This window comes from Fringilla coelebs, assembly GCF_963513975.1.
Source record: "Fringilla coelebs genome assembly, chromosome: 3".
In the NCBI taxonomy this organism is placed as follows: domain Eukaryota; kingdom Metazoa; phylum Chordata; class Aves; order Passeriformes; family Fringillidae; genus Fringilla; species Fringilla coelebs.
In genome coordinates this window covers 7005623-7149801 of record NC_140030.1, presented here as the reverse complement: position 1 = coordinate 7149801, position 144179 = coordinate 7005623, and the positions used below count along the sequence as shown (strand labels likewise).

At 41.1% G+C, this 144179-nt stretch overlaps 1 protein-coding gene across 2 annotated transcripts; it reads left to right on the top strand.

The window, feature by feature from the left end:
* Positions 1-40925: 40925 nt before the first annotated feature.
* Positions 40926-120801, top strand: PTCHD4 (patched domain containing 4; the record flags this gene model as incomplete). Of its 2 annotated transcripts, none has more annotated exons than XM_084202309.1 (3): positions 40926-41351; positions 66008-66488; positions 119168-120801. In XM_084202309.1, 3 exons carry the CDS (start codon positions 40926-40928, stop codon positions 120799-120801), a joined length of 2541 nt encoding a protein of 846 aa, XP_084058435.1. The 2 variants fall into 2 exon arrangements, with proteins under 2 accessions (XP_084058435.1, XP_084058434.1); XM_084202308.1 differs by having other exon boundaries at positions 40926-41525.
* Between the last annotated feature and the right edge of the window lie 23378 nt (positions 120802-144179).

Sequence of the window (144179 nt, the reverse complement as noted above, 5' to 3'; positions counted from 1 at the left end):
TTCCCCCTCTCTTGCATAATGCAAAGACATGGAACAGGCTTGTAGGCTTTGGGAGAATCATCTGTCAAATATTTCCAAGGTGGAAATATTGATTTTACTTTTGAGGCATGATGAGATGAGAAGGTTGGAGGTGGGCTGGATGGTGTGATGCAGTGTCACTCACAATTCCTTCACCTGACACCCAGTGTCACAGAAAACACAAAATGCATGTTCAGCCTTATTGGTAAATACAGGTTGAAAATCTATATGAATAAATATGAGTTGCTATGGGCTCTTCACTCATTTAGTATCTTCCATGTTTTTGAGCTCATCACCTCACAAATTTATGAGAAATGAGAAAGCTGTAAGATTCAGATTTTAAATTTTCTTTTCACACATTGTTTTTGACAGCTCTGATGACCTGATTTCCTGCCACCTCCCTGTGATTTCAATTTGAACCTGAGCACTTAGAAAAAAAAATTCACTTGGATGAGTCTGCACTTAGAAAAATAAATTCACTTGGATGTGTTTGCATGCTTCTCCATGTTTTTCCATATTTGCATGATTCCACTAATTTCAGTGAGTGCTCACACAGCTTTGCAGACTTAGGCACAAATTAATTAGGACCAGAGCTCAGCTCATGAAGTGCTCCAAATGACTTATGAAAGTCCATGACACCGTGATGCCGTTTCACAGAGCAAGATGAAAAAACTTGGGAGGCCTCATGGATACCTGGACCAGGACCACCCAGTGTAATTTGATTTAATTCAGCACCCAAACCTTGTCTGCTTAAAGACAGCTCAGTTAAAAACAGCCTGCTCTGTGTTGCTGGTGGCAGAGGAACAGCAGTATCCTGTAGCATCAGCAGGATTCAAAGAGCATGAGAAACAAGCAAAGGGACTTTGCTTGAATTAATGAATTATGGAAATTCAACGTTACAGAAGGAGCAGAGATGAAATGGATCTTTCTCAGAACCAAAGAGAGGAGAAAAAGCTGAAGACTGCACTTATCAGAAGAGTTGATTCTGTGGCTGAGAACATTTTGCCAATGAAAAGATTAAACGCCACGAATTATGGAGATTGTTTTATGTATGTGACTGCTCTGAATAGGAGAATGTGCAAAGGCATGTCAAAGGAGCGGGAAAATTAGCAGCTGAGTTTGGCAGCTAGAGAGGAAAGAAGGCCATGAGAGAGTCATCATGACAGCACAAACCAGTAAACAACCAGGGAGGGCTGAGACATGGTTTGATGCAGTAAGAGAAGACTGGATGTGTATGAGGTGAAAAAACCTCTCAGAAGAATGAACAGGGAAATTGTGCTCTGAAGGGGCTGGGAGGTGTGGGAAAAGTCTATCAGAAAGCTGAAGGTCAACAAAAAATGGGGCTAGAACAGAGCTCATTGGGCATGGCCGAAAATAAAGATTTGAAAGATTTGGGGTAGTGTTCTTACAATGGTTTTGATCCAAGAGCACTACCTTGTTTTATATTTTCCATAAAAATAAGTTTAAGCACAAATTCTAATACCAACAGATGTTTGCCTCAAAGTTAAGTCTTCTGTGTGAGCAGTAATGTTATGCTTCCTCACAGAAGTAATAATGTGACTGATTTAAATCCTTCTCTCCTTTGTAGCTAGAACTTTTGTTGAAGCTTTATCCCCATGACCCACCACAATGTTCCTTCTTGCACAAGCCATACCCCCAAGGATTTGTAAGCCAGCCATGTAGCTGAGCTTGGGAAGAGGAACATGAGGCTACTGACCCAATATTCCCATGAGACACTATGAAAGTAAAATCACTGAGTTCCAGGGCATTTGGGCTTTCAACTTTGCAGACTTATCTTTAAAAAAAAACTTTTTATGGGAAAAATAGCTATAATCTGCAATCCAGTCTTGGTAAAAAAAAAAAATCAGCACAAATTCCACAGATATTTCTGGAAAAGAGATCTGGCAAGGTAAGAAATATCAAGACCCAGGTGGTTTGAAATGGGAGGAGGCTGGAGTCACTACCAGTGGCCAGGTGTTGTGGTTGATCAGTGAGATGAAAGATGACAAAACCAGTGGCAGTGGGTAAGCAGGGCTGGAGAGGAGAAGAATGAAGAGGAGGAGGGGGAGGAAGAGAGGGGGGAGGAGGAGGAGGAGAAGGGAAAAAACTCATTTCTTGTAGTGGACTGGGTTCAGAACAGAGGGTACAGGGAAAAAGCTGTGAGCAAACCACTGTAACTTGAATAGAGTACAAAAGATTTTTGCTTCCTTCTCTTCGCTTTCAGAAGCCAGATGATCCCACGTCTCCAAGGCACCTAAACAGAGTTAAAAGCAAAACACTGGGGGAAAAAAATCCCATAAATTCCATTCATGGATAAACAAAGCTATATCCTCCTGTATCCGCAGATCTATTAGTGTAAGTATTTAAATTTAATTAATGCTTTGGTCATAACTTCTCAGTGTGGCATGAAAGTAATTCAAATAAAGGGGTCTACTGAGGCATCAAATTCCATTCTCCCAGCTGTGTTGTGAAGCTTAAAGATGGTTACATCCATAGGCCAAGCACAGAAGTTTGCTAGACCTTTATTTCTTATCTGTATTTTTTAAAAATATGCCTTTTTCTTACCCTCACAGAAAAAGATCTTTGTGTCTAAGTCTGTCAGTGGGATTCCTTTGAACCTAAACCCTTGTTTTATAGAACCATTTTTATTCCTAATTGTAGCTATGGGGCCTGATCCTATTTTCACACTAGAAAATGCAGTCGATTTCAATCCAGCCAGTCGTGGTCAGACTTCTGTAAATGAGATTAGAATTGAGCCTATGTCAAACACAGTAGAGCCAGAAAAAGATTTATTTCTCTCATTGAACTCTTCAGGTGAGGATTTGTCCAATTAAAATATATTATCTATTATACTTTGGACAGCATGACCAAACTAAACTAACACTCAAAATTGGATGTTTGGAAGGGACAGGTTTCTGTTTTTCTTTTTCAACATAAGATCATTTGAGAGTTTTTGTTGATATGGAAACTTTTTTAAGAGCCAAAGACACTATTTTTAGGGCAGGAAGACCTGCCCTAACACCTTTGGCAAAAGGCCTGGGCTGTTTCTGAAGAAATGAGTGGGTGTTGTTCTGAATTTGAGGGCTCACACCCCTTTGGAGTCATTGATGCCTTGGCTCTAAAATTTATTTTGTTGCCATGCCTGTGTTTGTGCAGTGAGCAGGGGCTAGTTTTTATTTCAGGTTTGGGCAACTGATCTGCCAAAACTTGGTCTTGAACAGTAACCAAATAATTGCCCTTCTCTAGCACTAATGAGCCAAGAGATGGAGTCAAAACAACCAGCCAGAGTGGCTCTCCCCATCTTACCAAACATCTCAAACTTACCACAGTAACTCTTGCAAACTTCCAGTGCCACCCCAAAATGTCCTTGGGTGAAATCATCTCAGGCATGGTTTTCAATAGCTGTGTCTGTGTCTGCCAGCAACTTCCACAGAGGATTCCCTGGAGCCATTGCCAGGCCCATTTATGAACTTTCTTGTTTGACCTTGAAGATTTTCATTCCATCTCTGAGGGAGGTGGGTGCTGTGCACCCCACCATTTATGGGATAGTAATGCCTGGGCTTCAGTAAGGATCAAAAGTATTAAATGTCAGTAGGTACCTAAATGCCCAGGGAAGTCCAGGAGACATGATTAGTTTCAAGATATTCTAGACATCCAAATATCCTTGAGAGTTCAAGAGAGGTTTTTTCATTATTTAGTCTATGTTGACCTTTGTTATTTTCCCTTGGCTTGTTCTTTCCATTTCTTGAGGTCTCTGTAATGCTCCAAACATTTGGCTCTGTCTCTCATGAGACACAAAAATGTTGATCTTATGGTGCTCCCCTGTCTTTTGCAGATCTCTTCTGCTTCCACCAAAGTCTTAAAATGAAACTCCTTTTCATTACACTTTGGCATCACTTTTTGGATATGATATTAGGATAGTGGCAGTATTTACCAAAACTATAAAAAGAACATGAAAAGATGATGTGATGAAGGAAGAAGATAAACAGGAACACAATACTCCTTAAACTAGACCCTTTTAAATTTAGATATTGCATTATAAAGGTGCCAGCAGTGCAGATAAAAAGGAATCACATCAAGAAATGTGATTCCCCACAACCCCATTCAAAGGACTGCTCTGTAATTAGGTTTTTTTCCTCTTGGCAGACTCACTGAATAACTGTTGAAAGAACCACTGATGGCATTGGAAGCATGGATCCAGAGCCCCCGCCACCACAGCACCATGGTCATCCTGAGACCCTTCTGCAGGGTCCTAAGGTCACATCAATGCACTGACAGCCACTCTGAAAGGCAGATTTTGGTGTGAAATCTGTCATTCTTTTGTGGATCTAAGAATAGTTAAAGAGGTCACTGAACCTCAAGCTTTCTGCTACCTATTCTAGCTGAGAAATGATAAGTGATCATTAAAGCAGTCCTAAATCCATGCCAGTGCAAAGTGAAAGAGGTTTCATAAAGAAAACCTCTCAGTCTTTTCAGTCCATGTCTCACTCAAGTCAATTAAGAACCATTTTTCAGCACAGGGTGGGAAACAGCTCTTGAGGCTGAAGGGGGTGAGTGATGACAGTCACCTCATTTACTGCTCACACAGAGCCATCTGAGAGATGTACCTCAGGAACTGACAATTTCTGCTGTCAGCTGCCCCTTACAGGGCAATTTCATCACAGTTAGCATTTGCATAGGCAAATATGTATTATTTATATTTACTACAGCTTCAATAAAATTAGTGAAACTTTTTAGGCTGTGCACAGTGACTTCCAGATATGAGCTGGAAATGAAGAAAGTCAGGAAATATTGTTGGTGAGAAACATAAATGGACAATACCTGTGTTTAAATAGGATACATTACAGTATAAGTAGGCATTCATTATTAGTCATATGGCATATTTTAAGCAGTATTCACAGGGATAATTAGTTTTAGATGGTTTACATTCACAATTCCATGCTCACCTAAGCAGGCAGTTAATGCACTGGGAAGAAATCTTAGCTAGTGTACCTCTGTTCAGAGGTGAATTTTGGGAGCTTTCAGGATACCTGGGAATAGGAGCCTCAGCCTAATCACAAGCTCAGTACCAGGGAATGGCAACTCAGCTTAGAAACCTTCTATTATTAGTGTATCACCTAGTACACAATCTTCTGTACAAGTACTTCTCTGTACAAGTTTCAGGCGAGTTTTGTATTAGATTATTTTAATTCATATAAATTAAGTAACTGCAGACATTGGTTTTCTAAACCTTTTAAGCAAGTGCATCTCATTCAAGCTGACTTTCTGATCTGCGTGGGAAAGGACCCAATCCTTTGCTTATTTTTTAATATTCTTCCCACATTTTCTCATGCTCTTTATTTCCTAATAAGTAGCAGCTCTTCCTTGACATTTTATCAAGCAGTTTTCATACTGTTTTATTAGATGCTATGCAGCAGAGATATTGAATTATACTAAACACAAATGTTTAAATGATAGGCTTGATACACTGCAGATGCGTGTAGCATTACTTGCAGCATGTAGTTAAGTGCATTTAAAACCAGAGAGCTAAAGCACAAAACTAGTCAGCTCTTCTCTGTCAGTGAGAAACAGAGTTTCAAAAATACTTTATTTAGAGGCCTGGTTGATGGGAGACCACGTGGTCCTCCCTGGGCTGAATATGAATCCTGCTTTCATTGCTTGGGGGATGAACAATGTAGATCTCTATTAATCATTATGAGAATTGCAATAAATCATAACAAGGATTCTGTCCCAACCAAGCAATGAAGCAAATTCTGAATCTGGGGCTGAATGCAGAGACAAGTTAATTCATCAGTGAATTGTCAACAAATAATGTGCCTTAATCTTAATTACTGGTAGACCACCATGTTAGAGCCCTGAAACATGTCTAAGTGCTAATACAAAGAGCAAACAAGGTGTCAACAGGCAGTGATGTGCTAATCTCCCATCCTGAGGTGATGCTGGCTGCAAACAACAATTCTGCTTAAATTTGCAGGCACCTCAGAGCTATCAAGCTCTCCTTGATGTGCTTGCCCCAGACGTAACATAGAAGACAACAGAAAAACACTTCTCTGCCTTCCATACTGGAAGTTTTTGGATCTCAGGATCCCATGGACATGGCATTTTTAAATTTGTCTTCATGCATGAGGGCGAGAACATTTGGTTTCTTGCACTCAGATAAGGTAATCTGTACAACCTTGTGGTCAGGCCCCTTGAGGGATATTGGACAAATATAGCTGACAATCATCAAATATTGATGATTTTAATATGTGGCAGAGCTGTCCAAATTCCCTTTATAATAATGGAGAAATGATTAGATGCTTCTAAGCCGAAATGCATTTTAAGACAGGTGTTACATGATTAATGTCTTTAAAGTCCAGAGGAGGTCCCAAAGATGATCAGGGGGCTGAAGCATCTCTGCTACAAAGACAGGCTGAGCTTTGGCTAATTGAACCAGAAGAGAAGGCTCTGGGGACATCTCACTGCAGCCTTCCAGTTCTTAAAGAGACCATGTGAAAAAGAGTGAGAGAAATTTCCTACACAGGTAGATAGTGATAAGACAAGGGGCAATGACATTAAAATAAAAGTGGAATAATTTAAATTATATATTAGAAAGAAATTCTTTACTCAGAGTGTGGTGAGATCCTGGCACAGGTTGCCCAGAGAAGCTGTGGCTGCCCCATCCCTGGAAGTGTTCACTCAGGGCTCTGAGTGACCTGGTCTAGTGGAAAGTGTCCCTGCCCATGGCAGGGGCTTGGAATGAGAGGATCTATAAGACCTCTTCTAACTCAAAGTATTCCATGAGTCTATGACAATTTTTATTCAAGTGAGAGAGTCTCCTTGACCTGTGATGCTGAATAAAGTTTTGCAAGTTATCCCGAGTTGAAAAATCCATGAATTTGAGTGTGTTAAGTGCCTGACCTGTCACAGACACCAGCTAGTACTGGTTTCTGGTCACATTTAAAAATGTTTATTTAAGAAAAAGTAAGAAGTAATCAGTCAAAAACATTCTGTGCTTTCTTGCCAAGATCTTTACCTCTAAATAAGTGCCATCCTCAGCAGTGTATTGTCAATGTCATTTATTTCTTTGTCTAATTCTTATGCCAGAAACTTCTCTATCACTTTAGATCTTCATCTTCAAACATATTCAAGCAATCTGTCTTTTCCTATCAATTTCTGCCATCGTTATTTCCCTCTTTTGTATATTGAAGCCTGGAAGCTCATGCAAAGCAATTATTGCTCTTTTTCTAACTTGGCAGCTTTTGTCTGTAGTTCACAGTGTTTTCCTTTCAAACTTGTTTCATCCCAAACTTTTTTCCTTCTTACTGCACTTATTTTATTTTTGGTGCCTATGAGTTTTTCCTTTCTAAGGTGACCTACAAAGGATTTTTTTTTTAATTGGACTTATACATTGTCTCTTTCTGGAATACAAAGATATTCTTTCTTTTTGTTTGTTTATTCATAGCAATTATTTTTTCTTGGCTATTTCAGGAATGTCAGTGCTGGCCTTTTCTGATTTTTCTGGATGCTACTTTGAATCTTCCCAAGGACATTTATTATTAGCTCTTACATTGCAGCTGACTGGATATGGGTGTTGAAAGTTTAATCTGTTATCTCCATAAAATATAATTACTTGTACCCACCAACCTTGAAACAAGCCCATATTTATATAAAAAGCCCTAACTATTTCTCAGTGAAAGCAAAATTTACCAGCTACCTCATGCCTTCCAGAAATATTCTCCAAAACTGCTTTCTTCATTGGGTATATATCATCATCTTCCCTTAATCTCAGCTAGGCTTTCATATCTATGTACATGTGCCTAATATTAATTAAGTGAAATCTTACAACCTCCCCCTTTCCTGTCTTAGGAAGAAACATGTTGTACATGATTTCCTTCAAAACTTCCTGAAGATTTCATTGACACTGTGTAGTTCTCTAGTTTTTAGATTCTTAGCCCAATATTAGTGCCTTAAACTGGTTCAGGTGAATCAAACCTTAAATGCCTATTTCTCTTCACTAAGTGTAAAGACTAGAAACTCTTGCAACAATACAAATTGCATCTCAAACACAAATAGAATTGTTAGGCTCTAGGTCTTGTTTCCATCCTCTATTTTCCCTTCCCCTTTCCCTTCCCCTCTCATCCTATCTGAGCAAGAATTTGTGGTTTGCACCAGACCACTCCCCATGACAGGTCCACCCTGGGTTTTGGCCTCTGTGCTCTCAGGAGCAGCAGTTGACTTTGTGTAACCTTGAAAGCTGCACACACAGCTTGTGCCTGGACCCCAGGGACCACAAGCAGTTTTTGACACAGGAACTCTATAAAACATGTGGCCAAGCAGTGACTTGTGCCAGCCCTAAAGGGATGCAGCCTGAGCTGGAAGGTGCCCCTGCCACCACAACAAAGCACCACCCAAAAGAAAAGCACCTTGTGTCCCTGTCGTTTACATTTTCCACAGCTGATTTTAAAACATTTTTTTGTGATTATCAGGGCCTTTATTAGCTCTTCTTGCTTCCCAGGTTTATTTTTTGACTGGTGGATTCTCTGTCTCTCTTTTTGCAGTTTGTTTTATTACACTGTGTAGACCAAGATCATTTACTCCTCTCTTAAGAGCAAAACCTTTTTTCTTGTAGACCTGAGTAATTTCTCTTCCTTGGTGATGAACAGTCAGGAGAGTATTAGAGATGAGTCCTTCACAGGGCCTTTTTGCAGGGCCACTAATAAGAAATCCTTCTAAATGGATCCGAATACTTAACAGATAGGAAACTGCACATCAGGAAATTCATAGAGCTCTTTCACTCTGTGAAATATCTCTCCTCAAATTTTGCTATTATGGCTTTCATCATAAAACCATTTGGGTTAAAAAAGACCCATAAGATCATTGAGCCCAACCACTGAGTCTGACTTGCCATTTGCTGGAATAAACAGCAGTCCTGTGTTAAAATAAAGGGATCTGTGGTTTGAACACCAGAGAAGAGAAGGAGCTGTTGAATCGTGTCCTCTCCTGCTGTGGCCAACAAGCTCAATGACAGAGATAAATGTGTGCTGGCAGCGTTACTGGATCCATATTTTAAGCAAAAATTGAAGCCTCACTTCTACAAAATGCTGACAAGGCTATCTAGAAAGATGAACCATTAAGTGCAGGATCCATCCTCCCTCCCTTATCTGCTGTGCTGAGTGCTCTGCAAGTTGGTATTTCACATATCAGCAGAAAGATCCCTCTGATGAAGTTAGGAAAGCCTTCTGAGTGGAAAAAAATACCCTAAAATGAATTTCAGCCCTGTGTCAGTGTTTTAGGTGTTCTGTTGCATCTTATATACCACCAGGCACTTATGTACTGAGAAATGAGCTGATCCCCAAATCACTGAGCCCCTAAATGTGAACTGTTGGATGTATTTGTCTTCAGCTCAAGCTGAATCTCACCTTCATATTTGGTCAGCTGAATCCCCCCCATGTCTCTGTCCTTGCAAGGAAAGGCTGTGGGCTGACCTGAAGGTGTGGAAGCAGGACAGGAAATTAGGACCTCTGTGCTGGCCCCTCAGAGGACAGAGACACAGTCTCTGAGACCAAAATATTGCCATTTATTATTTCTTGGTTACTTGGTCCTAGCTGAAAGGAACATGTGATTTGTTTCCATATAGCTCAGCAAATATTTGTGAACAAGACTCTGGTTAGTTTAATCTTGTCCATTTCAAGAAGAGGATGATGAGAGAATCACTTATTTTGTACAATAATTAATTTCTGTTTTGCCTTAGAGATTCATCCATCCATCAGGAGCAATTCCCAGGTTTGTCCTACATTTCCAGAAAATCCTGTCTGACTTGAAGTAAGTGGTTGACTGCTAAGTGAGGGTGACTTGTAGATGTCAGCACCTTCAGTCAGATTTCTGAGCGATCAACTATTTTGAAAATCAGGTACAAGTTGTCTGAAGGAGTAATTCCTGCTTCCTGTACATGAAATGCAATATCAGGATAGTCCTTGCAGTCCATGTTTCCTATGTTTTTATCCCTCCACCCCCCATTTTCATGGAGGAGTCGGCCGCATTTCATATGTGCTAGCTGTTCAATTGCTTGTACTGGTAATGCTGATATTAAATTATTTGGAAAAGGCAAACTTATTTCACTGTTTGATATCACATTTAGGAAAGCCCAGAAGAAAAAAGTCTGGGGATTAATCTAAAGAAGTATCTTGATTAAACCTTTGTATTGAATTAGAGTGGATTGGAGCTGTAGGGCTGATGCAGCCATGATTTTCCAGCATTTCCTAAAGCCAGTGTCCTTTTGTGCTGCCTGCTGGGTGATTCTTCAGTATTATGTATTACCTTCAGCTCTATTTAATTTGTTCCCATACGAGGGGTGTCTGACAACGACAAAAAAGTGCTCTTAAAAGTGGAGCCATTATAGTATCTTCTTTTATTGTCTGGTGGCTACACTGTGTTCTATTACATTACCTGAAAAATAGAGTGTCTCTTCTCTGATTAGATAGAGAGGAAAGATGGGCACGGTATTTTGTCAGAATTTACGGCAAGTGATAGGGGTAAATTATTAAAATATTCTAAGTCAGTGTTTACCTTGTGTCCTCCTTTGCTGGCTGTTGAGATCTCTTCATATTCTTTCCCTTTATATAACAACCTTAGCCAGAAGCACATTTTTCTTTTTTTTTTCCTGATCTTCATCATTTTTTTAGTGGATGCTGGAACTTATGACAGTAATTCCAGGTCTTGCAGCAGATGGCAGTTTTCTGAGAGGGCTGGCAGGAGGATTTTTCTTGCACTCCCTAAAATGAGGCATTTAAACAAAAGGGTGGCTGGTGCTGACCCCTAAAATCTTCTAAAATCAACACTAAAAATTGTTTACTCTTTTGCTCTGTTCACATGTGTGGAAGTGAAGAAGTTCTGTGATGGATAAATCTAAATCAAAAACCAGAATTGCAGATTTCTCTCCCCAGAAGTTTAGCCTTTAGTGCATGTATTTGTCTCCTGTTTCCCAGAAGGGTGTGGAGATTTTTCACATAAAAGCTGCCATGGGAAAACCAACCTATGAGTGAATAATTCCCATCTATTACTTAGTATCTATTTCTAGTTCTACAAAAAACTATCCCAGTGGAAGAATATCATGGTCTACATCTCTAAAGGAGGCTGGTAGTTTTGAGGGCCTAATTTTCAAAGTAATTAAGTTACCAAAAAAGAAGGAAAATCCCCTTAGAGCCATTCTTGACAATTCACAGTCAAGTCATGTATCTTCCTTTTCTCGTGATAGGTTGGTTTGTTGTTTTTGGGGGGTTTTTTGCAAGCCTGAAAATCAGAAGCAACTTTGGAAGTTTGTGGCATTTAGGAGAGAAGGAATTCCATTCATGCAAAGCAAAGAAAAATGAAACACTCCTCTATAAATGAGCCCTAATCCATCTCCCATGCCCAATTAAGATGTCAATACATGTCTTGCCTGACTTATGTCTCCGTTCAAACTTGACATTGGTAAAACATCATTCCTAATCTCCACCCCTTCCCTGAAGTTGCATTCTTCTCTCCATTTCAGTCATTCTGAAAAATAACACTATCACACTCATCAGTCAAGCTTATCATTCGGGCATGATATTTACACAGATGGATTTCTCTCCATTGCATCAAACTGTTTCTAAAACTCACTGACACTTCCTGACAAAAAGCTGCAAGTATTCTAATCCATGTAAGGAGTTAAATTGTACCCAGGCTCTTACCATCTGATGTCTCAAGCTCCAATAAACATAGTTCTTCCCATTTCCTTTTCTCATCTCTTCTGCAATGTCTATAAAAACTTGATAACATTCAGATTAGGTAGGTATTGCAAACTACTCCCTGTAACATCCTCAGTTTCTTTACAATTGCCATTTTACTTATCTATTAGAAATTACCTGCTTAAAGAGTTTTGAAGGAATCACTCTTTCTTTTGTATATGTACAGTAGCCGTAGAAACTTGAGTAAGATTAAAAAAAGATGGCAATTACCTTTAAATGAAGTTATTTAAACCATTTCTAAAAGTGAATGGCTTTAAAAAAACACATTGAAACAGCTAGTTCAATTCTAGCCAAATATCTGAGTAATCTTGTGAGAGTCATCCCCATCTTTATTGAAAATAATGACCTGAAATAAAGGTAAATCTGAAAACATTTGGAGCTATCCTTCTGTATAACACTCCAAGGCACTCATTTAAATAGGATCAGTGTTTACCTCTCATCTTTACTGAACTGATAATTTACCTTATTCCAGCTTGGTTACTCTGCAAAATGAAGCTAATGCCTTCTAATAATGGCTGGCACAGAATACTGTGCTACTTGGACATGTTTACATGAATTTTACATAAATGAATAAGTAAAGTAATGGTGTCTGTCACTGCAACATTTATCATTACTTACTGAATTGCAAGTGCATAGTTTAAAGGCCACAGCTTGCTAGCAATGAGAATCTGCACAGGTTGCTCAAGCAACAGCAATTTTTTCTGTGATTTTAGTTTCAGCTGCAACCTAGTGGCCAACTGTATTAGCTGTGATTCAGCTGTCAGCAGAGTAGAGCTGTGTCAGTGTGAAGCACCTGCAGCCTCTCTGCTCTTACTGTGACCCTGTCCAGTGCCATTCACACAGCCACAGCTGACTGGGGACTTTTGGGGAGCTCCTGGAGGGAGGTGCAGGAAGGCACAGGTGTCCCACAGGGCCCCTGTCACCTCTGCCAGAGCCAGGAGGGAATTTCAGATGTTCTGGTGCATCTCTAAAGGATTAAAGTGATGAGTCCCTGGGTCATGTATTAACCTTCATGTAGATGCCTGCCATAGCTGTGAATCGAGACTGAAATACCATCTGAGATGTCTGTGTAACAGACAGACTGACAGACAGAGGGGAGAGGGACATTCCCTGAAAGTCAATCAGCTCAGCTTAAGACACAGAGAATTAAATGATCCCTGAATATGCCTGGAAGATTATTTCATCCAATTGGCCAGGCTGGAAAAAAAATGTCATAACATTTAGACTTATAAAGTTTGTGGAAATGATTCCTGTCCCGAAATGAAAAAGAAAGAAATAACAAGGAATTGGAGCTCAGGATTTTTACTTAATGTAAATCTGTCTGCTGACAGAGAACATGGATTGAAGAGGGTGGTTCATCAGCACTGAAAGCACATGACCCTGTCACACAAGCTGCAGAAATAGCTCCTAAGGGTTGGTACAGATCAATCTGAATAGTCTGAGATTGTGTTTTACAAACATCCCTGCATATGCAAAACCCCAACCTAATATTCCCGTGTTTAGTTCTTATTGTTACCATGTACTTGCAGACAGTCCCTCAGAACTGGGGCTGAGGTTGAAAAGAAATCAGAATCACCTCACAACCCAGTCCTGACAGACTGAAAAGGTGAAAAATCAACCTTATGAGTTTATTTCTGAATCTACATGTGCAGAATTCGAGGATGAGCGAAATACCGGAATGAGCCCAGCGAGAGGCGGCAGGAATTGGCAGCTGAACCAAACCCAAGCTCCAGGAAGGCAGTTAAACTCACTCCAGAGGAAAATGTTCTTACTAAGGGTAGCCAACTCTCCCCAGCTTTTTGTTTCTTTATTTTCAGTTTGCCTGTTTGCTGCTTTGTAGCCACTATAAGAGAGGAGGCATCTCCCCCAGACCCCAGAGTGCTTTCAGGACATGGTTCATGGGAATATGAATGGATTCACAGGAATAAGATTTCCTTTGGCATATTTCCAAAGAGCACAGGCTGGCATGGTGTAGGATTCCAGCCTTGTGAGGGGAAGAAAGTCCTTTTTTTTGGTTACCTTTCACATTCCCAACATCCAGTGCAACACCCCTGCATCTGCATTCAGCCTTATTGCTCAGGTTTAAATTGTCTTAATTAGTAGCATTGATTGAAGTGAGGATCATGGGAATGGGGGGAACTTACATAATAATTTTTCAGTATTTTTTGCTGATTTAATTCTGAGCTGTCAAACACTGGAACAATTGTCAAGGACTGTCAGCCATGGAGTGGATACTGTATTGGAGCTTGGGCCAAGTTCTACTCCACCCCAAGCTAATTCTAATAATAACTCAGGTAGTTAGGAGAGCAGAATCAGTGTTTTAAACCAGGCTTATCTGAGCAGCTTCTTGTGGCTGATGCCTGAGAGCAATTCCTTGTGGCTGCCTGAGCTGGAGCCACCCTGGATGCCAGTCAGCGCCACGCTGGCTGCTGAGCTGGTCCCAGCTGGCCCCTGGGAGGGAGTTTGCAGCCATTCAGAGCTTACATCATCCTAAGATTTCGACTTGGTGGGGGTTTAGCAGATGATTCCCTCACATCTACGGATCTGTGTCACTTCTTACCTATGGACAAAATCACCATGACTGTGAGGTTTTTGAGCTCCAGCTTCAGTTCACACATGGAATGTGCCTGGGGCGGGGTCTAGGTTGGCCAGAAGTCTCAAAGAGAAGAGGAGATAAAAAGAACTAACCCATCAACAGACTCTTTTAATTTGCCTTGCATTTAAAGTGATCTGTTCCGAGTTATTTTAGCTGAGAGATCACATTCAACACGCAGAGCTGAGATTTCATTACACAGTTTATCACACCCCTGAGTTTAAATCAGGAGTAACACTCCCAAGTGCTTATCATGGCCACTGTGCTGCATATAAAACCTAGCAAAGCCCCTCCTCCATGCAGTGAAGGGGATCCACACTAACATCAGCAATCAAGGTGGCAGACCCTCCTGTGCCTCAGTGCCCAGATTATATATATAATTACAGCTGTAATTTAGTTATAATTATATAAATATAACATTACATATCAATTAAATGCACTATAATATATAATTATAGATATATAATATAGCTGTATTTCATGTATGATTTTATCTGTGCAAGAAAGAGTAGAAATAAATGTATATAAATGAAAATCATACCTTATGCTCTTTCCTGCATAGGCAAGTACTAAATCAGGTCTTGCTGTGTATCTAATGAAATGCAAATAATGTCTCCACCAGCTTTTTTATCAACTTACCTACACACTTCCTGTGTGCTCTGTTCCTGGAGGGACAGCCATGTGGGTGGGGGTGTAATCTTCACAAGGTGTATGGCCTGCACTGCAGTGTGCAGCAGTTCCCTTCCCCAGGGTTTGCATTTTGGTTATGATTTTCTCTCTGGATAACACAGGAAACATCCTATTTGAGATTCTCTGACTACTGCTTCCACAAGGAGCAGGATTGCAATGTCTCTATTTCTCCCAGTGATCCCTCAGGCAGCTGCATTCCCTTAAACACCTGGATGTTCCACATTATGCAGACTGTTCTCCATAAAGGGCTGGGATAAATGATGAGATTCCACTGCTGGGGAAGTAACCTAATCAACATACAAGGTCACATTCAAAAGCTTGAATGTTGCTTCCCAATTAGAGCTATGTATCAGATGGAAAGCAAGGGATTAAATATTGATGATTTTCTTCACTGGGTTAGTAATTTTTTTCAGGGAAGCAGTTGTAGTTTCTCAGCCTATATCCATGTGCCAGATGCATACTTGCACTAGGGTTTTGTTGGTTTTTATTTTCATTAAGTCAGAAGAATAAATCTGAAATAAAATTTGAAAAAATACCCTGCAGGGAAGACAAACTCTGAGGTTTTGTTTTGTTTTGATTTTTTTTTCTCCATTATTCTTTCACATTCAGGATAGAAATGGCAAAGGTAATTAGCCACATTCCATTTCCAATTACCCCAGTTTCCTGATCCAAATTCTCCTCCATATCATTAGGGATTGCATAGATACTGCAGAACAGATTTAAGTTCCCACATGTTCAAGGCTGTGGGTACTTCCAGGTGATGGGCAGGGTCCTTGACAGGAGATGTTTCTGGATGAGATCCAGAAGGAGCCTTGGTGCTCTGAAACACCTGAATCTGACCACTGAGGGAGATGCTCAGGACAAGGGACTTGGATCACTGGCACTGAATAGATCTTCTTCCCTCTTCTGCTTATAAAAAGCGACGTGGCAAAATATTTCAATGACCAGAAGAGATTTCCAGCTGCACCTTTCACAAAGACAGTTCCAGGGCTGAAGCTGTCAGACTGTTTCATGGCTGTGCACCATTTCCCTATTTAGTGAATCACACAGAGGTCTGGGTTGGAAGGGACCTTTAAAGGCTCTCTGGTCATGAGCAGGGACATCTTCAGCTGCACTGGGCCCTGTCCAGCCTGACCTGAATTGTTCCTTGCCCTTTTTACCAATGATTCATTGCCTCCTCAGCACCACGCATTTGTGCTGTGGAAGCACTGGGTGCAATTTTTCACAGATTTGTAGACTCATTGCACAAAGGCTCCTGAGCAGTTTGAAGGTTGGAGAACAGCTTCTGACTACAAATATTGACATTTACTCAAAAGTGCTTTTTTTCAAACTGAAATATTCACTCCCTCCCCCAATAAAAAAAAAAATGGTCCCACATCACCTGGTCTTATGACAGAATTACAGAATAGTTCTGTTGGAAGGGTCCCTTAAAGGTCATCCAGCTCAACCCCCCTGCAATGAGCAGGGTCATCTTCAACTGGACCAGTCTGGACAGTGCTCAGACCCCCTTGAGTGTTTCCAGGGCTGGGACATCCACCACCTCTCTGGGCACCTGTTCCAATGATTTACCACCCCCATTGTCTAAAAATCCTATTTTATGCCCAGTCTAAATCAAATATCTTTCAGTTTAAAACCATTACCCCTTGTTGTATTGCAACAGACCCTGATAAAATCTTTCTTCTAGGCCCCCTGAAAGCCAAAAAGCCCACGATAAAGTTTCTCTGGAACCTTCTCCTTTCCAGGTGGAACAACTCCTTATAAAATGATCTGAAGATAATGAAAGGGGGAAAAAAAACCCCAAATTAACACTTTTATGTCAAGGCCATGAAGTCCATCCTGTCCTGAACATACTTTGTTTGCCAGCTCCCTTTTCTTAGACTCTTAACCTTTCTTGATCACTGGATTTTTTTGCTGTAATAACTGCCTCATTGTATAATTAATTTCACTGGAGAATTCATTTGTACAGTCATTGCTTTGCATTTTTCAATAATTAATTCCCTGCAAGCAGGTTCATATTTTTTGTATATTCCCTGTAATATTCCTGACTTGTCTTTAAGGTTACTGAACCAATCTTCTCCCCAGACATTCTCTCTGTCCTGCTCTTGTCTCCCTTCCTCTGTCCCTCTGTCCTGCAGCACCCTCCAGTCCTCACACAGCAATGACAACCTTTGTTCCTTTCTTTGAGGGCAAATGAACCCAGTTCAGGATACACACAAAAATTAAAATAAAATAAATTGTGGGTGGATGAGGCAGTTACAAGGCTTTTTGGAGCACAATTCAAACTAATTCCTGTCTAGCTCTGATCTTGGCAGTGGTAGGGCAGTCCCAAGGTCAGCAGGGTGGGCTGGAAGGGGCCAGTAAGGGTTTGTGAGGTCTGATGTGGAGGACTTTAGAGGACTTTATGAGGTTCCAAAGACTTGGAGTGAGTAAAAGGACCTGAGAGGAGATTTCAAGGTGCCTAGTGGGAGAAACATGTGATGAGGCCATTTAAGGGTGTTTTGGAGGGCTTTTGGTAAAAGGAGATTTTTTTCTCTCTTCTCATGGGGAATAATAAATAGAGCAAGTTTGGCAGCTCTTGGGAGTTTCAGGAAATATTCTGTGTATTTCTGGGTCATGGTGCTCAAGTCTTACTCATTTTTGCTTTGTTTCAAATGCTGTCATTCACAAAGTTTGTGTTTCTTCCCAGGATGGTTGTTTCTCAAGCACAGCCTTGATCTCAATACTGTTTCATAATTTCACAGAAGGTGATTCTTTATTAGTTGGTGTCCCCACATTTGAGTTTTCTGATCAAGCAAATCAGTGTTGGGGGAACAGTGCTTTGGGGTTCTTTTTCTGTATGGTACATGATACTGATCACTGTACTGTTAATAAGTAAATGGCTTCTTGGTACAACTTTGTTTTTGCAAAACTGATCATGACTCCAGACTTTTTAATCTTGGACTGGAGTTGTGCCACTGTTTCACAAAATGAACTTGTTATACCCCTTAGGTAGCTACAGTCAGTGAGACAGATCCTCCACACAGTCTCTTAGAAGAATTTCTTAAGGGAATTTTTATGCTTCCAGGTTTGTAATTTTGGAAATATTTAAATTATTGGAAATATTTTCTATTTCCTTCTTTTTTTTTTTCTTCCAAGTAAATTTCTGCCATAAAGCTTAATTACTCTCTAAAGGAGGTAAAAAAATGAAAACTCAAAAAAAATTAAAGCAACATATTGTTTGACTCTTTTGCTTAGTCCAGAGGACACAATCCAAACTTTCTTGATGACATTGCTTGCCTTTGGATTAAGTTCTGACCACAAAGTTTAGGTTTCAGGCACGTTTCTGAAGCACAAAATACTGTTCAAATCACCAGCCCCAAAGGGATCTGTGCTTCTGGGGAAAGCAGGCAGAGGACAATTAAATGATGATATCTGGATTTGTCAGGCTTATCGAGACTTTTTGTATCAGAGCAGAACTCACATCTTAATATGTCAGGGCTCATCTACCTCAAATAGTCCATGATATTCCAAATAGTAGGTTCTAGGCTGCATCTGAAACATTATCAGTAACCATTGTTAGAAAAGCGATGCACTCTTTAGGGATTAATCCAAATATCACTGGAGTTGTTAGGAGCTTTACTTTAAATACATTGGATTGGAGATACACCTGATTAATCCCCTTTTAATCTGCTGATTTCATGGCCTTCTGCAGCCTGGTATGAGCTCACCCAACCCACAATCTCCAATGGCTAGAAGCTATTAATAATGGCAGCGTGACACTGACTTTGAATGATGAAATCCTGTTTCCCTGTGCAGCATCAGAGCTGGCTTTGCCCCAGTCATGGCTCTGCATCTCGGGGTGTGGGCACTGGAGCAGCTCAGGTGTGCACACAGCCCCTGGGACTGGCTCAGCTGCTCCCAGCCTGGTGCTAAAAACACCAAAGCTGAGGCTTTAATCCCCAAATGGGCCATTTGCTTCAGAGTTGGACAGGGTGATCCTTGTGTGTCCCTTCCAGTTCGGGATATTCCATGAATTGGTGGATAGATCAGATCCTTGGCCCCGTTAGAGGCACAAAGCCTTTGCTGTTAGAGCTCCTTATGCAGGCACAGCACATCAGGATTAGCACATTAGATGGACTCAAGATGCTCAGGAACTGTGCCCTTGCTTATCCCTCATTAAAACAAGATTTAATATGAACTTTATTTGAATACATTAGCATACATATATTACCATTATTTCTTGATATTTCATCGTGAAAACATATTAAGATGGCTATATATGGGAAATGAGTCTCTGCTGGATGACATTTGCCTGCATAATGCACTCACACAGGATTCAAGCTTTCCCTCATGACTGCCAGAAGGAGGTATGGTTAATACAATTAAAATAAAATTTTAGAAATTGTGAAGACAGAGGTGTACATGGTTCATTGCCATGGAAAAGGAAATGAAATTTACAGTTCAGAGAAGTTAAATTGAAAAAAAAAAAAGGAAAAAGAAAGAGATAATAATTTAGGTTTAACATTTCACTATGAAATGACAATTCCAAGTTGAAAAAGTTATGAGTTATGTGATATATTTGTTGAAATTTTCATTCTAGTTTAGAATGGAAATATTTTGGAGAATTGTTTCCAGTTGTGCAAATCTCGGTGTTTCCCTCAGGACCGAACCTCTCATTTGCTATTCCACAAATATTATGTACAAATTCTGGCAAAGACTATGTCTTCCATTGGAGAAAAGAGAAAATATTCTCACTTGGCTCAAGGTCTTCCCACACTCAGTGAATGCCTGAAACAGATCTCCAGTTCCCCAGCATTTCTTGCTTCTTCCTGCAATAGCCTGTGTCCATGATCCATGCCCTGTAACCCTGACAAGGGTTTCTCCCATGAGCCTACTTTGTGAACCAGTAATGGCATTAATTCTGATCAGTAATGGTATTAATTCTGATCATTAAAATCAAACCTTGGAATGCAGTTTTCTGGTAGCATCCTAATAATGAAGAATAAATATGTGCAACTGTGCTTTTCTTGTCAACTCAAGGAGATTTTTCAATGAGATTGAAGCTCTAAATTAATGTTCTTGACAAACCCATATCAGCTTTAATCTGAGAGGACTGCAGAGGGTTTATGCTCAGCCATCTCTGTCATCAGTTGCAGCTGCAGAATTTAAAGGCTGCATAGGTTCCATCTTTCTTATATAGAGATAAGTGTAGACTCTATAAAGATGATAAACTTTGGATGACGTTTTCTCCTATGGAGGAAACTTGTGGTCTCTTCAGCAATTTTGAAGCCCTGCTATTTTCAATAAAGAATTATTTTCTTCAAAGAAATGGATTCCTGGGAAAATCTGCATTAAGACTAATTCCATTTGACCATATGTTTTTTTTACAAAGCCACATATTCCAAAGAAAATCCATCTTTCTTTTAATTTCTGTATAACTTCCAGGTCAAATTGTTCATTCTACCTACCACCCAATCACATTGAATCTAGGAAGAGCAGCTGTGACCTCCAAGAATATCAACATGTGTTGCAGTTTATTTATTAAAATATCCCAAACAAGCACCTCCCCTCTGTCCCCAAAAAACCCCACAGCTATTTACTTCTTGCTTCAGTTCCCTTTTGTTTTAGTGGTGGATTAGTAAGTTAATTTTTTAGACGATGTAAAGAAAAATTACATTTTCCACACTTGGAGCCATTCTCCAACATTTATTTCAAGCAGTCATATTCCCTTTCCTCAGTTTTCTTTCTGTCTTACAGATTTCTGCTCTTCACTTGCTGTCACAAGACAAACTCATAGGATTTGTTACAGTTATGGTCAGCACCAAGTTATGAGAACACATAATGTTTACATTTTTGGCTAAAATACCCACAAAATTTTACATCTGATGTTTTTGGACATGTACTGATCTGTGAAACTGGGTGTTGATGAAATCATGCCAAAAAACTTGGAAGAAAACAGAGACTGAAAGCTAAATTGTTTTCTTCCACAACCTCCTCCATCATATTTATCTTTTATTATGTTTTGGGGTTTTTTTTTTAATGCACATACTCTTTAATTTACTGGAAAGTTAGAGAGGAAGAAAAGGGAATGTGTTTCAATGTTGGATTCCAGCCAAACTTTCTTTGGCAGGTCTGAGTGAAAAAAGAAACAGCAAAGTTTTCAGAAACCTCTTTTAAAGAGAGATCTTTACCAGAAAAAAGGGAAAAAAAATTAAATTGCATTAGCATATTAAAAAAACTAAAAATTTTAGGAGTCAATTCCTGACTTCATTGAAATCCCTGGCAAAACTCCAGCTTGTTTCAATGAGACAAAAGTATTTGTTGTAAACTCTCTGGTCTTGGAAGATTTTGCCTGATGGAAATAATTAAAGATGATCTAATTTGGACAAGGAACAATCAATTAAATCATGAGGGATGTCACAATGTTCAGCAGCCCACTGAAGAAAACTGTCTCATCCTGAAAGATACCAAATATCAGCTCAGGTAGGGTTTACTGTAAAGAACAAAGTTAGACTCACCCAACGTTTGTTCTCCTAACTCAGGCTCTTCTCTGAGCTTGTTGAGGCTGAGATTCAGCTCCAGCTTCAGACATCTCCCTGCTGGCACCCACAACTGGGGGGATTCCTACAAGGGTTTAAATTGCTAATAGGACCAGAGGGAAGCTGGTCAAGCAACCTGCAAAGCAATTTGACTCATGCTACACTCAGTGTCATGATTCTGCTCCCAGTCACTCAGGGAGGAGAGCTGCTCCTCTGGGGGGAAATTTATCCCACTGATTTTCAGACAAGAGGGACTGTGCTCCTCATTTGACTTTTCATTGACCAGAGAGGGAGCCCAGAAAGTGAAAATAATTGAGCTTAGACCTCCAAATTTTCTTTCAAATAAAAGAATCATATGACAGAGGGGTTTTTGCAAATGCTTGTAGCAGGCTGGTGTGTCAATCAAATTGATCCCTAGTCATTACAGACATCTACTTTACTCCAGGAGCTTCTTGGCAGACAGAGGATGGTGATGGGATAAAACAGCCCAGGGAAAAATTTCTGGCTAGGAAAAAAAAGTCAGAAAACAAGTGGCAATGCAAATTTGGGATCAATAAGGTGCTTGAAATTTCTGTGGAGGAAATACACGTAAATGTTGATACCAGCCTTGAGCAGCACCATCACCATGTCCCATCAGCACCATGTAACATCATACCTTCTGCATAAAAAATATATCTTAAAGCATTTACTCCTCTTGGCATGAGGCTTTTTTTTGATTCGCTCCTTCTTAGGCATGAATCCTTAGGGTGCTTCAGAAGGGGAGGTGGCTGAAAATAGAACCATTGCTGCTTTAAAAATAGGAAAGCTGTTAAAAATAGGACGCTACAGCTTGAAAAAAATAGTATTTTTATAAGTAAAGGCTACTGTGAGAAAGGCAATTCCAGGAGTCTAGCATTCACAAACTAGAAAAGGACAGGGATGTAGTGTAGAAAAGCTATGCATTTAGAACTGGAGATAAGGAAAAAATGTAAATTAGATAAATGCTTACCTCACCATTGGAAAACAGGACAGATATTTATATCCTTTTGGTGGCTATACATGAGTGTTGTCTGATATCCACCAGGAGCTGTGCACACTTGCCAGAGTCAGGCAGGACCACAGTGCCCTTAGTGCCAAACTTTCCCCTTCTGGAGGTACAGTTAAGCAATTTGGGAGTTGTCAAATACCCTGAGGGACTGGAAAGTAGAAATTATGGAGTCAACGTGGCAAGGCCGGCATCTCTGCAAGCAGGAGCAGCATGAAACCCCAAAGAGAAGAGACTGTAAAGCTGCCAAATTAATATCCACAGCCTCCCTACCAGGGTTGCACATCTCACACTAGAAATTCAGTCCCTCAGTGGGAAGTCTTCTTGTTAAAACTAAAAATATTGCCTCCTAAATCCTAAAGGCAGGGCTTATGTTCTCTGGGTGGAGGCTCACAGAAAGCCTCTATGAGAGGTTACAGAAGCAAGAAACTTAGACTGGAGGCAAAACATAAATGCAAGTGGTCAAACTAGAGAAGGAGCAGCTTTGCAAAGGTTGATGTCAGATGATGAAGAAGGAAGGAATTTCTGTATAGACACTGCCATGCATTTTATAAATGAAATTGAACTAGATGGTCAAAATGCTGCTACATACTCTCAGCACCCAAAAATTTATCAGCTTTCTACCCTGGGAGCTGAGTCTGTGAGTGTTATTAATTGGCTGCAAATGGCTGTGGTCTCTGCTTTTCATGCATTCCTGTTTATTACAGCAGGAGAAATCATCAGTTAGGCTAATGAAAGGGATGGTCTTCAGGGGTCTCTGGATAGAGAAATTATGAATTCTTCTAAAACTGTGCACCCTTGAGATAATGGAAAACCTTTGTCGTTTCTTCCAGGGAGAACATGTTTCTTGAGTCATTAGCAAACCAGAGACAGTGACTTTTCACTAGATCCACAATTTAAGAAATGCTTGCTAAAGAGTTTAATTTTTTTTTGGTTTTTTTTGGTTTTGGAAACACTACAAAACATTGTGGCAAGAATGAATATAATTTGCCCGTTGCACTGGGTCAGTTTTGTCAGGAACCATATCTGGCCAATCTCAGGACCTTGTATCTTCATGCAGAAGTAAATTGATGCAAATTAACAACGTGTTCTCTTTACATTCTACTTTAAAATTTCATTACTGGGCATGTGGTTAGGGTGATAATTCCCCATAAGATACCTGGTACTACGAGGTTGCTCTCTTATTTGTTCCCAGGCACAGCAGATGAATTATTAGCACCCCTGGAGAGGCTGTAATTCTGCAGTGACATCTTGCTCCATGCCCTTCATGCATGTAGGAGGACATGCTCCAGAGCAAAGAAGGAAATAGATCCCCTGTCCATCCAGCTGCCAGGACTTTTCCCACTTCTTTACCCACTCTGATCCATCCATGAGCCTTGATGCAGCCCCGTCACCTGCGTGCTCTAAGACCTGCCCTACTTTGCTTGGAGCCTTTGGTGGTGTGAGGCTGGGAATACCCACAGAACTGTAAATTCAGTACCAAAATTTGCCTAAGGGATAATGTCAGTGCAACACAGCGCTGTGACAGGATAATGGTCTCCTGGCACAATAAAACTGCCAAAAAGAAGCCAAGCAGTTTATGGATAATAAATGTCAAACGGAGGTAAATGTTTATTTTCAGAACATCACAAGCCTATTATCCTGTCAGACCCTCCTGTTTTGATTTCTTTATTTCTGTTATGGTAAATGAATAAAGAAAAGTAAGGAACGAGGTGTCCTGCAGGCCGATCACAAGCTGGTTCTCCAGTGAGGCATTAGTTTACTTCAACTTATATTTTTTTGAGCAGCTGCCTTGCTCTGGTTCACTGACACGTGAGCTTCAGTCGGACAGGAATCCCCCCATCTCTTACAGGGGTGTTTATGTTACAGTCTTGTATCTCTCAATGCTGTTAAAACTTTTGGTCCTGTTAATTTTCATTCCAGTGAAGGGGGGCACATGTGGCATTCACATTTTCTGGAAAAATCCCTTCGCCCAGGATTTTTCTCCTGGGAAGCTGAGATGCCTCCGAGGAAAATGAAAGCAATAATTATCTCATTTGCTTCTCCTCTGTTTTGCTCATGGGGAATGTGTTTGGAGATTGTTTATCCAACAGGTGTTTATCCATTGGTTTCTGGTGTGAGTTGTTTTCACTCTTTGGCCAATCAGGGCCAAGCTGAGTTGGGACTCTGGAAAGAGTCACAAGTTTTCATTATTATCTTTTTAGCCTTCTGTAAGTATCCTTTCTTTATTCTTTAGTGTAGTATGGTTTAGTATTCTATGGTATCATAAAATAATAAATTAGCCTTCTGAGAACATGGAGTCAGATTCGTGGTTCCTTCCTCTGTCTTGGGGGAACATAAATACAATAGGCACACAGAGGGGAAACAAGGAGAAAACATTTGTCCCTGTGTCACACTGGTGGCAGCTGAATCAGCTTGACAGAGATGAGCATTAAATGGTCTTTAGAGGGGGTCAGTGAGGGCTTTGGGCAGAGTCAAACAGGCCGTGTTTATGTGGGTATGATCACCCTGAGCTTCTAGAAGTGGATAACAGCTATCTCCATTTATGTCCATATTGCAAATAGATGTGGGTTGAGTAAATCCAAAGTCATCTTTTATCATAGAATCACAGAAATCACGGAATGGTGTCAGTTGGAAGAGACCCTAAAGTTCCAAATCCCCTGGTGGCAGGGACACCTTCCACTGGACCAGGTTGGTCCAAGCACCATCCAACCTGGCCTTGGACACTTCCAGGGATGGAGCACCCACAACTCTGAGCAACCTGTGCCAGTGCTTCACCATGCTCATTGTAAAGGATTTTTTTGACATATGTTCCTTCAGATGAGCATTTTGCACTTTTTACTCATTTTTGTTGTTGTTTTTATTGGTGGTTACGCTATTTATCAATTTTTAATTATCTATGTATTAATATTTTATATTGGTGCATACAAATTAAATAATCACTACATTACTATTAATTTTTATTAGTATTAATCAATAAGTACTGGTACTGGTAAAAACAATCTGTGCCCCAAAAGATGGCACAGTCTGTTGCTGAATAAAAAAAGGAAGTAGAAGAAGAGCTGGTTGTACCTTTATTTGCTGCTGCATATAACAAAACTCAGAGCTGCTGTAGTGGGCAGGGTGTCCTGAACAAGCCATGGCAGCATGAGTCTGGAGAGTGGATATAAAGGCAAGCAAGCAAGCAAGCAGGAGTACCTGAAATGGGGTGAAAAGGGTGCTTCCAATAGAAAATACACTGAAGTAAAGACCCTCATGCGAGAAGAATGCTGTGGTGACATTTGATCTCACAAACATTATTTATTTTGTGTGCAGCTTTCCATTCACCATCTAAGTAAAGTCAAAAGGCCTCCAGAAAAAAAAAAAAACCAGCATGACTAAGGGAGCTCTTGGCAGCTTTCCTGTGCAGAGAATGCCAAGGGCACAATATTAACCTTCAGACTTCACTCTGGTCCCTTTCTCTTCCTTCACTGGTTTTCCTGAGATTGTTCCACCTTCTCTTGGGGGAAGGGCATTGCATTGAGATTTTTTTACTCCCCTTCTTTCTTTATGGCTGAAAGAAAAACATCCAAGACAAAACCCCTCTACAGAGTAGTGATCTGGACATAAACCATAATATTTCAGGGACAGCAGTCTGGACTTCTGCACATGTATTGCCTAGGAATGACTGAACATCCAAGGATCAGCATTTGAAAATAGCATTTCCAGGGGGAAGATGGGTCTGGGCACCAAGGGAAAGCAGGAGGGTCGTGATAAGGCTGTTTCAGGATTATCTTGTGGTAGATGGATGCAGTTCTTTGTATTTGCTGTGACTCTCAATTGCATGCGTCCACAGAGCCTTGTTAATTAACATTGATACAGAAACTGAACAGATTTACTGAAACATTCCATAATTTCTGCCCATGGGGACCCTTCCACGGCCATTATGACTAGTCTTTTCTTCCCAGTTGCAGGGAGTGATGTCTTTGGCAAACAACCAGGATGAATGATTGCACCTGGCAGCACAAGTGACACTCACACTCTCTAAGAGTGAGGTCATCTCACCTGATTCCACCACCTTTACCCAGGCATGCAGTGATGGGACAAGAGGGAAGAGCTTTAAGCTAAGAGGGCAGGTTTAGATTAGATTTTAGAAAAAACCTTTTACTGTAGAGGATGGCAAGGCCCTCACACAGGCTGCCCAGAGAAGCTGTGGCTGCCCCTGCATCCCTGGAACAGTCCAAGCCAGGCTGGATGGGGCTTGGAGCAACCTGGGATAGTGGAAGGTGTCCCTGATCATGGCAGGGGGTGGAATGAGATGAGCTCTAAGGTCCTTTCCAACCCAAACCCATCTGTGATGCTCTGATCTGAAGGTCAGGGGTCTGATCCAAACAAACCATCAAGGAGCCATCAATAGTACCTGGGGGCAGACAGTCCTATCCAAAGGCTGCTTCTTCCCCACCTAAAAAGAGTTAAAAGCCTAAGATGAGCCCTCTGTTGAAGATGTCTTTTGGATGATTGTTAAGGGGCCTACCTAAACTGATAAGACTAGGCACACATTTTTAACAGCCAAAGTTATGTGAGCTGTAGCTCATCCCATAAATGAATTTCATGACTTTCTATCATGTATTATTTCAATATTGCAGTACAAAATACACTCTGCAAACTGAAATCAGAGGAAAAATGAATAGGTGATAAAATTATGAAAGTTAATTATATCAGATGAAATGATGGGATTTTCAATTATGTTTTTATTTCAATATTAACAGTCCTTAATATTTAATTTTAAATTCTGACACCTCTGTTAATCTACTTAAAATAAGTTGGGACTGAGATATTACTTCCACTTATATAAATAATTTAAACTAATTTCAAGAAGTTTTGGGTTCTTACCAAAGTTATAAAAATATGAAATCATTTAAACTGTGAAAAGCACTGAGCAAATAGCAGGAAGTTGGAATTTAAGAATCAAAAAGGTGGGAAATTCTTTATTTCTGTCTGGAAGGATGACATTTGCTATGGTGATGCTGTGTTAAAATCCTATGGAGTTCTAAAATTATCTGTTCAATTTATTTGTACATATTAAAGTTTAGCTTCATCACAGATGCAAATCATGTCATTAAAAGCTCTCCAACCCTGCTTATGCATCTAGGACATATAAGATAATTTTATTTAACTAATAAAAATGATTTTTAAAACCCTTGGTTTCTGTACTTTAATTAAATTCCTGGATCCATGTGTAAGTAATTTGGCACCTATTATGTAGGGGGAGGGGAAGTTAATTACATCTTTAGAAAATAAGAAATTTATCATTCACACTTTTTTCAGCAAAACAGACACAAAAAAACCCCAGAGAACCCAAACAAGGATATTCTATGTTATTCTGTATATTTTGTTATGTAAATGCATACATATAAAAAATATCCAATATTCGCAAAAATATGTCCCAGATTCTACCAACCATTGAAGGTGAACATAGGAATAGATAGATAGATAGATAGATAGATAGATAGATAGATAGATAGATAGATAGATATGTTAAAAGCATTTATTCCTTTCTCTTTGTGCTTTAGGGAAAAAAACTTACTGTCCATGTTTTCACATTTTTCATCTCTGAGGAGGATAAGGTTGGAGAAATATGATCTGCTCCAAAGCTGAAGAGTTTTGCATCCACAGCTGAAGACAAGGAATATTAGGAATGTCATTGCAGGCTTCTAAAACCTTCTGATGATGGAGGTTGGGCCCCTTCTCCATGTGGTTGGTGCCAGCACTCGACTGTTCTGCGTTAGAAATTCTTGGTGCAATGTCCAACAACCTGCTTAAACAGGTTTCATGTTATCCCAGCCACCAAGGTCATGCAAAACACACTAATTCTTTCTTCTTTTATATCTGCTTTCCATGTATTTGAGAAAGATCATTGTGTCCCCATTGTTCTTTGCCTTTGCATACACTTTCTGCAAGGAATATCCTCAGAGGGACCAGTGCTGTCCCAAGAAGTTAGAAAATAGGTAAAGGAGGAAGAACTGAAAAGTTTGCAGAGGGGAGATGGTTCTGTACTAGTGAGAAGTCTCATAAACACTTGGGAAGGGGAAGGAGTGTGATATTGGTGAGTGTGTGACACTGTGAGTGTGTGAGACACTGCACAGGCTGCCCTGGGGATGCCTCATCCCTGGGAGTGCTCAAGGCCAGGCTGACCAGGGCTGGAAACAGCCTGGGAGAGAGGAAGGTGTCCCTGCCCATGGCAGGAAGGTGGAACTGGATGATCTTTAGGGCCACGTCCAACCTAAACCTCTCATGGTTCTGTGATAATTCCGTGATTCTCAGAGTATCACATCAAATTCAATAACTTGGTCCTAATATGCAAAGTGCTTCATGATCTTGGCATGGCATTCCTCAAAGACAAATTAATTCATCTCCTCTTGGCAAGACATAGCCATTCACAAAAAAGACAGGGCAATCAGGTTGACTTATAGCAGAGCTCTGTGCAATTAGTTTACTGAAATTCTACTTCATAATCCCTCCCCATGGGAGAGTGTGTCACTGAAATCAGCTCAGCAAAGAAAAAAGAGGTTCTTCATGGGTTTCATAACCAATTCAGCAGAGAAACTTAACTTTGTGGGAGATAGAAACAGAAATATTTGAACAGAGGCAAATTTGCTTTTGAAAAATTTTGTTTATCTTTTACTGCAATTTAATTAAAAGCCATTGATAGCAAATCATGAAGTTTCTGCTGCAACAAGTTGCTCAGGCAATTGTTTTCATGCTGATGATAAAAGAATATTGAACTCAAATCCAATAATTAAACTCAGCAAAGAACATCAGAGGAAAATTATTTACTGAGGCATCAATTCATGATTTGTTGAGGTATGGCATCTCACGACAGAACTTGCTTGTTGTGAAGTCTGTCTGATGCATTTTGAGGCTGTTCCTTGGATAAATGGCGTGAGAGAAGTGGGCAGTGATTCCTGAAACTTGCTGTCATGCAGATAGGATTTTGCAAGGGAGGCAGACAGAGGACTGCAATGCCAGAGTTCTCTCCAGCTCAGGGAAAGTGCAGAGGCTGTGATTATTTATGGTCCCTTTGGGATGGGAGTAGAAGATGACAGTCACATTTTACCAACCCTGACTTATCTTGTCTCCTTATGGCTTCTCATGAAGAAGCAATGGAAATGGTCCTTCAGCAAATGAAGCAGAGGTGACCTTTTCAGTACAAAAATAGAAATCAAAGTTTAGAGTACACAATAACACACCACTGAGGCTGGATCTTTCAAACAGCAACTTATCCTTGAGCTGTTCACTCAGAATTAAAATTTCAACTCTGGACCACACTTGTCAAAATCAAGTCTGTTTCTGGTTCATCTCTTTATAACTTCCAGCAGCGCTGATGTTAAACCAAATCAGGCCTCAAGGTGTAAGTGACATGACTTGGAGACACATTCCATATGATGGTGGATTGTTTTGGAAAATACCTTGGGGTTTTTTTTGAAACATGCTCAGGTTGCAATGAAGTGAAAACTTGTTCTCCCTATTTAATCATAATCATAATTCAAACTACTTGGTGATGCTGGACTAAAGAAAGAGTCTTTACAAATCTGCCACAGTACATCCATTTGGGAAATGAACCCATGCATGATATTTACTTTCAGTCATTTTCTAACCAGTTTTCTATCCATCTTACTTTAGAATTAACATGACCATCTTTCTCCAGTTTGTTATTTGTGATAAAATGGCATTAGACAATATTAACACACACCCTACATTCTATTAGTTAGCAACTGCTTTTAGCTATACTGAAGCCTGCTGCAGAAGCAACTGACACTTTTTTTTCTTTACAAAACCACATTTCTGTTCATTTCCTTCTGTGAGCTTTTAGATAGTTATTGTTTTATTACCTCTGGTTGAGTGGCATTTGGCTTACTAGTCCTCCTTTTTCTTTTTAAAATCCTCAACTTGCTTTATCCTATCTTATGGGATCTACCTGACATCTTGGAGTTCACAGACATCAGACCAAAATTCCAAGATATTTTTTGATTTCTTATCTGGGAATCCAATTTAAATTCATCAAAGTGTTCTCAGAACCTCTTCTACTTTTGTTCTGCTTTAATTTGCATTCCTCTGCTCTTGGCATCACTTTTTTAGCCATGTGATTTGATCACACCTCAACCTCTTGTTGAAAATAGAAGCAAAAATGTTATCAAATATTTATAATACCCTGATGAAGAGTCAAGAGGATCCAGTCTAAAAAAATGTTAATTAACATGATGTACTGCAGTGTTCATTCCCTCATGGAATGATCTAAACCATCACACACCTGAGGTCTTTGGTGGGGGTTAGGATCCATCAAAGGCAGAAGAAATTGCTTAAAGGAGACAATTTTAGAGAACCACTAAATGGAAATGGAGAAGGAGGGGGGAAAGCAGAGGGGGTGCATTTGTGTAATGGGGGAGGCTGTAGTGACAGTGTGAAACTTTCAAGGAATAGGTGAGGTTTGTGTCAGGTCAGAATTGCCTGTTGATCTCCCTGTTCTGTCCTAATTCTGGCATTTCAAGATTAACAGGTTCATTTGGGACTGGGGCTTTCTTATTCTGCAGTTGCTACCTCTCCCCTTTCCTCTGTATTCCTCCCATTCCTCCCATCAAAGCTGTCTGAATTTACACCTCTGACACAGATACTGAACACAATCACAAAAAAGAGAGGCTCTGTAAAGCACAGGAAAATTTACATACAGGCCAAAGTACCTTGAGTGCCCAAGAGTTTCTAGAGAAACTCCAAAAAACAGAATCCAGGGGATGTTCCTAAGGGCGGGATGCCTTGTCAATAATATGTGTCAATAATAAACAACAAATAATATCTCCTGGGAAAGCCACAGCAGCATCAATAACTGAACTGATTGGGGGAGGGGGGAGGGAAGGCAAAATTAATGAAGTCTAAATAAGTAAGAGGGAATGTAATTAATTAATACTAGTCACCAATATTTTAGAGAAAACATCTCATAAAACAAATGCAATTTAAATTTTTGATGATTTTCCAAGGGTAGCTAATTAAGGTAATAACAAAGCTATAATCTATTTAGAGTCTGATGTTTGACTTTGCTGCATAACATTTAGATTAAAAAATTGGCTCCACATCATATTTATAAGGCAAATCATAGGAGATTAAGAAGAGGGTAATGCACAAACCTGCAAGAGGATTTGTCAAGATGGGAAACTGATGGAGAGAAGATGCTCTTAGTAGGGTTCTGCACAGGCTCTTGCTTGGTCTGGTGCTATCCCGTTTCGGAAAGCTTGGTTGCAATTGCCATTGGTTGGACTCAATGATCTTAGTGTTTTTTTCAGTGTTAATGATTCTCTAATTGTTTTCCTGGGTTGTCTCTCTGACCAGCAGCTGCATTTTTGGCTCCTATCAGAGCAGTCCTACAGTAAGCACCCAAGTTCCCAGGCAAGAAGTGATGACAGGTGACTTGAAACCCTTGTAACAATCCACTTTATCTAATTTAGGTGATTGAATCTAGGCAGGCAAGATTTCTCCTTGGAGGCCTCCAGAGCACCCTGTCTATCTCCACTGACCCTGTCAGGAATTTCAGCTCTTCTTTTGGGAGGAGCTTGACACCGAGTCAGATAAACTGGATCACGTCCCCTTGGATCACTTGACCTATATAAATTTACAGTCCCAACTGATAGGGAACTCTGTATCATTCACTCAGCCTTTCTTGCTTTTCAATTCAATAAATCAGTCCAGTGCAACAAAAACCTGATACCATGCATGGGAATCACCTTTACTCTCTGTAGTGCATGTGGTGTGTCAAGAGTTAAGAGCATCCAGAGTTTTCATTAAGGACAAAATATGACCTGAATTAAATTCTTGCTTTGACAGGAATTTAGGGCATGAAAATTGAATTTCCAGCTGGTGTAAGTGGAGACAAAATCACTGAGTTCCTGGTTTTATGAAGAAATAACTCTCTGTGTTATTTTGTAACACTCTGTTTTTCTTTTCTCTTTACCTATGTCTTAGTTCCAGTCATTCATAATCCGCTCTTCTATTTTTCTATTTTATGGCCATCCCACAGGAATAATGTGAAATATAACCAATCAGTATTTGTAAAGCACTTTGAGGCTATCAGGTGGAGGAAGTGTATAAATGCAAATTGTTACTATTGCTCTTACAGTGCTGCCAAGGGACCTGCAAACAGAATCAGGTCCCCATATATTCAGATATACACAGGCTTAGTCACATCTGTGAGAGCCTCAGAAGATACAAGCTGAGGAAGCATAAGAGGATAGAAGTTTAATAAAATATGGGAAAAGGTCGTTCAGGGATTGTTTATGAGTTCAAGACTGAATCACTCTTCTGTCACAGATTTTTGCTCCATTTTGCTCCTAGCATTGTGCTCAATACCTGCTTTTGGAATATTGTTACTGTGTTGTCTATACTGGTGTAATCTCATACAGCTTTTATGAAGCAATCCTCGTGACTGTGGTTAGACATTCACTGAGTGACAAGTAGGTCTCATATGATGAGACAAATTATGGCCAAGTGCTTCTTGTCACCGACTGTACATTGTCTGGGGCAGACCCAGACAACTGTCCCAGATGTTGGCATCTACATTTGATTAGGCAAATCCCATCCTGTAATTACCTCTGTCAGTAGATTAAACACTGCCAGGGAACATTCCCAAGCACTGGAATGAAATCATGTCTATTCTTCAGTTTTAGAATGGTGCCTGGGATTATTCTGGCCTGAAACAACCAACACTTTCCTGATGCATTCCTGAGAGTGGCTCAGGATCCAGCACCATACAGGGACCATTCCAAGCAGTTGGTTTGGATGCAGCTACCCTATTCCAGAGACAGGGATATTTCATAGGCACTGACAGGCTGTGCCAGATGGACCCAGAGTTAGAAATTGGACCCTGACACTTGGTTTACCAGGGGAGTCGTACCCACAGCTCGACACCCGCCACAACTGTGACTGGGAACATTCAGTGGTTCACAAAAATGTGTCCTGGTGTCCAAAGCTGACAGAACATTTGGTGCCCTAATGGATCAGAGCCTTTTCAGTGCCACTCCATGGGAACAATGTGGCAAAGGTAGGAGCAAGACCATATTCCCTGCAGGCATCTTTCAAATGCTTCATGCTCCTGCAACCACAGTCACGCTGGGTTTGGTTTGGTTTTTTGATTGCTTTTATTTTTTTTTTTTCCTGTTTGTGTTCCTGGGGTTTTGTTTGTTGTTGTTGTTGCTTTTGGATTGTTTATTTGTTTGCTCTTTGTTAGGTTTGGTGTGGTTTTGTATTTTTTGTTTTGGTATGGGTTTGTTGATTGGGGTTTTTTCCAAATGTTGCATTACTCTGTAAAAGACAGAAAGAAAGAAGCTGGGCTGATACATTTTGCATGGACTCATGACCATGTAGGTTTACTATTCACAAAACAATTTCTCTGGCTCCCTGTTATAAATATCTTAAAGCAATGCAGCTTTTAGAAGTAATAAAGTACTTTAACTTCAGCCTCCTTTCCTAGGTAATAAATTAATGAGTTTTCATATTCTTTTTTACCTCTTATTGAAACCACCGTGCCCTCATGATGTCTAATAGCTGACAATATCACAAGGAGAATTATTGCATCTCTCTTGATTTCATGTCAGTCTAAAGGAGTAAAGTCCTGGATCTGGCTGCTCTCTGCTCCTCCTCATCAGTTTCTCTCTCCACACTCATCTCTGTATTTCTCTCACCACACTCATCTCTGTCCTCACAGGATTCACAGCAAAGGCCATTTCAGGCCACCTCCAAACAGCAGACTGAGGGGGACAGAATTAGCAGAGGCAGCTGCAATAAAGGAGAAGCAAGAAGCCTCTTAGGAAGATGTTTTATGAAGGTGGTCTCTTCTACAAGATCTATAGTATTGCTTTTCAATCCTGAACTCACCATTGTAAACAGAAAATAGCACTGCTGTGATCAGGACATCACCCTCTGATCTGGGCAAAGGACAACACTGCCCTCCATCCTCCATAAGGAGGTGAAATAGCACAAGGCAAGCATCCAAGATGTTGTCAGACCAAGAATTAAATCCATCTATTTTCTTACTGGGATTCCTGGGCTTAGGAGAGGATTTCCACCTTCCTCTGGATCGACAGCATTAAAAATACATTGCAGTACTTTCCCCAGCCAGTTTGACAACTCACAGCACATATTTGGTGTCTGTGTAAAGTCCTCACAGAGGACGTGGGGAGCAGGAGTAATTGACAGAGCCACAGATCTCCATCTAGGGATGGGTTGTAGCAGACACTTTTGTCTTCAAAGTACTTTTCCAAATAAGCAGAGACATGAGAATCAAGTCATATGGTGACAGAAGAAATGAATATTCATTGTTTGCCTTTTATGATAGTAGGAAGCACAACAGCAAGAGCTGAAAAGATGGGGTTTAATTGTTGCAGAAGTGATAAGGAACACACATGGGAATGCATTCATTTGATTTTTTTCACTCCTATGAGGGAGCTTCCTCAGTCATTTCCATTTTCTCCAGATGAATCAATATTTTCTCTCTAACAAAAGAAAACAAAGCCACAACTTAACCTCCCACCCACACAGAACATATTACTTAACTGCCTGCTGCTCCCAGCTATCTTCACAAGCTGTGTTCCTACAGCATTTTAATTTTTCAGTCCTCTCAAGAAGTATCATAACATTAACATTATGCATTTTATGATGCTCTTCCTTGTTACAGATCTTGCAGTTCTTTTCTAACACTGGAAGCTTTTATCAGGTTACAGGGTGAATTAGCTGTAAAAGCTTAGAAAATGGCTAAAAAAAAATCTAAACAGCAGAAAAACCTGTCTATATCTAACTAATAAATTTTCAAGAGATCTTCTAATTTGTCATTAAAACCCTCAGATTTAATAAGATTTTCAGAATTAATCAGGGGGGAAAAATTACTCAAAGCATGCTCCCAAAAGCTGGATTGACAAGTTTTTCATTTCAAAACTAAATTTGTAGGAGGGACAAAACAATCCTCTCAATGTAGAATAAAGCACTGTGTTTGCACACTATATTTTTCAAAATCTGTTTTTCATATGTGAAAGAATTGGCCACATTTATTCAACAAATATTAACCCTTTGAAACCCAGTCTTGGCATTCTTTACTTATGTGAGCAATATGTTAGCAATTTCCCCAGTCATTCTGCAGCTCCTTAAGGAAATAAAACCCGGCTGTGGGAATAAAATTTCCACAATAAATCTAAAATACTTGAAAATATATCAATACATAATCCAATACTTGTTTCCTCCCATACCAGAGATTCAAAGGCTCTTTAGCTTTCACCTATTACCACTACAGCCTCCTGTGCCTCTTCTGACAGCCTGGCTGTCCAGACTTTTCAGCAGTGTCTGGTGTTTCTGTATAAAATCTCCAGTGCCAATGGGTGCAGGTTTCTGCTCCTGCAGGGCCTGACATTCTCCCTAAAAGGCACCTCAGTGTTTCATTCCCTCCCCTTTTTCAGGTTTTCTCAGCTATTTTCAAGGCAACCACATAGCACAGAAACAAAACAGCCAGTTCAGCCACAGTAACCACAGGATTTGCTTTGGATTATTTTCCCTGAAGGGTCACCCCTGTTCTTTCTCCTTTCTCCCCTGCTCCCACCCCCCCAGCAGGATAAACAAACCTCCTCCTTCTCCCCCTTCCCAACCCTGCTCTCCCTGAGCAGTGCTGGCCCTGCTGTTCAATGAAGTTCAGAACTGAAACAAGGATCCCTAAGGGATTTTTTCTTATGAAAAAATGATCCGCATTTCTAAAACTAAACTCTATAGCACATAAGATGTTTTCTTTCCCACTTTGAGGTAGAAAATCATAAAAGTGTATGAACATGAGCTATTTGGTCTGAAGTTTGTTTTACTTGCTCTGATGTTCACAGCCTCTCTTGCTATTCTGAATTATCCCTCTGCATTATTTTTTCACGACTTAATTTCTATTTATGCCATTAATTTTTACTATATCCACCCAGCTATTAAAACATCACAACTTAAAATCCCTATGTCAATAGGACCTTTTGTGCCTTTTGAATCTCCATATGGCAATCTGGCTCCTGGGCACCCAATATACTTTTTTCATTACCTTATCAGTGCACTTTTGCCAACCCCTCAAGCCTGTTCATAATTCTTATTTAAACTATTGTGTCTCAGTAGCTCTTTGATCTGAACACAGTCCACCAGTGCAGCCCTATCAGAGAATCAGAGGGACTGTTCCAGTCCTCCTTGCTTTAGGTTACCCTGCAAGTAAATTTGGTTTGCTTTGACTTTCTGCTCTTTCCCAAAGCTTTCTCCAAAACCATGTCTACTTTGCCTTGTGCTGTAATCCCATTATTTTCTTTGTGCTGAATCATTTGTTTCCAAAGTTGTCTCCTTTCTGAGAATAGGCAACTTCAATAATTTTCCTGCACTTTTTCTAAGCTGAATAGTCTCAAATATTTTGGAGCATTTTTAGTTTCTCTCTGTGGTTTGCTCTTTCTCTGAGCTCCAGACTCTGTGAACCATCACTCAGCTCCCCCAGCAAACCTCCCTGACATGTCTGTTATTCCACTTTAAAAAGGATTCATTGGAGGACACCAGGGAGGATATAAATATCAGCATATCCCAGCACTGTTCTCAGAAAAGGTGCTGATGCCCTGCTTGTTTCTGAGACGTACTTCAAGCTGACTTTTTGGATCCACCATGGATTTTGCCATTTGGGATGACCAACATAATGCACTGCTCACTTCATCATCCACGTTACCTGCGAGGTAACACTTGCAGGCACCTTCAGATCAGCAGTATCTGGGCTTAGAACCAGCCTGAATTTGAAAGGCACAATGTGCTTGCAGCACCCATTCAAGCACCTAAAAATTAAGCCAGTTTTACTGGCACTAATGCTGGATTGCATGTTGTTACTCTGTACTCCCAGGGACAGGCAGGACCAGCTGGCAGTGCCCTTTGGCACTGTTCTTTGCCTTTCTGCTCAGGAAGGAAGCAGCACAGTCCCACCTGTCACTGCACAGCTTTCTTTGCCCCCTCTTTGTCTGCTCTGTGTTTCAGCCATGTCGTGCTGGAATACTCCACTGCAGCATCCTGGCCATTATTGTCCTGGTGTTGTCCTGGTGTGGTCCAAGACCTCGAGAAGCTGCAGTAAAAAATCATCCTTTGCCACATCTTATTCAGGCACTAGAGGGGCATGTCTGTCCCAGGGTGGTCCAGTCAATTTGTGCTGTGCTGCTGAACTGTTCCTGTGGTCACTGCCTGTAATGAATCATCTCAACTACTGTCTGCAACCTAACAGGTCAATGGGGCATGGCTTTAAGCTTAAAAAGATGCAGGCTTAGATTAGATATTAGGAAGGAATTCTTTCCTGTGTGGTGATTAGTCATTGGATCAAGTTGTTCAGAGACGTTGTGGATCCCCATCCCTGGAAGTTCAAGGCCAGGCTGGATGGGACTTTGAGCAACCTGATCTAGAGGAAGATGTCCCTGCCCATGGCAAGGGGGTGGAACTGGATGTTCCTTAAGGTCCTTTAGAACCCAAACCATTCTGTCATTTTATGATCTGGCCAAGCTCCTGAGCTCCTCAGCTGTGTGAAGGACCCACTGGACAAGGCCACAGCAACCAAGAGAAGTGATTCCAGGTTTCTGCCTGCCAGACCAGCTCCCAGCACTATCTCAGTCACAGGAGCAATAAGTGCCAAGGATCCAAAGGCTCCAGGCCCACAGGACCCAGGTGTCTCTGCCACCCACAGCTAAGACATGGTCACAATGCTTTGTCAACGGCTGTTACAAGCCTGCACGTGCAGAAATTAGGAATCTGGCTCTGACTTCCCACTCAAGGTCTCCCTTCTGTGTTTAAGTACAAAGGCTCAATAAAGCCTTTGCATTTAGACTTTATTCTCTGGGAGCACTCAACCACTGGCATAATTACATCATAAAATAGACAAAAAGCTGTAATATGTACCAATGGAGCTTAGCATTTCCTGGGGTTATTGAGGAAGGCAGCACCTTAAGATGTGCAGATAGATGGCTGACAGGGTCTTGTTACAGAACTTCCCACCTTCGACCTCTCCTTGTTGCCTGTAAGAACTCCAATCCACATTTGCAGATCAACTATATCTAGGCCACTAAATAAAAACAGCCTGAATTTGAAAGCCATGATGTGCTTGCAGCACCCAATCAAATACCTAAACATTAAGCCAGCTTTACCAGTGCAGTTATTTCCACATTTCTGAAAGGCTTCTAGCTCCCAAACTGAATCATTGCCTCTGCAACCTAGCACAGGCCCTTCAAAGCCATCTCAGTTTGGCTCCTTCTCCACCAGTTCTGTTCATCCACACAGTCACAGAGCCATAGGGTGATTAAGTTGGAAAAGACCTCAAAGGTCATCAAGTCCAATTGCTAGTAGCAGTAGAAGCATGAGTAGAAAGGGTGTAGAAGAAAGGGATTGCTGAATACACTGTTTCTTCTCCAAAACACTGATAAATACTTCAAGCTGAGTGAAGACTGATGTTTGTCAGAGACAGAAGTTGCTAACTGACATTTTTTGAGCTCCCCAGTTTCCACTGACTTGTTTCTGTAGGATTTTATTGTGGAAGAGCCTTGTTCTCTCAGACTTTGCAGTGTCCCTGGTCCCATCCCAAGATAAGTAATTTCTGCTTGACAAAACTCACTAAAAGGTAGCAGAAATTTGGTGAAAGGGGAGACACCAAGCAAGAGAGCTGCATTTTCTTGGGTTTTGCTTTTTAATTACGCTTCTGTGATTTAGAATTACAAGTTAAGTACAAAGCTCCTGCAAAGCCAGCCTGCCTTTCCTGCAAGGGGCTGTCAGCTCCGCTGGGGCTGGACCTGCTGTCCTGGGCAGTCCTGGCTTAGGCTCCCAGAGGAGCAGAGCTTTCTGTCTGGAGAGTTGGTGGGCAGCTTGCCTGCTGCAAATGCATTTCTCTGCTGCTCTCCTTTGGTCCGAAGGAGCTGCAGAATTCTCCTCCTCTTATGTAATGGTCTGCTGGTGTCTTTGCTTGGAAAACCTCTTTTTCAGCTGGAGGATGTCAGGAGCTATGTGCTACCTCTCTTGGGTCACTGCTGAGAGAGCAGCTGGCCGAGGGAGATGTGCCAGGGTGTGGGGCAGCAGAAAGGAGCAGCTCCTCTCCCCTTTCTCCCCTTGTGTCCAGCATTTCCCGGGGTCTCCCTGTTCCTCTCCAGAGCATGGGGCATCACCATCTGGGCGACCCCGGGCAGTAAATGGAGGAAAGGGGAAATTTGGCCTGGGAGCTTTGCCTGGAGCAGTGTGTACCGTGTGTACCCCCGCCCCTGAGAGTCACAGCGAGGATGGGGCAGAGACGAGTGCGGGGGGGATGTGGTGGGACAGGGGGCCGAGAGCGGAGTGCAGCGGGGGAGATGCGGTGGGACAGGGGGATGAGAGCGGAGCGCGGCAGGGGATGCAGTGGGACAGCGGGATGAGAGCGGAGCACGGCGGGGGGGATGCGGAGGGACAGGGGGATGAGAGCGGAGCGCGACGGGGGGAAGTGGTGGGATAGCGGGATGAGAGCGGAGCGCGGCAGGGGGGATGCGGTGGGATAGCGGGATGAGAGCGGAGCGCGGCCGGGAGATGCAGCAGCCGCGGGACCGGGGGATGGAGCGAGGAGTGCGGCGCGGGGATGCTGCAGCCGCGGGACCGCGGGACGAGAGTGGAGCGCGGCTGCTGCTGCTGCTGCTGCTGCTGCTGCTGTAGGAAGCGGATCCCCAAGTCTCCGGGCCGAGCTCTCCCTCCTCCGGCAACCGGCGGGGATGGGGAGGGGGAGCGAGGGAGGGGCACGGAGGGGTCGGGGGACGTTAAAATGCAGCATCATCCTCCGGCCCCGGCGAATTCCGTGTGTGTGTGTGTGTGTGAAGGGGCGGAGGGGGAAGCGGCAGCCCTGCCCGCAGCTCCCGGAGCAGAGGGGCCGGGCGCGGGGCTGCGCGGGGCGCGGAGCGGAGCGGGCACTGCGGAGCCGGCAGCGCTCCCGGTGCAGCGCCCGAGCCTCGCCGGAGAAAGGGGGGCACCGGGCGGGAGGGGAGGGAGGGGAAGGGGGGCGGCGATGCTGCCTGGCTTGGGGGAGGGAGGAGAGCGGGGGGGGCGAAAGAGAGAAAGAGGGAAAAAAAGGCAAGGAACCCCCACCCCCCCTTTCCTCCCTCCCCTGCCCGGTCCCTTCCATCTCCGGCACACACACACACACCCTCACGCACACACACACCCCATTGATCAATATTTGGCTGTCTTGCTGCAACTTGCTGCAGTCTTTTAAAGGAGTAGTAGAGAGAGAGGGAGAGAGAAAGGGAAACTGGCAGGAAGGGGTAAGGAGCTACACATGTCACATGTGCTTTCTAAGACGGCCAGGAGCATCTGCAGGCTGGATCTGGTGGAGGATGCTGCGGCAGGTGATACACAGAGGGCTCCAGTCGTTTTTCTACAAGCTGGGCTTATTCGTGAGCAGGCATCCGGTGTTTTTCCTCACTGTGCCCGCAGTCCTGACCATCATCTTCGGCTTCAGCCTGCTCAACCGCTTCCAGCCTGACACTGACCTGGAGAGCCTGGTAGCCCCCAGCCACAGCCTGGCCAAGATCGAGAGGAGCTTAGCCAGCAGCCTTTTCTCTCTCGATCAATCCAAAAGCCAGCTGTATTCGGACTTGCACACCCCGGGGAGGTATGGCAGGGTGATTCTCCTCTCCAAACCCGGAGGCAATATTTTGCATCAGGCTGATGTGATCCTGCAGATCCACCGAGCCGTGCTGGAAATGAAGGTGAACTACAAAGGCTATAATTATACTTTTTCCCATCTGTGTGTGTTGAGAAATCAGGATAAGAAATGCGTGCTGGATGATATTATTTCAGTGCTAGAGGATCTGAGGCAGGCTGCCCTCTCCAATAAGACAACAGCCAGGGTGCAAGTGAGCTATCCCAACACTAAATTAAAGGTATGCTCTTACTGCATGCTTTTGCCAATTAAAGAGGCAGCACTTCATTTCTTGTCCTAAACAGCAAAGAGAAATATAATCATATCTCTCTCTCTCTCTATGGAAATGTGTGTGATCTGGGCTTTCCTCGTGAAGCAGCTGAATCTGGTGCCTTGCTTTGCTCTGGGCGAGGAGGGAGGGTGGGGAACCGAACGCTGCTGCCGGAGCAGGAGAAGAAGGGAGCGGAGAAGAGCCTGAGCACCGGCAGACCTTGCAATGCCTTGAAGGTTCAATTCATGGGGGGAAAGGGACAGGAGGTCGGTGGGGGATTGAGATCTGGTTTGCACTATCACCTTTTCCAGCCTCACTGCTGTGGTGGGATAATTTGTCTTTAATGTGGCCAGGAAAAGCTTTCTTCAAAGGCACAGCGAGGTCCTGTGTCTCCCTGCCCCTGCCAGTGCTGTAAGAGCAGCAGGAGGTTTGGGCCAGAAGCAATTTCAGGTGTCCTGCCTTCTTTACCCGCATGCAAAGAAGGTGAAGGGAAGTGGGATTTTTTTTTCTCTCTCAGTGTTAAAATTATTAACTCTGTCACTGATGGATGGGCTGGAGTTTTGGGATGGATCCCACCAGCTAGAGGCTTCCAGCAAAGTTGAAACAAGGTGAAAGGTGAAAGAAGTTTCAGTCCTCCCAATTAAAAGAATAAGCAATTTGGCACAAACTACCTCAGGACTATTTCCCTGGCACACAAGCCCCCATCTGCTTTCACTCCCATCTGGAGCAATGCCGTTCACCAGGACCAACCTGCTGTGAGTAAATAAGGTACAAAGTTTGCAGGTAGCTCATGAAAGAAGTTGTTGTGGATTACAGTACATCTGCGTGCTCCCCTGGGCATTGCACCAGAGGTGGGATTTATTTAACAGAGTGTAACAAACTCCCTAGGACACTATTTACTCATGGCTCAGGTCATAGGGGAGAGGACATGCTCCTCCTTGTAAACCAGAGATCTCTGGGGTTACCTCTCCCCCTTTTTCAAAGAGTTCCTTGGGGGTAAGGGACATGCTCTTGCAAGTACCAGCACTAAGATCCTGAAGTTACAATTTGTTTCTTACTGTACATTTACCAGAAATAGATCCCATAAAGTCAGTCCCTGTTCCAAAATCTGAAGCAGAGACATAGATTGATTTTATTTGATTGTCTTTTTCCTTCAATAAAAGTGCCAGGTGGAACAGCTTGGATTTGGTCCCGTGGCTGTAGACGTTACAGTAATTGCTTTGTACAGAGTTGTGGCTGCCTGAGTGGAGTGTGTGGAAATGAAAAAGTGTCCTTGTTACTGCTGGAAAGCCCCAAGTGCCAAGAGTGCTCAGAAAAACAAGTTATTCTGGATTAAATATCCCTGAACAAATTTTATCTTCTAGTGTGCTGCAAAGACAATGCTGTTACTGCAGAATTAGAGTGTATCCTTTACATTTTGCTTATTTTTAGAATTAAAATTAAGGTAGCTCAGTGGAGAACACTGATAATCTAGATTAACAATGTTATAAAGCAGCTTTATACAGAAATAGTCACCCTACTCTCTCAATCCAGGTTAATTTCCTTCTCTAGACAAACCCTAACTGATCTTACCAAAACTAGGATGCAGTCACTTGCAATGTGGTTTTTTTTCATTAGAAGATTGCCTACAGCTCCTCCTTTTCTTAAAGATAAAAGCAAAGGAAAAGATAATGTGGTCGGGATTAGCTATATATTGGATTGCCAGATTATTCACACACAGAGAAAGGTTTTCCCAAAACATAGAAGTCTAACTCTGAGCACTGCCAAACACCATCCCAGCACCTTCAATCCCCCAAGGAGTTGTTGTGTTTCATCTTCTGGGTGAGGGAATAAACACCCTTAAGTAACTCGGTTTAAAGCTGGACAGAGCAGGGAGCTTTTTGTCCTCTTGCCAGTGAAAGAAGGTCAAGCCACCAAAGCCTGTGACTGCACTTCAGAGAAAAGCCAGCAATTACAACCCATTTCTGTGGGTCCTGCTTTTAGTGAGAAAGAGAAACACACTTTGCCACAATTTTCCTTCTTCTTATATATTATGGACTCTATTATGGATCTGAGGTCAGCCCTGAACCTCGGCTAGTCTTCAACAATGGTGTGTCTGCAGAGACTCACCTTCTCTGGTCTCTTTGGCTCCAGCTGCCGGGATTAAATTACTGTTTTGTATAAAATAATTCACTAGTTTATCTCTGTCATCTTTCCTGTCCCATCTACCAAGGGTTAGGAAGTTGTGGGCAAATCTCGTGAACTCCTTCAAATCATGGGCAAGGTCTTGGTTTAATCCCAGCTCTCAGGTTGTTTACTGACCTCCCTCTCTTTGCACCTCTGAGCAAAGGCTGTGGAAACTCAGGCCTGTATTTCTTTTTTTGAGGTGTCTCATTGTATTTAAACAGAAACATCTTGGGCGCTGCACCCATTTGGGTAGAGGAGTTTCTGGATGTTCAGCAAAGGGAAACAACCCCTGTGGCTGTATCTGTGAGGTTTTGTATTTCTTCATACTTGAATTGTGACATTAAGGAAAAGTTGTGGCTAAACCTCATGGGACTGCAAACAAGAGAGCCAAATCTGCCTGCTCTTATTCAGTGTGGGCCAGTGTCCATCGCATTCACCGGTCCATGCCCTTGAGATTCTTCTCAGCTAAACTTTCCTGCACCATTAGGACCCACTAGATCTTCTAGGTTGCCTCACTTTCCCAAAGGTCATGTTGCTTGGTTGCTGGTAGATTTTGCTCTTTTAATAATGGCCTAAAATTAAACAAAATTCTTCTAAAAATAATATGGGGGTTAACAAACCATGAAGGTGTCCCATACGTGTTTAGTTTACAGCACAGTTTAGTTTACTTGACATGGGTCAAGTGCCAAACTGATCTGGGACACAATGACAGTGTTAAGCTGCTCCACTCCTGCTCCATCTGGGAGCTGCAAAATCATCTTGTAGTTTTTTATTTCCCTCAAGCCTTGTGAGAAGCTTTCACTTTGTCTCTCTTCTCATCTCCTGACGGAGGCCAAATCAGTTCAAACCTCTCAGGTGAGGCTGCTGAAGGTGACAGGGGGTGAGTTCTTGGCAGGTTTCCCACAGGACTTTGTTGGAACCACTCATGCAGGTTTCAGCAAACTGCTCCAGTTCTGAAGCAGCTGTTATCGGGCTGCACAATCTGATGAAACTGCTTGGCTTTTCCTGAGGAAATCTGGATGGGAAAGATAATTGTTTAACTGTTACTCGCTGTAGTGTTGAAAGAACTTACAGCCCTAAATACTTCTACTTTACCTATCCCTCCATAAGGCAGGAACTTGGTCTCTCCACTCACCAGAGAAGGAGCAGAGACACAGCATTCACATTCAGAGCACAGACTGCAGGGTGGTTTCAAATGCTTGAGATGAGTTTAAAATCCACTCTGGCTACTTAGGGGTCATTGCAGGCAAGTGCAGATGAACCAGGCTGAAGGAAAATGCCAGCTCTGGTTGCTTTGGGGACACAGTAGCCTGCTCACTGCAGTCTGCAGCCCAGCCGGAGAGTGACTTGCCCAAGGTCATGCAGATAGACCGTGGCAGAGCAGGAAAACAAAGCTGGATATATGAAGTCTTGATGAAGATTTTTGAGACACTTCCTGGAGAACATTGCTCATGCTTTCCTCAGTTCAGGACATAAAAAAGATGCTCCTCTGCTTGGGGTCTGGACTGTGCCCTAACTTGCACAGACTGAGCACTCAGCATCAGTCATCAAACTGTTAAATCTCAAGTTTTGGCAACTATCAGCTTTGTTTTTGTCAGTTGAGACTTCCAGAACAGTGACTGGGCTTTACTTGGGGGACAGCATGGGAAAGAGTCCACTCTGGCTCGGTAGATCCGCTCCACCCTGCTGATAACAGTGTGTGGTGGTCTTAGAAGTGAGCACATTGTGCCCCTGCCTCCAGGGCCAGAATGTGGTCTGAGGCACAGTTTATTTGTTGGTATAAACAGAATTATTGATTACCTGAGGATTACTTCTTGTGTACCATGAAATATGAGGGAAGAGATTGCTTTTTGACCCTGATTCGCCCATAACCACAGAAAATTTGCTGTCCCGTTCCAGAAAAAGCCAAAAAAAAACCCAAACAAAAATAATGAAAGTTATTCCTAGACACAGTTTTTATATGGAAGGGAAAAAAAGAAAAACATAAAAAGATTTTTTCAGGTATTTCATCTTTATTGTTTCTTTGTTGTTTTTCATGATTATTTGCTACTTTGTCTGAGAAAAGATAATAACTGAAAACTTGCCTGTCTGAGATCAAAATAAATATGACAACTGCTGGTTTAAAGAAACTTTTGTCAGCAGATTGGTCCCTGTAACATTGCCTTCAATTAATTAAGTATCAGTCATTTATGAACACTAGGCAAAATAGCAGCAAATAAACCAGAAATCTCTATTTCCACATTTGTGATAAACACATCAGCTGGATATTGAGAGTGCTCTTGCTTAAGCTGAAGCATAACTTGCATTCACTTAACATCTTGAAACCTCTAATTGCAGTTTTGCTACTGGCCAGATTCTCAATTTTTCTCCCATTAACAGCTGTACTTTTAAATGAGTCTCGCTCCATTTGTATTTGTGGAGTCTTTCTGACTGCTCTAAGATTAATCCCTCCTTAGATGTCCCTGAGGAGGACACCTCTATGGGACAGGGAAGATATGAAACCAGAGCCCACCTCCATCAGAGTAGGCATCTATGCACCAATAATATCCACAAACTGATTATCCCTTCAGTAAAACCACTTAGAGTGTAAGATTGCCCTAACTCCAATGAGCAGATGCTTCCTCAGCAGCAGTGTGGCTCTGCACCCGTTTGTGACACCACCTGTCCCAATCCAAGCATGTGGATCAGGGTTTTGTGAAGTGCTCTGTGGCTGGAGAAAGCTACCAGGTCAAAGCAAAATAAGGAAACGTGTGCAGGGGGAAGATCAGAAGAGAGAGGCTGGAGGCTGCAGATAGTTTTCATCTCAGCCTCACAGATGAAGACAGGATGGGGCAGGCTGAGCTCAGAATAGCTGCTCAGTAGCATGAAAGCAAGTGGAAATGTTTGAAGTTTAGGAGCATCTTCTGGCTCAAAGACTGGGAAACTAATTTGGGGGAAAAAAGACACTTTTACCCTTCCAACTGTGTTTCCATACTGTCCAGCAGCACTGGGGAAGGCTCCTGACCCTCCTCACCTGGATGGGCTGGTGGAGCTGTGCCGTTGCTGGGAGATGTCTCTGCAGATATCAGCCTTTGAGGATGTGATCGGGCAGCCTGTCTGCTCAGTTTGGGTGAGAAAATAAGTGTTTCCTTGCATTTTTTAGGAGAATTCTCCACTCCTCCCTTTGCTTAGTACATTAGGAAAGGTCTCTGCCTTGGCTCTGATAGACCAAGCATTAAGATAACACTCTCCTCCTGTAAAGCAAGGCCAGACTATGAGCCCTGACTGCACCAGGAACATGAAATTGGGTTAACATGTACCAGGATAAGCCACTCCAAGGTAAACAAACAGCAGAAAGGCAGCAGAGACCAAGCAAAGCAAGAATGAGCGTTAGGGTGTTCTTTTTCAGTTATTGTTCTTCAGTTCAGAGCTCAGTTCCTTGTCAATCTCTGAGGGACATTCCACCTCCAGCTCACCAGGGGTGTAGAGAGCAAGTTCCTTGGGTGTGGGGCTCATTCCTTCCCATCCAGCAGCTGAGAGCTCTGGCCATGTAGAAGACTGCAAAGAAACTATTCTCCATTGACCTTTTGGATGACCTTGGTTGTTTGCTTCCTGCCTTTCCCTCCCAACTATTTCACTTTTACTTTTCTCAGCACTTGCAGGGGGACATGGCCTTTTGTGCAGTGCCAGGCCTTGATATGAATAATAATAAAGAAGCAATTGGAAGGTTGTTTAGGAGGAGAGAAGAGCAAGATGCAATTATAAACCCCTTCTGCTAGTGATAATGGCTCATCCCTGGGGATGTCATCTGCTTGCCAAAGGGACAAAGCCCAGCAGAACTTTGCCATTTTCCTAAAAAAGACAGTTCTCTGTTGACATAAAAAAAACATTTATTTCCTTTACTAAATATTTGGTTAAGGCTTGCCAATGTTTCTACACTGACATGGTATCTTCTTATAACAGTCTTCCCTATGTTTTCCCAAAGGGTCTTTGTAGCCCCCTATTGTACTGGCTATGGGAGCAACCTTAACTTCTGTCTTCAGATTTACAACAGATGGGTATTTTTGGTTTCTGTAACCAAAATTAAAACAAATTCAGGTACCACCGAGCAAGGCAGGAGAATAAAATTTATTAGCATTAGTAAAGAAGGCGTGACATATTCCTGGAGAGGAGAGGAGAGGAGAGGAGAGGAGAGGAGAGGAGAGGAGAGGAGAGGAGAGGAGAGGAGAGGAGAGGAGAGGAGAGGAGAGGAGAGGAGAGGAGAGGAGAGGAGAGGAGAGGAGAGGAGAGGAGAGGAGAGGAGAGGAGAGGAGAGGAGAGGAGAGGAGAGGAGAGGAGAGGAGAGGAGAGGAGAGGAGAGGAGAGGAGAGGAGAGGAGAGGAGAGGAGAGGAGAGGAGAGGAGAGGAGAGGAGAGGAGAGGAGAGGAGAGGAGAGGAGAGGAGAGGAGAGGAGAGGAGAGGAGAGGAGAGGAGAGGAGAGGAGAGGAGAGGAGAGGAGAGGAGAGGAGAGGAGAGGAGAGGAGAGGAGAGGAGAGGAGAGGAGAGGAGAGGAGAGGAGAGGAGAGGAGAGGAGAGGAGAGGAGAGGAGAGGAGAGGAGAGGAGAGGAGAGGAGAGGAGAGGAGAGGAGAGGAGAGGAGAGGAGAGGAGAGGAGAGGAGAGGAGAGGAGAGGAGAGGAGAGGAGAGGAGACCCTTATATAAAGTAGAAGTGAGAGGAACCTCGTAAGGAAGAAATTAGATTGATAAATACGGCCAAATAGAAGTTCTTAGATTATTTAGCATCCTTTATGCATATGTGTGTCTGCATTTACAGGCATATCTTAGTGGGCAAACAATGATGTAGGTAAGGCTGGGACAGGTGTTTGTAAAACAGTAATCTAAGAGCAAAACCCATATTAAATCTCTTCAGACATTGAGATAAAAGACCTCTATGCAGTGGTTATTACAAAAGAACCCACTGACTGGTTTTCCAAGAGAAGGGAATTGAGTTGGGGAAATGGTGATCTTGCATTTGTTTTGAAAGTTTTAATTTATGCAGGCCCCACATCCACTGTCCCTTCACAGTGCAAACAGTGAGACGTGGCTGGGACTTGAGCTGTAAAACAGCTTTAAACACAAATGAAATTCTTCAACAATGTAGTGATGGAAAAGAGAGGGGAAGAAAATGTGAGGCCAAAGGAGCAAGCTATGAAGTCTTTTATACCTCTTTTTCTCACTGTATTTGTCCTGTTCTCTGTTTTCCTACCTGCCAAGGGGCAAGGTGCTCATGTGGTGAATAGGCAGTAAAGGAAGCTCTTGGAAGTGAGGCTGTGAAGCATCCTACAAAGGGAGAGAGCAGTGACCAAGCTCCTGAGCATTGCAGAGATGATCACATGCAGTGGCACATGTCATTGCCCCAGCCCTGGACTCACTGGGTGTGAATTGGCCTCACTTTTACCCTGGTCAGGCCACTCGAGAGCAGGAGCTTAAGGTGAAGTGCTGGGGATATCTGATGACACTAGCAAGGGTGAGCTGGTGGCAGCGGGAAGATTTCCATCTAAAAAGATTTACCGTGGGATCAGCTCAAGGGCAAGCTGGCAATCATTTTTTTGGAGGCAGCTCTGGTATGAAATTTTGCTGAAGTTCTTCTCCTTCCCCTTAGCACCACTCATACATTGGTAGGCAATTCCTACACAGCAACATTCCTGCATGCCCAGCAGCAGCTCTGCACGACACCAGACAGCCTTCACAGCTGTGAGCTGGCCAGATCAGCTTTTCTCTGCAGTTTTACGTTTTGCCATCAAACACACCCTCCTCCAGTCCACTCTTGCCAGCAAACTGGCATCACAGACGGGGAGCTGCTGGGTGAGCGAGAGTTGTGAGACTGCCATGTCACTAGCTGGCTAATTTGCAGAAAGTTTTGGCCTGATAATGCTCTATGGCTAAAAAATTGGCACTACACGTGTGTAACATTTCCTGAGTACCTATGATGGCAAATATTTTGGTGTCTTGCAGACCAATTCTTCTTTAAAAATTACACAAGCCCTAAAGCCTGCTTATCTGTGCTGAGGGCATCTGAGAAGGTAAAGGGCAGTCCTGCCTTCCTGCCCCACACCTTTGAAGGCAACAGACACCACCGAGACTCCTAGTGCAAGGCAGTGTAAGCAAAGAGGATTAAAGATCCATCTCCAGCCTGCCACAGTTATTTCCTTATGCTAATGGTGGGACACCTCAGAGGCCCCATTAAATACTTCCACAGGGAAGCCCAAACACCTGAGATGTATCTCTCACAACATGTCAGGATAAACACCACCTACAGGGCCAGTTCTGGGGCACTGAACCCTCGTGCCCAAGTTTGGCGCTGAAACAAGAAAGAAAAGCTTATCTTACACTTTGTGTAATTGTTTCCAACAGTGTCACACGGGTATTGTCAGCCTGATGGGCAGGTGTTATTCTTGCCACATGCATGGTGCATTTTGCACACGTGTTAACATCTTCCTAAACGTGGCCATGGAGGGTTCTGGTGGTTCTGTTCTAAATGCTGAATTACCTGGACTAAATTATGCAAGACCTGGATGGCCCAAAAATTTTCAGTTGCATCTTTTTTTATCTGGAGTTACAGTACTCTTGAAACCAAAAGCATTTTTGAAACAATGTCCATCCTGCACCTAATTTCCTTTTGAAGGATGGAAGGATAAGGCCAGGTTCCCACAGTTTCATTTTGACATGCCCCTAACAAAATGTTCCTTGTTTTTTTGTATTAAAAGAGGTCATTCTAGGTAGTTTCAAAATTATTCCAAAAATATTTTTCTCTCACATTATACTTTAGATTAGAAAATAAAGGAGAAAAAAAACCAAAGTCACTTTAAGAGGAATTTTTTTCCTGTATTCAAACTTTAGAAAAGGAAAATCACAGCAAAATAAAGTCACCCAGCTGGCTGAGGACACAGCCCAGTGCCCCTGCACATGAATTTACCCATGAGGAGGGTGCTCTGGCTCTCATTAATGCAGTTTTACACTGAAGACCAAGGCACAGTGTTGATGGGACAAGTGATCCTAGCTTCCAGTTTTTCTAGCCAGTCTAGTTTGTAAAAAATTGTGCGTTTCATTAAGAAGTTGTGCGTTTCATTAAGAAGAAAGATGTTGTTAGCAGTATTTCATTATGCAATTCCATCTCCTTGACAGAATCTGTGACTTAAATATAAATCACCTTTTTCCTAATCATTTTCCAGGATGATTTCTTAGTGCAGATTTTAATACATTAAACAAATACATTAATAAATTCAGTGCCAAGTAGATGCAACATGGAAATATTCATGTGCGTTTTTCCCCTAAATTCACAGTTTGGTTTGTTCATGTTCTTGACTCTTTGAGTGAGGTTTTATTCACAGATAAGCACAAAACATTCCCCAAAAGAGATTTCATCATGTAGACTTTTGCATCCAGATGACAAATCCACTTCTCTTCAGGAATGCCTGGAATATGTGGTAACAAATATTCTTACAGTGGTGTTTCTTTGTTAACTAACCTTAATTTTCCTGTCCACAACTAATTTCCCAACTGCATGTAGAAAACACTGGCCACCCAGTTGGTACACAACAGATTTTTCATTGTGAATGGCATAGAAATTTGGGACACCCGCAGAGAAGTGCGAACATTTCTGAAGATTTACAAATGTCTCTCCACTCTTTTCTATCCCCAGGCTTCAAGATTAGCACAAGCATTAGGCTCTAGGTATATACCCTAAAATAAATTTCACAAGCTTGACAAGCTTAAGAGCTCCCCTGGTCTTATAAAGCATTTCATTTTTGGTTTTGAGAATTCAATTTTAAAGAAAAGGGTGGGTTGTTTTTTTTTTTTAATACTCCTAAAAGAATAAAGCCTGTATCCTTACAACTTTTACCATCTTCTTGCCTTAATTATCAGATTTTGGAAGTGGGAGAAGGAGGACATCCTTGAAGGGAAATTTGTCTCATATAAATGTCAAATGCTGTAATTGCATATGATCCATGGTTTTTTCATCACAACATTCACCTCAAAAGGCAAGTTAAAACAGATCATTTGTCACTACTTAACAGATCTGAACAAAGCTCCTCTAGGAGCTGTTCTGATACTTCCGTTGTGGAAAACCCCATTACATTTTAAAATAGTAAAATTAACAAAGAAAAATAAGGCAGAATGGGCTGTGTTTTCATTTCCTTTAGAGCAGCCAAAGAAAAGATAACCAGGACAGGGAATAGCCCAGGATGAAGCTCCAAAAACTCAGGTTCAAGCCTAAACAATTTGAATTGGCTTTTCCCACAGCCTCTTCCATGAAGATACAGCAAACACAAAGGACAACATTCCAGATGTTTGGTAAAGGAGCAGTTTGGGGTGTGGGATGGTGGTTTTGGTGCAGGGCTATGCATTCAAGAATTCATATTCTGCTGTGAACTTCTCCTTTACATTGATTTTTCCCTTCATAAAGGAGGGCTGTGGTGCTGCTGGAGAAATTCAAAGCTGTTGGAGTTTTATGAGACTCTTCCATGTAACATCCAGAGGTCAAACACATAAAACGTTTATAAGATCAGTCTAACCCATTCCCTGGCCTGTGCAGGATTATGAGGAAACCCTAATAGAGAAATTAATTCAGATTGGCTTGGATGGGAAATCAGTCATGTGGGTTGGATACTGGCTGAAAGATTGTAAACGAGGAATCATGATAAATGATAATGTAACAAGTTTATGGAAGGTATCTTGCAGGGTATCTGGAGAATTTGTGTTAGGTCTGGTCTCATCTAACATCTCTATTAATTATCAGGAAATGGAATTGAATTGCACAGGAGTGAAGTTCACAGATAATATTAAGCAAGGAGGACATGTCAGCAGCAGCTGAGTCATGGAATTTACACAGAGAGATCCAGAGCAGTTAGAAAACCGAGCAGAAAATAATACCGTTTTCTGAAGACCCTTGTTTGCATTCTGGTGCTTAAAGGGCAACATAGGGTCCTCCCTTAGAACTGATTCATGTTAGCTGCAAAGTGAAGGTGCAGCACTTAAATGACATGATCAAGGACAAAGATAAAGTTGATGTTGGAATTTTGCAGCCCCCAGAGAAAAGGCGCTTTTACCTCCGACTCTGGCACTGCTTTGCAATAGGGACATTTCAGTACTGGATGTTCTCCTTCCTCCTTCACCTTCTTGCTGATCAAGCTCAGCAGGACACACACAGTTCCCTATGTAGAGCTTGAACAGTGCTTTGGAGGCTGCAGAGGATGTGTGAAATTGTCAGGGAAGCCTTGATGGAATTTTGCTTCTCTTTGTTCCTTTTGTTTTGCTCCTTTCTAGAATGAAACAAGTCCTCTTCTGGAGTTTTGTGCTGACTGTGGATTTTTGATGGGTGATTTGATGTGGGCTTGGATGATTTGTAAAAGTCCTTTTGCCATGTTGTGCATTGTTTGATTGCTCCCCAGCACTTCAAATTTGAAAATCCTCATACCACTAATGTCACAAATTGGCTCAATTTTGTCCCTGTTGAATTTTTGTCATTTCTTAATTGTATTCTGGTTGTGCCAGGGGGAAATTATGGTAGCAGACAGTCCTAAAACTTAGTTGAACAGGGTAGCTATGAAATATTCAGCTGGATCATATCCTATTTCTTATCCAACTTGAGCATGATTGCAGTACAATTGTCTAGGAAATGGCTGGTGATTGTTTGTGAAAAGAAAGGTGGGGTCAGGCCATTTCTTCTCCTCTTTTTTTCCACAACATCAGGGCCTTTGCTGCAGTGGTTGGGATCTGGTCTGGTCTTCAGAGTCAGGCTGGGACCCTTCCAATGAGGGTCTGTGGTGGAGCAATTTGTGGGTGCTCATGCAGAGAGTCATGATAGCAGCACATCTGTTTCCTCTAATATGAGCCCTTTCCTATTCAGCATCTAAGCTAAAGTGAGCCCAGTGTGCAACCAGAGGATGGAAAGGTGAACCTGCAGGAGTAATTAATTTCAGTTTTTCTAAACATCTACATTAGGACAGGAGAAAATCACCATTCAAATACACTGTGGACCAGAGAAATAATATTCATATTATGCATTAACCTTTCAGATAGTTAAAATTAGATGAGGTGAATGCCACTATACTTTTATTTCAAATCACCCAAAAAAACATTCCATGAAATTTCTGTAAGCATGAGGATATGCTAAATCTAGAGATCTTTACAGAAAAGGCTCATGTCAGATGAAGATTTTCAAAAAATCCTAGGGGATAATCTGTGTTTGCACTGACATGAGAAAAAACCTACCAGAATAATTTCACAGGGAAAATTCAGACTCCTTCTCAAGTCCATTGCAACTTTTTCTCACTCCAAATCTCTGACAGGGCTTTGAAAAACTCTTTTTGGAAATTATTATTAGGCAGTTGCAAAAGAACTAAAATACATTAATCTGAATAAGGAATTAGCTCCCACTGAAGGAACTGGAATTAAATGCCATCCTCATCCAAAATAGATTGCCAGATATTGGCAGTTCATTGCAGCAGGGAGACAGAGATTTTGCAGAGTGCTTAGAAGACAAATGCTGAAATTCCATCATCTGGAAGTGCTTTACCATCTGATTACTCTTTGGCTTACACTATCAGAATTTTTCCCTAAATATTTGCTTGAAATCCAAAGGTGGCTAGATACCACAAGGTCCCACCATCTGCAACATTTTTGTTTTAGAATTAGAAGTCCAATCCTTCCTGTTCTGCCAGAACCAAAACCTTTCCAAATAGACTATACTAATATAAAATTGAAAAACCACTTTGCACAGCAGGTGATTTTGAAAAACCTTTTTTGTGTTTTAACACTTATGGCATTACAGTAATTGTAAACTGTATTTGGGGAGAAAAGCTTTGATGTATTGTAAGGAAACATCTGAAATAAGTTGAAAAGATGGTTGTTAATACTAATATTATTTACAGAGAATTTCTGCATTTCTCCAGAAGTGCTTATACACAGTAATTAAATATTAATCTCCCTTTGTATCTTGAGCTCATTCTTAACAGCTACACTACATTATACATCTAGGAACACACATAACCTACCTTCAAGCATTTTATGAAGGTACATAAACTAGGCTTTGGGGCATTGCAGGCATTAGGAGGACTAAAATCCCTAAGAACGAGAATCAGTCCATTCAAGATAAAAATTACCCTCCAGAGGTGCCCTGTTTTCCTGTAGCAGCCAGTGAAGTAGTCCTGACATTTTCACAGCAGTCCTGACATTCCCAGCCTGGTGCCTTGGTTAGGCAGCCTGGCTCAGGATCTCAGAGCCTCCATTGTGGCTTCTCATGCTTTGTTCTGGCTGAAGAGGCACATCCAAATCAGAAACTCTCCTTGAAGATAATTAGGGATTGTGTATCCAGAGTAAGGACAAATACTCAGCTGTGAAATACAGCCACCTTCAGGTGTGGCACAGCTGATATCATCACCAGACTGGGGGGTCTGAGCAGAGAAAATTAAATAAACCTTCTGCCAGATGGCAGCAAGGAGGGGATGAGGGGATTAAATCTTTGTTTTCCATTTATTTATTTCTTTTTCCCCTCCTGATCAGTTTGCATAAACCTGGATTATTTCTCCAATCCATTGCACCACACACCACATGAGCAGCTGCAGCCAAACTTGGCAGGGATGAGATGCAAGCTTAGGACAGAGAGGAAAGGGACCTCTCCTTTGGCAGCATCACCAGCTCACACTGAGAAATACAGCTACTAAAGAAAGTCCAGCACCAGAATGAGAGGATTTGTGGAACATGGGCAGCTTCTCCAGCTGTGTGTTCGCACAGCAGGGTCCTGGGCCCTGCCAGAACCTCACTGGTGACCAATGATTATGGTCTGAACCGAAACCTCAGCATCTGCTGGACTTTCTTTGTGTCATCCCAGCCCTCCACAGCACAGAGGCTGCATTGAGATAATTTTCCAGGCATGCAGACCTTGTTCAGTGGCACCCCCTGCAATCTCTAGGTGAAGGGTTTTGGATGTGATAAAATTTCCTGATTGTCTGATGCTGTTGTGTAACACTGGTATGTCACTGCAATGTGCCCTGTGCTGATACAGGGCAAGACACCCTCTCCCACAGAGTATGATTGAGAAAATACAGAAATCCAACCCTCCTAGTGTCAGTGAACTTCCAGTGTCAGAGCTCTGCAGTGATGAGAGGAAATGGGAAGCCCAAAGTGGAGAATCACAGCGTTATTTAGGTTGGAAAGAATGTCAAGTCCAACAATTAACCCAACACTGCCAAGTCCATCACTAAACCATGTCCCCAGATACCACACCTACATGTTTTTGAACAATTCCACATTGAAGCCATGGCATGATGTGACATTCCATGCCATGAGGCCATGGGCTTTCCTTTTTTAACTGGAATAAGAATTAAAGAAGACCTGTTAGAGGATTGCACACCACCTTCATCTCTATGGGCTACTAAGAATACAAGATTTTACCATGAAGGGAACACATTACAGGGTGATAGAGAGATAGATTGAGATAGATTGAGATAAAATTAAAAAATATAAAAGCTACCTGCTGATGTTCAAATGTGGGTGTCAAAAATCTCTATGAATGTACTGAATTCAAAAGTACCCTGGGTGGGAGTTAGCAAAAGCCCAGCTTTAGTTTTTAATGCATAAACACAGGCCTACTTAAATGCCTCATTCCCACTTCCCGTTCCCAGATCCTTGTCCAGCACCAAGAAAAAAAAAGAAAAAAAGAATAGAAAAGGAAAGCATCTGAAAGTAGACATTTTTTTGGCTCTCTCCAGCTAACAAATGGCCAAACTCATTAAAACCCAGTGTGTGCTGGAGAATAGGGAGGGATGCTTCACGGTAGAGAAATTGCTGCACAATGCCAAATTTGAGAATAATAAAAAAAGAGGGGAAACTGATTAATTATGTCTTAGAAAAAAGGAATTTTCAGCTAGAAGTGTTAAGTGTCCTCAACTGTATCTGCTTTGTGCAGTGCCTTGTTATATCTTATTGAGCATTGTGAGAGTAGAAGTCCCTGCTAGGACTTGGATAAGAGCACAGCGGCATCTTGTATTCAAAGGCTGGGTTTAGCTAATCCAGCTACCTGTAAATTAACCTCAAAACCATTCTAGCCTCAAAATCTTGCCACATCACACTTGGCCCTGTCTGATTCTCAGTTACTTCTTTTCTTCCTGCCTTTGATAGAACATTTTTGCAGTGTTTCAGTACTTTGGCTTCTGGTCCCTGGAGAAAAGAGGATGAGCAGAGACAGATAAAATTAAAGAGATGTTTGCCAACATAAAGCATAATTTAAAAAGAAAAAAGCACCCTTTTCTGTGTCATTACTGAAACCTCAGATTGTAAAAGCTTAAATGATTCCTGTGGATCTGCTTAACGGCTCACTTTTTATTCTCTGCTGTTTGTTTTTTAACATTTCCTTTAAATGAAGTAATAAAACCAGACAATTCCAATCCCTTTCACTTTCTGGCAGGTTTCCTTCCTATTTCTTCTGTGTATTGGACTTCAAGTGGTGTAAGGAAAACAATTAGAAGAGGCACACAGTGGGATGCTCGCAAAGCAAGAGGGCCCACAAATATGTCAGTGGAAATCTGTATCCTCTCTTTAGAATCTCCTGTTAGGGACAGTCACTGGATCCCATTCTCATCCCCCCAAATCTCTTTAGTTTGGTCTTATGGAGTATGGGATGAAGTTTTTCAAGCAGTTTTATGTCTTTTGCTTTTGCTGATATAGAAAGAAAACTAGAAAAAAGCCTTTCTATATTTCTGGTGTATTCTGCTGTATTTTTTAATTTAGTAATTAGGATCTTGTTTAACCTATATCTCCATGGACCTCAAGAAATCTTAAGATTAAATATTCCCAAGAAATAGAAAGAATTTGGGTCGAATTATATTTTGTTTACTCCATTTGGAGAAATGCAAGACCCTCTTGAGATAACAAAACTGTTGAATTTCACTGGGGTACAAAGATAGCTTTAATTCAATCATTCATTCACTTACTTTTTGTTGCTAATATAATTCAAATCACTGCATTTATGATAAGACTTTATTTATTTAAAAAATTGAACAGTCCTATTCTTCCTCCTCCTTCCAAGCAGCTCATTCCATTCCTTTATTTTGTTGAAAAGCTGGAAAATCAACAATACTCTGAGACTCCCAAAGGCATCTTCCATCTGTGTCATGGAAGACACTGTCTTGGTGCACCATAGTTTAGAAATGGACAGAGAATGAAAATTGGTCTAGATGGACCACTGGTCTGCACTGAAAAAAACTTATTTTTTTAACACTCGTTGCAATTTTCTTCCTTTCCTTTGAAAATTTTTAATATTGAGCTTAAGCTTTGGAGGAAATTATAATTACTATAGAGTATTCATGGATTAAAAGTAATCATGATATAGATTCATAGAGACTGCCAAATATGAGAGACAGTAAATGCATTCTTCAAACACATTCCTGCATATGTCAGTGAGAGTGTTTAACTGTATATATCCAAATATTGGTGTTTTATGCAATTCCCTCAAGGCATTGCTGTCAATGATTCATTCTTGTGTTTCTCCTTGGCACAAACAAAATCCTTTGGGATGAAGTGTAGCTGTGGGCAAGACCACAGAGACCAGCACCTTTTTCTTTTTTTAATTGTACCTGGGCAGTTTTCACGGCTTAGCAACTGGCAGAGGCTTAAATGTTTTCTCAGTTTGCATAGGTGCAGAGTCACAGCTGTACAAGGCAATGCAGGAGCTTGGATTTCCCCCACCTGGCATCTCCTTGCAAAAGTTCTGATCTGCACTGGCTACTTTTATCAACATCCTTCATCCTGGAGGATTTAGGGGCCAGATGCAGCCGTACCCTTGCTCTGTGATTCCTACACTGGCAGGGACAGGCTGTGAAAAGCAGAGGCTGATCCCAAGGTTCTGCCTTGAGGGCTTGTGATCCTGGGCAGGGCAGAGCACAAACTCCAAGGTCAGTGAGTGGTGAGGGGGGAGCAGGAGTTCTGTGCCTGCTGGAAACAAGGGGACAGTCATGTTTTAATATCTGACCTGGTAGATTTACACACCCAGGGTAACCTACGACTTCAGAGGTCCTGCTGACACGGATCTCCTGTGACAGGTGAACTTGTGTCACCTACAAGCCTTTCTGAGTCACCCACCTTCCTCCTGAGTGAGCCATCCCAGTGTCCCCAAGCTGCTGGGCATCCAAAGGAAGCTGTGCCCTTCACCCCTGCACCCATCTCGTGGGACTGGGGTGCTGACACCAGCTCACCTGCCCGAACAGTCCATGCCAAAGCTGTTTCATTGCTGTGCCTGTGTCCTGCTCCTGATGGAGGGCAGAGAAGAAAAAGGCAGAGACACCAGCTGTAGCCCAAAATTATCCCCCAGTGCTTGCAGTTCTCTTTGTCCTGCCCATGACCCCCCCATCTTCCAGCACCCTTCCCACCTAGGGAGATGAATGATCACAGCCCACGTGGGTATTGCTCATCAGCTTCAAGGACACCACTGTGTCCTGGGTGCACGGGTGCTGCTCAGGACAGCTGGGGACAAAGCTCTGCTGGGCACTTAATGTATTCCTCTTTTCCAAAAGGAACTGGGATAGGATCTGAGATGGACTGAATGGGAATCTGACTTTGTGGGTGAAGGGATCAGTTGAGCAACAAAGAGCTTGAAGATAGGACAAAGAATGAAGAGGGGTTGAAGAGGTTGCAAAGATGAAATATAGTCTAGGAGGGAAGTAGAGTGAAGCTGGTGTAGGAGGGAAAGGGCTTATCTTATATTTTCTTCCCAGAGGGATATGCAAGGGAAGCTGAAGGTGCAGTTAGAGCCCTTCTTCCTTCCCTTCTGTCCTTCCCTTGCCTTGACAGAGATGCCTGGGACACAGGGACAGCTTGTCCAAAGAGATAGTGGATGCCCCGTCCCTGGAAACATTCATGTCCAGGTTGGATGTGGCTGGGCAACCTGACCTAGATGAAGATGTTCCTGCTCATTGCAGGGAGTTGGACCAGGTGCCCTTCAAAGGTCCCTTGCAGCCCTGACCACACTATGATTCTCAGAAAACCTGACAGGGTGACACTGAAGGAGCAAGGTGAGGAGCACCACTCAGAAACAGCCTGTGCACTGCCAGAAGCTCCTCCAAAGAGAAAAACTCTCTAATGGCTGTCACATTTTGCTATTGCACCCTTATGAAATCTTCCATAATTTGATTTACTTCTAGGGACATTTCTCTTATTCTCTGTTATTAACACTACAACATATGTCTCTTGAAACACTTTTCATCTGTTCTTGCTTCTTTTATCAAAAACTAGAAACCAAAAGCTGTTGAGGGCCAGCTGAGGCCCAGGGTCATCAGAAAGAGGTGCCAGATGGTTCTGGCTCCCTTTTGAGTGCTCTGTGTACTTCTCTCTTTCACTTAAAAATCACCCTAGAAGCCCATGATTTCCCTGGGAAGGGGCTGAAGGGCTGTGGGTTTGTTAACCAGCAGGACATGTCTGAGAAGAGACTAGCATGAGCCAAGAATGACAAAGCAGGTCAGGCAGTTTTTAGCATGATAAAATCTGGGGTCAAGTCTCAAGTAATCTCATGCCTCTGCTTTAAGAGAACAAATCTGCTTCTGACCTGTGCCTCAGGATGGAGCAGATCATCCTTTAGATGTGCCTGACTCTGCACAGTGACTATAAACCAAATTTGCTTGGCCAGCTGGTGAGCTGAACCTCATCATTGCTGGGTAGCCAGAAATAAATGAATTCTTCTTTATTGCAACAGAGAGTTAGACAATTATTTCCTGGATAACTTCTCATGGCCAATTTCATGCAATTTGTTTTTGGTGCGTGAACAGATCCCTAGGCCATGGCTCTGTCCCTGTTCCCAACCAGACAAGGTGCAGCTCTACCCTCAAATGTGCTGCCCTCAGTGTTCACCTGCTCTGGATGCTCCCTCCATCCTTCATCCCTACAGAACAGCTGCACAGCAAACAGTGCAGGAGCACCTACACAGCTGCAAGGGCAGGAAAACTGCTACATAAAAACATGTGGGAAAATGCTGACATGAATCAGCATTATGTGCTTTGCTCTGGAAAGGAATGCTGCAAGAATTTTTGGTAATGGGTGGCTGTGTAGCAGGGATCGGCTGGTACAAGATCTCCATGTATAACTGTACTAGGGACAGGGAGAGAAAAATCAGTTTGATTGAGGAGAAAAAACCGTCCTCCAAAGTTTTACAGTGAGGCTGAAAGGAACATGAGAAGCCCAATATGTTAAACCCTAAATGAAAGGGTATTTAAATTTTTTATTACATTTTTTACCTTGAAAACTGGCAGCTGGCTGAAAAGCAACTTACTTTATCCTAACGTCTGTATAATACTTTCTGTGACCTACAGTAGAGTAAGAATGTCCTTATCAGAGAGAGAAACAACTGCATTGATTTCATTAGGATGTTTATCACACAATGTATTTCAGCAGACATTCCTGGTTGCCCTCTGTCGAACAGTTTAGGCTTTTAAGATAAAATAGCATGCAAGCAGGATGGCATGCTTTATCCTAACATTTCTATAATGCAGCTTGATAATGATCTGTCCCTTCAGCTGATGAAAGGAAGCAGTTAAAGAAAAATAAAAATAGAGATAAGTTTGCTGGCTAAGGTCCTGTAGGTGTACTTGAATGAGAGCGATCAAGCAGTAGGGAACAAGGGCTCCTTTCCTCATTGCCAGGGATCTGAAAAGAGTTTTAAAATACTCAACAGCCCAACCTCTGCTGAGCAAGGTGCTAAGGAGGTAGAAGCCAGTCCTCTCAAAAACAGCTCAAACCCTTCCTTTTTCCCGTGAGGGGAAAGCCAGAGGAGGCTGATGCCATTCGGAGCAGGGATGAATGATAGAACAATTTATATTCAAAAAGACCTCTAAGATCACCAAGTCCAACCACTGAGTTGCCACTGCCAGGCCCACCACTAAACCCCTTCCCTCAGTGCCAACACCCACAGCTGGCCCTCCCTGCCATCCTCTGCACTGGCTACAGCCCCTTTCTTCCTAACTTAGAGTGATTTTGGGCAAAGAAACCCCCGAGCAGAGGGCAAGGCCCTGCTGAGGGCCGGAGCTGCAGTGCCCACACAGAACCCCCAGCGGGAGCTGGGCCTGCAGCAGCTGCACTGGGAATATTAAGGAAACCAAAAAAAAGGCCACAGGTAATTTTAGTAGGGAGGGAGTATTTCTAGTGTCCCTCTGGGCTGCGTGCTGAGAGGATCTGTGCCTACTACTATTATCACTAGCAGAAGATATTTAGCTCAGTAGGAGCAGCTGGTTTCCTTTAACCTGAGGGGCCCTCAGCGCTGGAGCAAGTCAAACTTCCCACGCCACTTACAGATCTTAGGAAATTAAGGGTCCAAGCATCATTTACAGATAAGTTTCCAGCCTAAAACATAGCAGGGGTTTATTCTGTACCCATTCATTCGCAATTAGTGAATCTTACTGCTGGACAAACAAGGAGTTTGGATTGTCAACCGCAAGCAAGGTCAGGTCTGCATCGACACAGGTGGCAAAGTCCATCATGCTGGGGGGAAAGGAAGGTGAAGCTGTTCATGCCTGTCATCTTAGTTCTCATTCTCCTCCCTTTCAGAGCCTAAATATATCAAATGGCTTTGAGGCAACTAGAAAAAGAGAAGGGAGAACACAAAAAACAATTTAATAATGTCCATTGAAGCAAAGAATTTTGCTTGCCCCCTGCTTTAGATGAAATATCACATGCCCCAGCAGGTGATCTATATTTCATTGCATATTTAAAGATGCTCAGGTCTGGAGAACTACCTGCCATCAGAATCTGGAAGAACAGACACTGTAATGACTTCACCATATATTTTTAAAAACTTGAAAAAGAGAAAGACACATAGACACAGCCTGGGAATTTGAAACAAGATTCCAACCATGCAAGTGACCTTGCTAAAGTCAATTAGCATCTTCTGTTGTAGATACATAGGTATAAAATCATGTACAACCAAAAATTATTATTATTACTTATTTTGGGGTATTTTTTTTCTGTATACAGTATCAAAGAGTAGCAGCAGATGTAGGTAAAAGTATAAGGGGTCTGTAATCTGAAACATCAAAATAAGTTATGAAATTAAAAATAGCAGCATGTAGGCATATGCCAGGAAGGACTCACTAATTAACAGAAAACACCTTTTCTCATGAAGAACTATGGGGAGTCTTATTCAAAACCTGCCTGGCTCTTCAGGTTACACTTACACACATTGTGGGCACATTTTGTTTCCCAGACCTTAGGCTTGGTTCAGGAGTTTAGCCCTTCATGCTTTGTTCGTTCACTCAGTTGGTCCTAGAGAACAACAGAGAACTTGGGGCAGTGAATAACTCCTCTGAAGCTCCCATGAGACTCCAAGAACTGGTAGGTCCCTGTCTTGGACTCTGGGAGGTGCTGAAATTCATGTTAGCAGCACTGGATCTCCATTTTCCTACACATCAGTTGTCATCCATAAAATGGTGTGAACAAAAGACTGTTGTGCCTCCCATTTCTTCTGCTTTCCTCGCTAAGATTGTAACCACTGCAGGGAAGCTGTGTCTGCCCTGACCCTGGACCTGTTCAAGGACAGGTTGGACAGAGTCTGTAGCAACCTGGACTAGTGGAAGATGTCCCTGCCCATGGCAGGGGGCTTGGAAAGAGATGATTTGTAAGGTCCCTTCCAATCCAAGCTGTTCTTTGATTCTGTTATTCTCCTATTATGAGAGAAAACTCTCATTTTCCAAGGGGCTGTGGTGCCATGTTCATGTTTAACTGCAGCAAAGGCAAAACTCTTGCTTAGATAGGAAACAGTTTGCCTCCAGAAAGAAGGGAACAGACAAAATGTCCTCACAGCAATCCGGTGCCTGTGATTTCCTCGATTCCATCTGAAAGCTTACTCTCTGTTTTGCTGACATACGAGCTGGGTGCCCTATTGTACATCAGTGTAAAAAATAGCTGTTATCTGCTGTTTCACAGGAGATACAGCAGAACATGACTTATTTGTGCCTGCTCTGCTGCCTCCTTTGAAATGTTGCCGTTGCTCGCTGCACCCTTCGCAGGGGAAGGCAGATGGTCATCACAAAGTTTCCCATAACCTTGCTGTGCCTGCTGCATAGTGAATCAATGAAATCTGAATTACAGTGCTCTGCCTGGGCTGGGAGCTGAGCTGCTACAGAATCCTGCAGCTCCTGCAAGCCTCTGAATGTCAGCTCTGCCCAGACACTGAGGAAATGGGAAATTTCTCTCCAAAATTTCAAAGCCGTGCCAAGTGGGGGTTTTTAGCTGCAAAGTTGCATCCAATGTGAGCCAGGACTGCATTGCTCAAGCCTTAATTACCAGCTTGGAAATGCACTTTTTGTGAGTGTTTGAGTGTTAGGTGTGACCTCTCCTTAGAGAGAGTAGAAATAAAAAATCCAAACAGGATTGGAGCGTGAAATGCTGGGGATGAGGATTTTTTTGGAGTCTGAACAGCAGCAGCTGCCCCTCTGTGATAGCTGTCTCTGCTTATGTGACACTTGCAATGAGGCTCCAGGTGATTTGGGAAGCTGGCAGTAGGCTGCAGTTCACCTTTTGTGTCAGCTCATGCCAGGATACCCTTGCCAGAAGCCCTATTTTGGTGGGAATAACAACTGGGAATAGGGAAAAAAATGAACATCTGAAAAGCACTTTGCCACGTTCCCTGGGCTCTGGCAGGCAAAGCTGGGAACAGCGTGAGCTCCTGCCATGAAAGTAGGCATAGGGAGAAATTTCTCAGTGGGAGGATTGCCTCCTTTACATACCTGATTGAAGTCAAGGTGAGTACATAAAACATTTTAAACAGTCTCCCAATTTCTGATATTTATTTGCTCTATGAGTCAACATGCTGGAAGACATTTAAATTTTATAAAGCCTCATTTCGTTGATTTTTCCTTAGGATGGGGATCATTGCTATGAGCAGGTCTGGCAATTTCAGATAATGACCTGCATGCAAGGCAGGTGCTTCTAGAAATGGGTAATGCTGGATGCAATACATGTTAAGTGTCTCCCCCAAATGGTTCTGGCCTTTTGCAGATGACTGCTTCCATGTGTATATGTGGAGGGCAGAGCCTGTCCCAAATTCAAGCTTTCAGCTCATTCCAGTAGTGTGCCTAGGCAAAGGATGTTACCTCATATGAGATAACGCTGCTGCAAGGTAGTTTAGACATCAATGCCTTGATAATTTTATGCTTTTATTAAATACAAGAGGAATAAATCTGCAAACATAATTTATGTTGGGGAGAAAGCAAAATATTATCTGGTGTGCAAAAGACAATCCCTGGATTTAGAATTTTTGATCAAAGAGATTACTTGTGCTGGGACAATTTTATCATTGAGTCTTATTCTTCAGTTTGCATCTGGATTTGTTCCTCTAAACCAGCAGAGGCTTCCCCTGTCTTGGAAGGAGCACATACAATTATCCTACAACCAGTGGCTACAGAGAGAGGAACTTCCTTACAGGACCTTTCTTATTAAATCCTTCACCCAATAAAAGAAAAAAAAAACCAAACCAAACCAAACCAAATATTTAAAGGGAGCCAGATAACTTTACAGAAAAAAAGGCCTGATCTTCTCAACAGAGAGAGGCTGAGCCGACTTGGTGTGTCCTTTACTGACTGTCATGGAATTTTGTACGTCCTAGCATTCACTGAAATAAGTGAGACCAGAGTAAGGTTTCTACTCTTTAAATGTATTAAAAAACCAAATCCTGGTTAAATTTAGGTTTATGGTAGATTATCTTCTCTGTACCACTGATATAAATCCATGAAATCTCAAATTAACAATTCAAAAAGTCTAAATTTAGTTATATTTTTTCTGGAGACAGAATCGCTATTAAACTTTGTGGATCTGTCTGTATCCTGAGGAATCAGGATTCATTTTCTGTACATTTCCTACTTCTAAAAATCATTTCCAAAGTGTCAATAAATCACAAATCATCCAGAAATTATTCTTCATCTCAAACTTTTTGTAGTAATTGGAGATTTGTCATTGTCCATCAGTTAAACGTGGAAGGTCATCCTCTCCCATGGGGTGAGGAGCTTGCATGCCACATTTTAATCCTGGGAATCCCTGAGACTGCAATGACTATATGAGCAGTCACTGAACTGCAGCACAGAAATGCAAATGAGCCTGTAATAAGACAGAGTTGTGGCAGGGAGCAGGGACAGATCCAAAGCCCAGTGAGGTGAATGGCAAGGCTCCTGTTGAGTGCAGTGGCGTCTGAGCAGAGCTCTTGGCACATCTGTGAGAGGAGACAGAGTTTATCTCTGCATCATGTCACAAGCATGATAACCACACGCTCATCTTTTCTGCTTTCTCTCCCAGGATGGAAGGAGCAGTTTCATTGGCCACCAGCTTGGAGGGGTAATGGAAGTGCCAAACAGCAAGGACCAGAGAGTCAAATCAGCCAGAGCCATCCAAATCACTTACTACCTCCAAACGTATGGCTCTGTCACCCAGGACCTCATTGGGGAGAAGTGGGAGAGCGAATTCTGTAAACTGATGCACAAGATGCAGCTGGACCACCAGGATCTGCAGCTCTACTCACTAGCATCCTTTAGCCTCTGGAAGGACTTCCACCAGACCAGTCTCTTGGCCAGGGGCAAGATTTTGGTGAGCCTGATGCTGATTCTCCTGACTGCTACCCTCTCAAGCTCCATGAAGGACTGCCTGCGTAGCAAACCTTTCCTGGGACTCCTGGGAGTGCTCACTATCTGTATTTCCAGTGTCACTGCGGCAGGGATATTTTTCATTACTGATGGAAAATATAATTCTACTCTGTTGGGAATCCCTTTCTTCGCTATGGGTAATTATTTATCTTCATAATAATAGGATTAACAGAGTTTAATGACAGAATTGTAAATTACATCCTGGGTTATAAAGTGCAGATTTTACTTTGAGTGAAAGTCTAAGTAATTTTCATCTTTCTAAATTGATCTGTGCCTTGCCAAAAAAAAGAAAAAAAAAGAAATGAAAAAAAAAAAGGAAAAAAAAAAGAAAGAAAAATGGAAACAAAACAAAGCAGTAGCAACAATAAAAAGCAAATTACATTCCTGGAATCTCAGCCAACATGAGAGAGGGGCAGTTCTATTGATCTCTGTTACAGAATGAAGGAGAAATTGTTATTGAAAACTAGTCAGCTCAGCAGACAAAATGGATATGTGTTGACCCAACTTTGATGGGAGGCCAGCCAAAAGAGTAAGTTAAACAGGAGGGTACCAAGGAAGGGCAGATTTTAACATCCTTCCCAAGAAGGGCTTTTCTTCGAGCTCTGCCTGAAGGGCAGAGTGGGAGAGGCTGGTGTAAGAATAAGATTGATGGACTTTATCTCAGAGAGGAGATTACAGTTGTGGTGTTTGCCAGGCTGTGAGCACAGGGGCCTGTCAGGATCTGTGGCACATAATCCCTTGGTTTGTTAAAACCCAGATCAGCTGCACAGATTTCCTCTGTGTTGCACCCAGACAGTGGAAGAACAAATGTAATACCCATCTCTTTAGGCAGAAGAATTGCTTTCAATCAATTGCTTTCTGGTACTGTTTGGTTCCAAACACTTCCAGTGCATCCAGGTGGTTGATGAGTTTGCTGGGAAGTTGCATTGGAAAGGCAGAGGGAAGGTGCCCAGCTCAGCTCTGGAGGCAGCATTGTTTGGTACCCTCACACCCAAGTTTGCCATACCATGGGTCTGAACCCCAGTGATGACTCTGTGCAAAATCTCAGTGGTGGCAGCCCAGAACTAAACGTTTCCATGCTCGATTTCAGGTGGCAGAGAACCTTCCCTGTGGCCAGAGCTCTGCATTTTTGCAGCTAATTTCTTAAGTGCCATTCATATTTCTAGTCCTCAAACCAAGTACTGTCTTATGGTGAGAGTCAACTAAATATGCCAAGTCACAAGCCAGAGTCTAGGTTTGAAAAAGGGTCTTATACTTTCCTTAAAACCTCAATCTCCCAAAAGACCATATTTTCTTATCTTCCCCTAAGAAAATTTCCGTAGGTGTATGCATCCCCAATCCCAACCTCCTATTTAATCCAGCCCCTAATAATGCATCTCTGTCACTAAACAAAAGGGCAGAGCTGTGGCCTCATCAGTCCTGCTCTCAAAATCTCTGGAACAGCTTCTTGAGGTGGGTAGGAGTGGAATGGAGGGATTGGTCAAGATTCCAGAACGGAAAGAGAGGAACAAGGCAAAAGACCCCAAGGAATTACAAGTTTGGTTCAGCCTCATTAATAGTGATAAACAAGGCTGTGCCAAAGCCTCTGGATTCAGTTATCTGTACCATGGCAATGGCCCCTGACATGGGCTGTTCTGTGCCAGCTCTTCAGATGTTGTGCATGGCTCTGTGGTGCCAGAGGAGTTGATGGAAGGAAAGTGCTGAGATGGGGAAAGGGACGAAAGCCAGCAGAGAACGTGCCAGGTTGTGACGGATGGATTCCAACCTGTGCTAGGGGGGTAGGTTTAGGAAACAAAGAATGGACAAAGGGATGAAGTGAAGAGTCATGCTTGTTATCAGATTTTGGCAGCCTTTTCTTTGTGTGTCAGGAGGTGCATATCAAAAGAGGAACCAAAAGGCACTGCCTTGCTGGTGCAGGAAGTTGAAGTAAAGGTGAAAAAACCCTGAAGTGATGAAAAGCACCTTCCCAAATTGTGCATTCCTCTGTCTGTGTCTCTTTTCAGATGGTTGGAGAGATGGGAAGCAAATTCTCTTTTCTTGACAGGTCCCAGACTTGTCACTCCCAAAGGAGCTCCTCACTTTAAACCTTCTCTGCAGCCCCAGGGTGAGACCCAGGTCAGAGCGTCTGAAAGCAGAGTGCCTCAGTTTCTCACCTCGATAGTCCATGACTTTGTTTGCTGTCTTAGGAAAAGTAACATTTATAACTTTCTGTTGTGTTTTGCTCTGTCATTCCTGTCACAGCCACTGCCAAGAGCAAAAGGAAAAGAAAAAACAACCTCTCTTGAAGTGAGATGTTTGCAAGGATTGTTTCTATAATATTATATTGAATGCAATTCAGGTTGAAAAAGAAAGCATTTATGTAACTTCAGAAATTTCATTCAGGAATCTCAGACTGAATTGAAAATATCATTACAGAACAGCTTGCAATGCTTGGGAAATGCTGGTTATAAATATTATACAACACTTTTACAGTTTAGTGGAGGAAAAGACAGGCAGAATGTCTTACCAAAGTCTAATTGGGTTACAATCTGCAAAGTACCACGTGCCTTTAGTCCCTTAAGGGACACTGCCACCTAATGAGACCTTGCTCTGCCCAGAATACACCCAGGACCTCACTCATCTGGGCCCTTACTGGGCAGGGTTTTCTGCTGTACTGGCTGTCATGGACTGACCTGAGAGCCCAGAGCAGAAACAGTGAAGACCCCAAGACTGTTGATTCTGTGGGTCAGAATCACCCTGGCCCACTCTGTACCAGTGTCCCTGGCTGCTGGCACAGCAGAAAGCAAACAGCACATCAAATAGTAATTGAGTGAATGGAGAACAAAAGGTGTGCAAGGTGGGGTTTCCCTGAACTGCAAATGCCAGATTTGCAAGTCAAACTTTCAAAGTCAAGTTACTTAGATTAAAAGAAATAAAACCAGGCAATAACAGTGGCAAAGACCCTGCAAGTACAATGCAGAGTACACAGGCAGCATTAATTCTGGCAGCTCCCAACTTTGGAACACATCAACCTGACATTTGCAAACCATCCATTTAAAGTACATTTGTTTGGTCAAAAATATGCAGTTTTTTTCTAGCATTCACTTTTGAAAGGATTAATTTTAATGGAAATTTTGTGGTATTCTGGGCTTGTGCTCTTCCCTGCAAGGGTGGCAGGATGCTGCCATCTGAATAAGCCAGGATGTTTAGATCCACAATTCCTCTTGCAGTGCAGAGCTTCTGTAGGTTTCAGTAGGTGACAGAAGCCTATAGAAAAGTGGAATGTTTAATATTTTCCTAAATTTAGACTGAGTGACCTCCACCATAGTTATTTACTGTAGTCCTGCTGTGCAGGAATGGTCTGCTGGGATAAAGCACATCTCTGCTCTACTGGGGGAAGGGTGTTAGCTCAGATTGGCTTTTCTTTATCCTTGAAGGTGAAAAATTTCAACCTTAAGTTAGGCATGAGGACAGTGGTGGAAAATCCTGTTTTCTCTGACTCCCTCTTCCCCACCACAGTTTCCTCAGACATCTGCCTTGGAAGTTTTCTCAGTACAGTGTCTCCCGCTGCATTTGTGCAGTCATTCAGGAGAAACTCTTCAGGAATTTCTCCTGCAAATAATTCTCTGGCTGCCAGGATCTCCTGCAAACAGGAGGAGCAAGGGAGGCTGATTTTTAGCTGTTCATATCCCAGATAAATGGATAAATGTTGTGAGTTAGTGCAAAGGTGCTTTTTTAGTTTCAGAGCTTCCTTGTTTATTAACTGAATTGGGCCTAAATGTTTTATTTGTCTTTTTTTAGTCAGAATTTTATAACCTGCATGTGAAATCAGAATATGAGACTGTTCTACCTTGCATTTCTCTTCTGGGATAGATAAAACTTGCAATTCCTTCTACAAATTTAACATCAGCAGAGCTGTCATGACTGGCTGTGTTTCAGACACAGATAGAGGGTCATATAATTAAGTTTCAGGTTTGTTCTAGCCCTGGTTAGATGTTCACATCTGCCTTTTGTGTTTGGATTCATATGCTATTTCAAAGGGGTGTTATGTACGTGACATAATTATGGTTTCTCATGCCTAATCATCACTAATTAATATAACCAGAAGGTTAACTACATAATTGAGATATTATTGCTCCCATGATCTGCTCTTTAATGCACAGGAACCAGATTGATATCATCAGGGAGATAATGATTTAACTCAGCTGAGGACCTGACTGTGTATTTTTAAATGCAGGTGTACCAATTACATCATTTTACATTGCAATTATTTTTGGCCAGTCCATGAAGCACTTCATTATATGGATTAGTGGAAATCTTATGATAAAAAAAACCACCTACAATATAATTATAGTGTAATTATGCTTTTTGTACTGTAAAGTGTATGTGTTTCTAGAAGTCTGTGTTCACGGTGGATGTGAGAAATATTTCCTGTCATTTGTAAGGCCAGACAATGAAGTCCATAGGATATTTGTGGGAACAGCTGATTGTGGCTGACACTTTAGAGAACATTTATCTCACCTAGTGCCCTACCACACGTTGTAGTATTGCTGCCACTCTGGTCAGTAACCACACTGCTGGTAGAGATGTAGTAAAGAGATACAAAAGCTTTAAGAACCAATAGGCTGCCTGTGTCCAGCCCCATGACTATTTTATGAGCTCAAGATGGCAGAGATTGTACTTTCAGTGCAGAATTCTGTTAAAATTTCCCATTATTCCTTCCCCAGAGTTGTTAAAATGGAAGGACGAATCAAGGCAATAGCAGACAAGACTTCAGGCAGTTATTAGCATTTCAGATAGAAGTCATCTAACCTCTTTCAGATGGCAGTTGTTGAAATAATGACTGGTGATCATCTTTCAGTAAATTTGAGATGTCACAGTATTATATTAGCAGCAGAGTCATGGAAAATTGCAAAAAAAGTCCTAGTTCAGGTGACAAATTCTTTTTTTCAAACATCAGAAGACTAATGTGAGAGCCAAAGTACAGGCTGTCACTAGTTTACCTGAACATGAAGTATCACAGTATTCTAACCTTTGCTTCAAGCAATGGACTTTCTGATTACAAATATGACAGAAACATTTCAAGAGTGACTCAGACTATGGGTTTGTCATTTTGATGCAGCAGTAAAGCAAATCCCATATGAATCTCATGTTGCACCGTCACCTCCTCTCTGGATGAGAAGCAAAAGAACAACCCTTTAGAGAAGAGACCTCCTGACACAAATCCCCCCCTCCTCCATGCCTTAGAAATTCAGTGAATCTGCTCTTTAGATGTAACAGCAGGTCATTTCTACACTCATTCACCAGATCTTTAAGGACTCGGAAGTACCTTGTCCTTAATTATAAAATTTCTGGTTTTGAATTTTACAGAGGAAAAAGGGTATAACAAAAAAAAGGGGGGAAAAACAAAACCAACCAAACCAAAACAAAAAACCATGGTCAAAAGAAATTGCAAGATTTGAAAATGTTTAAGATTACTTATTTGGATGGGCATCTAACACAAATAATTTATATGAATGGGTTTAGAAATTTGCCATATTTGTATATTTGTAAAGTTGATTTCCCCATAACATGGTGTATTTCCTGACAAGTTTATTTCCTGTTGCAGTAGGTAGGATTTTTTTCATTTCTATAGGAAAGAAATTTCACCCAAGAACAATCTTTCCTGGAATTTGAGTAGAAGACTAAAGCCTTTCTGGGATCATCTGCTTCACTTGCACCATGCAGCCTCATCCTGCAACAATGTCCTGAAGCAGTGATGGTTAGGGAGAGGCAACTGGACTGGGACTGTCCTTTCCTCAAACACAGCTGAGGGGAGATTATCTCTGAGCCAGTCCTTTGGGCCTTCTCTTACCCAGCAGAAAGGATGCACAAAATAGCCCAGCCAGCCTCAGTCCCATTATCAGGGTGTTTAGCACCCAATCCAGGTGTCCCAAATGTTCCCCCCTTAATCTCAATTTTCCTTTGCAGGCAATAGAGACAAATAGGAAACCCCAGAGCTATTTGGAAAATTGCTTAGTAGATGTTTTGGATGAGCTGTATTAGTCTCTGGAAGGTTTTATCCATCTCTGACAAAGGGTGACTTTTTAGGCTTTAGCACCTGAGGTTTTGTGGGTTTTGGGTGGTAAAATAGACTCTTTCCTAGACTGGCTTATTTAAAGTTCTTCATTGGATGCACTTTTTCTGCGTGTTGATCTCATTTAGGTTGGACATTTGGTTTGGACACGAGAACAAATTTCTTCACAGAAAGGGTGATGAAACATTGGAACAGGCTGGACAAGGAGGTGGTAGAGTCACCATCCTGGAGGTGTTTAAGGGATAACTGGATGAGGCACTCAGGTCTACTCAACATGGTGGTGTTGAGTCACAGGCTGGACCCAGTAATCTCAGAGGTCTTTTCCAACCTAACTGACTCTGTGATTCTGTGATTCTGTCATTCTGTTATATACGTAAATTCTGCATAAAGACACATGGATGCATATACAGCAGATATGCACAGACTGCCTTGAATCCCTTAGAGATGGAATTCTAGCCCTTCTTTTCCTGTAGATACTCTTCAGAAGGTCTCTTATCAACCCAAATGTCATCCTCCAGGGATGGTGGTGCTGTAGGGCTGCAGGTCAGTGCTTCTGAGGCTCGGCACAGGTTGAAGCATTCACCTGTGGACCACAGCCCAAGCACAGAGCATCACTGCCAGATCTGTAACAACAGAGCAAACACAAAATACATTTTCTGTGTTCGTTGTTTGAGAAAAGGCAGGTAAAGTATGTCTTCTTCTGTCTCTAGTTGGAACTCAAGAGAAGTCTCCAAAAATGTTGTCTGTTATTGTGGTTAATATTATTAAAACATCTTCCTCGGCTCTCCACCTGCAGCCAACAGACTGGTACTGGTAGCTGTCATTTGAAGTGCTCCTAATTTGCTGCAAGCATTTCTAAAATCCTTTGTAAAAAGTGAATTGATAAAAGAAGAGACCATGATTTAAGCTAAAAAAGTCAAAGGCTGAAAAGAATTATTTACTTTTGCACTTCAAATATATGATTACTACTCAATCAATACACCAATTCAGTTCTGATAGAAAAATGTATTTCCTCTTCAGTTTCTTCACACATTTGTCTGAACAGTTCTTGCTTTCACTTTTCTACCTTTTCATGGCAATGCTCATTCTTGTGACTGGGTTATTTAAGGTTCTTTATTGGATGCACATTTTCTGTGTGTTGATCTCATTAAAGCAGGAGTTTCATTCCTTGTGCTTAGTATGTATCAATGCACATCACATTTACCTTTGGCTAATTTAGGCTGGAAAGGAGCTGCCTCATGGCAAAAACTATTTAGCTCCATGTATATCATCCTTAATAGAGCACAGACAAATCCAGCTTCAAATAGCACCAATAGCAATTCTACTGCCTGCCTCGACAGCTTGTTCCAGGGCTCAGAAAGCCAGATATTTATAAAGGTATTTTTTAATATTTCCACTGCTGTAGCTTGCACCTATAAACTCCAGAGTCTGTCTGGCTCAACTGTGGAGTGTAATTTTTCACAACAACTATGTATATGCAAATACTTTTATGATATTTTATATGTAGGGCTGTGCTTATTTCAATTTGGATATAATTTCCTGCCAGATCTTTTTCTCACAGATATTTTACTATTAGTTCACACTTTCCTGTGAGCTCCATACACACAGGAAGATTGATGATGGCTCCTGGTCTCTGCAGGAGAACAGTGGCTTTGCAGGAAAAAGATGTGGGGTAGGCTGGGGATGTGTCTTGTGTTCCTTGGTGTGTTGTGGAAATATTCAGCCTTGCCCTGCCTTCTTTTGATCTGGGAAGGAAAGCTGGGCTCTGTTACTCAAGGCAGCACAGAGTGAATGTTCTAGGCTCCATCAAGCAGGCTGTCTGCTTGCCTTAGATACCATGATCTTCTGCAGAGAAATCCAAAATTAGGCCTCTGTGTTTTGAGCAAAAAACTAAAGCCAGCAAATGTATTTGTTTTCCTCCTGTAACACATTTAGTGTGCAAATCATCCCTGGAATTCACTGTTGTGAGATATGGTTGTAGCTCAAAATTCAGCATGATGAAGGTTGGATTTTTACACAGCTAGCTAAAATATCTTCATTATTTTGAATAATATTGCAACATTAAACCATAACCATAAGGAAGATGCATAAAAATTAATGACCATGCTAAAAACCTGGTTCAAAAACTGGTACAAAGAAATTTCACTTGTGAAGAAATTTTCCCATAGCTGCCTTCTTTTAGCCTGATGATTTTCCCCTGAAGAGTTCGAAAAAGGATACTCAATAGACCACTTGCCAAATGTTCTAAATCAATATTTATCTTCTATATTCATCTGCAATGTTAAAATCTTTGCATAGAATCAAAGGCTTAAGGAGTCTATTGCAAATACCAAATGAACAAAACAGACTTTACTCAGTATTGTATCATTTATATGTCCTTTGTGCAGCCACTAGCTAGTTGAGCTTTTAATAATTCAGTTTTATCTTTCCATTCTGGATCCCTTTTCACTCCATTTCCTTCCCATGAAGTGACTTCTCCTCTCTGGTGGGATAACTGCCTGCAGTTATATCCAGCATGCAGGACCCACATTGGCTCAGGACTCACTGCTCCATGAGCTGCAACAAATGACAGCAGCAGCCCACATTACTCATGCCACCATCATGTGTTCCTGGCCTTCAGGGAAAGGTGTTCCCAGGTATAACAGCTGGCTTTCCATGTGTTAGTCCTGCTGGTTGTGTATAAACAGGTCATGTTTCATCCATACTCATCTGATGGTGAGATGAGGAAGGAGATGTTATTTTGGATGCCCAAAGTGGCAGGGAGAGCTGCAGCAGCTGAAGATGCAGGCACAGGGCTGAACAGGGTGAAAACTTCAGGCCTTTGCAGCTGTGGATCACTAAAAATGCTCTTCAGTTTTAGTTCTGCAAGAGTGAGCACACTGTCCTCACTGTCTTGGCTGCTTTTCAGTGAGGATAATTGCATTTGTCTCTTCCTCTGATCCCTGCTGCTGTGCAGGTCAGATGCAGAGCTGGTGAGCCCTGTGCAGGTGCTGCTCTGGGAAGCAGATGCTGGTTTTTACCCAGACGTGGCTGAACTTCAATGGTGAATGCAATGGCCACATTACGTGGCTCAGCAGTCTCTAAAATCATTCTGAGTTCCCTGAGAACATGTAACTGTGCCTCAGCATGTTGTCCTTGCCTTTTCCTGCAGTCATCCCTGGCATTTCAGCACTAAGAAATTTTTTGCTCATACTCTATATTCCTAAAGTCCGAGGAAGAAAAGCATTCCTCTACAGCCTGATATGACACATAGATCTGCCCTACACACATATCCCAACCTATATTCAAATGCAAATTTGAACTGGAAATGTTAAATATCATAACTTTTCCTGGTGTTATGAATTCCATTGCTATTTATATCCTGCTTTTAAAGAAAACTATTGTGCTAGCTTTGCCATGAAACCATTCAGTATCACAGCATTTTGCAAACTTTGCAGAAACTCAGAAACCACAGGCACAACCTACTAGAGGGAGCACTTGCATTGTTTCATAAAGGGGGACCTAATGGCAGATTAGTGCACCTGGTGATACCCTAGAGGGTGAAAAATATCTGTATTTCCTTAAGTTTCTAGCTGATATTTTTGCTGTTACTCTTGAGAAATTATTATCCTGCAGGGAAGACACAGCATTGCAAGAAGCTGAGGGTGGGGAGGTGCTCTGCATACTGAATGCAGGGCAATGAAACCTTCTGTCCTTCTACCATAACTGGAAACTGTTTAACACAAAGCTCTCTGATAATGCAATTTAAACCTTCTAAAACTAGGCTGGGAGACATGGGAACAAAAAGCCTGTGTGTGCTTAGAGTAGAGATCTCTGGAAAATGAAACTGCAAAGAGCAAACCCCAAACCCATCTAAAGCACAATTTTCTTATGGGAGCATCTGAAAGAGGAGGCTCCAAAGGAGAGATGCTGACTGCTCTCTTGAAAACATTACCAGAAAGTGCCATTTTGGATGGAGCTGTATAAAAGCTGAGTATTTTGGAAAACAACCCACCAGTGCAAATAACTCTCCCATCCCACTCCCAGCCAATTTGAAGATGCCATTTTTTGGAGCGGTAACTGCTGGGCTCACCTCATCTTCTACTGCAAAAGTAGAATCATAGAATCCCAGAATGGCTTGGATTGGAAGGAATCTTAACCATTATCCAGTTCAAATTCCTCTGCCATGGACAGGGACACCTTCCACTAGACCAGGCTGCTTCAAGCCCTGTCCAACCCAGCCTTAACACTTGCAGGGATGGGGCATCCCCAGCTTCTCTGGGCAACCTGGGCCCTGTTCCAGGCCCTCACCAACCTCACAGGGAAGAATTTCTTTCTACCATCTAAGTTAACCTGTTCCAGCTTAAAGCCATTCCCCCTTGTCCTGTCCTTGCCAAAGTCCCTCTCGGAGCAGCTCAGTGCCTTTTGTATTCTTTTATTTGGACTTTCAATGTCTCTCCCATCAGAGCTGAGAAACAGCAAGAACTTTATCGTGCGGTTAGCCTGCTTTTAAATGAATAACCTTGGTAGGATATTGAAGCAGGGCAGGCTTTAATAATCATAGATTGAGATGTTCTAACACTTTCTTAGGTTATTTGGAGTCAGACAACACAGTTAATGAGGCAAGTTTCAAAAGATCTCTCTTACATGGATTTTGACCTCTAACATACTGATTCTTTCCCTGAAGGGAAAGCAATAGAATCTCTTTATGGACTACTTAAAAAAAAAAAAGGTGTAGAAATTTATGATGATTTTAAAATTGGTCAGAAGGTGTTCAAGCAATTGGTGGTCAAGGATGGACAAATAAGACCAAATGCATAAATTGGGCAAAACGAGGCAAAAATGTCAATCAATTTATTTAATATTTTTTAAAATAAAAAACTGTATATGTAGTTCCGTTTTATAGCAATGAAATTGATAACCACTTGGAAGTTCTGTTCACAAGCTGAAAAAGACACTTGTCAGCTCTTAAATTTCTAGAACATTGTCAGTGATCCAGGAGACCTTTTCTTGTCTTTTGTGACCTCCTCTATCTGACCCTGTCTAGTTTGCATTCCACTTCCCTAGGACCTGCCACTGTATTGCCAAATGCACAGCAAATAATGCATTCCTTAGGAAATCTTATATTTTAGCTATTGAGAAAGTCTCTATGGACTTCACTCAAAGTTTATTTGAAAAGACAAACATACTTTTAATTTCTTCAATCAGTGACACAAATATCAATTTCATTGTCTTTTCCTGGAGCACATTGCAAGGTTTTTAATTCCCAGAGAGGATTATTTTACGTGACATGAGTAAGGAAAAGTGAAAGCATTATGGAAATTGTTGAAAAATAGAAACTGATTTTAACCTCCAGATCAGGTTCTTTCATTTTTCCCTCCACAGTGAACTGTTCCCCTCTTAGCTTCAATTGAAAAGAAATGGTGAAGAATTATGTCAGTAGTTCATGAGCAGGAAACCTTTTATTTCCTGAGGAAAAAAAAAGTGATAACTTTCTAGTTTTCATAATTTTCAAATTATTTACTTTCCAATCTAAAACCTCATTTTACTTTTCCTCTGAGGAAAAAAAAAAACCAGAGAAAAAAATGGCAAAAAAAAAATCGGGGTGCCAGGAAATAAATAAAGGGAAACATCCAGTAACTACCTTCACTTTTTAAATTGTAAACACAAAGGACAAAAACCCCACATTTTGTTAGATAAAAGATTTAAGAACAAAAATTCCAAAAACTTTATTTTCAAAAAACTTAATGTAAAAAATGTTGGTAACAGATGTTTTAACACCATAAATCAAGCATCTATCTCAAAAAAAAATCAGTGTCTTTTATGCCATAAAATGATTTTTAAATGTGCATGATATTATGGAAAATACATCTTATTAGATAAACCTGATTTTTAAAAATTAATCTCCATGCTTACAGGGGAAGAGAAACCATGCTGGTATAGTCTATTTAAATAATGGCAATTTGACTCACTCTTGCACAACATTTTGATACATGCAAGTATTTGTACTACATTAAATCATTGTAGCTTATATTAAATATAATAATGAAATATTCGATCGTAAATGCACACTCTTCCTGCTGGAAGGGCATAAATAACTGGAAAAAAATATTCTTTGGTATTCAACATCTTTCCCCAAGTTCTGGAATGAAAAAGAAATCAATAGTAGTAAACGTCTTGGATAATGCAAGGTTTGGCAGATAAAAAATAATGAAAACGCAGCCCAAGCACATCGTTAAGCAGCTCATTTTGTCAACATGTGCTCCATCACAGTTAAGGGCTGGATTATGCATCTAGAAACAAAGCCTGTATTCACATTTGCAAGATGAGCAATTGCATCCCCAGAACAAAAAACAATGAGATCACAGTAGATAACTCAATGAATGTGAATTCCCAGTGTGCTGCTGCTGTTAACATGGGAGGAAGAAATGGGAAAAGTCTGTCAGGGAAAGAAGGGAAGGTGACATCAGTGAGCAGAACGACTTTAGGAAGATGTTGGTTGGCATATTGGGTGGACTCACCCAATGAAATGCAGATGTCTATCAGGTATGGAGCATCTCTGGGGCACTGCTGAGCTGTTCCTAGTGCACATTTCAAACCAGACTGGAAAACTGGAGTCCTCTGGGAGGAAAGGGATGTTCATGCAGCACTCAACAACTGTGCAGGGCAGGTGGAGATGGCAAAACAGGACCCCCATGTCTGGAATCTGCAGGAAAACCACTTGATATGAGAATTAAGACACAATTCTTTTAAATGGAAAGCAATTCATCACTGGGCCAGTTCTTCAGGGCCTGATGGACCCTATGATTAAAAAAAAAAAGACTAAAATTTGTAGTGTACAGGTTAGATCTCAGAACTGTGATGTTGACGCAGAAATTAATGGTTGCAGTGATTTGGCATGTGATGGAAACAGTTTTCCCTAGGCTCAAAATGCATGAAGTTTCTGTTACAGAAGAACATAAATTTTGTCTTCAGTCTGTGTAACAAATCAGATTTGCTAAAGCTCAACCTAAATTTTCAGCTTCTCAGCTTTATCACACTATTCCCATTTTATGCCTGCCTTTAGGGAACTTTGGATAATTGTCTTTAGTCACCAGACTCCTACAAATATTCTTTCAGAATAATCTTATACTCATATCTCTGTTGCATATCCATTATTCTGCAGGACTGATAATAAAAACCACTCTGCTATTTAATGATATTTTGTAACACTGTCACATTACAACCAAAATCCAAAATAACTTCCAAAACCTTTCTTCTTAGAAAGTTTTGATACGTGCACAAGGTCATCTGGCCACTTGATATACAAAAATGTTTTGGTGTTTTGCTTCATTTGTTCTCAAAAATTTCTAGCTTTTAGGCTCTTCAGAGCAGCTGTGACTCACACAACAAACTCTTCCAGGCCTACATCTCTTTTGCCTGTATGAATTCAACATGTGAAGAAAATACTGGAAAGCTGTTATTGTTCATATGGCTCTCTGGCTTTTGATCACATTTTGCCTGAACTCATGCAGCAGTAGACTCCACGAGAGGCTGTATCACAAGGATTTTCTCTAAGGAAGGCAAACTGCATCTCTTCTATTGGTTTCTGTTTCATGCTACACACTGATCTTAAAACTTTGGCCTCCCATAAACCCTTCCAGTGTTTCTACCTTGTGGCTGTCCCAACAGAGAGCTGCTGAGCGCTCATGTGTCTCATAAATCATGTGTTGCCTCTCAACACAGAGATTAATTTCAGCTACTTCCCTTAACTGGCACCTTGCTAATGATATTGCTCTTTAATACCATAATATTTGCTTTTTCCTAGACATGAAAGCTGGTTTTTGTGGTTAGTAATTGCTGCACTTTATCTCTTAGGGTCAGCAGCAGGATTAGCTCTTCACATCTTCAGCTCTTTGGCATCCTTTTTATGTCTTTCCAGTACAAACTGGCAGTGATTCAGTGAAGCTGGTCACAACATTCCCTTCATGCTGGTCTGGTACATGAGAAGGCTGAGTATTTTGGATTTCTGAAACACAGTGAAGGAACAAGTCTCAGTAAGAGTTCAAATTCAAAATCTTCTTCATGGGAATTCTAGCACTTGCTTCTTAACACACTTGCTGGTTCTATGATCATCACAACCTGGATTTCACAACAGATTAGAGCCTGTATACAGAGGCTCAGGTTCTAACACAGGGCAGGAATAGGCTGCTGAAAGTTTTCTCTCATCACAGCTCTCCCTTTATGGTTTTCTTTTGGTAGCTTGCATTCCTCAGATCAATGCTGGGTACTGGATTTACAGGATAACAGATTAAGTCAATATCCAAACCATTTGGGAACCTAGTACTTTCTGGAAATCAGAAACTGCTTTGTAGCGCAGTCTATCTTTAGAACTACTAGCAGCAGGGAGCAATTTTAAAGGGAAATAGAAATAAAGCAGTGATATTGCTTTGGTTTTTTACTTTTTATCCCTGTTATGGCAATTTTACTTGCTGCTGATCACCTCCTAGAGATATAGTCACATTATTTTCCTCCTTCTATAGTCATACCTCTAGTCATACCTTTTTTCCCACACTTTATTTTTGCCTTCTGCCCTCCAGGCTTCCCCTGGTCAATGTAGTTCATCAAATATTCTTCCTTTATCCTTTCTTCCCACAACCTTAAATGCCCTTGGCTCTTCAGAATAAAACTGGGGTCTTTCTTTTTCCCTGCAGTTACAACATTTGATTCCTATTTGCATCAAGTGTATGGTATGTGACTATGAGCCTGCTCAAACCACTCTGCACATCTCTTCTTTGGTTCCTAAGGAATTCAGGATAACAGTGTTCCCCCACTTCTTCTTACAGGCAGCATCCTTGTAAATCCCTCTGTGCCAGATGCCTGCTGCTTGCACCAGTAATCCCCCCACGAGGTGACATTGTCAAACCATAATCCACAGTCTCCTTGTTGCCTCTTCCTATTTGCTAACACTGTTCTTTCAATAGTCAGACACAATAATCTTCCAAGTGACAACTAAGGCCTCAGCTTATCTGCATGGAGCAGCAGAGGATCCTAGCAGTCAGTAAGGCTGGAAGGGGAATGTGCTTCCAGCCCCACCCCAGCAATCCTGGGATATGTGCCGCTTGCTCACCCAGGGGCTGGTTTGTGGTGTCTGCCCAGACCAGCTCCCAGGGTCTGGGAAAACTTAGTTTCATGAGAGAAGTGGGAGTAGGACCATTGTGAGGAGCCCTAGAGAGCCTGAGTGGCCAGAAGGTTCTTGGCTCTCAACTCCCTGACTCCTTTTCCTACACCCTTCTGAAATTTCCTTATTGCTCTTCAGATGATCTAGCTGGTAAAATGAGCCTGGCTATGCCTTACATCTGCACTTTCATTTCTGGGCCTTGAGGGGTGAAAATCTGCCAGGGCTGCAGTAGTTGTGTTCCTGATTGCCCTAGTGGAGTCTGTTCCTGCTCCTTCAGGCAAAGCCCAGCTCGTAGGTTTTACCTGTCTTTCAGACCCCCATCTCCTCTGATCACAGGTAAATAAGTGTCTAAAGGAAGGCACTCTGCTGGCTGGACTGGGCTCTGAAGAGCTCCACAATGGCTGTGTCAGAAAAGACTTGCTAGTTTGGTCCTGGTAGAGCAGAGAAATGGGAGGATCATGAAATAGGAGAGCTCCTTGTACAAGAGACTTCAAAATACTTGATTAAAATGTATCTGTATTTTTTGTGTTAGAAAAGAAAGATATATTGCTGGCTTTGTAGTCAGGCAAAATATGTATATGGTGTACCTGAGAAGGGGTTCTTCTACTTCACCCTTCATCAATCTTCCACCTTCCCAAAGCTCTTCTCAATAAATCAGTGTGGAAATCACAGAAATCATGCCATTTTTTGCTCCGGCTTCTCATTGTTATGGTTGAGTTTATGGGATAAGTCCATCAAAGTCGGTGGAATTGCCTCAGAAATTAATTTGTCTGGGATATCTTGCAACAGATGTGCAGTTAGCTTCTGCTTTTATAATTGTTGTGCTTGTAGCACGGCCTGTTGTGTGAGATCCTTTCAAGGCTCTGAAGACCCTGCAACATAAAATCATTCCAGAGACAGAGAGAAAGGAAAACAGAAGGATTTCATCAATGCCACAGCAGAGATCGGGCTTTAGAAATTTATTGTGTCCCTTGTATGGTCTGGACTGGGACCACACCACCCAAGTGTTACAGAACCCAGGGGGGGAGTAGCCATGGAGGAGGCCAGATGTCTGCCACCCCAGCATAAAATGAGAGAAGAAGCCATAAAACTACTTCCTAATTTGATTTGCTCGTGGTTGAAATATTTTCTCTCACTACACAGTGTTTGTTTGCAATAGATGCAGCTGAATTGGGCTGTAATGAGGCCATGGGTCACTTGGCTGAGGAGGGTGTTGCTGCAGAGGTGGAGGTGCATTGCACCACTGAGGTAGAGCTGTTTCCTTCATGTCTGGCTGTGAGCCACCACCAAAACTCTGTCAGGAGGACTGAGACAGCTGCTCTAATGCTATATATGTCTATACTATGCACTCTGGGACCTCCATTCAAGGGCAGATTAACATTGAAAGAGGATAACGAAGGGTAGCAGCTGGCTCATCTGCTCATCTGCACCCAGACACGCTCACCCAAAGAGCTACAAGCAAGAAGGAATAACCATATTCACTTTGGAGAGCCATAATGATATTGGGAAGGTCAGAGTCTTGCTGGAAATACCTCAGACACACTAGACATTGGCTGATAAAGGGGAGTTGAGGAAAATTCTTTTGCTCAATGAAAAGATATAAATGAGAAAGAGATAGCCCTGGTGCCAGCAGAACTGCTACAGGGACCAGCTTCACCAGGAAAGTATCAACAGCAATGGCAAATGGTTTAAAAATCCCTAGCTGATATCAGCATCCTTCTGCTCAAATCTCTAACTGAAGTCACAGAATAATTAACCTTGGCTGGGTTATAAGATCAGCAATGTCCTGAAGAGACTTGCACTGAAGGAATATTTACTGTCACATATGTGGGCAGGAAAATCACATCAAATTCTTACTAGAAAGTTGACATATGGCATTTCACAGATAAACGAGCATTTGTAGGAATGGAATGTGCTTAAGGTGAGATAAAAGGGCTGAGCCTTTGTAAGAGAACTCTCTTTTTCATCTCAGGGATAGGTGCAAAGTGCATCCAGGGTCACCAGTGGGATGAAGTCCCCAAGGGAGTAGCATACTATGGAACTCTGTTCCACTGCCACGTGCCTTCACACCAGGCAAGGCACTGCTGCCCCAGCAAACACCAGCAGGCAATATTGCACAGCTGTTCCTGCCTCATGGAGTGATTTTATGAAGAGACTCTCATTTTTTGGCTTAGTGGCTGCCAGCACATCTGGGATGGACAAACAGCAGCTGTCATTGCAAGACTATTGATAAGGCTTTATCCTGTTTCATCCTCCAGCAGTGCAATGTATTTAAGTAAGAAAAACCTCCAAAGTTACCACTTTAATATGGATTAAATCCAGATTTTCTCCTTTAAGCATGTTTTTTTTGAGTAGATAAGGAGGTTAAAACTTCTGGGTTTTTGATCTGAGAGCAAGAAAATATAAGGTCCTTTATGCTCCTCTGCCAGTAAAACCTCCTTGTATGAAAATGAAACATCTACCTAATAGGCAGAAAGTGTGGTGAAAAATAGTTTAGTTGAAATTGTGTCCTTGAATGGGTGAAGATATTCAAGATGAAGCTCAGGATAGGAAAAAAAAAAAAGAAAAACAAATCATCCCAAAAGATACAACTTGAAACCTTTATCTATTCCAATGGAGTTTTAATGTCCTAAATTTCTTCTTTGTATTAGCTGAAATATTTTAAATATCTTTCTATAGAAATAAATTCCTACTCTGGCAGAAAAAAAAGGCAAAAGTGATAAATTCTCAGGAGCAGCTACCATGATGACACTGTAGTTATGATGAGACAATAACATTGCAGTTAACTTTAAGACAATTTTCATGTCCATTTTTCACATAACTGGCAGTTCACCTACATGATGGAGTTATCACATTTTATTATTTATTTCAGCCCAGTTTGTGACATAGAAGAAGTAACAAAAGCCTTTTAGTCTAAAATAGAATTATATGGAAACAGCTTAAAAATTACAACAAAATTGAAATAATATTACCCTCTACAAGCAGTTTTATATAATGAAGTGTACAACCATGAATGCATATTTGGAAACTTTTGAAGTGACCATGGTTATGAAGTGGTCACAAATACTGGCAGATCTGATGGGAAATCAAAGCTAGGTATCTTAGGTATTAGTGGGTCTACCTTCAGATGGAATTTCAGCTCCATGGAAGGGACTGTGCTCAAAAGCTGCAATTCATTCATTCTTATTTATTCTAAATAAAATTTTCAAAAATATAGATTATTATATGGCATCTTGCTGCTTTGCTCATCTGAGGCTTTATTATAATTTCAGCTTTAGCTTTCTGTCCTTCCAACATACCTTAACTCCAGTATGAAAAGGAACAAACTGAAAGTAGGAATCTTTGACTTTGATTTAAAATGTGAGTCTGATCATTAATGAATTACAATAGAAACATTGCTGTCTATTTTAAGTCAAATGAAATAAAGAGGCTAAGGGGATCCTTTAATAACAATAAACATGGAACTCTAATTTCTTTCTATGCTCTGTGATCACATACAACAGATCTAATATAAATAATTGCATTAGATGTCCTATTTTTGAAAAATGCATAGCTAGTATTTAGGAAGACTCTTATTGCTCTGATTTATCTATTAATGAAGCAAAACCCAGTTAATTACCTAATTTGCATGATATTTTGTATCCACATATATGCTGGGATGAGCACTGGGGAGAGGTTTTGCATCAATCCATTTTTAATAAGCTAATGAAGTTGGCTGGGCTGACACTGCAGATGCAATCACTGGACAGTTTTTTTTTGCTGGACTGAGAATTTGTGATCCAGGTACAGATCAAATGAGCTTGTGAGCTGAGGAAGGCAAGACCTTTCCTCCTCCAGGTCACAGATCCTGTCACTGCACTGGATCTGTGAATCTCAGGAACCTGTTTGATGTCCCACACTCTAGTCCCATGGCCTTGAGTGAGTAGAATTTTGCAGCTTGAGGTTCCTGTCCCTCACCTTCTTCCCTGCCTGCTCCTCTGCCCCGTTGCTCTGAGGCAGGACAGGACCCTGAAACTGCCAGCCAGAGTCACTCAAATAGAGGTAGAAGGTGGCAGGTCTGCTGTTGCTTTTGCACCCTTTTTACATCCCACCTCCATGCTCTGGGGTGTTTCTCCCCACTCTCTGTCTGTCCCTACTCTTTTTCACCCTGTCTGTCCCCCCATGGCCATGTGCTTGCTGTTGCTGCATCCCATGTGTGTGTCAGGAGCTGCTGCCTAAGGGAAAAAGAGACTTACACAATTTTCCCTGAGGCCTTCCCAAGCCCTGTGCAGCAGAGGGTCTGATTTGCCATGTAAAGCAGATTTGTACAAGAATGCATCTTCTCTGGCATTAACTATTTAAAAACCAAGCATTTGGTTCTAAACCAGCTGGTCCTCCAGGCAGAGCAGTACCCCCAGGGAGTGGGGGCTTCTTCCCACACCCAGGTGAGAGCTGGAAATAGTTTTAAGTCCCCATTGATGTTCTCTTCTCTGTGTTTGGGACAACAGAGGGAGTTAAGGACAACAAGTTTTGTGTACAAACTAAACTCTGCATGGCTAAAGTTGAGAGAGATTAGTTTCATCCTCAGGGCATCTGAAATACTCTCCCATGCTCTATGAGATAAAGTGCTCGTTCTGGAGACTCAGCTACAGCATTAAAGTTACAACCAGCTAAAAAAGAAATTGTCCTAATCACTGGGTCATATATCAAAATATGGTAATTTGAGTGCTGAGTCACTAAGACTGCTGAGGAAAAAGAACTTTTTACTATTAAAAATAATTGGTGAAGTCTGCATTTTCTGGTTTTAAAGCCATCATTGGGAATTAGATAAATAAAACTACATTGGTTTTTGATTTAATCAATGCAATTTTGCTTGATTTTAATCCACTATTTAAAAAATTCTCTTGGAGTTCTATTCAGATTTTTTACCTTCGTGTCTAAGATGAATTTTAACAACTAACATGAGGATTGAAGCTCAAAGAGCAATTTGAGCTCCTTATTATTCAGGACAGAAATATTGTGGATCCAGTGGTAAATGCCTTCATCTTAGCTATTCCTAACTGAGTTTTATAGACCAATTAATTGTCTTAACTCTTTTTATAATTTCTAGTGACAATCAGTTGCCCTAGAAAGTGATAAATCCCATGTATTTTACCCACCTAGTGTTATGGTGAGGTGCCTGTCTCTTATCAACTGACTGTACTTAGACTCTGCAGACTGATCTAGACCAGATGCACAACTTTCAGATGTTTAAAAACAGTGAAATTAATCCTACCTAGACTGATGCTGTAGATGCATTTCCACATGCTCCTAAATTTAAAACTGCATTGTGTTTAGAGCTGGCAAAGAACATATTTTCACTCCATTACTCTAAAGCACTCCATTCAAAGCTGAGGGGGGAAAGGGAAGGGGCATTTGTTTGAAATATTGTAGAGGAAGAATTATGAAATCACACGTTGGCAAGACATTGACATTTCTAGCTTGTTGATATTAAACACAAATGTCATTTAAAGATAACACCTGCCCAAAAAATCTTGCAAATGGTGTTGTTTAATACCAGGGGAAGCAAGCAGAAAACCTATTAGCTTCAATTAGTATTTACATCAGGACACCCATAGTTCAGTGAAATGCCTCCCTTAATGAAAGCCTTTAATACTCATGTTATATATGACAAAAGTCTCCTGAAGAAGAATGGGCTCAGCACACATTTAATGTTTGCGCTGAATTAAGGTGTTTTGGACTACACTAGAGGACAGGAGAACAATGAAATAACCATTTTCATCCAGAGCTCATTTTACAGACCAAGCATATGCTGAAATGCCTCCATGGAGACTTTCTTTTACAGCCAGTGGGGAGAAGGACACAGCTGACACAAAGGTCAGTCATCCCTCTATGGTCTCAAGAGGATACAGAGCATCTGCTGCTCCTTTGCTGCAAAGGAGAAGGCTGCCCTCAGCTTGGACATCTCACCCAGGGGTACCTGAGAGGACAGAGTGCCAGCTCCACCAGCAAATGTCTGTGCTAACATCCTTATCATAAACATCTGGCCTCATTCTCCTGTTTGGATTCAGAGATCCTCCCTCAATATTTTTACCTGAGCATTTTTCTGGGTTTTACCTCCAGCAGTGTGTGGCCTGAATAATCTGGTTTGTACCAGGTCATTGTTCTGCAACTTCTAAATGCCTTCCTGAGCTTAGTCCAATTATTGCCTGTGGGCACTTTTGATATTTTGATCCAAATTTCCTAGTTGCCAGACAGACAATGAAGCAGGGCTGGAGCATGACAAAAAGGGAAATGTAATCCAAAGGATTTCACTATCAGCTTAACTACTATTATAATAACATAGAATGAATAACACAACATAGAGACATAAGATTCCACAGCAATGCTTCCCTACTGTCCTTCTTATTTTAAATTCCAATGCTCCTGAGGAGCAACACAAAAATTTCCAGTTCTATTAGGCTGGAGTTTCCAGCTCAAAGTAGCACAGAAATGTGGGGGGAAGTTAACATCAGTCCTTCTTGGTTTGACGAAGCTTACCATGATTTCATCTGCTGTTTTACCCAAGTATTTTTCCCTAAGCATTATTTTCAGCCCTGGGTGATGCTCTGGTGGAGCCTGTTGCCTCACAAAGCACCCATTGCCTCTCCTCTCCTCTCCTCTCCTCTCCTCTCCTCTCCTCTCCTCTCCTCTCCTCTCCTCTCCTCTCCTCTCCTCTCCTCTCCTCTCCTCTCCTCTCCTCTCCTCTCCTCTCCTCTCCTCTCCTCTCCTCTCCTCTCCTCTCCTCTCCTCTCCTCTCCTCTCCTCTCCTCTCCTCTCCTCTCCTCTCCTCTCCTCTCCTCTCCTCTCCTCTCCTCTCCTCTCCTCTCCTCTCCTCTCCTCTCCTCTCCTCTCCTCTCCTCTCCTCTCCTCTCCTCTCCTCTCCTCTCCTCTCCTCTCCTCAACACCTTTGTCCCTTATCTTAGAAATCACTGTAAAAATCACCTTTAGGAATAGCAGCCCAGACATTCCAGAGCTTATGCTCTGATCAAGAACAAAACAATAGGATTCATCTTTAATTGCCATGGGCAGCACCCTTAGTGGAACTAGATGTCAAAATTTTAAATTCCCTAATCAGACTGGAATTTAGTTACTTTATCCAATGAGATGGAAAAAAAAATCTTAAAATAGAACTAACTATCCAAATGCATGTTTGTATTTCTGAGGATAGAATTAAGGAGTTTTGTTTCATTTGTGAGAGGCTTTGCATTTTTTTTTTCTGCAGCTGAATCTGAGCTCTGACAAAGTAGGAATCTGCTCTCTGGGCTGATTAAACCCAGCAAATTTCACAGCATTGGCAGAGTGGGGCTGAAGGTCTCCTGATGCAGTAACGGTGCTTGCTCCCCTCCCAAGAGGTGGAAGAGTACTATTTCAGGTTTACTGGAGGCTGGGTGTTTTGGGAAGGTCTTTAATGCCACATTGCAATGTTGTGTGCTGAGAGATCCTTCCTCCAGGAGGAAAAGCAGCTGACACTGGTAGTTTTCAAGCAAAACTCTTCGTAGGGGAGAATACCAAAAGCACCATTGTGTTTTTCTGATGTGACCTCCCTATAAGGACTGACAAATTCTTGCATTTCTGGAACCAAGTGAATAAAGAAAGAAAAGAATGAATGACAGAATTTTTTCATCCTCCTTGTGCCATTTCTTTCCTTAACTCCATTGAATCTGATGTGAGCCCTCAGTTCACAGCCCTTACCAAAAGCACAGATGAAGATTTTTTTCAAGATGTTACCCAAAAATAAGTGAAAATATCTGAAAATGTATGCTGCAATTTTATTATTCCCCAAGGACAGTGCATTGGGTCCAAGAGAAGGAAAAGAGTAAACAGGAAGATAGTAGCTGGGAAAGAATGTGACCATGAGGAATAAACATACTTGTGAGGAGGGGATGGGAACAAGGAGAAGCCCTGGCAGCAGGTAGGGTTCCTGTGAGTTTGTCAGAAATGAAACTCCAAAGGAAACTTGGCTCTTGCAAAGAGGAAAAAAAACCCAAAACAAAACAAAATAGAGAAGGAGCTTGCATTAAGAGGAGAAGCACTAAGCCAAAGGGAAAGGAAGAGTTTATTTAAGAGCAGGCAATGATGCTTGAACAGATAGAGGTGGAGGTGATGACAATGAGGAAAACACTTTCCAGGCTTCTCACCTCCTCAGAGCCTGTAACACTGACAATCAGCAGACACATCCTGAAAACCAGAATCCCACTGTTGCCATCACTGCTTGGATGCTTTTCCACCTCCAGCACCTATTGGTACAACCAACCCCCCTGCAGACCTTGGGCTGCAGGGCATGGCTGAGGCTGCAGGACATCCCTGTCATTGCTGGGAAATGCATTTCTTCTTTCTGCTCTGAGATCATTTCTCATTCACTGCTACTTGCACAGCATCGCACCCCATTCCTCTAATGATTACACAGTCCTTACTCAAACAGAAAGGCAACTCTAAAGTACTCCATCCCTGCACAGGGATAAAAAAAAGAAGATAAAGTTGGTGTGACCAAGTAATGTTCCTTCCCTGATGCACATTATCTTCTGATATTTGATGTTACATTCCCTTTGCCTCATTTTTTATTTTCCTCAGAGCATGATACAGAAACTTTCCTCCTTCACTGGGTTTTGAAGACAGAAACTCAGCAGAAACAAGTCAGGCCCCTTTTTTCAGCTCATGGCTGGTTTCCATGGGATGGAAATGGATCATATGTATTCAACACCTTCCTCTGGTGCCCCCTGAGGCTCCACCTGCTCTCTCTTCAGACACTCATCTGAGATTTCTGCTTGCCCAAGGCTCTCTACAGCCAAAAGCAAAGAGGGATCCCCAGCAGGTGTTCCTGATCTCAGTAACCACCCTTCCCAGTGATTACAAGGAAGAATCAGTGCAAAAAAATACCAATATAGGTGCCTCTTAATTGCCTAAAATGGTGTGGGGTGAAGCCAGGAAGCATCCTGTAAACTGAATGCAGGGGTTGTATAGATACTATCCTACTACATCTCTGGGCTGGTGCTGACCTAAACTGGATGAGCCTTTCTTTGAAACAATGGAACACAAGAATCACCTGCTAGATCTGGTCTCATTCAGCATTAACCATCACTAGGAACACAAGAGTCTGGATCTTATCTTCCTTTTTACTATTGGATTGCTATTTTCATAAATATTTCCCCTGTGACTTCTCTTTTCGATGAAAAGGATTCTATTAAGTTTTGCTGGTGGCATTTTTCAGAGACAGTCAGCTCAGGCTAGGAGAAAATAGGCAGAAAAGAGATGATCTCCTTTACAGTGAGACAGAGCCCCTACCATTCTTGGCAAACTGAAAGTGGTTTCTTATTCTTTAGTCTCCCTAAAAAGTTTTTTCCTCTACTTTTAAATTAATGAATTGTGTACAACTCTGAGCAATGAAGCTGGAAGCCACAAGACTAAAATATGGGAGAAAAGTCTCATATAAGCTCTTCTGTAATTGCACTCAGCATCATTCACCACTACCCAGGAATATTCCATAATTTATCACTTCAATCTATTTCTTTGTTGACAGTTTTGGCAAAAGGAAAAAAAAAACCCCTGTAGATTATTTATTTGACTGGCTTAAATAGGAATACTTCTAGTTAACTCTGTAGGGTTCAGTTCTCAAACACCCTGTGAGCGATCTGGTACTCTTCATCTCTCATGGAATAATGTGTAAATACAATGGACTAAAAAATACCTCAAGACATCTGTGGTCTTGCAAAACATTGACTGCCATATAGTCAAACAACAATCTTAGCACAATATTAGTTCAATCCTTTATGTAATTGGTTATATTTATATCCAATTTTTTCTTTTTTTCTTTTTTTTCTTTTTTTATTCTTATTTATTTATGCCATACTTTGAGGGCCCAGGCAAAAAATTTACTTTTGTTGAGCTGAAAATTGCGATGGGAGTAATCACATAACCTTATCTGGCCTCACAAGGGAAATTATCTTCTCTCTGTTTAGTGCTAGTGAGAACTTGCTTCATTTGATTGTATTGTGCTAATTGAGGAAACCTAATTTAAGAAAGCTGGTCTGTAAAATCCTGCTACCTTCTTTTAACTTCAAGGTGTTGATGTTTCTCCTAAGACTGAAGCAGGCACATAAATTTATGCTGTTGTAATTTTATAACGGATGTCTCTGGCAGGTGGCACATTTTAACAAGGTTGAAAAATCCCCACGGGCTCAAAAGAAGAACTGAGAACATAACAAACATTTCATAAGGAAGCTAAATTCAATATACTTAAAAACAGAGGAGGACTTTTTCCAGTAGCCAACTTATATATTAAATGCTTTTATTCTCAGAGGTTTTTAAAACAAAACAAATCCCAACCATTTTAAATGTGCTTAAAAATCTTTTTTGTTCTCCTTCTGTGTTGTTTTTCATCAATGTTTTTACCTCTGCTTTCCACCATAGACATAGTTAAAGAGTTCTGTACAGAATTACTAAAAATGGCAGAGTATTTATATTGCCTAAGGGATGTGACAGAAGAAAATCGCCCCTTCCCTAATTTCCATCAGGACAGACTCATCCTTGGTCCAGCTTCTTCTATGACTGGAGACCAACTTTGAATAAAATGAAGCTGAACCAATGGAGGTCTTTTGCACAGGAGCGAATCCAAAGCAATTTAAGAAATTGTAGCAGATGTACTTGGGTTTAAGACAGTATAATTGAAACGACAATTCAGAAAAGTATTTAAGCACAGAGATAACTCCATCTCTGTTCATGCTTAGCTTTAAACACACATTAAAATCCAATCACTTAAACACATGCTTAAATATTTCCCTACTGGATTCTTTCTTGAATCCCATCCTAGACTCTGAAGCAATGTTCACGGTTTATGATGTGCAGTATATTTAAGTAATGTCACACTCAGAGGCATTCAGAATGGGAAACTTAAACTGGTTAGTGATATTTTAGAACAACCTTCCTGTTTATTATGCAGACTTGACTTGTGTCTCTGTGATTAAGACCATTTTAACTTTTCTACTAAAAGCATAATTCAAATTCCTTATTTTCTCTCAGACAGCTTCAATTACTTCAGCACTGGATTTTGAACTCTTAGGTCTGAACAGCACCATGAAAGATGGTGAAGAAAATCAGGGCCCATAAAAAAAGATGGAGGGAGATATTTTATGATTGGACAAAGAGTAATGGTTTGAACAGAAAGAGGGCAGATTTAGATTAGATATAATGAAGATATTTTATTACAGTGAGGGTGGTAAAACACTAGAACTGGTTGCACAGGGAGGTTGTGGGTGCTCCATTCCTGCAAATATTCAAGGTCAGGTTGGACAGGGCTCTGAACAGCTTGATGGAGTTGAAGATGTCCCTACTCATGGCAGGGAGGTAGATTGGACAACCCTTAAAGATCCCATCCAACCCAAAGGAAGCTGCATGGGAAACAATGTACATGGAATTTCAAAGCTCTGTTGGAATACCTTTTCTAGTCCAAAGTGTTATCTCTTGAGGTTAGCCACTTCTATTCCACATCCAAACATTTACAAAGGTCTCTCTTGAAACACTCATGAAGTCAATCTATTTTTTTCTCAGACTCTGAACCACAGGATTTGTGATACTTTTAGATTTCAGATCTTGCCTACACATCAGTCTCAACAAAAACTTTTTTAACAGAGTAAGCTCTTTAAGATCACCCACTACAGGGAAGACAATGTGGAAAAATAATCTATACCCTGTTTACTGTTTAACATGATTAAGGCTTTGGATATTATTTTGGAGTAACTAAGCCATAATAATTATAAAATCACTTCCTAATATTTCTCAACAAAAAGATGTCCTTGTATCCACAATTTGGAGGGTCTCCTTTTTTCTCCAGTGCCCAAAGAGAGAGCAGAGGTGATAATTTGGAACTAGATTTCCTCTTTCCTTGACTGAAGATAGGGAAAATGACCCAACACCCCTGATGTTACCTTTCCTATGGACTGATCCATTACTGCAGTAGCAGAATTTCCAGCTGAGAAAGTGTGACATGAAGTCAGGCTTCACTATAGCACTTATGCAAGGAAGTGTGGGGGATTTGCATTTGTGTTCCCTCACTTTTTTTCTTTCTAAGGCCTCACTGATCAGAAAATAATGCGTTCAAGACATTCCCAGCTAAAGAATTTCTACATGACAACACAGGCTTTTCAGCCTGAGGGTAATGCTTGTTTGACAAAAACTAAAGTAAACAATTGACTCTGCTTCTCAGCAAACACTTGATTTTCTACAAACAAAAGAACAAACAAAAACCCCATTTTGATTGCTAGACATCTGAAATCTTTACCAATCTGAGATTAGTTAAAAGTTCCAACTACCTGGAACTAGAAACCATAAAAGAATTAAGGTTTCCCTTGAAAAGCTTAAACCAAAATATGAATTTTATGATGGAAAAGAACTTTTTTTTTCTCCCTGACTCTGATAGTCAGAGCTGTTATTTTTAACCACAGCTTCTTGAAATACTGTGCAGTTTTATTCTGAATGAGGCTTGCTGTGGGTGTGCAGCTGATTTTGTGGAAACACATCTACTGTGTTCACCTACACGAGTTTAGAGATAAGTTGCGTAAGAAAAGAAAGTGGGATGATATTTCTTCATGCTTCAGGCTCTTCTACACCCTCACATTTCTGAACTGATGGCACTGCTGGTGCCACTACCACAACACTGCAGCTGAATACTCCTGGCTATTTTTGCAAATTAGATTTTTGTTTAGCTTAACATCAGAGAGGAGAATTTCTTCCTTCCCCCGCATTTGATTCTCTTCAGAAAACACATATTATAGTCTTTGAGCTATAAAGAACCTATGCTAATGTATCTCTAATCCTGACAGATGTCTTGGGACAATTTTTCTGTAAAATATATTTACTGCCAAATGGCTTTTCAAAGGTAATGGTCCGTTGTTAAAAATGGTATTTCATGGTAATTTGAGCTCTTTCTGAATTTAGGACACTTCACCATGCAAGAATATAACCTCATCAGAAAGAAAAATGAATTGCTGTGAGTGGTATCCTGCTTTAGTTTCCATTTTTCGTCTTCTTGCCCAATACAGCTTGATCTGGTTTGCAGGAGAATCATACAGTGAAACAAATGTTGATTAAATCTGAGCTTTTCCCAAACCCATTTTTATTAAAAACTGCAATGTGTTTTACTGGCATAATATCTGAAAGAGAAAAGCTTTGGGGTTTCTCTGTCTCCTCTTCTAAAAACAAATATTGACAATCTGATCCAAGAGAGTGGGAAAAGGGAAAAGCACAAGAGAGGCCCCAAAGGTTTTCTTGCCTCATGTGACACCAGGCACGCAGGATTTGAACCTTGGTATTGGCAGGACGTCCTTTGTCACCTCTGCTTCTCTGAGATGCCAACCCCTCCAGTAAATGTATGAGCTTTTATGATTTGAACTCATCTTGAGCACACAACCACTCTAAGATGCTGTAAATATGTCTCTAAGGTAAAAATAAAGACTTGCAGAAAATATGAAAAATTACGTTCCTTCACATCTCCACCTCATCTTTGGAAAGATTGAAAGGAGAAAAAAGAAACATTCTTTGATCTCTTCTTTTCCACAGCTACAAATCAAGCAAAGTCTGAGTTTTCTGAATTAAGCTTTTCAATATATATTTACTTTTTTGTTCTTCCTGATATATACAAGACTCTGCCAATGTTTGCTGACCTGACAGAAATGCTTTGCTGAATACTGATTGAAAACTTGACTTTCAGACACTTTAGTTAAGATGGAGGCTTCTTTTATTATAAGGCACACTACTTTAGAAAAAAAAAATCACCTTGGGGCAGTAGCATCTTGAACAAAGAACTTTCTATTTTGATGACAGCTTGTTCTTCCTAAGAATGTGTTGCAGTAAAAAAATAAATTAGGCAATGGGATGTGCAAGATGCAGGAGGAAAGAGGTGGAGAATCTTCTTGCCTTTTGAGGAAACAGGCAGAATGTGTTCATTTTCTCTAAACTGCAATAGTGGAGAGAGGCAGGCAGCAGAGGGGAACATCACCCATAAGTGAATAGGCTAAAGAAACATCAGTAATGGTACCTGGTGCCTTCTCATGCTGCTAAGAGTGACTTCCAAACATGTTCACATAACCCCACAAACCAGTGAGCCTTTGGATTATTCCAGTCTCCTGGAACAGAAGATCCAGTTCTTGCCTCCACAGCCTTTTTATGTGGTATAAAAAAGATCGCGACATGATGAAAAACCCAACCACCCTTACTTGGATTTCCTACTTGACAACTGCTGCTGTCAATATTAACTTATCTACTTTATCTGCTTCTGCTCCTGCTTTCCCAGATCATTGTCAAATATTAATTTTGCATGTTTTCCTCTTCCTAAGTAGTAAATCTACACATGGAGAACACCTGAGTCCCTCTCCTATGTCAAGTCTGTCATGGTAGTCCTGACAAGAAAGCTCAAGCTCCAAGCTGGCTCTTCCAAGAAGAAAGCTTTTATTTCTGTGAATGGTTTCCAATTGTTGGGCAATTCAAACAGCTCATCAATTTGAAATTATTCAGCCTGGTGCCAGGCCTGGGAATGAAAACATTCCAGGACTCTTAACAGCAAGCTGATTGTTGGAATGCATGAGTGTAAGTTGGAAATTTCACCTGACAGGGAGAGAACTTCACATGGGGCTTCTGCTCCAGAAGAGTACCTGATGATGGGGAACTGGAGAGGGCTGGATGTTGTCTGACACCCCATGCAAAAGTTGCACAGGACATCATTGCCAGACCATGATATCTGTGTGAAACAATTGACAAAGTCCATTTGCAATGAAGGGAAGAGAATCATGACCAACAAGAGAGGAGAAAAAGGTGAGAAAATCAGATTAATGAACCAGAGGAAAGAAAGTGTGGTATTAAATGAGATTTGCATCTCCCCCCTCTATTTTAAAGGATAACAGGCAACTCCATCCATTGCGGAATATTACAGCCCCCCTGAAGAAGGGTTAATTTTTCTCTTTTTAAATTCTGCAAAGGGGTAGTGTATCAGCAAAGATGTTTATGGTTTGCCCATCCAGCAACATGAAAGCAAAACCCATGAATAAAACAAATATTTTCTCTAGACCTTCAAGTCAAAGTGGAAATGACTCAGCCCAGGAAAGGTAATTGGACATAAAAACATAAAACCTCAAATGTACTTGGATATCTTAGTCGACTGATAGGTGAGGGTTAAGTTTCTCTGTACCTTAGAAGACCTAGGAAAAAAATCAGAGCCTTTTTTATTCATAAGACATCTCTACCAATCATTTACAGAAAGGAAAAAGCACAGGACCACTGAACTGCATTAATTATTTATTCTGACAGTCTGAACAAGCAATTGAATTGAGATAACTTGGGTGTCTCTGTTGACTAATAGGGGAGAAATATTCCAGAGTTTAAAGGCAAGGAGTGAATTGAGAGTGTTTATTAATACATGGTTGAATTTACTACTCCAACAGAAGTTTATTTTATAGCTCTTTGGTTTTTATCTACAGGAAAGAATAATTTGGGAAGGCCTTAGAATTGTTACGCAGGCTCTGAAACATAAAAATGTTAAGATAGTAAAAAGTTAGTGGGGAGCTCCTGAAGGCAAATAGATAAAATGTACATTGATCATAATTCTTATAAAAAGTACAATCTAGAAAAAACAGGAAAGAAATAAGGTAACTGGATAAAGGAACTTTTTTTAATGAAGACTAAAAAATAATTACAGCATAATCATTTCTTATCACAGAAAACCTGAAAGACAGCAGACTTATCCTGAGCTTGTTATATTGTGTTTTTGTCTCTTAGTTTCAGTATTACGATGCCAACTAATTCTTGCTGAGCAGCAAAAGCTTTGTTAAAAAAAAAAACTAGTAGGCAAAATTGAAATTCTGAAATTCACAGAAAGCTGAAGAAATAATGGATGAGCTATACACACACAGTACAGCAGTCTGAGGTGGTTCCCTCAGCAGGCCATTGTAGGTTCTCTCTATAGTCAATGGGATGAAATATGCACTGTTGAGTCATAATTCATCTGTCCTGATTTAGAAACCTTACTGCACTGAAAGGAAAGCATTCCTCTTTTGTGGATAAAAAGTGTCTAAACAGCTCACAGTTCATCTGTGTTTGGATTACCTCACTCCAAATGTTTTGTAAATGCATGAAATTCCAGGGAAGAAAATTGAGTCGATTCAGTCCTAAGTAGAACCTATATGCAGCAAGGAAGCAAAAAAAAAAATTAACAATAATTTGTAGCTTGGATTCCCATTCTCTTCGTTTTATTTATCTCCCATCTCTGGAAGCAATGTCTGTATCCATAGCAGTTAGCAAGACTGTGCCACTGTTTATTCTTTATCCTGAAGGCCAGCTGGCATTATCTGACAACATCCATATGTTTCAATTCTCCTAGCCTTCAAAAGAGAGGGGCCATATCCAAATTTCCTATTGGGAACAGTTCCTGGCCTATAATACATCCTCAACTGTGCCTGGGAATGATTTATGAGAGTGTTACTTGGCCCAGATGAAACCTCTCTGCCAATCAGAAATATGGCAAATAGTTTTGGGACATCCATTCCAGGGCATTTTTTAATGTAATGATATAAAGGTACCCACTGAAAATGACTGCATAGCACAGCTTTGGAAACCTGGGCTACAATGACCTGCAGCATATTTCAATAGAGACAGTGGGAAAAAAAATACCTCAGTCCATGTTGGATTCAGCTCTGTGTTATCTTGTCTCCATTTTCAATAAAATATAAGAAGATAGTTGGGAGCTACAAGGAAGCTGATAATATAGTGAGAATGACTGACAGCTGGTGCTGATAAAGGGGAATATGTGCTGGATAACCCAAGTATATATGAATATAGGAGATACAATCAATGGGAAATGGGCATTAAAGTGATCACTGTCAAAAAACTGAAATCAAAGCAGGCTGGAAGAACAGAAAATGACGATATGATTTATTTCTGATCTCTTTATGTAAGACATGAATCAATCACAACAACACAGAGCTACACTTATAGTTTAATTTTATGTCAAGAAGAGGATAAATCTGGAGTTCTACAGTATTGCACATTGGGAGATGAGCAGTGAGGGGTCCAGTTCAGGCCCAGGCCCACTGGGAATAGGTGGGAATAAGAATATCGCCAACCATAACATGAACTAAGTATCTTGATCAATCTGGAAAAATTGAATTTCAAGGAGAGTGCCAAGGAGATTAAAATCCAGATTGGGGAGCAATAAACAAGACCTGCATTGTTATCACCCATCTTTCCTTAACATCATCAAGATTTTTAATCATACAGTAGGATTACTGCAAAGTACAAGCTTTCTTTATAGAGGAGTAGCATTAGAGTAGAAATTGCATTTGAAAATTAAAAAAAAAAAAAAGGAAAAATTAGTTTTACTCTGGAACTCTAGATGTGTGTATGTCTTGTGTGACAGAATTTGATTCAGCTTCTTAAACAACTTGATTCAAGATAAGGCTTTCTTGGTTCCCATTGTGTCAACAGAGGTCAAAACTGGGATTCAGCTGCATATTGCAGATATCTTGTGCAGTTTAAGAAGCCCTGGGATATATTCTGTCTCGTCTCCAACTGCCAAATAAAAGGACATGAAGAAACATGTATCAAAGTATCTAAACTGTTAGTGACCATCTGCATTTCCACCACTGGATTTCATCACCAGTAAACAAAGACAGTCAAACACAGCTTTTCAGTTGATCCAATGTATTTCGCTTTTCCACAAATGCATTCCACTTTCAGGACTCAGTACAATTTTCCAAGAGTATGAATTTTCTGAGAGTATGAATCTAAAAGTCATGTTTGGATACCTCAAATACTCCAGTCCTGGACACCTATAGTTGGGCATGTGAATGGAGTCCCTGCTGATTTTGTGTAACCATATGCTGCCAAGCAAGAAAATGTCTCCAACCCAGCAGAGCCTGCTGAAAAATAATTTCCAAAGGTATGAAAGAATACCTCAAATTATGTTGTAAACATTAGCAATTATTTCCTTAGAGCTTGTGGAGGCAGGCCCCAGAGGATGGGACTCAGAAAAGATAGTACTTACCTTTAAATAGCAGCAGAATCTGAAGGATCCAGAAACTTGTAGACTGGCCAGCCAAACTGTGAAAGCCACAAAGACAGAGAGGAAGGTTGAACAATCAGTTTGCAAACTCTGGTGGGATAATAAAGTGATAAGAAAGAGTTAACATGAATTTGTCAGGAACAGGTCACATCCAATAAATTCGATATCCTTCCCTGATGAAGTATGTGATATCATATCATATATTTTCATTTTCCCATAAATAATGGATGCCAGATCATTAGTCCATCTTCATGTGCTTTTTATGTCTTGCATGTGTCAAGTGCCTCTGTTGAATGTGTGGCACATTTCCCAGGAAAATGTCATATTTTTAATTGGCACCCTGCAGTAATTGCCATATCTTGGCAAGAGCAAAACAAGACAATCAGATCAGAACTTTTGATGGAAGTATTGCCACCATAAGAAATTGCTCACATCCTTGAGGCGTTCCACCTTCTTGAATGACAATTCTACACCTGTGTCTATTGTGGGTAATATTTCCCAAGTAATAAAAAACTGCTGCAATCAATCATTGATGTTATCAGCCAGATTTCCCACATACCTAGACTGATATTCAGAATGCTATGATCATTAAACTACACTGATATCAAAGAGGTACAGAGGAAAAAAAATTCTTGATTTACAGAAAAAACCCCACAACATTCAAAAGCCCCATTTAGAGCAAAAAGAACTGTTCAGTAAAATGACTCATGAAGAGCCAAAATCCTGAGGATTTAATATGCAAGTTATTGACTAGAATTTGTGAAAGCCCAAAGCCTCACTCTTAGTGCTTTTCTGTTAGAGGTATTATAAGATAAATGTCTACAATGTTCAGTGTTTTTTCCCACCTCAGAATTATCATGATGGACTTTTCAGTATGGGCTTCTAATCTTCTTGTGTTACATGAAACCTGCAGCAAATTATAGGTTGGCTTGCAGTAAATTTTTAAGCAGATAAAATGATGCTTAAATATTAAATTAGCTTGGTACACTCATCTTTTTCTGCATATAGCCTGCCAGTGCTTCTTCAGCAGTTTTAGTTTAAAGAAATTCTCAAGAAAATTGTTAAGGTGACATTTGTGACATTGAATGCAATAAATTTTCAAAAGTTTCTGAGGGAAAATTGTCAAATGTCAATATGTCTACACATGCATACATAGTGGAATTTTCAAAATTGTCTTTGAGGTAGAAGGAGAAATTACTTAGATGTCTATAAGTCAGTTCAGATGTCTGCATGCATTTTTAATTACCTCTTTAATGTTAAGAGTGACTAAAATGTCATCTCACATAGAGTTATCAGTTTGAAAATTAAACTTCTAGACTCCCTCAGCAGTTGGTGATGTGGAGTAGGTGTCCCCAGAGAATCCATCCCACCTATTTTAAGATCCAATTAATCATTTCTTTGTCTAAAGAGGAAGCTCAGGTGCCTATCCTTGTCTCCCTGCCTTTGAAGACTAAACAACAAATATCAGGACATACCATGTTCATCCTTACAGAGAAATCAGCTGGGGACAGGAACTGAGGGACCATTGAGCTGGGTCCTTCCTGTTTTACTTAATTATGGACTGAAAAATGAAAGTGAACAAGCTGAGCATGTCAGATGTTGGAGTAGGAGTGTGGGTACTAAAGTACCTAGAATTCATAGGGAAGGGTTTACTGAGGCTCTTCTCTTACAAAGAAATGCCTAGGTTCTTCTCACAACTTTCTCCATATTTCTTTGAAAAGTCTACCAACTTACATTTAATCACCCAGGGATTTCCTATAGAAGTTCTTCATGCATTTGTAAAATTCAGGCTCAAGTTGGAGCATCTCAGTTGGAGTGTCTCAGCTTTGAAAAACTTGCATCCAACTCTCCATCCCTTTCTTGCCAGAAAAAGACAAGGAAAAAAGAGAATGGCATTGACATAAAATGTTCCGTTTGGCCTGAATCCCTTTTTTAGAGTCTTGGGGAAAAAAAACAGCAGAGGAAATGAAAGAAAGCCCTACAATATCAAATGATGAAAAGTTTCTCCTTCCTGTCAGTAGATCAATGGAAAGAGCACCTACACTTGCTTAGATCCAGTTCCAGCATTAATTCTCTGTCTACCTGAGAGAATTAGTGCCCACTTGGTTCACAGTCCAGCACAGTCTCTTCATCACCATGCAGCAGAAGCGTTCTGGGGGAGGCTGTGCCTATCCAGGCACTGTTATTCTGTCCTGGCAATATTCCTTAAATCAGCAATTGATTTGGGATGTCACTGGGTTTAGTCCCAGATGAGTGACATAGTCCTCAAATGAGACATTCTCTGCTCCCTTACTTTGTCTCATCTGCTTTGATTTAGGCATTTAAAGGTACTTTTAAAGCCAACTCCTAAAAACATGAAAGGAAAGAGTTATGTGTTTCTACAAAAAAAAAAAACCAAAAAACTGGCATATTTGAACTCTGTAAATTTATTGCAAACCAAACTTTACGGTGCAAGACAGTAACTTGTGCCAGCAATAGCACGGCCAGCATGACCAGGGCAGTGACTGTCCCCTGTGCTGGGCACTGGTGAGGCCACACCTCAAATCCTGAGTTCAGTTTTGGGCTCCTCATGACAAGACAGACATTGAGGGGCTGGAGCGTGTCCAGGGAAGGGAACGGAGCTGGGGAAGGCTCTGGAGCACAGGTCTGAGGAGGAGCAGCTGGGGGAGCTCGGGAAGGGGCTCAGCCTGGAGAAAAGGAGGCTCAGGGGGGCCTTCTCACCCTCTACAACTCCCTGACAGGAGGGTGGAATCTTGTGGGGGTCAGCAATAAGGCAAGAGAAAACAGCTTCAGGTTTCACCAGGGGAAGTTTAGATTGGATATTAAGAAAAATTTCTTCACTGAAAGGATGGTCAGGCATTGGAACAGGCTGCCAAGGGAAATGATGGGGTCATGTTCCCCAGAAGTGTACAGAAATGTGTGGATGCAATGTTAGAGACATGGTTTAGTGGTAGACATTGCAGTACTGATTTAATGGTTGGACAATCTGAGATGTCTTTCCCAAACTCAACAATTCCGTTATTCCAGAGTCAGATATAAAGGCAACAATTCAGTCCTGAAAGAACAAAGATAAAAGAAAATCCCACCAATATTTTTCATTGTTCAATATCTACTCTCAAATAAGTCTAAGACACTCTTTTTCATGCTGAATACTTACCAACAAGGTTAAAGAAATTCTTTCACATTAACATAAAAAGAGAGGTAGGTGGGAAGAAGACATGAAGAGCAGCGATAGAAATTGATGCATATAACCACAATAAAAAGGTTGGCAGTTATATAATTTTGATTATCTTTTTTCCTAATGAATATTCAAGTCAAATTTTACCTGTGCAGGTTAGAGTCTCTCCAAAGTCCACTTTCAAGGGATGTTGTTTCTGGTGAGAAAATGTAAACAAGTACCCTGGCTAAGTAACCTGAGAGAATAGGCTAAAAAGGACCCTTGACTTAAGTATCTTCTATACCCTCTTTTTTTAGTTTAGATTTTTCATTCTTGTGGTCCAAGAGCTTAAAAGTGCTGCTTTCTTTGAATGAAAACTTGTGATTTCCATCAGAAGTTTGCCTTCTGTTTAAGGCAAGCTCTGGGCTAACTGACCAGCGTTAATTATTTTGCTCTTGGAAACAAATGGGGGTAACAGAAGTGAGACCACTCACAGCAAGGCTGGATTAAGTTTTCTAACAAGCTGCAAGAACCAGGGGAAGTCACCAAGTGCCAGGGGGCACCCTTCAACTGGGGATTGGACCCTGGAGAAGAAGAAAATTACACCTGAACAAACAAATCTCCACAAAGAAATTGAGAAAGGTCTGCCAACCACCCAAGCTAGAAGAAAAAAGGAGAAAAAAGGTCAGTATAGGAGAATGAGTATTTTGGGTCTTATTATTCTTAGTTCATACCTGGGAGCTCAGAAAACGGACAAAGAGGAGATACATAAATCCATCCTGCCTACATCTGGGCTGCTGACAAGTCTGCCTGGACACACCACCTCCCAGTCTGCTGTTCCAGAAGTGATAAAATCTGCCATCATCGTTGTTCTGTTAGCAATAAAGGCAAAGGAGAATTTTCTGCAGAATTGTTTGTGAGAAAATTAATTGACAGCAGGCTTCTTGGCAGTTTGCAACCATAACATTTGTATGATCTGCTGATGCCACAGTTTTATTCCCTGCTAATCAGATATTGCTCTCTTTACTGTGCAAGGGCATCTCTTGTAGCTGCTGTTGGCATGCAGAAGGCAGACCTCGTAACAGCAATAATTCCACAACATCTTTCTCTCTGTATGGGCACATATTGGTCTCAGAACACTCCATGGAGACAACCCCAACACACCACAGCCAAAATGTGACCATCTGTTTGATCACCTCATGATGTGGAAATTCAGCTTTGCCAACCATTTCCTTGGATCCAGTACAAATCCCTACCTCACCAAAGGAGCCAGTTCCTCAGAGATAATTGTGACTTTATCTACACGCACCTGGACTGATCCCACCTGGCATAAATGAGTTGTCAACATCTGAAGCTCTGTCTCCTTGAGCTTCCTCTGGGTCAGTGGAAAGAGACAGACACCTGTAGATTTCCAGATAGACAAGCTGTCTAAGGTTGTCCTGGATTTGAAGGACAAGGGGGAAATGTCTGCCCTGCACATGACAAGCTGTGGGATGGTACACCAGGGTTAGAGGGATTCAGCGCTATCCAGGACCCTCAGCTTGTTGCTCTAAGCTGAGTACACTGGAGAACACTTAGAGAAAATCAGAAATCTTACAGAAATAAGCCAGAGTCCCCTGAGGTAACAGAAGCCAAAAGGCAAATATCAGGGAAATATCTCTAAGGAATTAATGAGTGTTCCTTTAGGAAGCCAAGCTGAAGTGCCTCTACACTCAGCAAAGTAACAAAATGGAGAAATTGGAAGCCACCATGTGGTCAGAAAGCTGTGACCTAGAAGCCATTCCTGGTCAGTCAGGCTAAAGGCTGCTTCAGTGGCTAAAGGCTGCTCAGAAGAGACAGGGGAGGAAGCAGAGATGGAGATGTGGGTCAGGTGAGGAGTCAAGATCAGCCCTTGAAGTTTAGGCAAATAAACTTCCAGCTCTTCAAGCTCATCCATACAATCCCTCAGGAAACTGTCCTTAGGGAGCAGAACAGAGCTCAAGGATCTTTAAGGACGTCTTCCACAGAGCTCCTGGCACTCTGCCGGAGCAAGAAATTAGGAAAGGAAGGCAAGAGACCAGCATGGCTGGGTGGAGTCAAACTAAAAGGCAAGAAGAAAATGCACAGGCAGTGGGGCAGTGGGAGCAGGGCCAGGTGTCCTGGAAAGATTATGGGGCACACTCAGTTGTGTAAGGATGAGGTGAGGAAGACCAAGGGACACCCGGAGCTGAACTTGGCTAGTGACACAAAGACTAACAGGAAGAGCTTCCACAGACATATGGAAAAGTCAAAGAAGACATAACCCCTGACAAGAAATGCTGGCAAACTGGTGACACCAGGCCAGGAGAAGGCTGGGGTACTCAGCAGCATTTCTGCCTGAGGAAACAGCACAGGACTGCAGTGATCTGGTGCTAGAACAGCAGAACTCCATGTCCATGGCTATGTGAAGCTTTCATCTTCCCATTTAAAATGAAAAGATACTTATCATTAGCATTTCATATGAAATAACAACTTTAAATCTAAAGTGATGTTACAAACATGCAGATTGTGCAGCAATTTTTTCAGTGGGAACATTTTATGGGAACATTTTCTGTTTTCATTACTGCTTTTCTTGAAAAAAATACATTTCAAAATCATAGAAACAGAGAATGGTTTGGGTTGGAAGGGACCTTAAAGACCAGCTAGTTCCAACCCCCTGCCATGGCCAGGGGCACCTTCCCCTTTCCACACAGGGGATATTGTACAGACCGCAGCTAAAACTGTTTAAGAAAAAGAATTTTAATATTCCTTGCTGAAACATTTTTGTATTTTGCCAGAGTATTCTGGTTTGTATTTAGCAATCTTTTAAGCTTGCACTGTGCAGTTGGAGCCTTATGAATGAAAACACCATTATAACAACCATTTATCAGCCTGAGAGATATAGACTGAAACGGTACAAATTTCTGGCTCAGTCTTATAATGATAACTCATGACAATATCTAAAATCATTTTTAGTTCTTTAAAACTGAAGGGAAAGAGCAATTTGCTATGTCATTGCTGGGATGAATGGGCAACATTCTCAGAAGCAATCAACTAAAATAAACTGATATATAGGTTCCTGTAGAAGGCAAGCAATCTTAAAATCTTTCTAAAACAAAACATAACTTTCCATTCTGTTCCACACTTAAATTGCAGTGATTTACAAATATAGTTCATTTTATATTTATTATTATTTGCCTTTCTGAGTAAATTCAGGGTAGTGAGAGCACATAGTGAAGTGCTTCTCACAATGCTTTGCTGACATAAAATTAATGAAACTAAGCATTCCATAAGATCAGTGATTCATTGGGAACAGCCAGCACCTTGCTCCTGGCATAGATTATAATTTTCTTTCTTCTGAGCTTTGCAAGCAAAGCCTTCTTTTGGTAACAGACTTATGAGGCTACTTCTTTCCAGATCTTTTACATTTCTCAGTTGCATGCAGCAAGCTATTAAATGGGATTTGTGGTCAGGGTTTGGGGTATCTCAGCCTTACTCCCATAGCAATGACTGACTGTGCAACTTTTTAAAATGTATAAAAAGCACTAAAAAGTAAGGGTTTGAAGTAGTTTGATCCAGCAGTTTCCTCGTTCCCCCTTTTTCTTTCACAGTGTTGAGCTTCCATTAAGGGGTAATTGGACTTTTTAGAGATGAAGGACAGCTGAAGCAGTGTATCAGATGCAAAGAGAGGCAGAGATCATCTCCCCAGTTCCTGTTGCCATGCTGCTTTTAATGGTCAGAGAAATGGTGAATGCACACAGTAAGGGCAAGTGGGAGTGATGGGCTCAAAACAGCAGAGGGTTTGCTCCTAAAGCAGAAGGGACACCCTGTTGTGTCAGTCACCCTATAAAGTAAAGCAGCCCTGGTCCTACCATCGAGAGTATTTTCAACCAGTGAAGCCATTGCTATAAAAATCTGATAAACTGAATTTGCACACTGTGCTTTCTGCCATGTCCATGGCTATGTGAAACTTTCATCTTCCCATTTAAAATGAAAATAAACTTATCATTACCACTTCATGTGAAATAAAAATGTTAAGTTTTTAGACACCCCCCCCCACACACACACACACAAGTTTATAGATATAAATATGGTACTTCAACAGAACTCAGAAATTCAAAATCAATGTGATTTTTTGCACTTGCAGCGGCAGAACAGCATCACCCTTTGGCCACAGCCTTTACTAGAAAACAGAACAGAGCCAGGGCTGTGACTTTCTATACAATATTAAATTTTTGCATGCTCCCTGGCGTGCTTTTACTCTGTCCATGGCACTTTCCCAAATAATTCCCAAGTGCAAATTAAGGTTTGTGCATGGCCACTCTGTTCTAAAGGCTAAAGGAGTAACATACCATAGTCTACATGCTTAGATTGCACCAGCTGGCCTCTGTGACAGAAAATTAACCCTAGAAATAATTAATTCATTAGAATGGATGCAGATTAGGAATCTCCAATGACCTCCATAGGGATGTTTGTGCAACAAAAGATTAATCAATGAAAGCACTACTTCTCTAGACTCCTTGATGTGCTAGGGGAACATATGTTCAAACTGTTCTCATGTTCAAATTTTTTCCCATCTGAAAATATGGATATTCAAAATAATAATGGGAAAAGGGAGGGCAGCCAGCTGACTCACTGCTCCTAGTATTCCAAGCACAAAAACAACTCTTCCCAAAACAGAAAGGTGTCTCATATATCTTGCACCAGGACTAAAGTTTAGCCTTAAATTCTCAGAGTTTAGCCAGAATAATAATTAAGTGAAAAGCTTAATGATCATCCCTCTGGGATGGACTGCTAAAGGTCAGGTTTCAGATACATTAATGAGCTGCTAAATGCTGCTAACTGGAAGAGGCTTTTTTTAAGTCCTGCACAAGCCAACCCACTCATGTCTTTGATGGCAACACTGAGCATATCAGATGGCTGTGGGAGCTTTGCCATGAAATGAAAGCTCCTATTGTGCTTTATTTACAACCATTTCAGCAGAATTTATGAGAAGCAGCTTGAAGGTGAGGCCATGCCCTACAAAACTGAGAAAAGCTTTTTGGTTTAATTCCATCTTGTCATGGAGTCCTCTGGTCAGTGATTTGGGGAATGAATCAGAGCCATGTAGGGTAGGAGTCCTTCACTGGTGACAGCCCTGACTCTTGGAAAGGCTGAAAAACAACATGGGTAGGAGTCAAGGGCTTGTAGGAAATGCAGAAGTCATGATATCCTAAAAATTGGAAAAGCAACATATTTTAATAAATGTATGAGTTTGCATGGTTTACTTCTTCTGTGTCTTGGTCCAACACAAAAAGTATGAATTTCCAAAGACATTTACATTGATTGATTGATAGATACCAGGTTTTAAGCATATATATAGCAATAAAAATCCTGTGCTACATGAGAACAGCAAGGCTGAGCAATGCCAAGGACTTGCTGTTGGATCCTTCTGATGGCTCAAATCTAGACAGTTTAAAGCTAGATAGATTAAAACTAGATTTCTTTTTGCCTCAATTTTCCTGCCATAAAATTGGTGTATTACCTACAACAATCTCACAGAGGTCATGGCATTCATTCATATATATAGGGCATGAGGGAATCAATGCATGCACTGTTATATCACCCTACAGCAAAATAATCAATTTTTAATCACTGCTGTGCACAGGTGCCAAGGGTAAATGGGACCTGAGACCAGGCACTGAAAGAGGCAGATATTTGTAGCAATTCAAAGCAAAGTTTCTAAATGGTATTGCTACAATACTAAAATTAGTAAAGTAAACAACTTAAACACCAGATTTAAGGGTCTGATGAGCTGCACAACTTTAAGTCATGCTTCTCATGCATTTGGATTTTAATGCAGTCAGCCCCATGAATACAAAAGAACATAAAATCATTCAGACTGACTCAGGCCAAAGGGTTTATCTAGCTCAGCATCCTATTTCTGATGGCAACCAATGGCAAGTGCTTTAAATATGGGAATTTCAACAGATCAAGCATCAAGTCATACTCTCCCAAAACACTCCCCGGGGCTCCTGCTGCTTCTTGGCTCATTGACTTGTGTGTCCAAATAAGTTATCTCTGACTTTAATGACCCTTTATGTGCAATTTTCCTTCATGAATGTGTGCAAGTTCTTTTAACTTGCTGAATGGTCCATATTAGTGTTACAGGGGTTGGAACCGATGTGATGTAAGTGTAGCTGCAAGCTGTGGAGCAGCAGGCAGGGCATCAATGTGTGTTGCAGTTTTCATTTTTCAATGAAACTGCATGAAGAAATTTAAGGAGAATTCTTTTATTCCAGTCATCAGATAAGTAATTTCTTCTCTCTTTGGTTCACTTTGCTTTTAACCCCTTGTCTAATGAGAGGAAACACTTAGGTCCAAGGAAGGGGTTTTGGCTGTGAAGAGATGTGCTGAGCACATTTATAACCATTTGGTTGCTTGTCTGAATGAATTCTTGCATCTACAGCATTGCCTGTCACTGCTGTCTGATAAATAGCATATATGTAACTTACACATTCTGTATTGGCAACCTGGCTAAATTTATAGGGACACACTGGAAATGTGGGAGAGGGCTGCTGCTCCCCCAGGGCACCGCTGTGTGAGCAGCTCACTTTGTGTACCACAGAGCAGGGCAGCAGCCACAGTGCTGCATCAGCTGCTTGGCAGCTGCCTGTGATCTGGAGCAGCCAGATGTGAGGATGTGAGGATGTGAGGATGTGAGGATGAGGATGTGAGGATGTGAGGATGTGAGGATGTGAGGATGTGAGGGTGCTTCCCAGCTTGAGCAGTCCCACTGGTGGGACAGCCTGAGCCAGAGCCCTGGTGCTGCAGTGATCCCAATGCTGCCCCAGGCTTGGCAAGGGCAGTGGAACAGCCTTCTCCCGTGCCCCTGTGCAGTGCAGGAATGGGGCTTTTTGGGAAGGGAAAGGGAGATTTAATACCTATTTTTCAAGTTGCTGAGTCAGTCGCTGTATTTCCTTCACTCCCAGCAAACAGAAGCAAAAGGTCCATGTCGCCTTCCCCTCTGCCTTCCCGTCCCTTTTCTGGAGTAAACAAATGTCAGCAAATCCTGCACTAACAGCACTGTTAAAAATATCACCCTCTCAGCAGACAGGTTCATTCTCTTTGAGGCTCTCTCTTCATTGCAGTAAAGGTGTGCTGTTACATCAAGATAAGCAGTCTAGGTGGAAATCTCAGTGTTCAGGGGAGGAACAGAGATGTTGTGCTCTGCACCACAGTAATCACCAGCTGGAGTAATTTCCAAGTAGGAATTATTAGTGTAGGAATTTGACAGGATTTGACCTGGTAACTATCAAGGTAGAGGCTAGCCCTGCTTTACTCAGCTGGAACTTGTCCCTGGGGTAGCAATTGAGAATGAGCTACTTCAGCCAAGATGCAGCACTCGCTCTCTGTAGTGTGTTTCAAACAAGTTAACCCCAGCACCAGCTCCACACTCAGTGAAAAGATGGTGCCCCATTAGATTTTGGGGATGTATGGAAAATATTTGTCATCAGAGTGACTATATCCCTTTCAAAGGAGATAAATCCTCACAAAGTTTTTCCCAGGTGATTTTCCATCTGTTTCAGGAAGGGGATGTTAGTTGTTACAATGAATAATTTCACTGGGGAAAGTTGAAGAATGAACTTTTTCTGCTCATTGCTTGTTATATCAGGAATCTTGCAGTTCAGATTCAGAGACTTCAGATTGTGTAGACAAATGGATCTCATCACTGAAAGGTAAAAATTTCCTCCTTCCGCAATTGGGTCCTACCACTGATAACATTATACACTTGCCTCATGGATAAAACTCCAGGAATTTGTCCCACTCCCTTCAAACAGTGCTTCACTCTCTTCATTTGCTCAAACTTAAAAAGGCACAGGTCATTTTTTGGACATGTATTTTTTCACATCTATTTACTTCTCCATCTATTTAACTATCTTCCTTTGAAAAATCTATTATTGCTCTTTGCCAGAAAGCAGAAAATGACCAAATGTATAATTTCTATAATAATTCAAGTACAGATTATTCTTGCTGGATGCCAGAATCTACACTTGATTGGAAAATTTTCCTTTCTTGAGTCTCACTGGTACCTTATTCTTTTGGATGGTACTGGATTATCAAATCCAGGTGATAAAATATTCTGATCAGTGCCACAAATTCATCCTATGCTTTTAGCCTAAACAAGTGTATAATAAATTCATTTAAGACTTGATCTAAATTCATTACCTTGTGTTCTATATGTCACTTAAACGCTCATCAATAAATAGCAGTTTCCATATGTGCAGTTCTTGCTTACAATGTTCATTAAAAGGCTTAAATGAGAAACAGCAAAAGCATTTTAATTCATTGCTAAGCACAGCAGAAAATTAAGCAGGATTCCAATTTTATGTACGATTTGCAAGCCATATACATTAGCTCAAACGTAAATCTCCCTTAATGAGATGTGCAGCCCGATTATTAATCACATCCATTGAAACATTCCCCATGTTCAGCTCTATTTCAGTGCAGGGGGGTGCTATTTAATATTTCTGTTCCTTCAAAAAAGAACAGTCTTGGCATGAAAAATTGCAAAATTCTACCTTAAAATGAACTGCAGCAACCTTGAATATGAAGTGTCATGACAGTTTAGTTAGAAACATGTTTGTGTCTGGACTAGCAGGTCTTTGGCTCATCTCCAGGGCTCATCCTGGGCTTCTACCCAGGAATGCTTATGGAGAAGCTCTGGAAATGTCTTTTGAATAAAAAAGATCCAAAACTGGATAAGATTCAAAATCAGAGATGCCAAATTCTTGTTAGCTTTAATTATTCTTAATTTAAATCAAGATCAAGGTCCCACTATGGTGGTCTCTGCGAAAACAGGGATAACAGTGTTTGCGTCCAAAATGAGAGACAGAAGCTGATGAAAGATCAAGGATGTGCCAGAGGGATGTGATGTGTAAGTAAATGATCTCCATGTAATTTAGCTCAGTTCCCATAGTTGCTTGCCTATGTTTGGGCTTCTGTGTGTAGTCTGGGACATTTATTTCAAGTTGGATTGTAAAGGGTAAAATGAGGAGGCTGTCAAGGTCTGTGGAATGAATTACCTGAAGAGGGAACATATCAGAAAGGAGAATAAAGAACATGAACCACCACTTGTAATCTGTGTTTCCAACAGATGGGTGTTCATCTAATTTATATCTTGGTGTTTCTTAGGAGATTGGAAGGCAAGGGAGGAACTACAGCTGTGACTGCTACATCCTTACACCATTTTCTTCCTGTACAGGTGTCTACAGCTGTGGCTGTGGTTGAGAAGCTGGCAGAATTTTATGGGAACAGTGTTAGGCTGATACTGATCTTTTCTGAAATGCAATTATACTGCCAACTGCAGACAGAATCAAATGTTTGCCTCTCTCCTCACTGCTCCTCAGCCTCAAACAGTCATGGGGTTGCTCTCTGCCAGGCTCCCCCAAACTGCCTGTGAGGAGACCAAAGCTTTTATGTTTTGGTCTCATTGGAGATTCTCTGAATTATTTAAAAGGCTTTCAGAAGTGCTCATACAAGCAGATTGAAATACAATTACTCAGAGTACACATGAAGGAATAGTCTGCATATTTAACAGGAGTGCCCCATGATGCACTGCTACTTTTTAAATGAGGTTCATACTGTAATGGGGATACATCAAAATTTGGAAGCTGGAAGAACTGACGTGTTCAGGTGTATGGCAAAATGGCCATAGTCTGGCAGAAATATTTTTAAGGAAATCAAAGTATCTATTATGTAAAACGGACTTTGCTGCTGATAATTGTGGTGGATTTAAGTGCATTTTCTGTGTTTATCAGAAGTGCTAAAATCTAGCAATAATGAAAACTCTTGTGCAGCAGTGGAGATTTCCCTGAGGTCCCTGTCACTAAAGAAGAGGGCTCAGCTGGCTGAGGTTTCATTGCACTTGGTTAAATATTCTTTCTATAAAGCCCAGCTTTTAAATTAGACCATTTATTATCATAGAGATCGGTTACTTAAAAGAATTCTACCCAGAATACTTTTCAAGGCAGAAAGGCACAGCAGGGTGTAAAACCCCTCTGTCAGCATTTCTACATTATCTGGTTAGAGAAAAAACTGTTCATGTAGTGACCTCACAGGAGAATGGACCTAAAAAGGGTTTAGTTTCTCTGTTTAAATGCTTTTAAATATCATCAAATGCCATGTACAAAATGAAATAAAGAAGTGTAGCTTTAGTGAAAACAAAATTTCTGCAGGAACTTCAGCAGGAGATCTTGACTGGACTTCATTTTTTTGCTGCAGTTGCTGTAAGCTCTGTGAAGATATAAATACTGTTATACCGCTGGAAATTCCCATTGCTCAAGGAGACTCCTCCCTTTGGACAATGCTACTCATCAGGGCATCACTGCCACTATCCCACTCTATCCCCAATGTCTGAGCCATCCCAGGCATTTTACTGGCAGGATGAGGTCTGACTTTGCCTCTAGTAGGAGTAAACCAGTAACCACCATGAGAGTGGTTTAGCTCCTCAGCTGCCTCATCAGACCCTCCCAGTTACCACAAGCAGCACAACAGCCAAAGCAAAACTAAGTAAAGAAGGAATAGTCAACAACCCAACTGTGTGAACAACTCAGTAACAATCACTTTACAAGTACCTAGAGAGATGTAAAATTAAAACCATTTTTTTCCTGCCTACATTTTAGACTAGTTTGAAAACATATTCTCTATTTTTTGCTTTTTCTTAATCAAGCTGGGAATTACTCAGTGTTGTGGTTAGGGTCCACTTGTTAGCTGGATGCCTTGTGCTGAGATTTACCTTTATGAAATGGGATCTAGATTAAGGTACATATTTCCTACTGCTACCTAAAGTATGACCAACCTTCAAATTTTCTCTGCCTTCTATATCAAAATCCCTAAGGATTTACTGACTTTTCATAAAGAAGTGGTTTAATGATTTTTTTCTATTGCTTCTTCCCTCTCTGACATGCAGAGAGCCCTTGGTGACTGTGATTAATTTTCTTAATCTCTGTGCTTTAGTTTTTAAATGTAAGTGGGGATACCAATATTCATGATACTAATATTAGTGATTTAGCAGAAGAACAAATGCATCCTACTGCAGTGTGTTGAGATGCAAAGTTGTTCCTCTGTAAAAAAAAAAGATGATGTGAACCTAAACTCTCTAAAATGGGGTGTATTTTCAAATCAATAAACCTGGATAAGAGAGTCCAAAGAGCCAGCAACCTGGTCTCGTGGAAGATGTCCCTGTCTACGGCATAGAGTTGGAATTAAATAGTCTTTAATGTCCCTTTCAACCCAAGCCATTCAAAGATTCAATGATTCTGCACTTCAATATGCTCTTAATGATCATGGCCCCTGCTATTATGGGGCATTGATTAGATAAAACTAGACAAGTTTTTCTAGGACATTAATTGCCTATCCCCCGGGGAAAAGAAAGGGAAAAAAAAAAAGGTGTTTTCCCCCTAGATAAGATAATGTAAAGCTTATTTCCATACGATCACAGCATAGAATTATAATGTAAAAATATACTTCCTGCCCACCACTATGATTTAAAAGAAAGCTGCCTTCTCATCCTTTGTATACATTACAAGTTACATGTGTGGCTTTTAATTAAGACTGAGTACAATACTTGGATTTCTCAGTGCAGAAATGCTGAGTAATCTGTGCTATGGCGCTTCTAAGACTTTTTTGTTTGTTTGAAATATAATGTACAGGCCAAGGTTATCACCACATTGGCTGCTGTCACCTATTGCAGCAAATCATCTTCTTTATGCTTTGATTTTAAAAAAAAGTGCAGAGTCATCCTGATCTCCCTTCCTAGAAAGTTTACAAAAGCTGGCAGCAGCCAGCAGCTCTCCTTCCAGCAGAGCCTCATGGCCTCAGACTGGGGAGTCAGTGGCTGCCATGGGGAGTGATAAATGCACATCAAACTCCTGTCCAAAAAAGCTGACTGATTGTGGCAGAAGCAACAGCTAAATGCTGAATGGGCATGATTTGGTTAAGAAAACTCTGAAGACAGATTGTTTTTCATGCTTAAAAAATCCTAAGCATTCTAAGCAGAGATAGGTAATAAGTAAGAGACCTCAGGAATGTGAGCAGAATCTGCCCTGCAGCACAGACAGGATGTACCCAGCACCTACATTAACATTTATTAATCTAACCTTTAGACTTGCAATGAAGAAGACTTTATCACCTCCTAGATTGTGTATTCCAGTGTTTAATGAAGCTTAAAGAAAGAAAGAAAGCTTTGTTTTTTCTGATATCTAATTTAATGGTTTTGGGGTTTTTGTTTTTTTTCCAAATGAAACCATTGACTTCTTCTCCTTCTCCAAGGAGAAATGAGAAAAATTTGATAACTTTTTTTTATGTTAAATGTTGTTGAGTCCTCACTGGCATTCCAGTCTATAAGGGGAAAAAATCCAACTCACTCAGTTTCTCTTTGATTTTCATGTACGAATAACAGGTATTGTTTTATTCTTCAAGACATTCAGCCTATTTTGTCCAATTTTTTTAAAATGTCATCCACAACAGAGGTCAAGAACTAGGTGGTTTTAAAGGTCCTTTCCAAACCAAATCATTCTATGATTCAGTAAAAAAAAATCATACCCCATTTCAAAACGTTACTCCACTCCTCTTTTTTGAAGATGGATACTTTGCTTCTTCTTTCCATTCTTCTTGGACCATCCCATCTACATTTATCCCCTGAAATGATTTCTAATTGTTCAGAGATTGCTTTGGCTTAACTTTTAATTGATCCATTTCTTCAGGTTGATTGAATTTAACTCAACCAAGTTGTCTTTAATCTCTCATTTCAATATTTTTGTTTCTATCCCTATTCTCTTCCAACTAATTTTAAATATCTGCTCATAATTAGTCTTTTGCTCTTAAATTTGAGGCAGAAAATGCATTATTTATTTTCGTCTTCTCTGTGGCCTCCCTTTCTTGCTCTCCTACTGTCACAAATAATGGACTAAACATTTCTTGTCTCCTTTCCTTTAAAGTAGTCATAGGCTATTGCCTGTCCAGCAAATAAAAAATTGCTGTACTTCATTCATGTCATGTTAGTACCAGAGAAACTTGGCAGCTTTGACCCAGAGCCAAAGACCCTCTGAACCTTCCTAGAACTGCTCAGTGAACTTAACCCCACTGTCAGTGTTGTTGTGGCATTAGGAATGAAGCTGAAGGAACAGAATTTTATAGAGTGACTATGATGTCTGAATCTTGAGAACTGTCAGAAAACGTTCAAGAAAAATGGATTTGTATCCTTGTTGGGAGAAGGGAACAGACCTGCTTATCTGAGGAGAGCAAGAGAAGCTGACTGGAAAACTTGGTATCAGAGTAATGACATGGGCAAACCAGCTAGGCAAAGATTTCCTCTTGTATCAGGAAGGGAATTACTGCTCTGTATTCCCCAATACCTGTGTTTGTGTGATAGAAATGAAGATACTTGTAGAAGGGCAATAAGTGGAAATTTAACTTTTGTATAATAAGAATCATAAGAAAATCAGTGCCAATTTTGATACTTAAAGAAGCTACAAATATCAATACTTTTTTTCCCTTAAGATAATATTTGTTCTATTTGCAAAAAAAAAACCCTGGAGTCTAATTACGGTGTTTTAATTTTGAATGTTATCACAAGTTTGGGCAGACATTAATGCATGTTCTTGCATAGTTCTTCACACAAGTGTTTGACAATAAAGTCCCTCTCTATTATTTATTGTGTAGTTACCCCAAGGTTAAATGCACCCAGGTACTCATCACTGAGAATGTGATATGTTAGCACTTATAAATTAATAATCATAAAAACATGGTAAAGATGCAACTGTGAACACAAACTTGCAGGAGGGCAGATAAGTGAGATTTTGGAATAAGGAAAGAAAAGTCCATATTGTTAATTGCTGACAGAGCTGGTAGAGCATGACTTCACCCATTCCAATGCTGGAGTGCATACAGAGAAGGTCAATGGAGCTGGGGAAGGGTCTGGAGCACAGAGGTGGAGGAGCTGAGGGAGCTGGGAAAGGGGCTCAGCCTGGAGAAAAGGAGGCTCAGGGAGGATATTCTGGCTCTCCACAACTCCTGACAGGAAGGGACAGCCAGGTGGGGGTTTATCTCTTCTTTCAGGTGATAAGCAATAGGACCAGGGGAAATGGCCTGGTGTTGCTCCTGGGGAGGTTTAGGTTTAACATTGTGAAAAATTTCTTCACTGTAAGGGTTGTCAAGCATTGGAACAGACTTCCCAGGGAAGTGGTGGAATCACTGTCCCTGAAGGCATTTAGAAGATGTGCAGATGTGGCACTGAGGGCCATGGTTTAGTGCTGGTCTTGGCAGTGCTGGGTTAATGGCTGGGCTCGCTCTTAAAGGTCATTTCCAACCTAAATGGTTCTGTGGTTTCTGTACCATTAAATTAAGCCATGCCAGGACATGTGCGTGCCCTTGAAGTGGTGACCAGCCAGCCTGGTCCACAACCTGCAGGAGATTTTAACACTTGCTACAGTCGTATAAAAATTGCATTCAAGTCACTTGGTTCTGCAGATTTATTCAGCTGAAGGAGACAATCCTTTCTGCTTGATGGCCCAAAACTGACAGTGTACAAGGCAGCTGTGCCTTGAGAATTTGAACAACTCACCCTGAACTTACCAGGGAATTCAAGGTCCCTCCTGAACTGAGATGCTGGTTCCTAAGAGAGCGGCATTTCCTCACAGGCTTTTTGCTGACTGCAAGAGTCCTGTACTACTGTATGTTTATCTTTCACTGGGGACCCTGATCTGCAGTAGAGCAGGTAACATTCACAGAACCTGACAGTTTATGCTGTAATTTTCCCTGCCTAGAACGGCTGTCAGGAGTCTGCTTTGGGCAACATAAGCAGCTGTATGAATCCAAACAATCTAAAGACAAAATTAACAGACCTTTCATTGCACACACTTGGTTATTTGCAAATCTCCTGTTGTCGTATTTCTGGATTTGATTTGAGAAAATTTGCTTTCAGCCTGCTTTGGTTCATGCAATTCTTCTACTACAGAGAGTGAAGGCCCACAAACAGAGGCAGAAACATCTGCAACCTACTCCTGCTTCTTTTCTGCTCAGTAGGGTGTCTCCTTACATTGGCCTGAATTTTCTCAGGGCTAGATCCAAAGTGAAGAGAACTTTCCACTTTCTAATCCAAATTCAAATTTGTTGTTTTAATGGTTTTAATATTTTTAATCGTTTTAGTTGTTTTTAATTATTATTTGAAAGCCAAACCATTTTGGATGGGTTTTTTGAATGTTGGCCTTTCTATTTTCCCTCAAGTTGAAATTCTCTAATGGTAAAAAAAAAAAAGAATGTGCATGTGTATATATACAACATACACATTATATGAATTCTTTTCAACATACACATTATATGAATATGTATATATAATACATAACTTCTTTGTTAAACTTTTCCATAAGATCAGCCTCAGCTTTATCATTCCGTCACAAAATTTAATAGCTGTAGACTTCCTAGACTGTGACTGTGGCAAATAAAATTAAAGTAGGTCTGTATTAAATTTTAGTTTATTAAAATATCATACCCCTAAAACACTTAGGAATGGAATACAGAGTCAGAACCTGTCATGGAATACTGACCACATCTGACTTTTCTGAATGTCCTCTCACATGAGCTAAGAGAACTCCTCGCCCACCAGGAGGAACTCTGGATAGCAGAAAGAGACACAGATATAATCATAGAAAATAAACCCATACATTTTCTAGACAATGAATGTGGACCAATGGCTCAGCCAGTATACTACTCTCCATCATTACCACCAGCATGCCAATTTTCATAGTGTGCAGACTTGCATGCTGTCATTGAGAGTTCAAATTTCACTTACTAGGCAGAGAATCATGATACAAATTACTCTGGTTATTTGTACTCACTGCATAATTTTTCCTTTATCATCTAAAAAGAAACAAGTGTCCCATTCTTGGTCACAACCACTCATTTCTCAAATAATCCCTTTAATTTATACTCTTTGGAAGAAAATGTTATTTGTATTTTTAAGTTTTTCAAGCTGAATCCCTTAAACCTTGAAAGACGCAATAGGATGACAAAAGGAATTTTTAGAATGAACCCCGGACTTGAACCAAACTTCACGTTCTCCTGTATTTGCAGTCTATTTGGGAGGTAATTCAATGTCCATTAAAATCAATTAGTGTCTTCATTTTTTTTCTGAGCATGCAGAGTCTTAGAATGTCGGGGCTGTTAATTTAAGCACCTGCAGGTGAACATGGTATTTAGCTTTAGACAGACATTTAGGAATTTTCCATTGGTGTTTAACTGGTGACAAAAGCATAACAAAATTTAGCCGACAAAATTTTTTTACTGCAGGAGGATGAAACACCTGGGGGATGATTGGACCCCCTATATTTATGCACGAATACAAACTTTGTTTTCTCATTTCAGGTCACGGAACCAAAGGAGTGTTTGAACTTCTTTCAGGATGGCGTCGGACCAGGGAGAATCTGCCCTTCAAGGACCGAGTAGCAGATGCCTACTCAGATGTCATGGTCTCCTACACCATGACCAGCTCCTTGTATTTCATAGCCTTCGGCATGGGGGCAAGCCCCTTCACCAACATCGAAGCTGTAAAAGTCTTCTGCCAGAACATGTGTGTCTCCATCCTGTTGAACTACTTCTACATCTTCTCTTTCTTTGGCTCCTGCCTGGTCTTTGCTGGCCAGCTGGAGCAGAACCGGTACCACAGCATCTTCTGCTGTAAAATCCCCTCGGCAGAATACCTGGACCGGAAACCTGTGTGGTTCCAGACCATGATGAACGACGGCCATCAGCACACTTCCCACCACGAGACCAACCCGTACCAGCACCACTTTATCCAGCATTTCCTCCGAGAGCACTACAACGAGTGGATTACCAACATCTACGTCAAGCCATTTGTGGTGATACTGTATCTCATCTATGCCTCTTTCTCCTTTATGGGGTGCTTACAGATTAATGATGGAGCCAACATCATCAACCTCCTTGCCAGTGAGTCGCCAAGCGTCTCCTATGCCCTCATACAGCAAAAGTATTTCAGCAACTACAGCCCCGTGATAGGCTTCTACATCTATGAACCTCTGGAGTACTGGAATGGTACTGTGCAAGAAGACCTAAAAACACTCAGCCAGGGGTTCAACACCGTGTCCTGGATTGAACAGTATTACCAATACCTTCGAGTGGGTAACATCAGTGCAACCAACAAAAGTGACTTTATCAGCATCCTCCAGAGCTCCTTTTTAAAAAAGCCAGAATTCCAGCACTTCAAAAATGACATCATTTTCTCCAAGGCTGGGGATGAGAACAACATCATTGCTTCTCGTCTGTACCTTGTGGCCAGGACTAGTGAAAACACACAGAGGGAAGCGGTGGAACTGCTGGAGAAGCTGAGGCCACTTTCTCTTATACAGAGCATCAAGTTCATTGTGTTCAACCCTACTTTTGTTTTCATGGACCACTATGGTTTATCAGTAACTATGCCTGTCCTGATTTCTGGTTTTGGCATCTTGCTGGTGTTAATACTGACCTTTTTCCTGGTTATCCACCCTCTGGGAAATTTCTGGTTAATCCTCAGTGTCACCTCAATAGAGCTGGGTGTCCTTGGCTTGATGACCTTATGGAATGTAGACATGGATTGCATTTCTATACTGTGCCTTATCTACACTTTGAATTTTGCCATAGATCACTGTGCACCCCTGCTTTATACATTTGTATTAGCTACTGAGCACACCCGAACTCAGTGTATAAAGAACTCCCTCCAAGAGCATGGGACAGCCATTTTGCAGAACGTTTCTTCCTTTCTTATCGGGTTGGTCCCCCTTCTCTTTGTGCCTTCAAACTTGACCTTCACACTGTTCAAATGCTTGCTGCTTGCCGGCAGTTGCACACTTCTGCACTGTTTTGTTATTTTGCCCGTCTTTCTAACCTTTTTCCCACCTTCCAAAAAGCACCACAAGAAAAAGAAACGGGCCAAAAGGAAGGAACGAGAAGAGATCGAATGCATAGAGATTCAGGAGAATCCTGATCATGTTACAGCAGTCTGAAAGGCTTAGAAAAATATAATAGTATATTCTCTTTTTAAAAAAGCGTTGCACGGAGATGCAGGGAAAATAGAGCAAAGATCTCAGCTGCTTGTGCTGGCCAGGTCTGACAAGGCAAAGGAAGATCAAGAAGGGGTATTCATGACACCTCAAGGTGCAAACCTTTTTTAACAAAAATAATGAAAGTGAAATAATCTCAAATGTTTCCTTTGAATCCTCATTCTCCACCAGGGAAGAGTCTGTTGGCCATTAAGTGTTCCTGAGTCTCAAACTGTAGCTCTAACGGGAATTGCTTAATATGTCATATGTAGGACTAAAGCTTAGGTGAAAAAAAGAGTTACCATTAAGTAAACACTTGGGAAAAAGGCAGATTTGTTTGAAAAATTGTCCATGGAAGAGAATTAAACAATATTTCAAATGAGAAAAGGTTACAAGACCAAGAGAGATTGAAAAGGCCATTTTCAATGGTAATTTTTTATTTTCTTGAGCAAGTTACTTAAGATGAAACCTATGCACATGGGAAGTAAATGTTTAAAACTATCTAAGCCAAAGTACTTCCCAAAGCCAGTATACCTTGTCTATCTGTAACACCACAATTAGAGCATTATTGCAAATACGGATGGCAAAGGGATAGGAGTATACAGGAGAAGAAATAATCATAGCCATTTAGAAGTCTAACATGTAGTTCCTTTAAATATGACATATCACTGTTATCCCAAGAGGTCACAGCTGGTAGTTAATACCATACACCTATTTTGGTAATTATGAATCTCCCCTTGAATTAACAGATCTCACAAAACTAACCCAGGCCATCATCACTGCAGCACTGTTTGCAGTTCCTGCAGTGTAACACTTCTGAATCCTAATTTATCAGTGTTGACATTAAATACTGAATATTAATCAAGCAGGCGCTACAAACGCAATGATGGATTGCATTTCACAGGCACAATGTGACCGTGCAGCAGCTGAGTCAGCTCTGGAGCACCTGCTCAGTCTTAGCATCATATATTTGGTCCAAGGGATGAAGGGATATGTTTGCTGGTCCCTGCAATATGCTGCAGGAAGTGGGATTTCCCCCTCCTTTAAGCAAAACATTATACAAAAAACATGCCACACACTAAAAAAGAAAAAAAATTACACCTTGTAAACATTTGCATGGGGCCGGATCAACCCCTAGTTGTAAGAAGACAGACTGGTCCCCTGTGGGAAGGGGAGGGGAAGGTGAAATGTCTTTTTTACTGCTATTATTATTCCTAAATATTTGAGTGCTGATCATCTGCAACATAAAGCTTTGTTATGGCAGTTAAAATTTCACAGGAGAGTGCAGTAAATCCTCAGTTACTATGTGGCACTAGAAATTGTACTGTAAAGGACTATGAATGACTTTCTTTGCTTTGTAAACTATTCAGCTTAGTAGCCCAAGGGAAGGGATGAAAACAGTTTTAGCCATTTCAGTTTGCTCTTGGCCCAGTTCTGCACTGGAGCTTGCCATGTCAATCTCTCCTTTCAGTATTAAAAGGGCTTGCTTTCCACTTTCTGGAATATGGTATAGCATCTCCTCCGTGAGCAATGTCTTCCTGAACCTATAGTATCCATGAGGACACTATGTAAAGATATCACTATATGAAGTGTCTATGTCTACTTTGTATTACTTGTGGGTACCTTCAAAAGATAATCTGGAAGCTGTTTACCTTCCAAAATGTGTATACATGTCTATTTGTGGCTGATAACTCAGTCTCAAACCTGCAGAGTTTGCTGACGAGGAAATGTACATATGTCTTACTAAAAAGATCTCTGCAAGATGTTAATTCTTTGCTATGTGACATGTCTCACCTCTTCCTACTGTTTTATGGTTAGGAAGAGACAGAAAAAAATCACCTGCAGTACAAAAAAAAAAAGCCGTTTGAATGCCAGTTCTAATGTTCATGAGCTGCTTCTGCTTCCAAGGAATGCAATTTCACCTCTTCTCTATATTTTCTGTACTTTGCCATTATCATTTGCCAAAAATGACCTCTGTGTTTTAGGAGTGGTCAAAGCTCTTGATTGTTTGAGGAAACTTTTGAGTGCAACATGTCTTAGAGAGGGAGAAACTTTCTAGACAGGCAAAGCTTCCAAAGTCTGAATCTAGATTGAAAATTCAGGGGTAGCTAGATCAAGGTTACTGGTTTGACCCAAAATATTCAAGGGCCAGACACAGAGATGAGATCTAAATAGTTGAGTAAGGTTTAGAAGAAGGGGATGTTTTAGTGTTAGGTTATGGGTCAGATGTGTCTCTAGTTGGGAAGTTTTTACTGACCTTGATTTGCATCTTGATGAAATTGTGCAATATCCATCCTATTTTGAACAGTCCATTGTGAATGTCAAGCTTCCCAATTTTTTAGATTTCCTCCACTGCCCACACAAAACCTAGATTGTTGCAGCACTGTGACCCTTGGTTATCACTTCTGGAGGTGTCTCCTGGGAAGTTCCTGGTCTTCTCTTGTACTGCCCAGATGTCTCCCAGGGATGTCTGTCATGCATTGTGTTGAGGGAAATAGCACTTTACAAAGCCATCAAAGCCAGGATTCATCTAATCTAACTTCAGATATTTGCAATGTAGATATTTATAGCTGAATTTCCTTTATGGCCATAAGAGAGTGACAGACACTTCTGATCCATTTCACAGCTGTATATTAGGAGTAAATGAATCACATTTTTTAAAATGCAGATTTCTGTCCATCGGCGATCAAGGAAGCTCAGCAATCAGCAGACTCATCCAGGCTTGGGGAGATTAACACCACTTAAAATAACAAAATATCAAGAGAAAGAGAAAAGATTACAAGCATGCCTCCCAAGCTTCAAATTTAGGTATAAATTCCAGGAATAATTCTGCCCAAGTTTGCTTATGAAGTTTTATGCACACAAATTGTTTAAAAAAATGAATTCCCATAGCAGAGTACAGTAAGCCAAGATACCAGAAAATGTCAATAGTAAAGGTGGGCTCACACAAATGAGCAAGAATTGGTGAGGTGCCAAACCACTCCTCTCAGTGTCATGCATGTGCAGTAGCACTTGTATAACAGGTACCAAATATATAGATCACACACTGGGACGAGAAGCTTTTTATTTCTCTATTGATGCAGGAGTGAAGCAGAATACAAACCACATCTCTCACGGATGTAACATTGTTATTTTTTCCAACCCATTTTCATGTCCACCAAAAAAGGACCAGTGCAGCCTTTACTTCTGCAAATGCATCAATTTCTGTGGAACAAGGAAAACTGGAATAATTTTGGGATGCAGAGTCTGCATTTTTTAATTCTTTCTACTTGTTTTTGTTTATTTTCTTGCAATTTTTTTCAGGACATTATACCTTTTTCTACAGCACCTTTTCAGCTTTACTGGAGCTGCATAGCACCTGTGAAGAAAACACATAGCTCATGCCAAGCAATTTGACACTCTGATAACATGCTGCATACTGTATCTTCATTACACACCTTTTCCCCAGTTGCCATAAATCCCCTGCAATGCTGTGCATATTCCTTTAATGTCTGATTTTATATATGATCTAGATAATCTTCCAAAAACCTTGTGTGCATCTCCTGCTTGGTTTGGTTTCATTCCCTCAACGTATATTGCTTTGAATTCATTGTTGACATAACTCTGTTGAAGTCAACAGATTTATTGCCATGATATGTTTGACTTTGCATGTCTTCTGTCTGGTAAGAAGTGATACCATGACAAATGAGCCTCTTACATTGTTGGTGTACTTGTTGAACAATATATCTGTCTATACTCTATAGCCATAGTTGCATGCTGCACTTGGGGGGCTGCAGTGAAGTTCCATTTCTTTACACTTTGTTCTGTGGGCTATTTTAACCTCAATCTAATATTCTGTCTTTTTTTTTTTTTTTTAATTAGAGTTAAGTCTTCACCTCTGTAGTCCAGTATTTGGTGTAGGTTTAAATTAGATTTTAGGAAGAAATTAATTACTGTGAGGGTAGGGAGGCCCAGGCACAGGTTGCCAGAGAAGCTGTGGCTGCCCCATCCCTGGCTGTGTCCCAGGCCAAGCTGGACAGGGCTTGGAGCAGTGCAAAGTGTGGTGCCCACTGCAGGTGGTTGGAACTAGATGGTCTGTAAGGTCCCTTCCAACCTAAACCATTCTATGTTTCATAAATTTATTGCCTAACAAAGTAAAACACTCTTTAAGGGCAAGGTAGATATGGATGCATGACACCTTGCATGCATAATTTAAAGAGATTATCTTCAGGGTTATCACCCTCAACTTTTTACTTCAAACAATTCCTATTTAGAATGTAACCTGCCACATGTTAATGTCTATTCAAGTTCCTTGAAAAACTCTAGTTTTGAAGTTTTCTCTGATGGGAAGGAAAACAACCAGAGGGGAAGGAAGAATATGCAGTTAAGTGGTTGTGTAATCAGCGTTCTTTTTTTCCCCAAAGGCTTTCACTGCTCTACTCCTAATTAAGTCACACTGAGTAGCAACTCTAGCATAATTAAGATTTATTTCAACGTAGTTATTCCATATTTCACTATGACAAGAGCTTGGCTTATTGTCTTTATGCAAGTACCATGCTAAGTCTCTGATTAATTTTTCAGTAATTATAAACTTTAATAAGTTATTTTTCATTGCAACACTAGGTTTTTGAGTACTTCAAGCTTCCATTTGATCTCCTAGGAAACACTGTAAGGAAGCAAAGTTAGGCAGTCAGTGAGAAAGAGACGTGTTGTAGTGTTGGGGAAATTGGATTCTGCACAAAGAGGCAACGTCTCCTCCGACAGGCTTTAAACAAACAGTGATACTCAGGATATCTGAGAAAATTAAGGTGAAGTGGAAACCAAGTGAAACATTGTTTGGAGTGAAACCAAGTTATTATAGACAGATGAAGCTTTGATTCTTCTTTCATAACTTACACAGGCAAAAGGCATTTGAACAGGAAAGGAAACTGGATGTGGAAAGGACCTCATGATTCTTTTCGCTGTAGTCTTGCTCAAACAATGTCACACACCAGGTTAGTACTGGTTGTTCCACCTCAGCATGGCCTCCCCGTGGCCTGTTTTCCATGGAAACAAAGGAAGGGATTCCATGTTTGTTTTCACAAACCCTTGGGGAGGAGATTGAGAGCTGCTTCCTTGCCTGACAGAACTTGTGTGGGTGAGAGCTGAGAGATGCAAGTACAGCTTATTTCATGCCCCGCTTGCTCTCTCTCTGCCTCCTCAAGAGCAGCAATACAATCAACCCCTGGCACCAACCCCATGCTGAGTGCAGGAATTCACAACTTCCCCAGGAGTGACTTGGAATTTGTGACCACCGCAGCTCACAGGCTGACACAAGCTGATACACCTCTGACCAAGAAGACTTCAAGGGCTTTTTTAGAGATGTTCTTCGAGAGATTCCCACTTGTCACTACAGAGCCCCAGACAACACCTCCCCTGTTCAACACTGGACTGGTGTAAATCCTTCTTCTGATATGGTAGTCAGGTAAAAGAATTTTCTGGAAGCTTTTATTTTTAATCCTAGAGGCTTTATTTTTAATCCTAGATCCAAATGCAACTTTTTTTTTCCCCCCCTCAACCATTTCTTCATCTCTTTCTACCTCCTTCATGGTTTAAAAGCGAAGGATCCAATGTGAAACCTGGATGCTCATCCTACCCATAGCCACACAAAACACCATTTTCCACAAATTTGAGGTGTGTCATGGATGTTCAGGCCAAACACAAGGATCTGGCTTTCTTGCCCACACTGGCAGTCAAAACCCTGCTGAAAACAAGTAAATGTGAAGCAGTTCATCTTTTCTAGCTTTCTTTATTTTCTCTCTGACATACCACTGTGTCCACAAAACTATTCTCACTCTTTTCCTGCTTCCTCATTAAAACAGTTTCTTTTTCCTGCTCCCTGAGGCTATCTTCTTTTTGCAGCTCAACTTATTTCACACTTTATTCTTCTCTGGTGCTCTCAACCTCTTCAAAATTTTCCTATTTATTTTTGAAAATTCTGAGAGTATAACTCTGTTGAAATAAATAGAAGATGTTTCTATGCTTCAAAGTGCAGCCTGTGGTACAGACCTAACTAATTTATAACAAAGCCCAAATAGCAAAATACTTCCTTCTGACAGAAAAGTGTCTGTAAGAAAACTCGGGAAAAAATTAAGCCTAAATTTCCATTTTTATGAGGTTTTTATCTCATAAACTTCTATATTTGATTACTTTACTGTAGGCATTTCTTTTTCAGCACACTTTTATCATAGAAATGCCTAGTTTTTCTCTGCTTTTCTGTCTCAGCAAGAAAAATAAGTGGACATTTCTTCGTGACCTCTAAAAGAAATTATTGCCCCTGCATGGAACAATTTTTTCATCAAATTTCTGTCCAGAGCACATTTTCCAGCACATTAATTGTACAAACCACTGGAAACAAGTATTCTAGTGGAAATGCTGATACAGCCTTAACTACAGAAAAATGATTGGTACTTCAACAGTGTCCTGCCTAATTCCAACCCCTCTGCTGAATACTCCAGGCAGTATTCCTTACATGGGTTGATAATCATCTCCTTCACCATGTGGGCAATATCAGCACATCAGAGTCTACCCTGCTTACACAGCAAAATCATGAACAGATAAGCCCAGCTTTTGCTGGAGAAGGGAAATATCCCAAGGTAAGGGAGAGTGGCAGCCCTCTACTCTGAGAGCGCTTCTCAGTTTCCCATCTGTGTGTTGGATTTTGCACTGAGCTGCTCTGTAAAGGACAAGAAGCATCACTTTCCATAAGCCATTTGAGAATAGGAAATATTTTTAGATTTAGTCATGGATGGACATTTTTTACATGGGAATTTGAAAAGGCATGTCAATCAAATAGAGTAAAAGTCCCCATGAATAGAGAAATCTGAGTCCACAAATTCTTGCAGTTGCGACTTGATACTTCTCTGATCTTATTTTCTTTCATCAATAAGGACAGAACTTTTTTCCCACTTACCACATTGAAGATAATCCCTGACCTACAAAAACATCCTGTTTGCCAGAAGCAGACATTCTCTTGGAGGAAATCCCATTGGTTTCAGCTCCATGTCAAGGGAGATTTTGCAGGATTTGGACAGCAGTGGTTAGTGTGTACCTCCCCAGGCATAAGCCCTCATTCCCAACATGCAGACCCAAATACTAAATATGTAGGATTAGTAGGATGTGTGATTTTGCCTCTAGAGAAAAAGAAGGGGTCATTGCAAAATCCAGTTCTGAATTCACCATAGGTGGAAAAGTAAAGCATGGTCAAGGAGTCAGCCTTGCTATTATTGTACCTGTGTGAAAATTTCATCCAGCTGTGAAAGCTGGAACAGGGACAGCATCATGCCCTGAACAGGAATTTGTTCTTTACTCACTACCTCAGAGAGCCACACTGCTCCTGAACAGCATCATGGAGCCTGTCCTAAACCCTAGGTGTGATAAAGTTGAGGCACAGAACTTAGGGTGCATCTTCTTAACACCAGGTGATTCCAGGTTTTGTAATGACACAGGTACTGGAATTTAATCTTCAAAGCTATTAAATATCTAGAGAAGTCCCTGGCACAGCTTTGCTCCAGAGAACCACCTCTCTCTCCAGCAACCCTGGCACAGTCTGGGTGCTGGCATGGCCCAGGGACAATTCTCACCAGACAATTCAGTTACAGTCTCCCAGTTTTTAGACTAGGACTGTTTTACAGTATGGACACTGACAGACCACATCAGCCTCCTTCAGGGCTGCAGAGCAATCCTGACATTGCTTGATTTATTCTCAAAGTTATAACTTTAGACAGCAATGCAGCCTGTGTTCATAGTGGTATTTTACATCTGAAGATCTTCATCTGGCAAAGTACTCGAGTAAATGATTTAGTTTAATCAGATTCTAAAGTCTCATGGACTGGGACATCTTTAAATTTAAGCATGTGTTTAAATACTGAGCTAAATAAGAATGCACTTATCTCTGTGCTACAAGTTAAACAGGAGTTTTGCAGAAATAGAGGCCTTAAAATAAAAAGGCCTTTTTTCCCATAACATACTAAATTCTACAATTATAGTAGCAATTTCACAATATGTAGAAAAACTGTGCCAAGAACATATATTTTTCAGGGTTTCAATTTCCCTGATGTAAGACATCTCAGGGACATTTTAGTGATTTGTTACAGTCATACAACACTCAGGCAAGAAGAAAGACTCGCTGAGCACTTTTTCTGGAAAAAAAAATAGCAAGATATTTGACTCAGAATGAGACTATAGTATCTTGTGATGTTAAAGCTCATTTCTAAAAGAAAAAATGAAACTTTTAATTTAATTCATTATTTCTTTCAAGTGACTCGCTAGAGACATGCTGGATATGTCTTCATTATGAATAAGACAGGAATTGTTCAATGAAGTTATATTCAGCTTTGCCAATAAAACTATAATAACACCCCTCATAAAAAAAACCTAAAAAAAAAAATTAAAAAGGCTTGGTGCCTAGTGTAAAATTCGTCATGGCATCCTCCATTGCTTTTGAATTAAATTAAATATGAATGGTGATATAAATAGGACAGAAGTGGAGAATCACATGTCCTGGGGCTGCAGCTGGTAAGGAACACTTACATACGCTGAGGAGAGAAATCCAGTCCCCACTTGTGCAAAAACAAATGCAACTGCCAAGCCATGAACACGGTGAATAATCCCATTGGCTTCAGTGGAACCATCAGGATGCATATGAAGATATGCACATAAGTCTTTGGCAGTCTGAGCACTGGGGTGAACTGATATTCTAACCTGAAAATGAAGCAGAACTTCTTAGGCCAAACATTTCCTCAAAACCCTTAGAAAGGTTCAGTGTAACTAATCTCTGTCTCTTCCAAAGCTTTTTGAAAAACTTTGCCTGAAAACACAAACTCAGTAGCTACACAGGCTCCATAAGCATTTAAGAGTGTAATGAAAACCATGGAGTAACTCCTCCCCTGGGATGCCTGGAGACAAAACTTTATGGAAGCATGGATGGAAAGAAATGTGCAAAAATCAGATATTAGAGGTGTCCCCTCCCAGGCTACAGTCAAAGGAGAAAATCATGCACTGCAATTCCTCAAGCTCAGATGGATTCTTTAGGATCAAGGTCCTTGTGTGAGTCTGGCAGCAGCTGCCAGAGCTGGGGAATAGTCTGGGATAAGCAGTTCATAAACCTGAGGGCATCTGCATAAAATGAGGTCAGGCTAATGCCTCTGAGGCATCCCTGTTCATTGTGACTGCAGTGAAATCGCTGAGAAGAGCTCTGGGGTGATGGGCAGTGAGCAGTTTGCTGTTCTCTTTGGTGGGTGGGGGTTAGGGTGGGCCATTAGGAGTCCATGAGGGACTGGAGCACAAACAAGGCAGCTGTGAGCAGCCAAGACTTACTAAAACAGAGGCTGGATTAAGCAGGTTCTGTAAGGAAAGTACAGGTAAATTTTTCCATTCTTTATTTCCATTTGCCCCTTCTTTCAACACAATGCTTGGTTTTGGGGTTTTTTTTAAGCCCATAATGGCCAGATTTTCTACCTCCCTTTAAGTTGCAGAATTTCCTTAATGCTTTTTTTTTTTTTTTGTACGAATGTAGATTAGATGTTTAATTACTGGGATTTCTCAGGTGTAGGCAACTTTACAATGCTACAGATAAATAGCATAAGTCAATATTGATTTTCCTCCCTTGTAAAGCTCCCTTGTTTCCAAAAGCTGTTAACATTTTTCAAGATTCAACCATGACCATATTTGTATAACAGCCTTTTACTGAGCTTGAAATTCTATACCAAATACTTATGTCTTCTAAAGACTGAAATCTTCAATAAAATCTGTTACTTGTAAATATTAGAATTTCCCCTTTCTTCAAAAGAAAGATTCAGTATTAATCCATATTACAGTACCATTTTGTCAGGTGCCTGTTGCCTTACATTTAGTTTTAGAGGAAATGAACAGGGCTTTTTTTAAGAGCAAATGTGGAGCTAAGAGGTTGGGCAGCAGCAGGAACTGGCACCTCCGTCCTCACAAGAGGCACAGGGCATTTCAGGACTTGGGAAGAGTGGGTCAGAGCCAGGGACTTGGCAGCCCTGAGCTGGCATATGGTCCCTCACTGATTATCTGCAGATAGGCAATTTACAGGTGCCCTGAAGCTGTGTGAAATGCCACCAAATGTTTCAATTTCCCAGACAGAGCTGGCTGCACAATGGCCCCCACAGAACACAAGCCAGGTCCATTCCTCACCAAACGCTCCTGCCAGTGGATCCTTTCTTCCCAAGTTTCCTCCTGATTTCCCCTTCAGCCTTCTCCCCTCTTCCCACAACCCTGGCAGCTCTCAGCTCCTCTTCCCACACTGGTAGAGTTGGAATTTCAAGCCCTTCCAGTGCAAAGGCATGGGATAATTCTTCCCAGAACTTATTGACCATCTCTGGGAGGACCAAGGAGATTTGCCCACATTGCACCCATGGCTGTCCCTTGGCTCAGAGATCTGTCCCTGCCTCTGCTACTTCTTGTCTTGCTCTCAATAGTGCAGGTACCAGCATGAGCATCCCTCAGACCCTGCAGTTTACAGCAAGCTTCTAAAGACACATTAAGTCATTCATTCACATTCCTCCATCCAGTGCAAATGGATGGAGGAAATGCAAAATTTTGTGCTTCTCCTTCAAGTCTCTGTCTGCATCCCCTGAAGTCCTGGTCTGTGGCACCCTGTCTAGAGGGGACACACTGAACTCAGATTATCTGCCTGCTTTCCTTTCAATTGAAAACAGGCAGAAAACACAACACAGCAACTTTCACCTGAATGTGAGGAAAAACTTATTAGCTGTAAGGGTGATTGGGCACTGGAACAGATTGCCAAGAGAGGTTTGGGAATCTCTTTGTCTGGAGATTCTCCAAAATCATCTGAACACAATCCTGAGTTATACACTTTAAGGGACCCTGATTGAGGGAGGTTGGACTAGATGTCCTCCAATTGTCCTTTCCAACCTAAAGCACTTTTGTTTCATTTAAGTAGGTGGGTAAAAAATAGAAAATCTCTATTCTTCTCCTAATAGTTTGATTTCAAGGGGAAAATGAATTTTCCTCTATTACATCATAGCTACTAAGCTTTATTTGGAGGTGCTGACACCTGCCAAGGTGAATGAAGCAGAGAGCCAGTGATGCCTCAAGGCCAGGTTGGATGGGGCTTGAAACAACCTGGTCTAGTGAAAGGTGTCCCTGCCCATGGCTGGGAGGGTGGAACGAGGTGATTTTTAAGGTCTCTCCCACCCAAACCCTTCCATTATTCGATAATTCTATTTCTTGTCACCTGAGCTGGGTCCTGCTGTTTCTGCTTGTGTTGATTCTGTGCTAGTTTCATTTTCATGAGGGGAGATGCAGATTTGACCCAAAGTTACAGAAGTACCCTAGAGAACAAAAAGAGTTTTCTCACTGTATTCCAAGGAATAGTTCAAAAACTCCCTAAATTGTTTTGAATAAGAAAAAATAGCCTAGAACTGTGGCATGAATTATTCCTCTTCATTGCCAAGGACATAGAAAACATTGACCAAGTTTTCTGTGCGTGTTGCAAATAGAACAATTAGAAACTCATTTCAACCAGCAAGGCCCTAAACCTGCTGAGCTCCTAGAAACAGGGTAATTTATGTCTGGCTGTAAGAGAGAGATCCCAAAGGGTTGAGATTGCATGTAGGTTTGGTAGTAGCCATAATATGATGGCAGCTTTGGCAAATATATTTCTTATTAAAATTAGGGGTGGGGAGAAAACTTTATTAATAATTTTGCAAATAAATTTCTCTTTTCCCCCCAACCTGGGTTTGGTCTGGGAAATTGCAACAATAAAGTAAAATTAATGACAACAAATCTGTCTTTCAGAGGCAGGTCAGACCTGCTGGCTGCAGCATCTCTTGTTTGCAGCTGGCCACTATAAAGAAGCAGCAATTGCTCTTCTGGCGCATAAAGTAACAGCTGAAAATACTGGGGTTTTGCTATTTTAGCTTATATTGGTACTTATGCTGCCCTCCAGTGATAAAGACAGTTGTTCCAACCTGTATTCTAGACTTCTGTAGCATTTTATTTCTGGTCTGCTCAATTTGCACTGAAAACTGCAGTTTTCATTCCAGAATTTTAGCAGGTTCTTGACTAAAAGTAATAACAATAGTTACAGTTGATTTTATTTGTAGCTTTTTTTAAACCAAAAGAAAATTTAGATCAATTTAATGTGAGAAATAAAATAGGTAGCATGGATTTAAATATGAAAAAAACCCACACAAATACATTGGACCTACTAAAGTACCACAGTTAATGAGAGTTTCAATTAAGGGGTTTTTTTAATACAGATTTACTTTTTGTTTTAGAACTGAAAAAAAAATCCATGTTGATTGCTGTTATTATGCAAACAGTTCCCTTGTACTTTCATTACTGAATTTTGGTGGTGTTTTGATGGATGGATCTTAGATCTCTTCTGAGTTCCTGGTTCTCTCCCATGCACCTCTGAAATCCATGAATAGTGTCAAAGTCAGGTGGCACCTTCCTGGCAGCACCTGACAGACAAAGGTTTGGTAGCATTGAAGTTCCTGTGAGCTCATGGTGCAACAAAAGAGATTTATGTGTTCCTCAGCTCAAAGGATTGGCACATCTTCTCACAGCAAATTGAGTGTTCCAGGGGTATTATTGGTGCTGTAAGAACCCATCACCTGCCAAGAACTGACCTGCATTTTGGCTGATTGCAGTACCTGTAGAAATATGAGACAGTGGAAAAGTTTGAGTACATTTTACTCTGCTGTTTCATTCATGACCACTTTTGGTTTCCTAGCTGCAATTTACATTTCGCTTGGGAATGATGCAGTGGTGCAGGTTTCTTTTTCTGTTTCTCCTTTTCTCAGATACATGGCTGCAGCTCACACAGACATTTCTGAGTTTTAGAGTATGGGATACAAACAAAATATTTATGAGAAGCTGAGTAAGTGCCTGAGTGAATGGCTTGTGCAGAAACACCTGTTGCTCTCATTATCAGTGGTTACTTTTCTATTGCTCTTAAAACTAAATGAACCTTTGGCTCCCACCCCCATTGCAGCACCCTGGGTTTGTGCAGTGATCAGCAGGACAGGTGAGAACAGAATTCAGTTCTGGACCTGAAGGAGATTGCATGATCTCCCCTTGACAATGGAGAGTTTAACCACCATTGTCAGTTTAAAGACATTCACTTCTCCAATGAGGAGCAGCCACAGAATTTTGAGGTGTAGGATCAGTCCAGGCTCAGCAATTTTTCAGCTACAATGAGCAGAGCCCCACTGTGAGGTGGTGCGTCCACAAGATTCCCCTATATAGGAAAAAAAAAAGGTTTCTTGCTTTTTATTAGTCTGGGGTAGTAATTTTACCAATCCTTCTGGTCTAGACTTCTCCAAAATAGTATTGAACAAGAGCTTGAACAGATGTGTGCAGCGTCCTGGCAGAAAGCTTGCTGAACAGATAATACTCACTGAAAGAGTTAATAACCAAAGGGTTTGCAGAGTATCCTCAGGGCTTGCTGGATGTAGGTCTGGTTTTCAGCAGCCAGCTCAGGAAACAATTTTATGTAAACAGATGATGTGCCTGAAGGTATCACTGAAGAACAGGCCCAGAGATGGAAAAATACAAGACCTCATACCACACCAGAAGTTTTTCATTCCTTACACAATTGGAACTGCCCTCTTAATTATCTCAATCTGGGCCAGGTTAATTGGAGCCTTCCCTGACGTGAGTCAGTCTCACACATTTTCTGCATCTTTGCTAATTAAGACAATTTTCACCTTTTATAGTTGCTTTAGTATTCAGAGCAGTTTGCCATAGGCTAATTATAATTATTGAGTGATGGCTTTAAAATTTCATGTTTATGATGACATTTTATCACATTAAATTGGAATCCCATAATCCTTCTTACTCTATGATAGACAAGGAGGTCATCTCTATTCTGGAAGTTATCCACTGTGTGGTACTGTGCTGACATTGGCCATTTTCATTCAGAACCACTGCAATCTCTTCTACTCTTCAACTGAAGACATCCAGCATCCAGCTGATTCCAAAGGAATACAAAAATTCTGAGTTCAGGATCCAGGGCACAATCCTCTTGCTTTCATCCAATAGATGGCCCTGCTCTGTGTGATTTGGGAGAGCTGGATATGCAAGAACTGAGGCACAGGAAGGCAGAAGCCAAGGCAACACATCATTGCTCCTCTGTGTGCAAATCCATGGCATTTAAAGAGCATAATCACTGATGCAGAGTGGAAAGTCTTCCCTTGAGAATTTCAAGGTTCCCTTGAGCTGGAGGAGCAAGAAGAAGGGCTCAGTCTCATCAAGCAGTCATTGCTGCTTGCAGTCAGTGCTGGATCACAGCCCACAGCAGCTTTTCCCCACCTCTCTGTGAAGGTGAAGGCTCCTGCAGATGTTCTCAGGGGTTTTCCAGAACTGACACTTCCCTGGAGTAACTCTGAACAGTTCAAGTCTTGACAGCTAAGTCCCAAAACATCCTCTTTGCTTCATGGCCATGGATTTGCTACTTTTCACTCTAGCTGCAGTCCCTTGGTTTTTGGTGCAAGTTTGAAAATGCTGTAAATAGCAAAATCAGGGCATAAAGTGGAAGAAACTTCCTGACTGACATAAGCATAGTTTACTCGGATTCATCCTACACTGTGCAAGGGAATTCACTTACTGAATTCCAAATCTGTGCCAACCTACAGCCTTGCAGAGGGATTTCTGCACTGAGTGGGGCTGGTGAGAGAGCAGTTTGCAAGCAGAGGCAGAGCTGTGTCAGCACAGCCCCAGGCTGGAGCTCGTCTCTCCTGTGTTGAATCAAGGCTGTCCTGTGAGTAACACACAGCAGCACAACCACACCACTGTCAAAATCACACCAGTACCTTTGCTCAGATCCTCTACAATAACCCTGGTATCCATAGCCTGGAGTAGCTTTACAAGCACAGATATTCCCACTTTCACCCAAAACTTCCAAGCACATGCTCCCATCCCACTGTGTCTGTGGAGAGAACGTGTGCTTATGAGCTTTGTTCATTTTGTTCACACAGGATTTGAACACTTTATTGAACTGTAAGTAGCTGGATGTTTAATTCCTTCTAAGGCAGGAATAAAGACAAGGTCAAATGGGATTTTTTTTCTTCTTGGTTGAGGAAAAGAAGCTACAAACTTAAAAATTAAATTTGGTGGTGCAGAGAAGCTGCCATATAAAAACCAGGCTGTTACTTCTTGGTTTCTTGTTAGAAGACTAAATGTTTCTGTTTGTTAAAGTTCCATCTTTTCAGCCCACGTGATGCTGTAGCCTGTTTTACCAGAATTTCAAATAGACTTGAAAACTTGTATTTATGGTGGTTTTTTTGCTGAAGAAATAATGCCAGATATAATTAATGAGTCATGATGGCTGCAAATTTGAAGCTTATGATTTGTGACTGATTATATGGATAAGGTTGTTATTTCTTCAGATAAGGTAAATATGGCTCATATCTCTCTGTTCTGTTATGCTGTGCAGATCACAGTCTCTTCTAAGTAGCTGACAAAATATAGTCCCTTGAGTGTGTGTAGACCACTTCAAATGTTACCTGATTTCTTCAGTCCTTGGTCAAAGCACCATGAGATTTTGGAAAGGTAATGGTGTCAGCAGTGGTAAGCAGAAACAGCTTTGAAACACAGCCCTGAAAAATACTGCTAAACATCTGATTTTTTAAGACTACCCAATAAACTGTGCACCTGTGGCAATACAGAACTCTATTCTAGAAAATCTCTCCAGGCTCCTGTATTATCAGAATAGTTTCAGAGTTGTACAGAATTTTTGTTCAAAGATGCTTGCAAATATTTCTTAACAAATGGCTGGAAGTTCACAGTCCTAATAATTTTCTCAGAGTACATATTAAAAGAGAGCATCTCTGAAGGAGTCTACAGCCCTTGGAGTATAAGTAAATCTGCAGCAGCAGAAGGCAAGGGAAAATTCACTCCCTTACTATATTTATAATGTCTAACACCAGTCCAAATAAAAAAGTTAATAGAAATTGAGATAGAAATACATCTAATTTTAGAGCTTTCATTTTTTTTTTCTTTCCCTTCCTGGCAAATATCCATATTTTGGAGGTTGCTGTCATTTCTGTTGGCAGGAGAAATCGATAAAGAATTCCACCATTTCTTCAGCATCCTCCTCTTTCACCTACAAAGCATGTGAAAGGCACAGCCTCCAGGCAGGAGGGAGCAGCTTCTCTGGCTCAAAGAAAGTCCCCTCTTCTCCCCAGATTCAAACCAAAATTCTCCCACAGGAGTTTTTAGAACTATATTCCCACTCTGGCTGTAGTATGGATTTTCGTATCTCCACTTTCCTGGTGTCTTCTACATCTTATGGGTCCTTCTGACTCCGAGGTTCGAGCACCCCAAACTTGTTGAGTCCCCCTTTCCCACACAGCCCCACATGCTCTGGATAACACCACAGGCCTGTGACGGATGGAGAGGAGAATCTCCTGCCTCCAGGGGTGAGCTGCATATTCCATTTACCTCTCTCAGCCTTCTTTTTCCCTTCTTCCAAGGCATATCCTGGAATCACAGAATGGTTGGGGTTGGAAGGGACCTTTAAGAACATCCAGTTCCAGTCCCCTGCCATGGCCAGGGACACCTTCCACCATCCCAGGCTGCTCCAAGCCCCATCCCACCCAGCCTTGAACATTCCAGGGATGAGGCAGCCACAGCTTCTCTGGGCACCCTGTGCCAGGGCCTCACCATCCTCCCTGCCAAGAGTTTCTTCCTAATGACAGTTCTGAAATATGACTGGGGATAAGGAATGTCTAATGCTGTCATCAGCGATGCTCGTGCTCAGCCCCACTGCACTGGACTTCTAAACCAATGGACAGCAGGGTTGGACCTCTGAGAGCTCCAGATGAAGCTAAATTCACATTTTTATATTTGCAGGAAGTTCAGACCAAGTATTGTGCTACATCTACCGAGCAAAATAATTAGTCATTCACTGAAATCCTTTTTCCTGCTATCAGCAATGTTTTGGCCTTTGCTGTAAATTAAGATTATAACTGTGATCGTAAAAATGCAGCTACCCTGGAAAAAATTCTCTATCCATATTCAGCCATGGAGATGACAGACACCTTTCTAAATAGAAATGTATCCATTTCTGCACTGTAGCATTAAAACTCTTCCCCAAATGAATTAGTACTTGGATGGAATACAAATCAGGTTATCTCATCATCACTTTTTTTGACATCCCTATAATGGAAAAGCCTCAGTTTAAAGAAATGTAGTTGGTAGCAACTGACAGCTTGGCAGCATATAAATTTTGTGTATTTCTGTATGTTATTTTTCTCTCATTTTTCAAGCATTTAATTCAATCCCTGATGTTCAAACAATGGTGTTTTTCCCTAAGACTTCATTGTGACATTATAGACCAAGTTCTTTAAATAGTTTTACCATATAATTTTGTCCATTCTGTTATAAATAGCTCCTCAGCATAAATTTGCACTTATGTTCTCAATCAGGCAACTTTCTATTTTTAATTCTTCAGAGGAATTCCCAGAGGAATAGCTCTTTTAAGACCACAGAACTGTAAGGGATCTCCTGCTCATAAAATCTAACAAGAAGTCCCTTGACAGCTGGTTCCTGAAAAATGTGATTCATGTGCTGACTTGCTAAAAATAGATGTGGCTGAACCAAAATAAAAGTTCCAATGTAACAGAAACCCCCTTGGAGCACTGCCAAAAGTATGAGCAGCCTCCACAAAGCACTAATGACCCACGGTGGCCAGTGTCTACAAAAGTCAGGAAAGAAGGCAGAATTTTTAAGAGATTCCTAAAGCTGGTGCCTGGCTCCCATTGAGGCTCAGTGCTTATGAGTTTTTTAAAATCTGGTGGAAATGTACTTTTATCATTGCAAAGGCTTTGAAAAGCCTGGCTGTACAGCAGCTTTGAGATTGCCTTGTTAGTGGAGCTCCCCAGACGAAGAACTTTAAGAAGCCCATTTTTCTGAGCTTGTACTTTCATCACTTTTGTACCCAGTAAGGGATATCTAATCAAGGACTCAAAAACCCTTAGATGTGATCAAACATCCTGGCCATCCTAGTGTTAATGTGAGAACCCAAAAAATGTGAAATTGCCTAGAAATAAAACTGAAATAGAGCAAATAAATTTCACTGCTTTTGAAGAGTGTATTGCAGAAGGAAATGGGAACCAAAGCCAGTTAAAAATGCATTAATCTTTTAAAAAGTCATTCATTTTTAATAATGTAAGGTATAGGTTCCATTATTCATGCAGGTAAAGTCAACTTAAAGCAGCTTTAGCTAAAGTCCTGACAGAATCCCTTTGATGTCTCAACCCTCAACTTTCATCAACAGGAAGGAAAAGCTCAATTCTGTTCCCTAGATCCAGACAGAGACTCAGTGAAATCAGTCACATTGCATAGAGCCCTCCCCAAGCCGACCCACTTGCATGATCAGCTCCTCAAAAACAGCAAGTCTGTGTTCTGGGAGATAAACCCAAGCAAAAAATAAATCCTGATTACGTCACAGTTTAAGTGCTCAAAAAGAAAACACTTTGGACACTTCTGTGGAAATTGGATGTAGGTGGAGCAGAGGCAAGAGACAATGCCCAGCTGCAAATGAAGCAGAGAACCTTTACAGACAAGGAGTTTTTTACATTGAGGCAGCATATTGCCCTCCTCCCTTCTGTTCTGCAGGTGGCCAGCACTGTCCTGATGTGTCTCAGGTCATCTGGAATTGTTTCAGAGATCTCACTGCTGACTTGGGAGCATTCAGGATGAGCCACAATCTTTGGATTACACCTTGAAATGACAGAATTCCTTATTTGAGAAATTATTTGTACACATACTGTCATTTTAGGTCATTCCCAAGTGGACACAATCTGGACCTGAGAATTTGGTTTCATTCTCTACAGCATTTGGGATTTGATATAAAACCATGCCCTGATATGGTTTGTACCTCTGCCTTCTGTTTGGAGTTTTGGGAACAGCTGTACCTGGACACTTGTAGTCAGAAACTGAAAACCATATAAATAAGAGCAGAAAAAGATTGCCAAGTCACTGAGTACTTTTTAGCAGAGTAAGCCAAGAAATGGAACAAGTTTTTCACTGTGACCCAAAACTCAATAAACTTTAAGTAGAGCAAAGCAAAATGGAAACTTTTTAATTAGATAAAGAAGGCAGAAGAAACAAAATATTTTTACAGCAAGGGCCACTCTCAAGGAGATATTTTTACTGGCATGTCTGGTATAATTAACATCCTAAATGAAAGCCTTTGAAAAATGAGGGGACTGTGCAGACCCCATGGAACAGAGAAGCCTGATGTCACAATAAATGCATCCATGGTGTCATCAGGAGTGGCAGAGAGCAAACTTGCTATGTGGTCTATTTCTCTTGAATTACTATGTCCAGACAACGTTAATTTCTCTAAGATCAATAGGAACAAAAGATTTCAAAATTTCTAGAGTGTGTGAGGAGCCAGATCTGAGGCTTTAGACAACGGCGTATCAGAAATTTCTTTTTATGTCATCTTAGCAGCTGACAGACTGATATTCCTAGAAACATAATTTCTTGACAAGAGAGAGAGAGATAAAGTGTGGAATGCAAGATAACACAGTGAAGAGTGCATTGAGGAGGTGAAGGGAGATACAGTAGATAAGAACAGAATAGGAGGACATTGTTAATGTGTTAATCTGCATGAGCAGCTTCTTGAAGGCATTGTAAGGCATTGTGCTAAAGCACATGGAAATATTTTGTCCTGCCAGAGATTATGTCTCTGAAAGATATTCATGTGTGAATAAGAGAGAGCACATCCCTCTGCTCTTACACCTTGCCCATGTTGTTACCTCTGGGTGAAAGCTTTTGTATGGCTGTAAGTACATGAATACTCTGCCTAACTCTGAAACAAGCTTCTCCTGGACAAAGCAGGTTTGCTTTGGCACCCACTGAAAATTCTTTTCCTGCCCAGAAGGATGCAGCTATTTACCTGCTGGCAGTGTGGATATCTCTTGTCCTGAGAGGGGCATGTAAATGTTTTTTGTGTGTGTGTGTTTGCACATGGTCAAACTCAATTCTTTGTGTAAAAGATGCTGAGAGCTAAGGTTTTTGTGTATGATAAGTTTATTATCATGTCTCTTCCAACCCAAGCCATAGGATCCCATTGCACTCAGCAACAAAACCTATCAAGTTTTCTCTATGTAAATTTTGAAAAAAATTTCAAGCAACTGAGTAGCCAAAGGTGAGAAAACTTGGTTGAGATGTTGGCAAGTTCTCAAGGCAGCAGTGGAGTTTCTGCCCTCCCATCAAGGCTGTTAACCATGAGCTGTGAGGATTTCCCAAACCACATGCCATAAGCTGACTCCTCAGCATCAGCTCGTTAAACCCCAGCTGCTGAACACTTTCAGTACCCTGAGGAGCTCTTGTACTAAGTTCTATCTCTCCACCATGTGTTGGTCAGGCTCTACAGCCAAATACCTCCTCCCATGGGCTGCCAAGGTGGGGGAATCTACAAATCTCCCTAAGAAAGGGGCTGTGGGAGCATTGGATCCCATGGGAATTGTGTTGGCATTGAGAGGCAGCCCAGCTTTGTGCCAGCCAGGATGCTGAAACTCTAATGCCTAAGAGGAGACAGTGAAGCAATGACAAGGAAATACAGTTTTATGTCCCAAGGACAAGGATGGAAGGAATTTCAGTTCATCAAACAAAACATAATATTTTCAGGAAAAATATTGAAATGCTTGATTCCATTTCAAATACATGAAAATGAATAATTTATAAATCCATCTCTTTCAGGATTTAGGAATAAAATTAATAATAAATGATAATAATTACCTAATAGTCAAAACCAATAGTGAAACCCAACTTTTTCATGCCATTTGTAAGAAAAACAAGTGTTGATAAAGCAGCACTTTCCAAGGACAAGGACAGGGTAGAACTCACAGGGCTCTGATATCTAGGATCTCTTGAAACAAGAATACTCTAAGATTGCACCAACGCAGCTAAAACTCTTGGGAGGGGAGGGGAGAAAAGACACACAAATTTAGGTCCAAAAACCAATGGGAAAGTCCTGGTAATAGCTGCCTATGAAAATTCCTACACATCTTACTTATGCAATATTGCCCCACTATTGGTAAAATTTATAAGTTTTGGATTTAAGAGCAATGGATTTATTGTGCCAAAATTAAGCAGGGATTCAGCCCTCACATCTTCCTATTACTTTCATAATTATCTTAGGTTTTCTCTTGTGGCAGGTGAAATTAGATTATTAGCAAAAATAAAACAAAGAACACCCAAAAAGATAGCAAAGATAAAGGAGGAAGATGCCATTTCTTCTCTGCTTGAAAGCCTGGGCAAGGAGTACCATGTGTTTCCCCATCTGTGCAGAAGTTTTGCTTATTGCTCTGGATCCAAATTTAAGGGAGAAAGGACTCAAGGGATTTTAGTTCAGAACAAAATGTTGTACAGCACAAGCAAGAAAAGTTTCAGTGAAATTTTGCATCCCCACTCTTGTTTTCCACTGCAGGGATAAATAATGGATGAGCAACCTCATGTTTTATTGCCAAATGTAAATAAATGATTAATTTATATGTGTGTGTATATATGCATATTTTTTTAAGTTGTTTGTAATCAAATGATAAATTTTGCTAGCTCATGACCTAGAGTTTAGTTCATGATCTGTGAGGATGAAAATTCACAGTATGAATCAGCAAAAGGTTCTGCTTTCTCAGCACATGCATTGCAAAGGGTGATGTCATGTGTACCTTTCAAACAGAAAATTCCTCATTTTCTGTTCCTGTGCTCCAGCATTTTCCAGTATTAGTTACCATGAGCATTGAATTGTCCAGCATTTTAGTGAAATCATTTAGATTTGCTGTCCTAGGGGCAGTGTATCTGGTGTTTGCTGAAGAGCTGTTTGAGACCCTCTTTGCCTGCTGTGTGCCATGGCCTTCATGTGGATGAACACCAAATGTTTTGAGTCCTGAAAAAACTTAAGAGAGGATTTGTTACCCTGGCAGCTTTTGAGACTTGAGTCTCAAAAAGGAGATAGAGGCTTTTGGAGCCTCTTTTGGATAGAGGCTCCCACTTGGATTCATCCTGCATTTCCCTTCCTTGCACTGAGGATTGTTCCACAGCCTCCTGGAACTGTTGGAAATGCTCCCTTTGACTTCTGTATGCATCAGTTTGTAGGGCAACAAGAGAAAACTGTGTCCAAAATTGTTGGTATAACTTGTTTGGAAGATAAGAGAATGCAGCCTTTTATAGAGAGGTGGATGGACTGAGCAGTAAAACAAGAGCAGATGCTAAAACAGCACCCAGGGTAACATCAATCTTTTATTTTTAGTCCAAGTCTTTCCCAGGATCCATTCAGTTATTAATGATATTTTCAGGACAAAGAGGAGATAATGCCATGCTTTCCAAGCTGTTTCATTTTGACCTTTTCTTGTTGTTTTTGAATTTCAGGACATAAATTAGGAAGGGAGACTGTGTGCATTTCTTACACAAAGTTACCTTCTGAACCTAATTTCATATTTGAAATTGAGCAGCAGATCAATGAAGTCCAAACTTCAGTCTCATTAACATCAGAAGTTTGAATATGCATTTTTTTTTTTTTAGTATACAGTACTTGCAGTTATGAAACCTTCAGCATTTGGAAACATGTGGAAAATGCATTCATGTGTTCAGCCAAACCACCTGCACATCACAATGATGTTTCTTTTGATGATGATTAGTGACAAAAAATAAAGATAACTCAATTCCATTCTATTTTTTTCATAGAAGCTCTGATCCAGCTGTGTTTTCTTAACCAAGACAAATTCATCCTCCAGCAAAACACATGGTTAGGAACCTCTGTGCAATTTCAAGGTGGCAGTTTCCTGTAAAGTGTCAAAATCAGACTTTTCAGTTTGCCTGAGATAAACAACCTCATGGCTTCTGCAGTTAAACTTTGTCTGACCTTGATCAGTGCTGACAAGTAAATGATGGCAGCTTTTAGAACTTCCAAGCCAAGCATACAAGTGTGAACCGAGACTCCAGCATGCGAGTTGGGATTTTTCTGGCCAAAATAGGGGCATTTCTAGAGCCCATATTTGACCCAAAGACAGAAGCAGGCATTTCCTGGGCAAAATCCATTGTGTTATGACAAAGGTGAAAGAAGCCATGAGAAATGAATTGTGCCCTGAAAATACCTACTTCTTTCTGCTGAAGAGGAAGGAAGCTTGGGAGCTCCAGCTCATGCCCAGATGAATTATCAGTTGTTCTAGTTATGCGTGGGTGTAGAGGGGAGGTGAAGTGAGTGCAGTTCTGAAGAGATTTCTTTTGGAGTAAGATTCCTCTTCTTTTGAAGTAAGATTCCACAGCCAACAGTGGGAACAACAGGTACAGCCCAATATCAGCAAACTAATTCCAGGGAA